The 141763-nt window shown below is 49.7% G+C and overlaps 4 protein-coding genes across 5 annotated transcripts in view; 3 read left to right on the top strand and 1 right to left on the bottom strand.

The window, feature by feature from the left end:
* The first annotated feature begins 22768 nt into the window (after nucleotides 1-22768).
* Nucleotides 22769-62360, top strand: ITGAL (integrin subunit alpha L). 2 transcript variants are annotated; one of them, XM_038763379.1, is made up of 31 exons: nucleotides 22769-22837; nucleotides 30417-30531; nucleotides 31322-31416; nucleotides 31813-31880; nucleotides 34729-34846; nucleotides 35043-35173; nucleotides 35276-35421; nucleotides 36023-36152; nucleotides 36417-36567; nucleotides 38544-38620; nucleotides 38762-38894; nucleotides 39044-39198; nucleotides 39357-39494; nucleotides 40756-40953; nucleotides 41894-42024; nucleotides 42178-42335; nucleotides 42472-42629; nucleotides 45786-45875; nucleotides 46091-46147; nucleotides 47827-47900; nucleotides 48131-48272; nucleotides 50290-50400; nucleotides 53670-53749; nucleotides 53880-53972; nucleotides 55828-55900; nucleotides 56272-56379; nucleotides 57185-57241; nucleotides 57395-57502; nucleotides 57658-57753; nucleotides 60922-61032; nucleotides 61742-62360. In XM_038763379.1, the coding sequence occupies exons 1-31, from the start codon at nucleotides 22783-22785 to the stop codon at nucleotides 61907-61909; spliced, it is 3525 nt and encodes a 1174-aa protein (XP_038619307.1). In that variant the 5' UTR covers nucleotides 22769-22782; the 3' UTR covers nucleotides 61910-62360. The 2 variants fall into 2 exon arrangements, with proteins under 2 accessions (XP_038619307.1, XP_038619309.1); XM_038763381.1 differs by having other exon boundaries at nucleotides 46094-46147.
* Nucleotides 62361-85660: 23300 nt separating this feature from the next.
* Nucleotides 85661-86932, bottom strand: ZNF768 (zinc finger protein 768). Its single transcript, XM_038762715.1, has one exon. It carries the CDS (start codon nucleotides 86930-86932, stop codon nucleotides 85760-85762), a length of 1173 nt encoding a protein of 390 aa, XP_038618643.1. The 3' UTR covers nucleotides 85661-85759.
* Nucleotides 86933-118009: 31077 nt separating this feature from the next.
* On the top strand, nucleotides 118010-126955 carry PRR14 (proline rich 14). Its single transcript, XM_038763387.1, has 11 exons — nucleotides 118010-118317; nucleotides 118807-119005; nucleotides 119835-119956; nucleotides 120063-120282; nucleotides 121265-121311; nucleotides 121481-121587; nucleotides 123816-124428; nucleotides 124726-124795; nucleotides 124904-124995; nucleotides 126020-126091; nucleotides 126238-126955. Exons 1-11 carry the CDS (start codon nucleotides 118295-118297, stop codon nucleotides 126503-126505), a joined length of 1833 nt encoding a protein of 610 aa, XP_038619315.1. The 5' UTR covers nucleotides 118010-118294; the 3' UTR covers nucleotides 126506-126955.
* An 11502-nt stretch (nucleotides 126956-138457) lies between these two features.
* FBRS (fibrosin) overlaps nucleotides 138458-141763 on the top strand; it is a 17164-nt gene continuing 13858 nt past the window's right edge. Inside the window, 2 exon segments of the mRNA XM_038762716.1 lie at nucleotides 138458-138469; nucleotides 138582-139109. Coding sequence (XP_038618644.1) covers nucleotides 138458-138469; nucleotides 138582-139109 — 540 coding nt within the window.

A 141763-nucleotide genomic window follows, 5' to 3' on the forward strand; every position in this document is an offset into this window, starting at 1 on the left:
TGAGCCACGCTGCTACTCTAATAATAATAATAATGGTATTTGTTAAGCACTTACTATGTGCAAAGCACTGTTCTAAGCACTGGGGGGGGATACAAGGTGATCAGGTTGTTCCATGGGGGGCTTACAGTCTTAATCCCCATTTTCCAGATGAGGGAACAGAGGCCCAGAGAAGTGAAGTGACTTGCCCAAAGTCACACAGCTGACAATTGGCAGAACCGGGGCTTGAACCCATGACCTCTGACTCCAAAGTCCAGGCTCTTTCCACTGAGCCACGCTGCTACTCTAATAGTAATAATGGTATTTGTTAAGCGCTATGTGCAAAGCACTGTTTTAAGAGCTGGGGAGGATACAAGGTGATCAGGTTGTCCCACGGGGCGCTCACGGTCTTCATCCCCATTTTCCAGATGAGGTCACTGAGGCCCAGAGAAGTTAAGTGCTTGCCCAGAGTCACACAGATGACAAGTGGCGGAGCCGGGATTTGAACCCATGACCTCTGACTCCAAAGCCTGTGCTCTTTCCACTGAGCCACACTGCATATTCATTCATTCATTCAATCGTATTTATTGAGCGCTTACTGTGTGCAGAGCACTGTACTAAGCGCTTGGGAAGTACAAGTTTGCAACATATAGAGATGGTCCCTACCCAACAGCGGGCTCACTGGGAAGGCCTCCTGGAGGAGGTGAGCTCTCAGTAGGGCCTTGAAGGGAGGAAGAGTGGAGTCAGAAGTCATGGGTTCAAATCCCCGCTCTGCCAATTGTCAGCTCTGTGACTTTGGGCAAGTCACTTCACTTCTCTGTGCCTCAGTTACCTCATCTGTAAAATGGGGATTAAGACTGTGAGCCCCCCATGGGACAACCTGATCACCTTGTAACCACCCCAACGTTTAGAACAGTGCTTTGCACGTAGTTAGTGCTTAATAAATGCCATTATTATTATTATTATTACCCCAAATTGGGAGTTCCTCAAGGTTCAGTTCTGGGTCCCCTTCTATCCTCCACCAACACCCACTCGTTGTTGGGTACGGACCGTCTCTCTATGTTGCTGATTTGTACTTTCCAAGCGCTTAGTACAGTGCTCTGCACACGGTAAGTGCTCAATAAATACGATTAAATGAAAGAATGAATGGAGATCTCAATTGCTCACATCTACATCTCCAGCCCTGGTCTCTCTCCCTCTCTGCAATCTCACATTTCCTCCCAACTTCATGAAGACATCTCTACTTGGCTGTGTCCTCCCGTCACCTCAAGCTTAACGTGTCTAAAACAGAACTCCTTATCTTCCCATCCAAACCCTGTCCTCCCCCTGACTTTCCCATCGCTGTAGATGGCACCACCCTCCTTCCCGTTTGACAAGCCCGTAATCTTGTCGTTATCCTTGACTCCTCTCTCTCATTCAACCCACGTATTCGATCCGTCTCTAAATGTCGGTCCCGCTCTCCCAACATCGCTAAAATCCGGCCTTTCTTCTCCATCCAAACTGCTAACCATGGTAGTACAATCACTCATTCTATCCCGCCTGGATTACCGCATCAGCCTCCTTGCTGACCTCCCACCCTTCTGTCTTTCCCCACTCCAGTCCATTCTTCACTCTGCTGCCCGGATCATTTTTCTATAAAGACATTCAGGATGTGTTTCCTCACTCCTCCAGAAACTCCAGTGGTTGCCCATCCACCTCCTTATCAAACAAAAACAAACAAAATCTCCTCACCATTAGTAAAGCACTCCATCACCTTGCCCCCTCCTACCTCACCTTGCTACTCTCCTACTACAATTCAGTCTGCACTCTTTGCTCCTCAACTTACTCACTGTACCTCGATTTCCTCTATCTTGCTGCAATCCCTCCTCATATCTGACAGACAATGACTCTCCCCCGCATTCAAAGCCTTACTGAAGGCCCATCTCCTCCAAGAAGCCTTCCCTGACTAAGCCCTCCTTTCCTCTTCTCCCACTCCCTTCTGCGTCACCCTGACTTGCTCCCTTTATTCATCCCCCCTCCTAACCGCACAGCACTCGTGTCCATATCTGTAATCTATTTATTTCTATTAATGTCTGTTGCATCACCCTGACTTGCTCCCTTTATTCATCCCCCCTCCTAACCACACAGCACTCATGTCCATATCTGTAATCTATTTATTTCTATTAATGTCTGTTGCGTCACCCTGACTTGCTCCCTTTATTCATCCCCCCTCCTAACCACACAGCACTCATGTCCATATCTGTAATTTATTTATTTCTATTAATATCTGTTGCATCACCCTGACTTGCTCCCTTTATTCATCCCCCCTCCTAACCACACAGCACTCATGTCCATATCTGTAATTTATTTATTTCTATTAATGTCTGTTGCGTCACCCCTGACTTGCTCCCTTTATTCATCCCCCCTCCTAACCACACAACACTCATGCCCATATCTGTCATTTATTTATTTCTATTAATGTCTGTTGCGTCACCCTGACTTGCTCCCTTTATTCATCCCCCCTCCTAACCACACGGCACTCATGTCCATATCTGTAATTTATTTATTTCTATTAATATCTGTTTCCCCCTCAAGACTGTAAGCTCGTTGTGGGCAGGGAATGTGTCTGTTTCTAACTCTATTGTACTCTCCCAAGCACTTAGTACAGTGCTGTGCACACAGTTAGTGCTCAATAAATGTGACTGAGTGAATGAATGAAAAGGTGACTCCCAAATCTACATCTCTGCCCCTGCTCTCTCTCCCTCCCTCCAGGCTTGTATCTCCTCCTGCCTTCCGGACATCTCCATCTGAATGTCTGCCCACCATCTAAAACTCAACATGTCCAAGACTGAACTCCTTATCTTCCCTCCCAAACCCTGCCCTCTCCCTGACTTTCCCATCACTGTAGACAGCACTACCACTCTTCCCGTCTCACAAGCTCGCAACCTTGGTGTCATCCTCGACTCCGCTCTCTCGTTCACCCCTCACATCCGATCCGTCACCAAAACCTGGTGGTCTCACCTCCACAACATCGCCAAGATCCGCCCTTTCCTCTCCATCCAAACTGCTACCCTGCTAGTTCAATCTCTCATCCTATCCCGACTGGATGACTGCATCAGCCTCCTCTCTGACCTCCCACCCTCCTGTCTCTCCCCGCTTCAGTCTATACTTCTCCCTGCTGCCCAGATTATCTTTGTACAGAAATGCTCTGGGCACGTCACTCCCCTCCTCAGAAATCTCCAGGGCCTGTCAATTTACGCATCAAGCAAAAACTCTTCCCTCTCGGCTTCAAGGCTGTCCATCCTCTTGCCCCCTCCTACCTCACCTCCCTTCTCCAGCCCAGCCCGCAACCTCCGCTCCTCTGCTGCCGCTCACCTCCTCACCGGGCCTCGCTGTCGCCCATCCCGCCATCGACCCCCGGCCCACGTCCTTCCCCTGGCCCGGAATGGCCTCCCTCCGCACATCCGCCGAGCTCGCTCTCTTCCTCCCTTCAAAGCCCTACTGAGAGCTCACCTCCTCCAGGAGGCCTTCCCACACTGAGCCCCCTCTTTCCTCTCCTCCTCCCCACCCCCCCGCCCTACCTCCTTCCCCTCCCCACGGCACTTGCATATATATTTGTCCAGATTTATTACTCTATTTTCCTTGTACATAGTTACTATTCTATTTATTTTGTTCATGATGTGCATCTAGCTTTCATTCTATTTGTTCTGACGATTTGGACACCCGTCTCCATGTTTTGTTCTGTTGTCTGCCTCCCCCTTCTAGACCGTGAGCCCGTCGTGGGGTAGGGGCCGTCTCTATAACGTTGCCGACTTGTCCTTCCCAAGCGCTTACTCCGGTGCTCTGCACACAGTCAGCGCTCAATAAATACGATTGAATGAATGAATGAATGAACGAAATGGTGGGTGACCACAAAACCAGCAAGGGCGTCAAAATTTCCTGAGGGGCGACACCCACATGGGTGGTTTTGGGAGGCGTCTGCTTGCTCTGGGCCTTGAGGAAGTGAGAAACTGCTTAGTGCAGAATTGCTCCTGCGGCCAGTTTGGGATGAGGTCGACTCAATGGTTGACCTCCTTCCCCGGCCCAACCCTTCGGTCTCGGCTTCCTTCCTCTCCCCCTCGTCCCCCTCTCCATCCCCTGCATCTTACCTCCTTCCCTTCCCCACAGCACCTGTATATATGTATATATGTTTGTACAGATTTATTACTCTATTTATTTATTTTACTTGTACCTATCTATTCTATTTATTTTATTTTGTTAGTATGCTTGGTTTTGTCCTCTGTCTCCCCCTTCTAGACTGTGAGCCCACTGTTGGGTAGGGACTGTCTCTATATGTTGCCAGCTTGTACTTCCCAAGCGCTTAGTCCAGTGCTCTGCACACAGTAAGCGCTCAATAAATACGATTGATTGATTGACGAGCTTGCCACAGGGCATGCCTAATCTCTGTGGCCTTGGCGGAAGTCCATTGAGAAGCCGAATGCCGTGCAAGGTCCCACGGGAACACACTCGTTGGCCCTTTTTTGCTTCAGGATGCCGGGATAATCAGTCAGTTAGGAGCTGGGTTCTAATCCCGGCTCCGCCACTTGTCAGCCGTGTGACCCTGGGCAAATCACTTCACTTCTCTGGGCCTCAGTTCCCTCGTCTGTGGAATGGAGCTAAGACTTGAGAGCCTCATGTTCATTCATTCAGTCGGATTTATTGAGTGCTTACTGTGTGCAGAGCACTGGACTAAGCGCTTGGGAAGTCCAATCAATCAATCAATCAGTTGTATTTATTGAGCGCTGACTGTGTGCAGAGCACTGGACTAAGCGCTTGGGAAGTCCAAGTTGGCAACATATAGAGACGGTCCCTACCCAACAGCGGGCTCACAGTCTAGAAGGTGGGACGTGGACTGTGTCCAACCTGGTTAGGTTATATCTACCCCAGCGCTTAGTAGAACAGTGCTTGGCACATAGTAAGCACTTAATAATAATAATAATGGCATTTGTTAAGCGTTTACTATGTGCAAAGCACTGTTCTAAGCGCTGGGGAGGATACAAGGTGATCAGGTTGTCGCACGTGGGGTTCATAGTCTTCATCCCCATTTTACAGATGAGGAAACTGAGGCCCAGAGAAGTGAAGTGACTCACCCAAAGTCACACAGCAGACAAGTGGCGGAGCCGGGATTAGAACCCATGACCTCTGACTCCCAAGCCCGGGATCTTTCCACTGAGCCAAGCTGAACAAATAGCATCATTATTATTCATTCATTCATTCAATCAATCGTATTTATTGAGCGCTGACTGTGTGCAGAGCACTGTACTAAGCGTTTGGGAAGTACAAGTCGGCAACATAGAGAGACGGCCCCTACCCAACAACGGGCTCCCAGTCTAGAAGGGGGAGACAGACAACAAAACAAAACATGTAGACAGGTGTCAAAATCATCAGAACAAATAGAATTAAAGCTCTATGCACATCATTAACAAAATAAATAGAATAGTAAATATGTACAAGTAAAATATTATTATTACAGTGCCTGTAATAATATTACAGGTATAACAAAAAAATTCGATCAAATTTATTGAGCGCTTACTTTGTGCAGAGCACTGTACTAAGCACTTGGGAAGTACAAGTCGGCAACATGTAGAGACAGTCCCTACCAACCATTCATTCATTCATTCAATCGTATTTATTGAGCCTTACTGTGTGCAGAGCACTGTACTAAGCGCTTGGGAAGTCCAAGTCGGCAACATATAGAGACGGTCCCTACCTAACAACGGGCTCACGGTCTAGAAGGGGAAGACAGACGACAAGACAAAACATGGAGACAGGTGTCAAAATCGTCAGAAAAAATAGAATTAAAGCTCTATGCACATCATTAACAAAATAAATAGAATAGTAAAAACATACAAGTAAAATATTATTATTACAGTGCATATAATAATATTGCAGGTATAACAAAAAAATTGATCAAATTTATTGAGTGCTTACTGTGTGCAGAGCACTGTACTAAGCACTTGGGAGAGTATAATATAACAGAGCTGGTAGACACCTTCCCGTCCCCAACAAGACCGTTGTTGTTAGAGAAGCAGCATGGCTCAGTGGAAAGAGCCCGTGCTTTGGAGGCAGAGGGCATGGGTTCAAATCCCGGCTCTGCCAATTGTCAGCTGTGTGACTTTGGGCAAGTTACTTCACTTCTCTGGGCCTCAGTTCCCTCATCTGTAAAATGGGGATTAAGACTGTGAGCCCCACGTGGGACAACTTGATCACCTTCTATCCACCCCCAGCGCTTAAAACAGTGCTCTGCACATAGTAAGCGCTTAACAAAGGCCATTATTATTTTTATTATGAGTTCAAATCCCGGCTCCGCTAATTGTCAGCTGTGTGACTTTGGGCAAGTCACTTCACTTCTCTGTGCCTCAGTTCCCTCATCTGCAAAATGGGGAGTAAGACTGTGAATGCCCCGTGGGACAACCTGATCACCTTGTAACTTCCCCAGTGCTTAGAACAGTGCTTTGCACATAGTAAGCGCTTAATAAATGCCATTATTATTATATTATTATTCATTCATTCATTCATTCCATCACATTTATTGAGCGCTTACTGTGTGCAGAGCACTGGACTAAGCACTTGGGAAGCACACATTGGAAACAGAGATGGTCCCTCCCCAACATTCATTCATTCATTCAATCGTACCTATTGAGCGCTTACTGTGTGCAGAGCACTGTACTAAGCGCTTGGGAAGTACAAGTCGACAACATCTAGAGACGGTCCCTACCCACCAATGGGCTCACAGTCTAGAAGGGGGAGACAGACGACAAAACAAAACACGTGGACGGGTGTCAAAACCGTCAGAATAGATCACTAGAATGATCAATTATCAGAGAAGCAGCATGGCTCAGTGGAAAAAGCCCGGGCTTTGGAGTCAGAGGTCATGGGTTCAAATCCCGGCTCCTCCAACTGTCAGCCGTGTGACTTTGGTCAAGTCTTCTAGACTGTGAGCCCACTGTTGGGTAGGGACCGACTCTATATGTTGCCAATTTGTACTTCCCAAGAGCTTAGTACAGTGCTCTGCACACAGTAAGCGCTCAATAAATACAATTGAATGAATGAATGAGAGTCACTTCACTTCTCTGGGCCTCAGTTACCTCATCTGGAAAATGGGGATTAAGACTGTGAGCCCCCCGTGGGACAACCTGATCACCTTGTAACCTCCCCAGCGCTTAGAACAGTGCTTTGCACATAGTAAGCGATATGTTGCCAATTTGTACTTCCCAAGCGCTTAGTACAGTGCTCTGCACATAGTAAGTGCTCAATAAATACGATTGATGATGATGATGATGATAAATGCCATCATTATTATCCCATCCCCCCCGCCTTACCTCCTTCCCTTCCCCACAGCACCTGTGTATATGTATATATGTTTGTACAGATTTATTACTCTATTTATTGATTGATTTTACTTGTACATATCTATTCTATTTATTTTATTTTGTTAATATGTTTGGTTTTGTTCTCTGTCTCCCCCTTCTAGACTGTGAGCCCGCTGTTGGGTAGGGACCGTCTCTATGTGTTGCCAACTTGCGCTTCCCAAGCGCGTAGTACAGTGCTCTGCACACAGTAAGCGCTCAATAAATACGATTGATTGAGTGATTATTATTATCAACCCACATGATCTGAACCCCAGTTTAAGCCCCACTTCACTGAGCATCTCCCAAACCTCTCAATCAATCAATCAATCAATCAACCAGAAGGAGTCCAAGGATGTGCCCTTTATTTATTTCATTTATTTCTTTGTATCGACGTCTGTACGTCGATTATTTTATTTTAATCTTATTTTATTTTATTTTATTTTATTTTATTATTTATAAAATAATAAATTTGTACTGATGTCTGTCTACCCCCCTCTAGACTGAGAGCTCGCTGTGGGCAGGGATTTTCCACTCATTGTTGTATTGTCCTTTCCCAAGTGCTTAGTAATAATAATAATTGTGGCACTTGTTAAGCGCTTACTACGTGCCAAGCACTGGGATACAAGGTAACCAGGTTGTCCCACGGGGGACTCACAGTCTTCATCCCCATTTTACAGATGAGGTACCTGAGGCCCAGAGAAGTGAAGTGACTTGCCTAAAGTCACACAGCTGACAAGCGCGGTGCCGGGATTTGAACCCATGACCTCTGACTCCCAAGCCCGGGCTCTTTCCATTGAGCCACACTTAGTCCGGTGCTCTGCACACTGTAGGCGCTTAATCAATATGATTGAATGAATGAATATCCAACACCAAGAAACAATAATAATAATAATAATAATTTTGGTATTTGTTAAGCGCTTACTATGTGCAAAGCACTGTTCTAAGCGCTGGGTAGGATACAAGGTGATCAGGTTGTCCCATGTGGGGCTCACAATCTTAATCCCCATTTCACAGATGAGGTAACTGAAGCACAGAGAAGTGAAGTGACTTGCCCAAAGTCACACAGCTGACAAATGGCGGAGCCGGGATTTGAACCCATGACCTCTGACTCCCAAGCCCGGGCTCTTTCCATTGAGCCACGCTTAGTCCAGTGCTCTGCACACTGTGGGTGCTTAATAAATACGATTGAATGAATCATCAATCGTCAATCGTATTTATTGAGCGCTTACTGTGTGAAGAGTACTGTACTAAGCGCTTGGGAAGTACAAATTGGCAACATATAGAGACAGTCCCTACCCAACAGTGGGCTCACAGTCTAAAAATGAATATCCTCTAATGAATATCCAACACCAAAAAACAATAATAATAATAATAATAATAATTTTGGTATTTGTTAAGCACTTACTATGTGCAAAGCACTGTTCTAAGCGCTGGGTCGGATACAAGGTGATCAGGTTGTCCCTTGTGGGGCTCACAATCTTAATCCCCATTTTACAGATGAGGTAACTGAGGCATAGAGAAGCGAAGTGACTTTCCTAAAGTCACACATCTGACAAGCGGTGGTGCCGGAATTTGAACCCATGACCTCTGACTCCCAAGCCCAGGCTCTTTTCACTGAGCCACGCTTAGTACAGTGCACTGCACACTGTAGGCGCTTAATAAATATGACGGAATGAATGAATACCCAACCCCAAGAAGCGGTGTGGTCTAGTGGATTGAGCTCGGGCCTGGGAGTTGGAAGGCCCTGGGTTCTAATTCCGACTCCGCCACTTGTCTGCTGTGTGACTTTGGGGAAGTCACTTCCTCTCTCTGAGCCTCAGTTCCCTCATCTGTAAAATGGAAATGGGACTGTGTCCAATCTCGTAGCTAACCCAGAGCTTAGTACAATGCCTGGCACATAGTAAGCGTTCAACAAATACCGTGAAGAGAAAAAGGAGAAGAAAATAAAAGAAGGCAGCCTTCCTCTCTTGCCTCAGCGGCTGGTTTAAGCCCGGAAGCCTTGAAGAAACGGAAGGTCTGGTGGGAACGGAAAGTGGAGGATTTCTCGACCTCCTGGGTATTTTTATCTGTTTCATTCATTCATTCAATCGTATTTATTGAGCGCTTACTGTGTGCAGAGCACTGTACTAAGCGCTTGGGAAGTCCAAGTTGGCAACATATAGAGACGGTCCCTACCCAACAGTGGGCTCACATTTGTTTGGTTTGTTTTTTTTTTCTTTTTTTTAATGGTGTTTGTTCAATGCTTCCTATGTGCCATTCATTCATTCATTTAATCGTATTTATTGAGCGCTTACTGTGTGCAGAGCACTCTACTAAGCGCTTGGGAAGTACAAGTTGGCAACATATAGAGACGATCCCTACCCAACAACAGGCTCACAGTCTAGAAAGGGAAGACAGACAACAAAACAAAACAAAACACGTGGGCATAGAGGAAGTGCTTAACAAATACCATTATCATTATTATCATTATGGGCAGGGAATATGTCTGCTAATTCTGTTGTATTGTACTCTCCCGAGTGCTTAAAAGTTCTGGGGTACATACAAATTAATCAGGTTTTTACAGATGAGGTAACTGAGGCCCAGAGAAGTTAAGCGACTTGCCCAACGTCACCCAGCTAATTGGCAGAGCTGGGATTTGAACCCATGACCTCTGACTCTCAAGCCTGTGCTCTTTCCACTGAGTCACGCTGCTTCTCTTTGATAAGCACTTACTATGTGTCAAGCACTGTTCTAAAAGCTGGGATAGAGCCTAGTAATCAGGTTGGACACAGTCCATGTCCCACATGGGGCTCACTTTCTAATTCTTCTTTTCAATCAATCAATATTGCTTATCTAGCACTTACTGCGCGCAGAGCACTGTACTAAGCACTTAGGAGAGTTTGCTATAACAGTAAACAGCCCTGCCCACAATGAGCTTAATAATAATAATAATAATGGCATTTACTAAGCACTTACTATGTGCAAAGCACTGTTCTAAGTGCTGGGGAGGTTACAAGGTGATCAGGTTGTCCCGCATGGGGCTCACAGTCTTAATCCCCATTTTACAGATGAGGTAACTGAGGCACAGAGAAGTTAAGTGACTTGCCCGAAGTCACACAGCTGACAATTAGCAGAGCCGGGATTTGAACCCATGACCTCTGACTCCAAAGCCCGGGCTCTTTCCATTGAGCCACGCTGCAGACATTCATATGAATAAATACATTACAGATATGGACATAAGAGCCGTGGGGCTGGGAGGGACGATGAATAAAGGGGGCAAGTCGGGGCGATAATAATAATAATAATAATAATGATGATGGCATTTATTAAGTGCTTACTATGTGCAAAGCACTGTTCTAAGCACTGGAGGGGTTACAAGGTGATCAGGTTGTCCCACTGGGGGCTCACAGCCTTAATCCCCATTTTACAGATGAGGTAACTGAAGCACAGAGAAGTGAAGTGACTTGCCCAAAGTCACTCAGCTGACAAGTGGCGGAGCCGGGATTTGAACCCATGACCTCTGACTCCAAAGCCCGGGCTCTTTCCACTGAGCCACGCTGCTTCTCCTAAGCTTGCAGAAGGGAGTTGAAGAAAAGGAGAAGGGAGCTTAATCAGGGAAGGCCTCTTGGAGGAGATGAGCCTTTGATAATCAATCAATCAATCGTATTTATTGAGCGCTTACTGTGTGCAGAGCACTGCAACTCCCTGCAGAAGGGAGTTGAAGAAAAGGAGAAGGGAGCTTAATCAGGGAAGGCCTCTTGGAGGAGACGGGCCTTTGATAATCAATCAATCAATCGTATTTATTGAGCGCTTACTGTGTGCAGAGCACTGTACTAAGCGCTTGGGAAGTCCAAGTTGGCAACATATAGAGACGGTCCCTACCCAACAGTGGGCTCACAGTCTAAAAGCCTTTGATAAGGCTTTGAAGTGGCGGGGAGAATAATTGTCTGTCGGATTTGAGGAGGGAGGGCATTCTAGGCCAGAGGCAGGATGTGGGCGAGAGGTTGGCAGCGAAACAGGCGCCATCGAGGTAGAGTGAGAAGATTAGAATTAGAGGAGCCAACTGTGTGGGCTGGGTTGCGTAGGAAAGTAGAACACTATGCCACACTTAACTGCGCTACACAGCAGAACACTGTAATAATTATAATAATAATGATGATAGCATTTATTAAGCGCTTACTATGTGCAAAGCACTGCTCTAAACGCGTGCATCTAGCTTTATTTCTATTTATTCTGATCACACCCTGCCCACGTGTTTTGTTGTCTGTCTCCCCCTTCTAGTAATAATAGTGATGGCATTTGTTAAGCGCTTACTATGTGCAAAGCACTGTTCTAAGCGCTGGGGAGGATACAAGGTGATCAGATTGTCCCGTGTGGGGCTCACCGTCTTCATCCCCATTTTACAGATGAGGGAACTGAGGCCCAGAGAAGCGAAGTACTTGCCCAAGGTCACACAGCTGACAGTTGGCGGAGTCGGGATTTGAACCCATGACCTCTGACTCCAAAGCCCGGGCTCTTTCCTCAGAGCCACGCTGTTTCATTTAAGCAGCGTGATGCAGAAGGGAGTTGAAGAAAAGGAGAAGGGGGCTTAATCAGGGAAGGCCTCTTGGAGGAGATGGGCCTTTGATAATCAATCAATCGTATTTATTGAGCGCTTACTGTGTGCAGGGCGCTGTACTTAGCACTTGGGAAGTCCAAGTTGGCAACATATAGAGACGGTCCCTACCCAACAGTGGGCTCACAGTCTAAAAGCCTTTGATAAGGCTTTGAAGTGGCGGGGGAGAATAATTGTCTGTCGGATTTGAGGAGGGAGGACATTCTAGGCCAGAGGCAGGATGTGGGCGAGAGGTTGGCAGCGAAACAGGCGCCATTGAGGTAGAGTGAGAAGGTTAGAATTAGAGGAGCCAACTGTGTGGGCTGGGTTGCGTAGGAAAGTAGAACACTATGCCACACTTAACTGCGCTACACAGCAGAACACTGTAATAATTATAATAATAATGATGATAGCATTTATTAAGCGCTTACTATGTGCAAAGCACTGTTCTAAACGCGTGCATCCAGCTTTATTTCTATTTATTCTGATCACACCTGCCCACGTGTTTTGTTTTGTTGTCTGTCTCCCCCTTCTAATAATAATAATGATGGCATTTGTTAAGCGCTTACTATGTGCAAAGCACTATTCTAAGCGCTGGGGAGGATACAAGGTGATCAGATTGTCCCGTGGGGGGCTCACAGTCTTCATCCCCATTTTACAGATGAGGGAACTGAGGCACAGAGAAGCTAAGTGACTTGCCCAAAGTCACACAGCTGACAGTTGGCGGAGTCGGGATTTGAACCCATGACCTCTGACTCCAAAGCCCGGGCTCTTCTCATTGAGCCACGCTGCTCCTAGACTGTGAGCCCGTTGGTGGGTAGGGCCCGTCTCTATATTTCGCCAACTTGTACTTCCCAAGCGCTTAGTCCAGTGCTCTGCACACAGTAAGCACTCAATAAATACGACTGACTGAATGAATGAATTAATACATTATTAACTATTTATTTGTATGGTCCGTCTCCCCCTCTAGACTGTAGACTCATTCTGGGTGAATGAATGAATGAATACATTATTAATTATTTATTTGTATGGTCCGTCTCCCCCTCTAGACTGTAAGCTCATTCTGGGTGAATGAATGAATTAATGCATTATTAATTATTTATTTGTATGGTCCAGCTCCCCCTCTAGACTGTAAGCTCATTCTGTGTGAATGAATGAACTAACACATTATTAATTATTTATTTGTATGGTCCGTCTTCCCCTCTAGACTGCAAGCTCATTCTGGGTGAATGAATGAATTAATACATTATTAATTATTTATTTGTATGGTCCATCTCCACCTCACTGCAAGCTCATTCTGGGTGAATGAATGAATTAATACATTATTAATTATTTATTTGTATGGTCCATCTCCCCCTCTAGACTGTAAGCTCATTGTGGGTGAATGAATGAATGAATACATTATTAATTATTTATTTGAATGGTCCGTCTCCCCCTCTAGACTGTAAGCTCATTCTGGGTGAATGAATGAATTAATACATTATTAATTATTTATTTGTATGGTCCGTCTCCCCCTCTAGACTGTAGGCTCATTCTGGGTGAATGAATGAATGAATACATTATTAATTATTTATTTGTATGGTCCGTCTCCCCCTCTAGACTGTAAGCTCATTCTGGGTGAATGAATGAATTAATGCATTATTAATTATTTATTTGTATGGTCCAGCTCCCCCTCTGGACTGTAAGCTCATTCTGGGTGAATGAATGAATGAATACATTATTAATTATTTATTTGTATGGTCCGTCTCCCCCTCTAGACTGTAAGCTCATTCTGGGTGAATGAATGAATTAATGCATTATTAATTATTTATTTGTATGGTCCATCTCCCCCTCTAGACTGTAAGCTCATTCTGGGTGAATGAATGAATTAATGCATTATTAATTATTTATTTGTATGGTCCAGCTCCCCCTCTGGACTGTAAGCTCATTCTGGGTGAATGAATAAATGAATACATTATTAATTATTTATTTGTATGGTCCGTCTCCCCCTCTAGACTGTAAGCTCATTCTGGGTGAATGAATGAATTAATGCATTATTAATTATTTATTTGTATGGTCCATCTCCCCCTCTAGACTGTAAGCTCATTCTGGGTGAATGAATGAATGAATGAATACATTATTAATTATTTATTTGTATGGTCCGTCTCCCCCTCTAGACTGTAAGCTCATTCTGGGTGAATGAATGAATTAATGCATTATTAATGATTTATTTGTATGGTCCGTCTCCCCTTCTAGACTGTAAGCTCATTCTGGGTGAATGAATGAATTAATACATTATTAATTATTTATTTGTATGGTCCATCTCCCCCTCTAGACTGTAGGCTCATTGTGGGTGAATGAATGAACTAATACATTATTAATTATTTATTTGTGTGGTCTGTCTTCCCCTCTAGACTGTAAGCTCATTCTGGGTGAATGAATGAATTAATACATTATTAATTATTTATTTGTATGGTCCGTCTCCCCCTCACTGCAAGCTCATTCTGGGTGAATGAATGAATTAATACATTATTAATTATTTATTTGTATGGTCCATCTCCCCCTCTAGACTGTAAGCTCATTCTGGGTGAATGAATGAATGAATGAATACATTATTAATTATTTATTTGTATGGTCCGTCTCCCCCTCTAGACTGTAAGCTCATTCTGGGCGGGGAACATGTCTACCCCCTCTGTACTCTCTCGAGGTCTTAGTACAGTGCTCTGCTCACAGCAGATCAATCAGTAGTATTTATTGAGCGCTGACTGTGTGCAGAGCACTGTACTGAGCGCTTGGGAAGGACAAGTTGGCAACATATAGAGACAGCCCCTACCCCACAGTGGGCTCACAGTCTAGAAGATGTTCAGTAAGTAGCACTGATGTCGAGGGTGATGGAGACTGCTGGGTTGGTGACACACATACAGCTTTAGAGGCGCTTACTCACTCACACCCACTCATGCAAAGATGCAGATGGTGCTTAGCACTGAGCCCAAGCAGCGTGGGAAGTGAGCAGAAAGAGCAGCCCAAAAGTCACCTCCGCTTGGTCTCCAGACCTCCATTCATTCAATCGTATTTATTGAGCGCTTACTGTGTGCAGAGCACTGTACTAAGCGCTTGGGAAGTCCAAGTTGGCAACATCCAGAGACGGTCCCAACCCAACAGTGGGCTCACAGTCTAGAAGGGGGAGACAGAGAACAAAACCAAACGTATTAAAAAAATAAAATGAATAGAATAAACATGTACAAATAAAATAGAGTAATAAATATGTACAAACATGCATTCATTCACTCAATCGTATTTATTGAGCGCTTACTGTGTGCACAGCACTGTACTAAGCGCTTGGGAAGTCCAAGTTGGCAACCTATAGAGACGGTCCCTACCCAACAGCGGGCTCACAGTCTAGAAGGGGGAGACAGACGACAAAACATATTAACAAAATAAAATAAATAGAATAAACATGTACAAATAAAATAGAGTAATAAATCCTTACAAACATATATACACATATACAGGTGCTGTGGGGAGGGGAAGGAGGTAAGGCGGGGGGAATGGGGAGGGAGAGTGGAAGGGCCCAGGGAGCGACAGCTAAACCGTCTGAGGTTCAGCGGGGCGGGAAGGGGTGAGACCTCACCTCCTCCAAGAGGCCTTCCCAGACTGATCCCCCTTTTTCCTCTCCTCCTCCCCATAAATACGATTGAATGAATGAATGAATCCCCCCACCCTCCCTCCTTCCCCTCCCCACAGCACCTGTATATATGTTTGTACAGATTGATTACTCCGTTTATTGTACTTCATTCATTCATTCATTCAATGGTATTTATTGAGCGCTTACTGTGTGCAGAGCACTGGACTAAGCTCTTGGGAAGTCCAAGTCGGCAACATATAGAGACGGTCCCTACCCAACAACGGGTTCAGTGCTCTGCACACAGTAAGCGCTCAATAAATACAATTGATTGATTGATTGATTGATTGATCGATCATTAACAAGGAAGCAGCGTGGCTCAGTGGAAAGAGCCCGGGCTTTGGAGTCAGAGGTCAGGGGTTCGAATCCCGGCTCCGCCAATTGTCAGCTGTGTGACTTTGGGCAAGTCACTTAACTTCTCTGTGCTCAGTTCCCTCACCTGTAAAATGGGGATTAAGGCTGTGAGCCCCCCGGCCGTGGGACAACCTGATCACCTTGTAACCTCCCCAGCGCTTAGAACAGTGCTTGGCACATAGTAAGCGCTTAATAAATCAATCAATCATATTTCAATCAATCGTATTTATCGAGCACTTACTGTGTGCAGAGCACTGTACTAAGCGCTTGGGAAGTACAAGTTGGCAACATATAGAGACAGTCCCTACCCAACTGTGGGCTCACAGTCTAAAATAATGCCATCATTATTATTATTATTATTATTAAAATAAACAGAATAGTAAATATGAACAAGTAAAATAGAGGAATAAATCTGTACAATCATCTATACAGGGGCTGTGGGGAGGGGAAGGAGGTAGGGCGGGGGGGGATGGGAGGAGGAGAGGAAAGAGGGGGCTCAGTCTGGGTTGTGGTGTTTGAATTGGTGGGGGAGAGAGAAGGCCCCGTTTCCTCTAAGGGGTCAATCAATCAATCAATCGTATTTATTGAGCGCTTACTGTGTGCAGAGCACTGGACTAAGCGCTTGGGAAGTACAAGTTGGCAACATATAGAGACGGTCCCTACCCAACAGTGGGCTCTCTCCTCCACCCCACTTCCTGCTCCCCATCTGGCCCGGGAGCTTGGCAGAAGGCAGATGATGCCGTCCCAGAGGAGCGGAAGGGCCCACAGCAAACCAGTGACCAAACTGGGATCATCATCATCAATCATCATCATCAATCGTGTTTATTGAGCGCTTACTATGTGCAGAGCACTGTACTAAGCGCTTGGGAAAGAAGCAGCGTGGCTCAGTGGAAAGAGCGTGGGCTTTGGAGTCAGAGGTCATGGGTTCAAATCCCAGCTCCGCCAATTGTCAGCTGTGTGACTTTGGGCACGTTCACTTAACTTCTCTGGACCTCAGTTACCTCATCTGGAAAATGGGGATGAAGACTGTGAGCCCCGGGTGGGACATCTTGATCACCTTGTAACCTCCCCAGCGCTTAGAACAGTGCTTTGCACGTAGTAAGTGCTTAATAAATGCTATTATTATTATTATTATTATTATTATTATTATTATTAAAATCAGGAGCTCAGGACAGGACTGAGGGGAGGGGAGCAGAGGAGGAGGCGCAACCCCAACTTGGGGGGTGGATGAGGGGTTGGTTTAGGCCGAGTTCTGGGGGGATGGGGAAGTCTTGGAGGCTGAGCTCGGGGGTCAGGAGGGGAGGAGTTGGGGGCAGGGTGCTTATTTTAATGACCAATTTTCAGCTGTGTGAATTTGGGCAAGTCACTTCGCTTCTCTGGGCCTCAGTGACCTCATCTGTAAAATGGGGATGAAGACCGTGCGCCCCGCGTGGGACAACCTGATCACCTCATAAACCCCGCAGCACTTAGAACAGCATGAGAAGCAGCGTGGCTCAGTGGGAAGAGCCCGGGCTTTGGAGTCAGGGATCACGGGTTCAAATCCCGGCTCCGCCAACTGTCAGCTCTGTGACTTTGGGCAAGTCACTTCACTTCCCTGGGCCTCAGTTCCCTCATCTGTAAAATGGGGATTAAGACTTTGAGCCCCCCCGTGGGACAACCTGATCACCTTGTAACCTCCCCATTCATTCATTCATTCAATCGTATTTATTGAGCGCTTACTGTGTGCAGAGCACTGTACTAAGCGCTTGGGAAGTATAAGTTGGCAACATCTCGAGACGGTCCCTACTCAACAGCGGGCTCACAGTCTAGAAGGGGGAGACAGACAACAAAACAAAACAAGTAGACAGGTGTCAAAATTGTCAGAACAATTAGAACCCACGACCTCTTACTCCCAAGCCTGGGCTCTTTCCATTAAGTCACGCTGCTTCTCTCTGTCTCCCCCTTCTAATAATAATAATGATGGCATTTATTAAGTGCTTACTATGTGCCAAGCACTGTTCTAAGCGCTGGGGAGGTTACAAGGTGATCAGGTTGTACCACAGGGGGCTCACAGTCTTAATCCCCATTTTCCAGATGAGGCAACTGAGGCCCAGAGAAGTGACTTGCCCAAAGTCACACAGCTGACAATTGGCGGAGCGGGGATTTGAACCCATGACCTCTGACTCCAAAGCCCAGGCTCTTTTCCATGCTGCTTCTCTTCTCTCTTCTAGACTGTGAGCCCACTGCTGAGTAGGGACCGTCTCTAGATGTTGCCAACTTGGACTTCCCAAGCGCTTAGTCCAGTGCTCTGCACACAGTCAGCGCTCAATAAATACGACTGATTGATTGATTGATTGATAGTAAGCGCCCAACAAATACCATCATTATTATTATTATTATTATTAACAGTGCCTGGCTTAACAGTAGGCACTTAACAAATGCCATAATAATAACAATAATAACAATAACAACAACAGCAACAACAACAACAACAACAACAATAATAATAATAATAATAATAATAATATGCAGTGCCACCCAAATTGTAAACCCTGTGGCCTAGGCTGCCTCGGCAGATGACTTAGCCTCTATTTCCTCACCCCCACCTACTTCCTCCATCACCTCCTCACACCATCCCCTCACCCAATGCCACGCAAGGAGGCCTCAGTTTCCACAGGGCGGATGACGGGGTGTGGGCGAGTTGCTACTAAATCATCATTAAACCTCAGGGAGTGGAAGGGAATCGTGTGCAGGGGGAGGCCCAGAATAAGGCCCCGAAGAGTAGTTCCGTATTTGGGTATCATCTTTTTCTTGCAAAAGCCTCCGAGCAGATTGTTTCCCCTTTGACTCCGGTTTCTGTCTTGCACCTTCATAGTTAAAGGTTCTTCGGAGGGCGGGCGAAAGCAATTGCATAATGAAAGCTTGCAGCTGCTCTGTTCCCCTTTTCAGTCAGTGATATAATAATAATGATAGTATTTGTTAAGCGCTTACTATGCCCAAAGCACTGTTCTAAGGGCTGGGGGGATACAGGGTGATCAGGTTGTCCCACTTGGGGCTCACAGTCTTAATCCCCTTTTACAGATAATAATAATAATAATGATAGTATTTGTTAAGTGCTTACCATGCACAAAGCACTGTTCTAAGGGCTGGGGGGATACAAGGTGATCAGGTTGTCCCACTTGGGGCTCACAGTCTTAATCCCCTTTTACAGATAATAATAATAATAATGATAGTATTTGTTAAGCGCTTACTATGTGCAAAGCACTGTTCTAAGGGCTGGGGGGATACAAGGTGATCAGGTTGTCCCACTTGGGGCTCACAGTCTTAATCCCCTTTTACAGATAATAATAATAATAATAATAATAATAATGATAGTATTTGTTAAGCGCTTACTATGCGCAAAGCACTGTCCTAAGGGCTGGGGGGATACAAGGTGATCAGGTTGTCCCACTTGGGGCTCACAGTCTTAATCCCCTTTTACAGATAATAATAATAATAATAATAATGATAGTATTTGTTAAGCGCTTACTATGCGCAAAGCACTGTCCTAAGGGCTGGGGGGATACAAGGTGATCAGGTTGTCCCACTTGGGGCTCACAGTCTTAATCCCCTTTTACAGATAATAATAATAATAATAATGGTAGTATTTGTTAAGCGCTTACTATGCACAAAGCACTGTTCTAAGGGCTGGAGGGGATACAAGGTGATCAGGTTGTCCCACTTGGGGCTCACAGTCTTAATCCCCTTTTACAGGTAATAATAATAATAATAATGATAGTATTTGTTAAGCACTTGCTATGTGCAAAGCACTGTTCTAAGGGCTGGGGGGATACAAGGTGATCAGGTTGTCCCACTTGGGGCTCACAGTCTTAATCCCCTTTTACAGATAATAATAATAATAATAATGACAGTATTTGTTAAGCGCTTACTATGCACAAAGCACTGTTCTAAGGGCTGGGGGGATACAAGGTGATCAGGTTGTCCCACTTGGGGCTCACAGTCTTAATCCCCTTTTACAGATAATAATCAGTATTATCAATAATGATAATAATTATTATCATTAGTATTCTCAAAATGATTTTTGAGAATGATCTCTCTAGGCACATTAATAAAATAAGTGCATAATAAATTCATTCATTCAATCGTATTTATTGAACGCTTACTGTGTGCAGAGCACTGTACTAAGCGCTTGGGAAGTACAAGTCGGCAACATATAGGGACGGTCCCTACCCAACAACGGGTTCACAGTCTACAATGTAGACAGGTGTCAATACCATCAATATAAATAGAATTATCTCTCCAGACACATTAATAAAATAAGTGTGGTAATAAATTCATTCATTCATTCAATCATATTTATTGAGCACTTACTGTGTGCAGAGCACTGTACTAAGCGCTTGGGAAGTACAAGTCAGCAACATATAGGGACGGTCCCTACCCAACAACGGGCTCACGGTCTAGAATGTAGACAGGTGTCAATATCATCAATATAAATAGAATTATCTCTCCAGACACATTAATAAAATGAGAGTGGTAATAAATTCATTCATTCATTCAATCGTATTTATTGAGCGCTTACATATCAGACAGATAAGTCCTCTCCCCCAATTCAGAGCCTTATTGAAGTCCTATCTACTCCAAGAAGCCTTCCCCCAGCGCTTAGAACAGTGCTTTGCACACAGTAAGCGCTTAACAAATGCCATCATTATTATTATTATAGAAGAGGGAGGCAGACAACAAAACAAAGCATGGAGACAGGTGTCAAAGTCCTCAGAACAAATAGAATTAAAGCTAGAGGCACATCATTAACAAAATAAATAGAATAGTAACTATGTCCAAGTCAAATAAATAGAGTAATAAATCTGTACCAACATATATACAGGTGCAGTGGGGAGAGGAAGGAGGTAGGGTGTAGGGGATGGGGAGGAGGAGAGGAGAAAGGGGGCTCAGTTTGGGAAGGCTTCCTGGAGGAGGTGAGCTCTCAGTAGGGCTTTGAAGGGAGGAAGAGAGCTAGCTTGGCGGATGTGCGGAGGGAGGGCATTCCGGGCCTGGGGGAGGACGTGGGCCGGGGGTCGATGGTGGGACGGGCGACAACGAGGCCCGGTGAGGAGGTGAGCGGCGGCAGAGGAGCAGAGGGTGCGGGCTGGGCTGGAGAAGGACAGAAGGGGGGTGAGGGAGGAGTGGGCGAGGTGAGTTCTAATCCCAGCTCCTCATCTTGCCTGCTGTGTGACCTTGGACAAGTCACTTAACTTCTACAGGCCTCATTTTCCTCAACTGTAAAATGGGCATCCAATATTAATTCAGTTGTATTTCCTGACCGCTCACTGTGTGCAGAGCACTGTACTGAGCACTTGCAAATATCCGTACTCCCTCCTACTTAGTGGGAACGTGTCTGTTATATTGCTCTATTGTACTCCCCCAAGCGCTTAGTACAGTGTTCTGCACGCAGTAAGTGCTCAATAAATATGAGCACGTGACTGACTGAGACCGCGAGCCCCATATGGGACAGAGACTGTGTCCCACCAGATTACCTTGTCTGTATCCCGGCTCTTAAAACAATGCTTGTATTTATTGAGCGCTTACTGTGTGCAGAGCACTGGGAAGTGCAAATTGGCAACATCTAGAAACGGTCCCTACCCAACAATGGGCTCACAGTGTAGAAGGGGGTGACAGACAACAAAACATGTGGACAGGTGACAGGGCATCAGAACAAATAGAATTAAAGCGAGATGCACATCATTAACAAAATAAATAGAATAGTAAATATGGACAAGTAAAATAGAGTGATAAATGTGTACAAACATATATACAGGTGTTGTGGGGAGGGGAAGGGGGGATGGGGAGGAGGAGAGGAAAAAGGGGGCTCGGTCTGGGAAGGCCTCTTGGAGGAAGTGAGCTCTCAGTAGGGCTTTGAAGGGAGGAAGAGAGCTAGCTTGGCGGATGTGTGGAGGGAGGGCATTCCCCCTTCTAGACTGTGAGCCCGCTTTCGGGTAGGGACCGTCTCTATATGTTGCCAACTTGTACTTCCCAAGTGCTTAGTACAGTGCTCTGCACACAGTAAACACTCAATAAATACGATTGAATGAATGAATTCCGGGCCAGGGGGAGGATGTGGGCTGGAGATCGATGGCGGGATGGGTGAGAACGAGGCCCAGTGAGGAGGTGAGCGGCGGCAGAGGAGCGGAGGGTGTGGGCTGGGCTGGAGAAAGACAGAAGAGAGGTGAGGTAGGAGGGGGCGAGGTGATGGACAGCCTTGAAGCCGAGAATGAGGAGTTTTTGCTCTCCCGGGTGCTTAGTACAGTGCTTTATGCACAGTAAGCGCTCAATAAATATGATTGAATGAATGATCCTGAGCTAGGTACTTGACCCCTTTGCCTTTAGGAGCCCTGGGGAGTCCCAAGTCTAAAATGCACCACACCCAGCCTGATAAACACAGAGCCCTGAGAGGTTACTCAATCCAACTGAGATCCAACGCCCAAAGTAAGGTTTGGGCAACTTGCACGATGCAGTCTTCCCACCTTTCCGATTTCCCTGCTCTGGGTCCTCTGGGTGAAGATGGAGGCGAGCCCCCCAACCCCCAAAAGGGGAGGCCCAGCACCCAGATGCAACGACGAGATACGGTTGATTATGGGATGAGGATAGAAGTCACACAGCAGAAACAGGAAATCTCTAGCTCATCTACTTCCTCCGACTCTGTGGGTTTCACAACTTCTCCAGTGCCAGTTTCACCCCCGGCCTCCGTGAGAAAGCCCCAGTCTGGGCTAGAGGGTAGACTCATTTCCCCCTTCCCACTCAGCTGCTCTCCCCCAACTCTGTCGCTCTCCGGATTTTAGGATCTCCCCTGCCCCTCTCCCCTTCCCGCCCCGGCCATGGGGGCTTCGTGCATCTGGCTGGAGACCCTCGTGGTTTTGGCACTTCTCTGGGGTAAGTGAAGCCCACTGTAGCTGAAGGAGACAGGAGAGAGATGAGAAGGGAAAGCTGGAGGTTGCAAGACACTGGAAAGTGCAGGTGGCCCGGAGGTGGGGTTGAACTGAGTGATTAGGACGCAGTAAGCGCTCAATAAATACGACTGAATGAATGAATGAATTAGGAAAGAGATTCTGGGGACGGCGGGAATGGAGAGTGCCAAAATGAAGTCGGACGAGAAGCAGAAGTCATATTTATTAATTATTCACTCATTCATTCAATCCATCGTATTTACTGAGCGCTTACTGTGTGCAGAGCGCGCTTGGGAAGTACAAGTCGGCAACATGTAGAGACGATCCCTACCCAACAACGGGCTCGCGGTCTAGAAGGGGAACACTCACGGCCTCCCCGTCGGGGACTCGAACCCTGGTCTCCCATGTGACAGGCGGGGTTACTTACCACTATACTAACAAGGAATTACCATAACTCCTCGTTAGTATATAATCATATTAATAATTATAGGGCTTATTATTATAGGGCTTATATATTATTAATAATAATAGGGCTTAATATTTTATTAAGCCCTAACTGCGTGCAGAGCATGGCATTAAGCTCTTTGGACAGTACAAAAGAACAGTAAAAAGAGAAGCAGCGTGGCTCAGTGGAAAGAGCTCGGGCTTTGGAGTCAGACATCATGGGTTCAAATCCCGGCTCCGCCACTTGTCAGCTGTGTGACTTTGGGCAAGTCACTTCACTTCTCTGGGCCTCAGTTCCCTCATCTGGAAAATGGGGATTAAGTCTGTGAGCCCCACGTGGGACGACTTGATTACCCCAGCACTTAGAACACTGCTTTGCACATAGTAAGCGCTTAATAAATGCCATTATTATTATTATTATTATTAAAAAGACACGTTCTCTGCCCACAAAGAGCTGACAGTCTAGAGGGTCTCGTGGCTAGAACACAGGCCTAGGAATCAGAAGGAGCTGGGTTCAAATCCAGGCTCTGCCACTTTTCTATTACGTGACCTCAAGCCAGTCAGTTCACTTCTCTGGGCCTCAGTTTCCTCACCTGGAAGACTGTGAGCCCCATGGAGGACAGGGACTGTGTCCAACCTGATTAGCTTGCATCCACCCCAGTGCTTGGGACTGTGCCTGGTCATAATAATAATAATAATGATGGCATTTATTAAGGGCTTACTATGTGCAAAGCACTGTTCTAAGCGCTGGGGAGGTTACAAGGTGATCAGGCTGTCCCACGGGGGGCTCACAGTTTTAATCCCCATTTTTACAGATGAGGTAACTGAGGCACAGAGAAGTTAAGTGACTTGCCCAAAGCCACACAGCTGACAGTTGGTGGAGCCGGGATTTGAACCCCTGACCTCTGACTCCAAAGCCCACGCTCTTTCCACTGAGCCACGCTGCTTCTCAAAGTAAACGTCTAGCAAATACCATAAAAAAAGGCATATGGAGCTCAGGGCGGAAAGACAGTCGGGGGAAGACAAAGGAGGAAAGAAAGATGAACAGAAAGTCAGAATCGGGACTATATTGGGCGGGAAAGCAAGAAAGAGAGATTTAAAAAAATGTCTAGCGAGCAATAGTATTTGCTGAGCACCTACTGAGTGTGAGGCACTGTGCAAAGTGCTTGGGAGAATACAACAGAATGTGTTCCAAGCGCTTAGTACAGTGCTCTGCACAAAGTAAGCGCTCAATAAATACGATTGATTGATTGTTCCCTGACCTCAAGGAGCCCTGTAAACTGTAAGCTCTTTAATAATTATGGTATATTAAGCTCTTACTATGTGCCAAGCACTGTGCTAAATGTGGGGGTAGTTACTAGATAATCAGGTTGGATACGGCCTCTGTCCCACATGGGGCTCACAGTCTCAATCCCCACTTTCCAGAAGAGGGAACTGAGGCACAGAGAATAATAATAATGGTATTTATTGAAGCGCTTACTATGTGCAAAGCACTGTTCTAAGCGCTGGGGAGGTTACAAGGTGATCAGTTTGGCCCAAGGGGGGCTCACAGTCTTAGTCCCCATTTTCCAGATGAGGGAACTGAGGCCCAGAGAAGTGGAGTGACTTGCCCAAGGTCACCAAGTAGACATGCGGTGGAGCCGGGATTAGAACCCATGACACCTAGGCCCATGCTCTATCCACTACGCCAAGGGCAGGGAACGTGTCTATCAACCCTGTTGTATTCTAATTGCCCAAGCGCTTAGTACAGTGCCCTGTGAACACGGTAAGCGCACAATAAGTGTGTTGGATTGATCATAATCCAACACATAATCCAACACAGAAACGCTCTGGACATATTACTCCCCTCCTCAAAAACCTCCAATGGCTACCGATCAATCTGCGCATCAGGCAGAAACTCCTCACCCTGGGCTTCAAGGCTCTCCATCCATCCCCTCGCCCCCTCCTACCTCACCTCCCTTCTGTCCTTCTCCAGCCCAGCCCGCACCCTCCGCTCCTCCACCACTAATCTCCTCACTGTACCTCGCTCTCGCCTGTCCCGCCATCGACCCCCAGCCCACGTCATCCCCCGGGCCTGGAATGCCCCCAATCCCTCTGCCCCTCCGCCAAGCTAGCTCTCTTCCTCCCTTCAAGGCCCTGCTGAGAGCTCACCTCCTCCAGGAGGCCTTCCCAGACTGAGCCCCTTCTTTCCTCTCCCCCTCGTCCCCCTCTCCATCCCCCCGTCTTACCTCCTTCCCTTCCCCACAGCACCTGTATATATGTATATATGGTTGTACATATTTATTACTCTATTTATCTATTTATTTATTTATTTTACTTGTACATTTCTATCCTACTTATTTTATTTTGTTGGTATGTTTGGTTCTGTTCTCTGTCTCCCCCTTTTAGACTGTGAGCCCACTGTTGGGTAGGGACTGTCTCTATGTGATGCCAATTTGTACTTCCCAAGCGCTTAGTACAGTGCTCTGCACATAGTAAGCGCTCAATAAATACGATTGATTGATTGATTGATTGATCATAATGATTCACAGAGAATGAAGCAGACGTATAGAGAGACCGGGATTCAAGAAAGGGGAATAAGGGATCGAACCACTAAAAAGTTGTCGAGAAAGCAGATAATAATAATAATGGCATTTATAAAGCGCTTACTAAGTGCAAAGCACTGTTCTAAGCACTGGGGTAGATACAAGGTAATCAGGTTGTCCCCCATAGGGCTTACAGTTTTAATCCCCATTTTACAGATGAGGGAACTAAGGCACAGAGAAGCGAAGTGACTTGCCCAAAGTCCCACAGCTGACAGTCAGTGGAGTCGGGATTTGAACCCATGCCCTCTGACTCCAAAGCCCGGGCTCTTTCCACTGAGCCACACTGCTTCTCAGTAAAAGAGGCGGGGGATCTAGGATATCTGGTGCCGGGAGCTGGAGCGGAGCCTCCAGGGGTGCGTTCTGAAGGCTGGAAAATGGGCCTCGACATCGACCGTGCCGCATTCAGACCCTGTTAGGAGCCACAAGGCCTGAACTCCCATGGGACTCCTGAGCGAGGCAGAGCTTCCATGGCTTTCCTTTCTCCCCCTTCTCCTTCCCGCCGCATTTCCTACTGAGAGCTCACCTCCTCCAGGAGGCCTTCCCAGACTGAGCCCCTTCCTTCCTCTCCCCCTCGTCCCGCTCTCCATCCCCCCCATCTTACCTCCTTCCCTTCCCCACAGCACCTGTATATATGTATATATGTCTGTACATATTTATTACTCTATTTATTTGTTTTACTTGTACATATATATTCTACTGATTTTATTTTGTTAGTATGTTTGGTTTTGTTCTCTGTCTCCCCCTTTTAGACTGTGAGCCCACTGTTGGGTAGGGACCGTCTTTCTCTGTTGCCAACTTGTACTTCCCAAGTGCTTAGTCCAGTGCTCTGCACACAGTAAGTGCTCAATAAATGCGATTGATTGATTGATTGATTGATCCCCCCCCGCTCTACCTCCTTCCCCTCCCCACAGCACTTTGTATATATACTGTACAGGTCCAAGAGGCCTTCCCAGACTGAGCCCCTTCCTTCCTCTCCCCCTCCTCCCCCTCCCCATCCCCCCATCTTATCTCCTCCCCACAGCACCTGTATATATGTATATATGTTTGTATGTATTTATTACTCTATTTATTTATTTATTTTACTTGTACATATTTATTCTATTTATTTTATTTTGTTAATACATTTTGTTTTGTTGTCTGTCTCCCCCTTCTTAACTGTGAGCCCACTGTTGGGTAGGGACCGTCTCAATCTGTTGCCCAGTTGGACTTCCCAAGCGCTTAGTACAGTGCTCTGCACACAGTAAGCGCTCAATAAATACGATTGATTGATTGATTGAGGACGAGGAGTCTAACCAGCCCCATCTCTCTGGACCATCAACTGTGGGCCAAAGGATGAATCCCCAGATCAGGAATCAGCCTCCTCCTTCCTCTCCCCCTCGTCCCCCTCTCCATCCCCCCTGCCTTATCTCCTTCCCCTCCCCAAAGCACCTGTATATATATATATATATATATATATATATTTATATTTATATATATATAAATGTTGTACATATTTATTACTCTATTTATTTTACTTGTACATATTTATTCTATTTATTTTATTTTGTTAATATGTTTGGTTTTGTTGTCTGTCTCCCCCTTCTAGACTGTGAGCCCCCTGTTGGGTAGGGACCGTCTCTATATGTTGCCAACTTGTACTTCCCAAGCACTTAGTCCAGTGCTCTGCACACAGTAAGCGCTCAATAAATACGATTGAATGAATGAATGAAGGACCTGAGGCCCAGAGAAGTGACTTGCCTAAGGTCACAGAGCAAACAAGTGGCAGAGCCGAGATTAGAACCCACGTCCTCTGATTCCCAGACATGGGGTGCCATGGAACAGGCCGCTGATGATCTCTGGCTAGTGATTAGCTCTGTCCTGGCTGCTACGGGCTCCTAAAAGTCTGCCCTCCTCCCTATTACTCTATTTATTTATTGATTTATTTTACTTGTACCTATCTATTCTATTTATCTTATTTTGTTAGTATGTTTGGTTTTGTTCTCTGTCTCCCCGTTTTAGACTGTGAGCCCGCTGTTGGGTAGGGACTGTCTCTATATGTTGCCAACTTGGACTTCCCAAGCGCTTAGTACAGTGCTCTGCACACAGTAAGCGCTCAATAAATACAATTGATGCTGATGCTGATGCTGATTTCCAAATTGCTCAGTCCCCTGCTCGCTCCCGCAACCCACCCGAGCATAAAAGCGGCACCTTCTCCTCCCCAAAGTCCGACATCGGAGCCCGCCTGGGCCCGGCCCCCTCCCCAGAAGGACGGGACTCCTGGACATTTCCTACTGAGAGCTCACCTCCTCCAGGAGGCCTTCCCAGACTGAGCCCCTTCCTTCCTCTCCCCCTCAGCCCCTCTCCATCCCCCCCATCTTACCTCCTTCCCTTCCCCACAGCACCTGTATATATGTATATATGGTTGTACATATTTATTACTCTATTTATTTATTTATTTATTTTACTTGTACATATCTATCCTATTTATTTTATTTTGTTAGTATGTTTGGTTTTGTTCTCTGTCTCCCCCTTTTAGACTGTGAGCCCACTGTTGGGTAGGGACTGTCTCTGTGTGTTGCCAATTTGTACTTCCCAAGCGCTTAGTACAGTGCTCTGCACATAGTAAGCGCTCAATAAATACGATTGATGATGATGATGATGATGATGATGACTTACCCCCAAACTCCTCCCCCAGAACCCAGCCTTCCTTCCTCCCCCAGTTCTGTCTCATTTCTTGACCTACAAACGCCTCTCCGACTCTCCCCGTCCGGTCCCCCAGTTGCTAAGCAGCGTGGCTCAGTGGAAAGAGGCCGGGCTTTGGGGTCAGAGGTCGTGGGTTCAAATCCCAGCTCCGCCACTTGCCAGCTGGGCGACTTCAGGCAAGTCCCTTCACTTCTCTGGGCCTCAGTTCCCTCATCTGTCAAATGGGGATGAAGACTGTGAGCCCCGCGTGGGACAACCTGATCACCTTATAACCTCCCCAGCGCTTAGATCAGTGCTGAGTGAGTGATTAGGAAAGAGATTTGGGCGCGGGGAATGGAGAGCTCTAAACTGAAGTCAGATGAGAAGCTGAAGTCATATTTATTTATGAAGCTCTAACTGCACATAATCAGCGCTTAATAAATGCCCTTATTAATAATGATAATAATAATGATGGCATTTATTAAGCGCTTACTATGTGCAAAGCACTGTTCTAAGCGCTGCTGAGGTTACAAGGTGATCAGGTTGTCCCTCAGGGGGCTCACAGTCTTAATCCCCATTTTACAGATGAGGTAAATGAGGCACAGAGAAGTTAGGTGGCTTGCCCAAAGTCACACAGGTGACAGTTGGCAGAGCTGGGATTTGAACCCATGACCTCTGACTCCAAAGCCCAGGCCCTTTTATTATCACTGCATGGTGCTGGGAGGTCTTTAATTCTATTTATTCTATTTATTCTGACGACTTGACACCCGTCCACATGTTTTGTTTTGTTGTCTGTCTCCCCCTTCTAGATTGTGAGCCCGTTGTTGGGTAGGGACTATCGCTATATGTCGCCAACTTGTACTTCCCAAGCGCTTAGTACAGTGCTCTGCACACAGTAAACGTTCAGTAAATACGACTGAATGAATAAACGAGTGAATGAAGTTCAGGGAAGGGGCTTGGCTGTAATGGAGGGCCCTGAGTCCAGGAGTGGACTCGCTGGCCTAGCTTAGAGTCATTCATTCATTCATTCAATCGTATTTATTGAGCGCTTACTGTTTGCAGAACACTGTACTAAGCGCTTGGGAAGTACAAGTCGGCAACATATAGGGACGGTCCCTACCCATCAGCGGGCTCACAGTCATGGCAGTGTGGCATAATGGATAGAGTCCAGGTCTAGGAATCAGAGGACCTGAGTTCAATTCCCAGCCCTGCCACTTGCCTGCTGTGTGACTCTGGGCAAGGCCCTTGACTACTCCGTGCCTCTGTTACCTCATCTGTAAAATGGAAATTGAATCCCTGTCCACCCTCCCGCTCAGCCTGTGAGCCCCAGTCAGGACAGGGACTGTGTCCGACCTGATTATTTTATATCTACTCCAGCTGTGTGACTTTGGGCAAGTCACTTAACTTCTCTCCGCCTCAGTTACCTCATCTGTAAAATGGGGGTTAAGACTGTGAGCCCCCCGTGGGACAACTTGATCACCTCGTAACCCCCGCAGAGCTTAGAACAGTGTTTTGCACATAGTAAGCGCTTAATAAATGCCATTATTATTATTATTACTTGACGCAGTGCTTGGCACTTCCTAAGTTCTTTAACGAGTACCATAATTATTATTAACAAAAGCCACAGTTATCCCTCCCCGCCCCCGCATCCAAGCCTTCCAACTCTTCCTAACCCCCGGAGAGATTTTGCCTTGGACAATGGCTCCCTCCTTCCCTCTTCCCTCCTTCCCTCTTCCCTCCTTCCCTCTTCCCTCCTTCCCTCTTCCCTCCTTCCCTCTCTAAGCATCCCCCCTGGATAGGAGGGAGGAGGCAGGGACCTCAGGATTCTGGCGGGACATTGAGAGTCTAGATGTGACTTTCCTATTTCCCCCTCAGCCGGAGTCATGAACTTCAACCTGGACACCAGGGCCGCCTGGAATTTCTCTTTCCAAAATGCCGGGATCCAATTCGGATACCGGGTGCTACAGATTGGGGACACGTCAAATCCCAGGTAAGAAGGGGGGCGGCTAGGGACCGATCGGAGAACTGGTACTTACTGAGCACCTATCAAGGGCAGATGCACTGTGCTGAGTCCCACAGAAAAAGGCACATTCCCACGGGCAGCTGACATTTTAACGAGGGAGGCAGAAGTATAAAATATTTACAAATAGCAGGAGCGGGAGGAAGAACCAGAAGCTGAGGGGGGAGAAGGATCAGCGTGGCTCAGTGGAAAGAGCCCGGGCTTTGGAGTCAGCGGTCATGGGTTCAAATCCCAGCTCTGCCAACTGTCAGCTGTGTGGTTTTGGTCAAGTCGCTTCACTTCTCTGTGCCTCAGCGACCTCATCTGTAAAATGGGGATCAAGACTGTGAGCCCCCCGTGGGACAACCTGATCACCTTGTAACCTCCCCGGCACTTAGAACAGTGCTTTGCACATAGTAAGCGCTTAATAAATGCCATTATTATTATTATAATTATTACGTGCCAGAATAAACAGTCACCTAGTGGAAATAGCACAGTCCTGGGAGTCAGAGGACCTGGATTCCAATCCCAGCTCCGCCGGGTACCTGCGGCATGATCTTGGGCCGAGTCATCCAACTCGCCTCGGTTCCGTCATCTGCAAAATAGGGATTCGAAACCTGTCCTCCCTCCTACTTAGGCTGTGAGTTCCATGAGGGACCTGATTATGTGGGTATCCACCCCAGCGCTTAGTACGGTGTTTGGCACAGAGTAAGCACTGAACGAATACCCCAAATGCCATTAAGGGGGATTGTGGGGACCACGTGTCTCTGTCTCGTCACAGTGTGGTCGTGGGAGCACCCGGGGATGGAAACCACACTGGGAACATTTATCAGTGCCTGCCGGAGTCAAGAAGCTGCCATCCTATTCAACTGAATGGTGAGTGACCCTTCTGGACTCCAGGGAGTGCGGATCTTGGGGGCGGGATGGAAAAGCAGCACGGCCCTAGCAGACAGAGCCCGGGATTGGGAATCAGAAGGAGCCAGGTTCTAATCCCGGCCCTGCCACTTGTCCGTCGGGTGACCTCGGGCCGGTCACTTCACTTGTCCGGGCCTCAGTTCCCTCATCTGTAAAATGGGGATTAAAACCGTGAGCCCCATGGGGAACAGGAACTGTATCCAACCCGATTAGCTTGCCTCTACTCCAGCGCTTACTGCAGTGCCTGGCGGATAGCAAGCATGTAACAAATACCATCATTATTATGAAGAGGGAGAAGAAGAAGAGGGAGATACTGATGATGGATGCAGGTGGATTAATTTACCCTTGTGCCCCCAGATACCAACACCCACTCCAAGTACTTGGGAATGACCTTGGCGATGGATAAGAAAGGTGGACGCATCATGGTGAGAGAAACATTTGATAAATGTGGGGAAAAACATGGGGGAAGCAGCGTGGCCTAGTGAAAATCTCTCCCAGCAGTATCTCCAGAAGAGATCTGCCTTCTCTCAAAATCCACCCCCTCCCCCAGCGCATCCGACCCCATCTTTTCACACTTTATCAGAACACTAGCCACCTCCCTTCTTCCCTCCCTAACCGCCATCTTTAACTGTTTGCTCTCCAGTGGCTTCTTCCCCAGTGCTTGCAAACATGCCCGTGTCTCCTTTATCCTAAAAACCCACCCCCTTGACCCCATGACTCCCTCCAGTTGTCGTCCCATCCCCTTCCTACCATTCCTCTCCAAACTCTCGAGTGAGTCGTCTACTCCCGCTGTCTCAAGTTCCTCTCCTCTGATTCTCTCCCTGATCCCCTCCAAGCTGGCTTCTGTCCCCTTCCCTCCAGAGAAACCCCCCTCTCAAAGGTCACCAATGACCTCCTTCTCACCAAATCCAACGGCCTCTACTCCCCCTTAATCCTCTCCACCTCTCAGCTGACGTCTACACTATCGACCACCCCTTCTCTTGGAAACGTTACCCAACCTCAGCTTCACTGACACTGTCCTCTCCTCGTTCTCCTCCTATCTCTCTGGTAACTCATTCTCAAGTCTCTTTTGTCGGCTCCTCCTCTGCCTCCCATCCCTAACTAATAATAATAATAATAATGATGATGGTATTTGTTAAGCGCTTACTATGTGCAAAGCACTGTTCTAAGCACGGGGGGGATACAAGGTGATCAGGTTGTCCCACGTGGGACTCACAGTCTTAATCCCCATTTTACAGATGAGGGAACTGAGGCACAGAGAAGTGAAGTGACTTGCCCAAAGTCACACATCTGACAATTGGCAGAGCCGGGATTTGAACCCACGACCTCTGACTCCAAAGCCCGGGCTCTTTCCGCTGAGCCACGCTGCTTCTCTTAACTATCAGGGTCCCTCAGGGTTCAGTTCTGGGTCCCCTTCTATTCTCCATCTACACTCAACCCCTTGAACTCATTCACTCCCATAGTTTTAGCGGATGATTCCCAAATCTACATCTCCAGCCTGCATCGACATCTCTCTCCCTGTCTGCAGTTTAGCATTTTCTCCTGCTTTCAAGACATCTCTATTTGGAGGTCCTGCTGTCACCACAAACTTATTATATCCAGAACAGAACTCCTTATCTTCCCAAACCCAAACCTTGTCCTTTCCCTGACTTCCCCATCAATGTAGATGGCATCACCGTCCTTCCTGTCTCACAAACCCTTTTAACCTTGGCGTTATCCTTTACTCCTCTCTCTCATTCAACCCACAAAGTCAATCTATCGCTAAATCCTGTCGGTTCAACCCTCACCACATCGCTAAAATCCGCCCTTTCCTCTCCATCCGAATTGCTACCACGTCAATCCAAGCATTTGCCCTCTATTCCGCCCTGGTGACTGAATCGGCCTCCTTGCTGACCTCCCTGCCTCCTGTCTCTCCCCACTCCAGTGCATACTTCACTCCGCTGCCTGGATCATTTTTCTAGAAAAATGTTCAGGCCACATTTCCCCACCCCTCAAGAACCTCCACCTCCGCAACAAGCAGAAACTCCGTACCATCCGCTTTAAAGCACTTAGTCGCCTTGCCCCTTTCTACCTCACCTCACTACTCTCCTATTGCAATCCAGTTGACACACTTTACTCCTCTATTACCAACATACTCACCATACCTAGATCTTGCCTATCTCGCTGCCGATCTCTTACCCACATCCTGGCTCTGGCCTGGCATGCTCTCCCTTTTCATATCGGACAGAAAAATGACTCTCCCCACCTTCAAAGCCTTATCGAAGGCACATCTCCCCCAAAAGGCCTTTCCTGACTAAGCCCTCTTTTCCCTTTTTTCCACTCCCTTCTGTGTCGCCCTGATTTGCTCCTTCTATTCGCCTCCCCCCTACCAGCCCCATAGCACTTACGTACATACTGGTAATTTATTCATTTATTTTAATATCTGTCTCCTCCTCTAGACTGTAAGCTCACTGCGGGTAGGGGACGTGTCTGTTATATTGTTCTATGTACTCTCCTAAGCACTTAGGACAGTGCTCTGCACACCGCAAGTGCTCAATAAATACCATCGATTGATTGATTGATTGATTGGAACTCCAGTGGCAGAGAGAGAGAGAGAGAGAGAGAGAGAGAGAGAGCACAATTTCCCAACACCTGGAAACAGGATGGAAGATGGAGAATCAATCAATCAACCGATGGTATTTATTGAGCATTTACTGTGTGCAGAGCACTGTTCTAAGGGCATGGGAGAGTACGATATAGCAGAGTTGGTAGATCAATCAACCAATCAATCAATCAATCAATCGTATTTATTGAGCACTTACTATGTGCAGAGCACCGTACTAAGCACTTGGGAAGTACAAACTGGCAACACATAGAGACAGTCCCTACCCAACAGTGGGCTCACAGTCTAAAAAGGGGAGTCAGAGAACAGAACCAAACATACCAACAAAATAAAATAAATAGGATAGAAATGTACAAGTAAAATAAATAAATAAATAGAGTAATAAATATGTACAACCATATATACATACAGATAAGTTCCCTGCCCAAAAGGAGCCCCCAAGCAATCAAAGATCGAAACAGAGATTCATTCATTCGATCGTATTTTATTGAGCGCTTACTGTGTGCACAGCACTGTACCAAGCGCTGGGGATGTCCAAGTTGGCAACCTATAGAGACGGTCCCTACCCGACAACGGGCTCACAGTCTAGAAGGGGGAGGCAGATGGAGAGAAAAAGGGAGAAAGAAGAGGGACTCTGGGTGAGACCAGAGCCAACTTTGACTTTCCCCCAGGCCTGCGACCCTGGGCTGACCCGGAAGTGTGATCAGAATCTCTACATCAGTGGACTGTGCTATGTCTTTCCTCCGAGCCTGGGGGACCCCATTCTCAGCCTGCGCCCCGGATATCAGGGTGAGAGGAGATACCAGAGCTGGAAACACTGCTGACTCTCAGGAGGGCCGAGCTGAGAACTGAATATAAATGTGAAACCATCGCTGACTCCCTCGCCGGGGGAGGCAGCCGTCCCGTGCCCTACTGAACCAGGCTGGGGTGGGGGCGGACTCCGCCGATCTCCTTCACGGGCCTTCTCCGCCTCTTTCTCTGGCAGAGTGCCTGAAAGGGAAAGTGGACTTGGTGTTTCTCTTTGATGGGTCGGAGAGCATGTCCACTGAGAATTTTCAGAAAATTGTGGAGTTCATGAAAGACGTGATGAGGAAGCTCAGCAACACGTCCTTCCAGGTACGAAGTTTGAGGCGGGATGCCTGGGTTCTGGGCCTGGAGGCGGAAGGAGAAGGGGAGGACAGGTCCTCGGACTCCTCACGCCTTCACTGTTCTCCCTAGTTCGCCGCCGTGCAGTTTTCAAGCAGCGTCAAAACTGAGTTCACCTTCTCCGATTATGTCCGCGAGAGAAATCCGGATGTTCTGCTCTCCAAAGTGAAACACATGAAGTCACTGACCAACACCTTCAAGGCTATTCATTACGTTGTGTGAGTCCTTCGGAGGGTCGGGAGAAAACGGAACGAGGAGAGAGAGAGGGGTGGAGGGACAACCCGTCCATCGGTAAATCAGTCCAGCAAGCAATAAAGCAAGCAGAGCACTGTGCGGAGTGCAGGGGAGAGACACGTTTCCCACCACGTTGAGTTTAGAGTTTAGGGGGATGGTGGAATAGGGCCAGGGAGCTACAGAGAGAGCTCGCTTACAAATCCTCAAGAAAGACAAGGGGGAAAAGGAGTTGGGGGGAGCTGTGAAGGAGAAAGGGGGCTTTCACAAAGGTCTCCTGCCCTGGGAAGCAGTGTGGCTTAGAGGATAGAGCAGAGATCTGGGAGGGAGGGACCTGGGTTCTAATCCCGGTTCCACCACTTGCCTGTCGGGTGACCCTGGGTAAGTCATTTCGCTTCCCTTGACCTGCGTTTCCTCATCTGTCAAATGGGGATTCAAAACCCGTTCTCCCTCCCACTGAAGACCCAGAGCCCCATGCGGGATGGGGACTGTGTCTGGCCTGATTATCTTGGGTTTACCCTAGGGCTCTTGGCATATAGTAAGCACTTAACAAATACCTCAATTATAATTATATTATTATTGTTACAGGTCTGATGTATTTAAGGCTGAGGCGGGGGCGAGGGTGGAAGCCACAAAGGTGATGATCATTATCACAGACGGAGAAGCCACGGACAAGGGAGTCGTCTCTGAGGAAAAAATTATTCGCTATATCATCGGGGTAAGGGGGACACAGCTATCTTCTAGACTGTGAGCCCACTGTTGGGTAGGGACCATCTCTGTATGTTGCCAACTGGTACTTCCCAAGCTCTTAGTACAGTGCTCTGCACACAGTAAGCGCTCAGTAAATACGATTGAATGAATGAATGAATCCTACCCCCTGCTTCCCTAAACCCCTTTCCTCCCTGGCCATCCCTCCCAAACCCCAGGCCTGCTCCCACTTTAACCGGGGTGGAGCCCCTGGTGACTCTCGGCTTCGCCACAGATCGGGAATAATTTTGAAAGTGGTGACACGGAACAGTACCTCAGCCAGTTCGCCTCAAAGCCCGTGAACCAGTTCGTGAAGGTGCTCGACACATTTGAGAAGCTCAAGGGACTGTTTGACGAGCTGCAGAAGAAAATCTACAGTATCGAAGGTAATGCGACTGGTCTCGGAAGAGAGAAAGAGAGAGAGACGGAAACAGAGAGAGAGAGAAAACGTTGTGAAGTGTAACCCTGTTATACACTCAGTTCTGAAGTGAGACTTAAAGGTGTAAAATCCTACATCTAGAAGAAGTCTTGAGAAATTATCACTTCACTCCCCAGGCTTGTTGGTACCTTCAGGACCCTCAGGACCTTCCTAGAAACCCCCTCTAGACTGTAAATGCCTGTAAATGGTACTTGTTCATTCAATCGTATTTATTGAGCGCTTACTGTGTGCAGAGCACTGTACAAAGCACTTGTTAAGTGCTTCCTATGTTTCAAGCACTGTTCTAAGTGCTGGGATAGATTAAGGTGCATCAGATTGGACACAGTCCCTGTCCCACACAGGGCTCACAGTCAAAGTAGGAGGGATTAGGATTGAATCGCCATTTTTCAGCCGAGGAAACTGAGGCCCAGGGAAGTTAAATGACTTGCCCAAGGTCACACAGTAAGCAACTGGCAGAGCTGGGATGACTCCAGGACTGGGCTCTTTCCACTAAGTCTCCTCGTGGGCAAGGTTCTCGTCTACCGACTCTGTTGTACCCTATAATAATAATAATAATAATTATGGCATTTATTAAGCGCTTACTATGTGCAAAGCACTGTTCTAAGCGCTGGGGAGGTTACAAGGTAATCAGGCTCACAGTCTTAATCCCCATTTTCCAGATGAGGTACCTGAAGCCCAGAGAAGTTAAGTGACTTGCCCAAAGTCACACAGCTGACAATTGGCAGAGCCGGGATTTGAACCCATGACCTCTGACTCCAGAGCCCGGGCTCTTTCCACTGAGCCACGCTGCTTCTCTACTGTCCCAAGCACTTCTCACTTCTCACTTCTCACAGTCTTTTAGACTGTGAGCCCACTGTTGGGTAGGGACTGTCTCTATGTGTTGCCAATTTGTACTTCCCAAGCGCTTAGTACAGTGCTCTGCACATAGTAAGCGCTCAATAAATACGATTGATTGATTGATTGATTCTCACAGCGCTCTGCACACAGTAAACGCTCAACAAATACCACTGAGTGGTCAACTGATTGCTATCCAATATATTCCCTGTTCTCCCCGCTACTTAGACTGTGAGCCCCATGTTGAACAAGGACTGTGTTAACCTGACTAGTTTATCTCTATCCCAGCGCTTAGTACAGTGCTTGACATATAGTAAATGCTTAAAAATCCCATAATAATAACAACCTAGATCCTTCATAATGCCCCGACTTGCTCCCTTTATTCATCGCCCCACCCAGCCTTAGCAGCGTGGCTCAGTGGAAAGAGCCCGGGCTTTGGAGTCAGAGGTCATGGGTTCAAATCCCGGCTCCACCACTTGTCAGGTGTGTGACTTTGGGCAGGTCACTTAACTTCTCCGTGCCTCAGTTACCTCATCTGTAAAATGAGGATTAAAATTGTGAGCCCCCCGTGGGACAACCTGATCACCTTGTAACCTCCCTAGCACTTAGAACAGTGCTTTGCACATAGTAAGTGCTTAATAAATGCTGTCATTATTATTACGGCACTTATGTTCATATCCGTCATTTATTTATTTATATTAATATTTGTCTCCCCCCCTGGACTGTAAGCTCATAGTGGGCAGGGACCGTGTCTGTTTATTGTCCTATTGTTCTCATCCAAGTGCTTAGGACAGTGCTCTGTACATAGTAAGTGTTCAATAAATATGAATGAATGAAAGAGCAGTTTAAGGCTATTACCTCTTCCTATGTCCTCGATAGAGATGGGGAGTAGCTGAAAGAAAAGACAGCCTTCCATAGGCTTAAAATCTGTCATCGCCTCTCAGTCTTCTCTTCTCTAAGCTTAATTCCCCACCCCGATAGGCTTTCCTAGTCACCGTGCCCTTAATCGTCTCGGCGAGGGTTTTCGCGGCGGCCGGCCCCGTGTCCTTCTGGTTCTCAGCCTGGGCCCCCCTTTCTCTTACTTCTCAGGCACCAGTAAAGAGCACAACTCGAGTTCCTTCCAGATGGAGATGTCTTCTAGCGGAATCAGCGCCGATCTCTTTGGGGTGAGCCGGGGACCCCGGAGCGGGCGGCGGAGGGGAATACAAGTTAGGGAGCACGCGGGACAAACACTGAGTCGCAGCTGGCTCTGGAGGGGGAAAAAGGGCTAGCGGCTTCTCTCTTTCTGTCTCTTTCCCCCGTTACAGAGCCACGGCATCGTCGGGGCCGTGGGGGCGAACAACTGGGCTGGGGGCTTCATAGACCTGTGGAGAAACCCGAAGGGGGACACGTTTGTAGGCCCCAAGCCTCTGAAACCTTTCATGGAGGATGGCTACTTAGGTGAGACGAGCTTGCTCTCTGTTTCTCTGTCTCTGACCCGCCGTCCCCTCCTTTGGACCCTGCCTCCCGAAAGTCCCGGCTCTCCCCTCTGGACCCTCCCTTCCCTGAATCCCGAGGTCCCATTCCCCAGGCCCGGGCTCTTTCCTCAGGTTATACGGTGGTCTGGCTACCCCAAGGCGGGAGCAGGGTGCTGCTGGCAGCGGGAGCCCCCCGATATCAGCACGTGGGACAAGTGCGGCTATTTCTGGCACCGGATGATCGGGAGGGAGAATGGACCCAAATCCAGAACCTGGATGGCAGCCAGGTGAGTGAGCTGGTCGTATGAAGGTGTGTGGGACGGGGGGCGGGAGGGGCCCGAGGAACCGGAGAGGTGGGATAGAAAGGGACGCGGATCAAGTTATCCCCAGAGAGGCCTCCGTCCTTCCTCATACGCCTTCCCCTCCGTCTCGCATCCCGCTCTAGATTGGCTCCTATTTTGGCGGAGAACTGTGTGGGGTCGACGTGAATGGAGATGGGGAGACAGAGCTTCTGCTGGTCGGAGTCCCCCTGTTCTACGGGGGAAGGAGAGGGGGCCGTGTTCTCGTCTATCACTGGAAGGAGGTAGGGAGCAGGAGGCCTGAAGGAGAGGGGAAGCTGAGGAGGAGATGGCGTCTCTTCTTAGGAGGTGGGGGAATGGGGAGAGAGCGTCGCAGGGGAGAGCAGGGAGTGGAGAGAGCGGTAACACGATCGGAATCAACTCACAGAATTTATAAGGCACGTATTTTGGGTGGAGCATGCGGGGTGATCTTCGGAACTAGTCTCCGTCCCACTTTCTAATATCAGTCGATCAATCAATCCATCCTTCTAGGCTGTAAGCTCCTCTAGACTGTAAGCTTGTGATGGGCAGGGAATGTGTCCTTTTATTGCTGTATGGTACTCTCCCAAGTAATAATAATAATGGTATTTGTTAAGCACTTACTATGTGCAAAGCACGGTTCTAAGCTCTGGGGAGGTTACAAGGTGATCAGGTTGTCCCACAGGGGGCTCACAGTTTTTAATCCCCGTTTTTCACATGAGGGAACTGAGGCCCAGAGAAGTGAAGTGACTTGCCCAAAGTCACCCAGCTGACAGGTGGCGGAGCCGGGATTTGAACCCACGACCTCTGACTCCAAAGCCCGGGCTCTTTCCACTGAGCCGACTTAGTACAGTAAGCGCTCAATAAAAACGATTGAAAGACTAAGTGAATGAATGGCATTTATTGAGCATTTACTGTGTGCAGAGCACTGTATCAAGTCCTAGGGAGAGTACAATATAACAGACACATTCCCTGCCCACAACGAGATTACAGTCTAGAGGGGGAGACAGACATTAAGACATTAAGACAGACATGCTGTGAGAAGCAGCGTGGCTCAGTGGAAAAGAGCCCGGGCTTTGGAGTCAGAGGTCGTGGGTTCATATCCCAGCTCTGCCAATTGTCAGCTGTGTGACTTCGGGCAAGTCACTTAACTTCTCTGTGCCTCAGTTACCTCATCTGTAAAATGGGGATGAAGACTGTGAGCCCCACGTGGGACAAGCTGATCACCTTGTAACCCCCCCAGTGCTTAGAACAGTGCTTTGCACATAGTAAGCGCTTAATAAATGCTATTATTATTATTATTATTATAAAATAATTAATTCCTGATATGGACATAAGTTCTGTAGGACCGGAGGGGGGTGAGGGGGTGAGAGTGAGCATCCGACCGTCATTTTGCCGATGAGGAAACCAAGGCTCAGAGAGGTGAAGTGGCTCGGCCGAGGCCCCACACCAGGATGACCATCTCCAAACTCCCAGCACCGCACCTTATCCAAGAGGCCGTCCTGCCTCTTTTCTTCCTCCCACCAGGAGAAATTCCAGAAGGGGCCGGAGCTACAAGGGGAGCCCGGCTACTCCCTGGGCCGTTTCGGAGCGGCCATCGCGGCCCTGGAGGACATCAACGGGGACGGGCTGGCCGACGTAGCTGTAGGAGCGCCCATGGAAGAGAAGGGAGCCGTATATATCTACAACGGGCTTCCGGGGGGGCTCCAATCCCAGCCCAGCCAGGTGAGGCGTCTCAGGACTGCTTCCTAGCTCCCGGATCTAATAATAATGATAATAATAATAATAATTGCGGTATTTGTTAAAAGTGCTTACCATGGGTCAGGCACTGTTTTAAGCGCTGGGGTGGATACAAGCAAATCCGGTTGGACACAGCCCCTGTCCCACGTGGGGCTCATAGTCTCAATCCCCATTTTACCAATTATGTTGCCAACTTGTACTTCCCAAGCGCTTAGTACAGTGCACACACAGTGCACAGTGCACAGAGCACACACTTACACACAGTAAGCGCTCAATAAATACGATTGAATGAATGCATTCATTCATTGAGAAGCAGCGTGGCTCAGTGGAAAGAGCCCGGGCTTTGGAGTCAGAGTTCATGGGTTCAAATCCCGGCTCCGCCAATTGTCAGCTGTGTGACTTTGGGCCAGTCACTTCACTTCTCTGGGCCTCAGTTACCTCAACTGTAAAATGGGGATTAAGACTGTGAGCCCCCCGTGGGACAACCTGATCACCTTGTAACCTCCCCGGCGCTTAGAACAGTGCTTTGCACATAGTAAGCGCTTAATAAATGCCATTATTATTATTATTATTATTATTATGAATGAATTTTACTGATGAGGTAACTGAGACCCCAGGGAAGTGAAGTGACTTGTCCAAGGTCACGCAGCCGGCAAGTGACGGAGCCGGGATCAGAACCCGTGACCTTCGGACTCCCAGGCCTGGGCTCCAGCCACTAGGCCACGATGCTTCTCTAGAGGCTTTCCCTGTCCCCCCTGACCGGAGACCCCCACCCAGGCCTCCCACCTTGGGATCAGTGTCCCCAGCTCACTGTCAATCAGTGAGTGGTCTCTATCGGGCGCTTACTGCGTACAGAGCACTGGACTAAGCGTTTGGGAGAGGGCAATAGAGCGGAGTTGGGAGACACGTTCTCTTTCACCCCCAGAGGATCGAGGGGATCCAGGTGTCCCCCGGCCTCCAGTTTTTCGGCTGCTCCATCCACGGGGTAATGGATCTTGGAAAGGACGGGCTGACGGACGTGATCGTGGGGACTCGGGGCCAAGTGGTGGTGCTCAGGTGAGGACGGCGGGGACGGGACACTCGCTCTTGGGCCCCGGCCGAGAGGGGAGGCTTGCGGGGAGAAGGGGGTCGCTAGGAGGCCTGGGGTCTTATCCTGAGGTCAGAGTTAATTCGATTCATCCTCAACCATCCCTCCCGTCCCTTCTGCAGGTCCCGTCCCGTGGTGGACATCACCTCGACTCTGACGTTCTCCCCGCTGGAGATCCCGGTGCGGGAAGTAGAGTGCTCTGTGCGAGGAGGCTCGAAGAGACTGGAGGTGACCCTCACTATCTGCTTCTCGGGCAAGAATCTCACCCCCAAATTCCACGGTGAGCACTGTTCCTCTCCCCACTTCTTTTTCCAGAAAGCCCCGTGGCCTATGCCTCTCCACCACCGATTCTTTTCCTCGACCCCAACCCCGCCTGGCCTTCCCCCAGTCTGCTGACCCCCCAGATTCTCCCCCAGGGCCTGTGAACACTGACCTCAAATACACTCTGGAGACGGATGGACATCGCACCAGAAGCCGGGGCGAGTTGTCTCCGGGGATGCGGGCCGTCAGAGGGAACATGTCCATCATCCCAGGGACGAAAAATTCCTGCCTCCAGCATAAGCTTCGGTTTCCGGTGAGTGGGCCACGGGGAGCTAGCTCTGAGAAAGGAAGACACAGCCCCTCAGCATGGTGGTCTCTTGGCCTATTCTTTTTTATTTTACAGTATTTGTTAAACGCTTTCTATGTGCCAGGCACTGTACTAAGCGCTGGGGTAGCTACAAGCTAATCGGGTTGGACTCAGTCCCTGTCCCACATGGGGCTCCCAGTTTTAATCTCCATTTTACAGATGTAAAACAGAGGAGAAGTCAGTCGGTCAGTCAGTCGTATTTACTGAGTGCTTACCATGTGCAGAGCTCTGTACTAAGCACTTGGGAGAGTAATAATAATAATAATGATGGCATTTATTAAGCGCTTACTATGTGCAAAGCACTGTTCTAAGCACTGGGGAGGTTACACGATCATCAGGTTGTCCCACGGGGGGCTCACAGTCTTCATCCCCATTTGACAGATGAGGGAACTGAGGCCCAGAGAAGGAGAAGCAGCGTGTCTCAGTGGAAAAAGCCCGGGCTTTGGAGTCAGAGGTCATGGGTTCAAATCCCGGATCCGCCACAGGTCTGCTGTGTGACCTTGGGAAGTCACTTCACTTCTCTATGCCTCAGTTACCTCATCTGGAAAATGGGGATTAAAACTGTGAGCCCCCCCGGGAGACAACCTGATCACCTTGTAACCTCCCCAGCACTTAGAACAGTGCTTTGCACATAGTAAGCGCTTAACAAATACCATCATTATCATTAAGTACCTTGCCCAAAGTCACACAGCTGGCAATTGGTAGAGCCAGGATTTGAACCTATAACACTACAACGGACACGTTCCCTGCCCACAGTGAGCTTGCCCAAGGTCATAGGGCAGCCCAGTGGTGGAGCAGGATTAGAACCCAGGTCCTCCTGACTTCAAAGGCACACGAAAAGGCGACGTGGCTTTTCTATTAGCGACTGGCTGAGCTCACACGTGGCCCGGTCCCCAATCCCCGCTGTCTGCTGGCATCCGCGGCCTCGCCTCCTGAGAGGTTGGGTGCCCATCCCAGCTGTTTGGGCGCCCTGAATTCTTGGCACACTTTTCTAGAGCTTTCGGAGCTGCTGACATTGGACACAGAGAAGCAGGGTGGCTTAGTGAGAAGCAGCGCGGTTTAATACATAGAACACAAGGCTGGGAGTCAGAAGGACCAAGGTTCAAAGCCCAGCTCCGCCGCTTGTCTGCTGTGTGGCCTTGGACAAGTCACTTTTCATTCATTCATTCATTCAATCGTATTTATTGAGCGCTGACTGTGTGCAGAGCACTGGACTAAGCACTTGGGAAGTAAAAGTCGGTAACAGATAGAGATGGTCCCTAAAAAAAAAAATGATGGCATTTGTTAAGTGCTTACTACGTGCAGAGCACTGTTCTAAGCGCTGGGGGGGATTCAAGGTGATCAAGTTGTCCTACGTAGGGCTCACAGTCTTAATCCCCATTTTACAGATGAGGGAACTGAGGCTCAGAGAAGTTAAGTAACTTGCCCAAGGTCACACAGCAGACATGTGGCGGATCTGGGATTCGAACCCACGACCTCTGACTCCAAAGCCCGGGCTCTTTCCACTGAGCCACGCTGCTTCTACCCAACAATGGCCTCACAGTCTAGAAGGGGGAGACAGACAACAAAACATGAAGACAGGTGTCAAAATCGTCAGAACAAATAGAATTAAAGCTAGAAGCAGGTGGAGGGGTGACCACTGGAGGTTCTTGAGTGGGGAGACACATCCTGAACATTTATTTGAAGAAAAATGATCCGGGCGGCACGGTGAAGGATGGACTGGAGTGGGGAGAGACGGGAGGCCGGGAGGTCAGCAAGGAGGCTGATGTGGTAATCCAGGCGGGATAGGCTGAGTGATTGTATTAATTAATTCATTCATTCATTCAATAGTATTTATTGAGCGCTTACTGTGTGCAGAGCACTGTGCTAAGCGCTTGGGAAGTACAAGTTGGCAACATCTAGAGACGGTCCCTACCCAATAGCGGGCTCACAGGTTGGAAGGGGGAGACAGACGACAAAACAAAACATATTAACAAAATAAATAGAATAAATATGTACAAGTAAAATAAATAAATAGAGTAATAAATCTGTACAAACATATATACATATATACAGGTGCTGTGGGGAGGGGAAGGAGGTAAGGTGGGGGGGATAGGGATTGGGAGGAGGGGGAGAATTTCACTTCTCTGGGCCTCATTTCCCTCTTCTGGAAAATAGGGATTAAGACTGTGAGTCCCGTGTCGAACCCGATTAATTTGTGTCTACCCCAGTGCTTAGAACAGTGCACGCACTCCACAAGTACCATATTTACTATTATTAATGATGATAGCATTTATTAAGTGCTTACTATGTGCCAAGCACTGTTCTAAGTGCTGGGGGGGATACAACGTAGTCAGGTTGTCCCCCTGGGGGGCTCACAGTCTTAATCCCCATTCTACAGATGAGGGAACTGAGGCAGAGAGAAGTGAAGTGACTTGCCCAAAGTCACCCAGCTGACAATTGGCGGAGCCGGGATTTGAACCCATGACCTCTGACTCCAAAGCCCGGGCTCTTTCCACTGAGCCACGCTGCTTCTCAGATGCTTCATTATTATTATTACTATTATTAGAGGTTCCACCTCCTTTGCTTCTCAAATGCTTCTCTATTATTATTATTAGAGGTTCCACCGCCTTCGCGGTGGTTTCTCTAACCAATTCCTCGTGACTCCTGAGGCCCTCTAGACTGTAAACTCACTGCGGGCAGTGAGGCTGTGTCAGTTCTACTGTACTCTCCCAAGCGCTCAGTACAGCGCTCTGCACGCAGTAAGCGCTCAACAAGTACGACTGACTGACTATAGGGTAACCCCGCAATGCAGCTGGCTCTGGGGAAGGGCAGAACTACTGCCAGGGGTAATGCCAAGGTGCTCACTGTCTCCAGCGTAGCTCAGTGGAAAGAGCCCGGGCTTTGGAGTCAGAGGTCACGGGTTCGAATCCCGGCTCTGCCAATTGTCAGCTGTGTGACTTTGGGCAAGTCACTTAACTTCTCTGGGCCTCACCTGTAAAATGGGGATTAAAGACTGTGAGCCCCACGTGGGACAACCTGATCACCTTGTAACCCCCCCAGCGCTTAGAACAGTGCTTGGCACATAGTAAGCGCTTAATAAATATCATCATCATCATCCAGGTCTGCGTGGAGGACATCATTTCCCCCATCAACATCTCCCTAAGCTTTGCCCTTCAAGAGGAGGCTGTGGGGAGCCTTATGATGGACGAGGTAGGATCACGGGTCTGAGGGAATGGGAGAGGGATTCCCGAGCGGTCTGGAAAGGGGTGGGCGGGCTCCCCCAGGGTCGTCGACCCATTTCTTGGACACCCCCCCAGAGCTGGCTGGCTGGGGTTTGGGACGGGATGACCCCGCCGGGCCTAAGATTGGGAAGTAGAGGCTCCCTTTGGCTGTTCACCCCTCTCTTTTCCGCTCCAAACTGACAGCAGGAGAAGGGAGTGAAGCCCATCCTGAGTCTCTCCACCCACACGGAGACCTGGGAGGTAAGAGCGGAAGGGATCGCTGGGGAAAAGGAGGTGGGAAGTTCCTCGTATTGCACTCTCCCAAGCTGTAAGCGTCTCTCTAGGTTGCCAACTTGTCCTTCCCAAGCGCTTAGTCCAGTGCTCTGCACACAGTAAGCGCTCAATAAATACGATTGATTGATTGATTGATTGTAAGCTCATTGTGGGTAGGAAATGGGGAGGTAGGAATGTGGGTTGGAATTTTTTTAATAATAATAATAATAATGATGATGAGGGGAGGTAGGAATGTGGGTAGGAATTTATTTAATAGTAATAATAATGATGATGATGGCATTTATTAAGCGCTTACTATGTACAAGGCACTGTTCTAAGCGCTGGGGAGGTGACAAGGTGGTCAGGTTGTCCCACGGGGGGCTCACAGTCTTAATCCCCATTTTCGGATAAGGGAACTGAGGCACAGAGAAGTTAATGACTGGTCTCCCCCCCACCCGCAGACTGTAAGCTCGTTGTGGGCAGGAAACGTGTCTGTCGTTTTAATAATAATAATAATAATAATAATAATGGCATTTATTAAGCGCAAAGCACTGTTGTAAGCGATGGAGAGGTTTCAAGGAGATCAGGTTGTCCCACGGGGGGCTCACAGTCTTAATCCTCATTTTACAGATGAGGGAACTGAGGCACAGAGAAGTTAAGTGACTTGCCCAAAGTCACACAGCTGACAATTGGCAGAGCTAGAATTCGAACCCATGACCCCTGACTCCAAAGCCCAGGCTCTTCCTACTGAGCCACGAGCTTGGTACAGTGCTCTGCACACAGTAAGCACTCAATAAATACGACTGAATGAATGAATGAAATGGGTTTGATAATTGCTATATTGTACTCTCCCAAGTGCTTAGTACAGTGCTCTGCATACAGTAAGTGCTCAAAAAATATGATTGACTGATGATTGACTGAATGGTGATAAATTCGATTGATTAATTCTCCTGGGCTATCAGCCCCACACCTCGGGGGCACTGGCTATTTATATTGGAGTCTGACCGCCCCCCCACCCCCGAGACTGTAAGCGTGCTGTGGGCAGGGAATGTATCTGTTTATTGTTGCATTATACTCTCCCAAGCGCTTAATACAGTGCTCTGCACACACAATAAGTGCTGGCTCAGTAGAAAGAGCACGGGCTTTGGAGTCAGAGGTCAGGGGTTCAAATCCTAGTCTGCCAATTGTCAGCTGTGTGACTTTGGGCAAGTCACTTAACTTCTCTGTGCTCAGTTCCCTCACCTGTAAAATGGGGATTAAGACTGTGAGCCCCCCCGTGGGACAACCTGATCACCTTGTCACCTCCCCAGCCCTTAGAACAGTGCTTGGCACACAGTAAGTGCTTAATAAATACCATCATTATTATTATTGTTGTTACAATCGCCTGACTGGCTACAGCGTGGCTCAGTGGAAAGAGCCCGGGCTTTGGAGTCAGAGGTCATGGGTTCAAATTCCGGCTCCACCATCAGCTGTGTGACTTTGGGCAAGTCACTTCACTTCTCTGCGCCTCAGTTCCCTCCTCTGTAAAATGGGAATGAAAACTGTGAGCCCCCCCGTGGGACCACCTGATCACCTTGTAACCTCCCCAGCACTTAGACCAGTGCTTTACCCATAGTAAGCGCTTAGCAAATACCATCATCATTATTATTATGACTTCCCGTTCCCAGATTCCTTTTGAGAAGAACTGTGGAGAAGACAAGAAGTGCGAGGCCGACCTGAGCCTGAAATTCAACTCCAAAAGGTCCGTGGATAAACACGCCAGCACCCCAAGTCTTCGGGTCCACCCCGATGGGAGCCCCCAACCTCGACCACCCCCTTCCTCCTCGACTCTTTGTTCTCTGGCCCAGATATTCCTGACCTCTCATCTCTCACCCCCAAACCTCCCTGACTCCTGACCCACTCTGATCACTCTCTCTGCCCTCCTGAATCCCTCCCACCCCCATTTTTCCCTCGTCTCTGTTCCTCTCCTAGACCCCCAGCGCTGCATCTTTCCCCATCGTCCAACCTGTCCGTCCTCCTGGAGCTGACCAACAGCGGGGAAGACGCTTACAGGGTGCAACTGCATCTGGCCCTCCCCGTGGGCCTCTCGTTCCGCAAAGTCTCAACGGTCGAGGTAAAAGAAAATGGGGGATGATAATAATCATCATCGTCATCATCATCGATCGTATTTATTGAGCGCTTACTGTGTGCAGAGCACTGTACTAAGCCCTTGGGAAGTACAAGTCGGCAACATATAGAGACAGTCCCTACCCAACAGTGGGCTCACAGTCTAAAAGATAATAATGGCATTTATTAAGTGCCTAGTATGTACAAAGCCCCCCGTGGGACAACCTGACCACCTTGTAACATCCCCAGCGCTTAGAACAGTGCTTTGTACATAGCAAGCGCTTAATAAATGCCATCATCATTATTATTATTACTATTAAATAAATTCCTACCCACATTCCTACCTCCCGATTTCTTACCCACAATGAGCTTACAATCAATCAATCAATCGTATTGCTTTGCACCTCTTCCACCCAAACCTTGACTTTCTCTAGCCAACCCCCCCTTTCCCAGAAACAGGGTGCCCTGCTCCCCTAAAATCTACTGCATTTATTTATTTATTTATTTATTTATTTATTTATTTATTTATTTATTTATTTATTTTACTTGTACACATCTATTCTATTTATTTTATTTTGTTAATATGTTTGGTTTTGTTCTCTGTCTCCCCCTTCTAGACTGTGAGCCCGCTGTTGGGTAGGGACCGCCTCTATAGGTTGCCAACTTGGACTTCCCAAGAGCTTAGTCCAGTGCTCTGCACACAGTAAGCGCTCAATTAATACGATTGATTGATTGATTGATTGTCCTTCCAGAAACCAGCTATCTTCACTCTCAGCCCTCTTCCTCTTCCCTTGAGCTTGGATATGATCCCTTTATTCACCCCTCCCTCAGCCCCACAGCACTTAGGCCCGCGCGGGTCTCAGTGGAAAGAGCATGATCTTTTTTTTTTATGGCATTTATTAAGCGCTTACTATACACAAAGCACTGTTCTGAGCGCTGGGGAGGTTACAAGGTGATCAGGTTGTCCCACGTGGGGCTCACAGTCTCAATCCCCATTTTGCAGATGAGGTAACTGAGGCACAGAGAAGTTAAGTTACTTGCCCAAAGTCACCCAGCTGACAATTGGCAGAGCCGGGGTTTGAACCCGTGACCTCTGACTCCAAAGCCCGGGCTCTTCTCCACTGAGCCACGCTGCTTCTCCAAAGTGACTCTTTGGAGTCACTCGTCAGTGGTGTGACTTTGGGCAAGTCACAACTTCTCTGTGCCTGTGACCTCATCTGTGAAATGGGGATGAAGACTGTGAGCCCCCCGTGGGACAACCTGATCACCTTGTAACCTCCCCATTCATTCATTCATTCAATCGTATTTATTGAGTGCTTACTGTGTGCACAGCACTGTACTAAGCACTTGGGAAGTACAAGTTGGCTTAGAACGGTGCTTTGCACATAGTAAGCGCTTAATAAATCATCATCAATCGTATTTATTGAGTGCTTACTATGTGCAGAGCACTGTACTAAGCGCTTGGGAAGTACAAATTGGCAACATATAGAGACAGTCCCTACCCAACAGTGGGCTCACAGTCTAAAAGGATTGCAAGGTGATCAAGTTGTCCCACGTGGGGCTCACATTCTTAGTCCCCAGTTTTACAGATGTGAGGTAACTGAGGCCCAGAGAAGTGAAGTGACTTGCCCAAAGTCACACAACTGACAAGTGGCGGAGCCGGGATTTGAACCCATGACCTCTGACTCCAAAGCCCATGCTCTTTCCACTGAGCCACGCTTCTTCTCTATTTATTTAATAAATGCCATTATTATTATTATTATTATTATTTATTTATAGTAATGTCTGTCTCCCCGGCTAGACTACAGGCTCTCTGTGGGCAGGGAACGTGTCTGAGCTCTGTTATATCGCACTTTCCCGTTCATTTAATACAGTGCTCTGCACACAGTAAGCGCTCAATAAATATAAGTGATTGATTGATTGATTGATTGATTGATGGATGGATTGTTAAGCCCGTTTCCTTTCCTAAAGGCCAGGTCTCTTACCCGCCATTGACTCGGGTTTCCTTTTTCTCTCCTCTTCAGCCTCACATCCATATTCCTGTAACTTGTGAGGAGGGAACCAAGGTGTCTGGTTCCCCAGTCTGGACCCTAGCCTGCAATGTGAGCTCCCCTATCTTCAAAGGAGGCTCTGAGGTAAGAACATTCATTCATTTATCCATTCATTCAATTGTATTTATTGAGCGTTTACTGTGTGCAGAGCACTGTACTAAGCGCTTGGGAAGTACCAGTCGGCAACATGTAGAGACGGTCCCTACCCAACAGTGGGATCCCAGTCTAGGAGGGGAAGACAGACAACAAAACAAAACGAGTAGACAGGTGTCGAAACAGGCAGAATAAATAGAATTATAGCTATATCATCTTCATCAATCGTATTTATTGAGCGCTTACTATGTGCAGAGCACTGTACTAAGCCCTTGGGAAGTACAAATTGGCAACATATAGAGACAGTCCCTACCCAACAGTGGGCTCACAGTCTAAAAGGGGGAGACAGAGAACAAAACCAAACATACTAACAAAATAAAATAAATAGAATAGATATGTACAAGTAAAATAAATAAATAAATAAATAGAGTAATAAATATGTACAAACATATATACATATATACAGGTGCTGTGGGGAAGGGAATATAGCTATATGCTATATAAGCTATATGCACATCATTTAACGAGAAACAGCATGGCCTAGTGGGTAGAGCCTGGGCCTGGAGGTCAAAAGGACCACTTGTCTGTTGTGTGACCTTGGGAAAGTCACTTAACCTCTCTATGCCTCAGTTATCTCATCTGTAAAATAGGGATTAAGGTTGTGAGCCCCGTGTGGGACATGGACTTTGTCCAACCTGATTAACTCGTATCTACACCAGGGCTTAGTACAGTGTCTGGCACATAGTAAACGCTTAAGAAATACCACACAAAAAAGAAAAATAAGAATAATTCATTCATTCATTCATTCAATCGTACTTATTGAGCGCTTACTGTGTGCAGAGCACTGTACTAAGCGCTTGGGAAGTACAAGTTGGCAACACATAGAGACGGTCCCTACCCAACAGTGGGCTCACAGTCTAGAAGAATGAAGTCTTCTTTCTTCAGTCTATAATAATACTCCCCTTCTAGACCGTAAGCTCGTTGTGAGCGGGGATCGTGTCTGCTGACTCTGTCGCATTGTACTCTCCCAAGCGTTTAGTACAGTGCTCTTCACATAGTAGGCGCTTAACAAATACCAGTGATTGGTTGACCGATTAATAATAATAATGGCATTTATGGAGTATCCATTCTGGGTCAAGCACTGGATTTAGGTTCAAGATAATCAGCTAGAACACAATCAATCAATCAATCGTATTTATTGAGCACTTACTGTGTGCAGAGCGCTGTACTAAGCACTTGGGAAGTACAAGTTGGCAACATATAGAGACAGTCCCTACCCAACAGTGGGCTCACAGTCTAGAAGGGGGAGACGGAGAACAAAACCAAACATACATTGCCGACTTGTACTTCCCAAGCGCTTAGCACAGTGCTCTGCACACAGTAAGTGCTCAATAAATATGATTGATTGATTGATACTAACAAAATAAAATAAATAGAATAGATATGTACAAGTAAAATAAATAATTAGAGTAATAAATATCATCATCATCATCATCAATCATATTTATTGAGCGCTTACTATGTGCAGAGCACTGTACTAAGCGCTTGGGAAGTACAGACTGGCAACATATAGAGACAGTCCCTAACCAACAGTGGGCTCACAGTCTAAAAGGGGGAGACAGAGAACAAAACCAAACATACTAACAAAATAAAATCAATAGAATAGATAGGTACAAGTAAAATAAATAAACAAATAAATAGAGTAATAAATATGTACAAACATATATACATATATACAGGTGCTGTGGGGAAGGGAAGGAGGTAAGATGGGGGGGATGGAGAGGGGGACGAGGGGGAGAGGAAGGAAGGGGCTCAGTCTGGGAAGGCCTCCTGGACCCTCACAGGGTTCACAGGAAGAGGGAGGGAGAACAGCTATTTTATCCCCATTTTAGAGAGGAGGAAACTGAGGCTCTGAAAGGTTAAGTGACCTGCTCAAGGTCACCCAGGAGGTGAGTGATGCCGCAGGTCTGTGACCCCGGGCTCCTACTCTATCAGATTCACTGCCTCTTGGGGCTGACAGGCCTCTGTCCCCCTGGGCCTCAGATTGGGTGGGAGGGCTGAGGGGGGGAACTCCTGGATTTTGGGAGGGAAGCCAGGACCAGAGAATGAGATGTGAGGTCCAGGGGAGCAAAACCGTGGGCTTTGGGGAGGGCTAGAAGAAGAGCAGGGGGCCAGGGGAGAATGCCAACATACTAGGAGGGGCCAAAATGGAAGTGCTAGGGCGAGGAGTCCTCATTTCTGGGGGAGATCAGATCGTAGGGAAGGCCCCTAACCTCAAGAACCCAATCCTACCTCAGGGAAACAGGATGACCGACTGGAAAGAGCACAGACCTGGGTTCTAATCCTGGCTCTGCCCCTTACCGGCTGGGTGACCTCGGGCAACTCACTTAACTTCTCTCAGCCTCAGTTCCCTCATCTGCAAAATGGTCATTCAATATCCGTTCTCCCTCTTACTTGGACTGTGAGCCCCTTGTGGGACCTGAATATGCTGCTGCTGATGATGATGGTGTTTGTCAAGTGCTTACTATAGGTCGCCGACTTGTACTTCCCAAGCGCTTAGTACAGTGCTCTGCACACAGTAAGCGCTCAATAGATACAATTGAATGAATGAATGAATGTGCCAAGCACTGTTCTAAGTGCTGGGGACGATACATGATGATGATGATGGTATTTGTTAGGCGCTTACTATGTGCCAAGCACTGTTCTAAGTACTGGGGACAATACATGATAATGATGATGGTATTTGTTAGGCACTTACTATGTGCCAAGCACTGTTCTAAGCGCTGGGGAGGATACATGATGATGATGTCTGCACCTGTCTACATGTTTTGTTTTGTTGTCTGTCTCCCCTTTCTAGACTGTGAGCCCATTGTTGGGTAGGGACCGTCTCTATATGTTGCCAACTTGGACTTCCCAAGCGCTTAGTCCAGTGCTCTGCACACAGTAAGCGCTCAATAAATACGATTGATGATGATGATGAATGAATGGTGGTGATAGCATTTGTTAAGCGCTTACTATGTGCCAAGCACTGTTCTGAGCACTGGGGTGGATACAAGGTGATCGGGTTGGCCCCTGTGGGGCTCACAGTCTTCATCCCCATTTGACAGATCTGGTATCTACCGCAGCACTCAGGTCAGTGCTTGGCGCTTAGTAAGCGCTGAACTATTATTATTATTTATTAATAATATAATTAATCATTATAATTATTAATTATTAATAATTATCAATAATCTGATTAATTATTATATTGTTATTATCAGGTCCTCATCCAGATGGTGTTTGATACGCTGTTGAACAGCACCTGGGGAAACTCCCTACAGATAAGCGCCAACATCAGCTGGTGAGCAAGCCCTGGCATTCCCATTCCAAAGCCATTCACGCCTTTGAGGTAATCTCAGTTCCTGCCTTTCCCCACACCTATCGGCGCTTCTAAAAGGATGCCTTTCCCTCCCATCCTGTCTCCTACACAGTGACAACGAGGACGCCAGCCTGTGGAATAACAACAGCGCCGTGACAGAGATTCCCATCCTCTACCCCGTCGTCGTTGACATCGGGATCGAGGAGTGGGTAGTCCCCCAGTCCCCAAACCTTTGTTTTTTCGTGGTGTTTGTTAAGCGCTTACGCTGTGCCAAGCGCTGTACTCAGCCCTGGGGTAGATTGGACGCAGTCCCTGTCATTCGTTCATTCATTCGATCGTATTTACTGGAGCGTTTACTGTGTGCTTGCGAGAGTACAACAATAAACGGATGCATTTCCTGCCCACCACAAACTTACAGTCTAGAGGCGGGGAGAAAGACAGTGATAGAAATAAATCCATTGCAGATATGTACCTAAATGCGGCGGAGCTGGGAGGAGGGAAGAACAGAGGGAGCATGTCAGGAAGATGCAAAAGAGAGTGGGAGAAGGGAAAAGGTGGAGCTTAGACAGGGAAGACCTCCTGCAGGTCTTAAATAAGGCTCTGAAGGGAGGGAGAGTATTTGTTTGTCAGATTTGAGGAGGGAGGGCGTTCCGGGCCAGGGGCAGGATGTGGGCGAGGGGTTGGCAGTGAGATAGGCGAGATCGAAGCACGGTGAGAAAGTTAGCATTAGCGGAGCAACATGTACGGGCTGGGTTGTAGTAAGAGAGTAGTAAAGTGAGGTAGGAGGGAGTAAGGTGAGGGAGTGCTTCAGAGCCAGTGATGAGTAGTTTTTGTGATGTGGAGGAGGATGGGTAACCACTGCAATTTTTTGAGCAGAGTGACCTGTTCTGAACGTTTTCAGAGAAAAATGATCCAGGCAGCCAAGTGTGGACTGGAGTGGGAATAGGATGAACGATTGCATTAATGTGGCAGCAGTTTGAAATGGAGGGGAAAGAGCAGATTTGGGCGATATTGTGAGGGTGGGACCGACAGGATTTAGTGATGGATTGAATATGTGGGTTGAATGAGAGAGAGGAGTCAAGGATAACCCCAAGGCTACGGGCTTGTGAGACAGGAAGGAGGGTGGTATCGTCTACAGTCGCGAGAAAGTCACGAGGAGGATAGGATCTGGGTGGGAAGATAAGGAGTTGTGTTTTGGACACGTTAAGCTTGAGGTGACGGGAGGACATCCAAGAAGAGATGTCTTGATGGCAAGAGGAAATTCAAGCCTGCAGAGAGGGAGAGAGAGCAGGGCTGGAGATGTCGATTTGGGGATCACCTGCATAGAGGTGGTAGTTGAAGCCGTGGGAGTGAATGAATAGAGAAGTAGCATGGCTCAGTGGAAAGAGCCCGGGCTTTGGAGTCAGAGGTCATGGGTTCAAATCCCGGCTCTGCCAGTTGTCAGCTGTGTGACTTTGGGCAAATCACTTAACTTCTCTGTGCCTCAGTGACTTCATCTGTCAAATGGGGATTAAGACTGGGAGCCCCCCGTGGGACAACCTGATCACCTTGTAACCTCCCCAGCACTTAGAACAGTGCTTTGCACATAGTAAGCGCTTAATAAATGTCATCATCATTATTATTATTGTTATTAATTCTCCAAAAGAGAACTGTGGGGCTCACAGTCTTAATCCCCATTTTCCAGATGAGGTCACTGCGGCCCAGAGAAGGGAAGTGACTTGCCCGAGGTCACACAGCAGACAAGTAGTGGAGCCGGGATTAGAACCCAGGTCCTTCTGAGTCCCAGACCCGGGCTAGGCCATGATGGTTCTTGTGCTGCTTCTCTTTCTCCCTAAGAATCCAGGCATCCTTCTCCTTCTCCCCAACCCCCTCCGCCACCAGCCTACCTCTCCATCCCCAAAGCAGCCTCCACGCTTCAAAACAGAGAACCCGGGTATCCCGTGTCCAGCTCTGGCATCCCCCCCAAAACCCGACACCCCTTAATTTGGAGAGTCCGGGCGCCCTTCCTTCCTTCCGTGCGTCAGCCGTTCCTGGTTTTGCTTTCCCATCTCTCCCCGCAGGCAGATCAGTACCTCCCACTTCAACTTCACTTCCAGAGGTCCCAAGACTCATACGTTCCAACATTCCTACAAGGTATGGGGAGGCTGAGGAAACCTGGATTTGGAGCGGGGGACGGAGGCCGAACACCTTAGTTCTGGGAAAGGAGGAGGAGCCTTGGGATTGGGAGGACCAGGGGGTCCCGAAACAGGAATCTCTGGGGTGGGATCAGAGGCCGAGAGAGAAGATCCAGGAGGAGAGCGGAGAGATGCCCTCCCCGCCTCCATCCCTCCAGAGTTGGGCGGGTCCCTGCAGTTGCTTGAGCCCACTGTTGGGTAGGGACTGTTCTCTATATGTCGCCAACTTGTACTTCCCAAGCGCTTAGTACAGTGCTCTGCACACAGTAAGTGCTCAATAAATACGATTGATTGATTGATTGATTGATTGATTGATTTTCCCGGCCCCAGGTGAATATCCAACCGCTCATCGACTCGCCGCCGACTCTGGAGGTCTTTGTCTTGATGCCGGCGACTCAGCCCAAAGCACTCATCCAAGGCAACTTGAGCATAGATGTGGTGAGTGCCACACAGGGGAGATGACTCAATCAATCAATGGTATTTATTGAGCGCTTGCTCTGTGCAGAGCACCGTACTAAGGGCTTGGGAGGGAACAATACAACACAGTTAGCAGCCACATTCCCTGCCTTTAATGAGCTTATAGTCTGGAGAGGGGCGTTAATATAAACAAGTCATTTAAGCACTTAGTACATTCATTCGATCGTATTTATTGAGCGCTTACTGTGTGCAGAGCACTGTACTAAGCGCTTGGGAAGTCCAAGTTGGCAACATATAGAGACGGTCCCCACCCAATCAATCAATCAATCAATCAATCGTATTTATTGAGCGCTTACTGTGTGCAGAGCACCGTACTAAGAGCTTGGGAAGTCCAAGTTGGCAACATCTAGAGACGGTCCCTACCCAACAGTTGGCTCACAGTCTAGAAGGGGGAGACAGAGAACAAAACCAAACATATTAACAAAATAAAATAAATAGAATAGATATGTACAAGTAAAATAAATAAATAGAGTAATAAATATGTACAAACATATATACATATGTAAAGGTGCTGTGGGGAAGGGAAGGAGGTAAGGTGGGGGGGGATGGAGAGGGGGAGGAGGGGGAAAACCCAACAACAGGCTCAAAGTCTAGAGGGTGCTGTGCACACAGTAAGCGCTCAATAAATACGATTGAATGAATGAATGAATAATACAGAATTTAAAGATATGTACAGAAGTGCTGTGGGGTTGGGGATGGGGTGAATATCATGTGCCCAAAGGTGTCAGATGGAAGCGCAAAGGTGCCAACCTATTGCCTCCTCTAGGATTCACAGAGACCCTGCCAGTGGATGCCCGTGAACGAACTGCCCCCCACCATTGAGGTATGTGGCTGCAAGACAGGACGTCTGAGTCGTGACCGAGGTGACGAGGATTGTCCGGGAATGGAGACGGAGGGCCCTGGGATCTGGGGGGCACCGGGAGGGATGAGACCTCCCTAGGACCCTGGCATCCCGCCAACCAAATTCCTCCCTCAGTTCCCCAAGACCTGCTCCGTCGGAAAGGCCTTCTTCTGCGTCTTTGCTTTCCAAAATGCAGTCTCCGTCCATGTGAACGGAGAGGTGGAACTGACTGAAAAGATCGAGGTACTCCGTTCGAAGCGAGATGGGGAGTTGGGGTCAAACTGGGATCGCCTGGGCCAACTGGGTTTGGAGGGGAGGGAAGAGGGAAGCCCCCCCCAGCTCCTGGTTTCCTTCTGACCTCCTTCCTGCTCCCTTCCTGACTCTCTGCCCCCCTCAAGGACTCTTCCATCATCAAGTTCTGCAGCTCCATCTTGGTCTCTTTCAACACGGAGAAGTTCTTTCACCTCCATGGCCGTGACTTCTCCAAAAGCCAGGTAACCCTCTCCCTCCCAGGCTATAAGAACGTTTTTCTTTTGTCCCAGCCTCACCCTTTCCCTCGTGGCCTCTCCCTTAAATTCGAGAAACTCCTCCTCTGTCGCTCCCTTCGTCTCTTCTCCCTGGCAGCCCTTCCCTTCCTCCTGGCCTGGCGGGAAGAGCTTGGGCCCGGAAGCCAGAGGATCCGGGTTCTAATCCCGGCCCCGTCGTTTGCCTGCTGTGTGACCTGGGGCGAGTCATTTCACATCTTCTAGACTGTGAGCCCACTGTTGGGTAGGGACCGTCTCTATATGTTGCCAACTTGTACTTCCCAAGCGCTTAGTACAGTGCTCTGCACACAGTAAGTGCTCAATAAATACGATTGAATGAATCCCGGGGCCGGTCTCTGTTTCCACGTCCCACCACCATCCTCCCTACCTCTCTCATTCCACCTACATCTTCAATCTGTCACCAAATCCCAACCGTTCTGTCTTCATAACATTGCTAAAATCCACCCTTTCCTCTCCACCCAAACCACTACCACGCTGATCCAAGCACTTCTCCCATCCCACCTTGACTTCTGCATCCGCCTCCTGGCCGACCTGCCAGTCTCCTGTCTCTCCCAGCTCCAATCCATACTTCACTCTGCAGCACCAGTTATCAACAAAAATTTTCAGTTCATGCCTCCCCACTCCTCGAGACCCTCCAATGGCTGCCATCCACCTCCTCATCAGATGGAAACTCCTTACCATCGGCTTTAAAGCACTCAATCAGCTCGCCCCATCCTACCTCACCTCACTAATCTCCTACTACAGCCCAGCCCACACCCTCCACTCCTCTGGCGCCAGTTTACTCTCTGTGCCCCAATATCATCTATCTCACCACCGATCCCTTTCCCACCTCCTTCCCTGCTCCAAATACATCAAACCTCCACCCTCTCCACCTTCAAACCATTACTGAGGTCACATCTCCCCCAGGAGGCCTTCCTCAATTAAATTTTCTTTTACCCGCTCACTCTCCCTTCCAGGTCATCTGTGCACTTCAATCTGTGGCCTTTGGACATTGCATTCATTCGTTCATTCATTCAATCGTATTTATTGAGCGCTTGCTGTGTGTAGAGCATTGGACTAAGCGCTTGGGAAGGACAAGTCGGCAACATATAGAGACGGTCCCTACCCAACAACAGGCTCACAGTCTCGAAGGGGGAGACAGACCACAAAGCAAAACGCGTAGACAGGTGTCAAAACCATCGGAATAAATAGAATTACAGCGATATGCACATCATTAGCAAAATAAATAGAATAGTAAATATGTGCAAGTAAAACAGAGTAATAAATCTGTACAAATATATACAAGTGTTATGGGGAGGGGAAGGAGGTAGGGCAGGGTGGATGGAGAGGAGGAGAGGAAAAAGGGGGCTCAGTTTGGGGAGGCCTCCTGGAGGAGGTGAGCTCTCAGTAGGGTTTTGAAGGGAGGAAGAGAGCTAGCTTGGCGGATGTGTGGAGGGAAGGCATTTCAGGCCAGGGGGAGGATGTGGGCCGGGGGTTGATGGCGGGATGGGCGAGAACGAGGCCCATTGAGGAGGTTAGTGGCAGCAGAGGAGCGGAGGGTGAGGGCTGGGCTGGAGGAGAGAAGGGAGGTGAGGGAGGAGGGGGCGAGGGGATGGACAGCCTTGAAGCCAAGGGTGAGGAGTTTTTGCTTGATTAGTAATTTGACAGGCAACCACTGGAGATTTTTGAGGAGGGAAGTGATATGCCCAAAGCGTTTCTGCACAGAGATAATCCGGGCAGCATAGGCTGAAGAGGGGAGAGACAGGAAGATGGGAGATCAGAGAGGAGGCCGATGCAGTCATCCAGTCGGGATAGGATGGACAGACTGAACCAGCAAGGTAGCGGTATGGATGGAGAGGAAAGGGCGGATCTTGGCGATGTTGCGGAGGTGAGACCGGCAGGTTTTGGTGACGGATTGGATGTGTAGGGTGAATGAGAGAGTGGAGTCGAGGATGACACCGAAGTTGCGGGCTTGTGAGATGGGAAGGATGGTAGTGCTGCCTACAGTGATGGGAAAGTCAAGGAGAGGGCAGGGTTTGGGAGGGAAGATAAGGAGTTCAGTCTTGGACATATTGAGTTTTAGATGGCGGGCAGACATCCAGATGGAAATGTCCTGAAGGCAGGAGGAGATACAAGCCTGGAAGGAGGGAGAGAGAGCAGGGGCAGAGCACCCCACCCCCAAACCCATAGCACTTTTGTACCTATCTTTAAATTACCTATTATAAATTACTTATTCACAGCACATATGTTTATATGAGAAGCAGCGTGGCTTAGTGGAAAGAGCTTGGGCTTAGGAGTCAGAGGTCATGGGTTCTAATCTCAGCTCCGCCACTAGTCAACTGTGTGACTTTGGGCAAGTCATTTAACTTCTCTGTGCCTCAGTTCCCTCATCTGTAAAGTGGGGATTAAGACTGCAAGCCCCACATGAGATGACCTGATTACCCTATATCTACCCCAGCTCTTAGAACAGTGCTTGGCACATAGCAAGCGCTTAACAAATACCATCATTATTATTATTATTATTCATTCACTCATTCATTCAATCGTATTTATTGAGTGCTTACTGTGTGCAGAGCACTGTGCTAAGCGCTTGGGAAGTACAAGTTGGCAACATCTAGAGATGGTCCCTACCCAGCAGCGGGCTCACAGTCTAGAAGGGGGGAGACAGACAACAAAACAAAACATATTAACAAAATAAAATAAATAGAATAAATATGTACAAGTAAAATAAAAAAATAAATTGAGTAATAAATACGTACAAACATATATACATATACACACATATATACATATTTATATATACATTATTTCTTTATGAATGTGTATTAATGTCTGTCTCCCCCTCTAGACTGTGAGCTCACTGTGGGCAGGGAATGCATCTTTTTGTTTTTATATTGTGCTCTCCCAAGCTTTGCAGTGCTTTGCATACAGCAAGCGCTCAACAAATCCGATGGAATGAATGAATGAATCTTAACGTCGGTCTCACCCTCTAGACCGTAAGCTCGCTATGGACAGGGAACGTGCCTGCTAATCCCGTACTCTCCCAAGCACTTAGTACAGCGCTCTGCCCAGAGTAAGTGCTCAAATAAGCACGACTGATCGATCGGTTGACTTAACAAATGTCACCTTCGTTATTAGATCACCACAGAAGTAGACCTGGTGTACGAGAAGAACGCGCTGCTCCTGTATGTAATGAGTGGAATTGGGGGGCTAGTTTTGCTGCTGCTGATCTTCCTAGTTCTGTATAAGGTGAGAGGAGCTTCGCTCTGGCTGATGTGGGGAGGGCCTGACCCTGGGTGACAGACGCATTCATATCAAGAGACCGAAGGTCGTAGGGAGGAGAGAGGCAGCAGCTGAGTGAGACACACTGAGTGGCTGCTGGTTCTTAAGGATGTGCGGCGGCGTGGGGAGGGGGGGTCTCTCGGAAGCTCCATGAGGGTAGGGATTCATTCAATCGTATTTATTGAGCGCTTACTGTGTGCAGAGCACTCTACTAAGCTCTTGGGAGAGTACAGTAGAACAATAAATACATTTCCCTGCCCACAATGAGCTTACAATCTAGAGGGGGAGACCGACATTGATTGAAATAAATAAATTACAGGTACAGACATAAGCAGTGCGGGATTGTGGCGGGGGGAGATGAATAAAGGGAGAGAGATAGGGCAATGCAGAAGGGAGTGGGAGTGGGAGAAGAGGGAGGGAAGGCCTTCAATAACGCTTTGAAGAGGGGGAGAGCCATGGTCTGTCAGATTTGAGGATGGAGGGCATGTCAGGCCAGAGGCAGGATGTGGGCGAGGGGTCGGCGGCGAGACAGGAGACGGAGGTACAGTGAGAACGTCGGCTTTAGAGGAACGAAGTGGGCAGGTTGGGTGACTTCCTACTCCATTGCAGTGCTCGATCCCAAGAGCTAAGTACAGTGCTCTGCACGCTCACTCTCTTTTTCTCCCACTTTTTGCAGTGTGGCTTCTTCAAAAGGGATTTGAAGGCGCAGATGGATGCCGCTAGCGCTGGGAATGGGGCAGAGGAAGGAGAAGAGGGAGGAACTCCCGATCCCAAGGAGCCCGAGGAGTCTGTGGATCCCGGCTGCACGGAGCTCCTCAGAGAAGAAGCCTCCCCCAGTGCCTGAACCCCCGCAGAATGAACAGGGAAGACTTGTCTCCTTCTCCTCCTCCCTGAGGCCTGGGGACAGAGACGCCGCTTTGTCTCAAATTGCCAAGCAGCCCGTTCAGGGATCGGATTCCTCCAGGGCTCTCCCAGATTCCACTGGGCCCGTGCCGAAGCTTCAGTCTCTCCTACCGAGCATTCCGGAGGCAGGAATGAAGGGGGTGTTACCCTGAACCGGGGAGAGCAGCGGGTGCCAAAGTGAAATGCCAACCTCCCACTGGCACCGGAGACTAGAAGCCGAAGGAGGGCAGAATGGTTGGAACTAAGCCCTGGAGGCCCTTTGTTTCTTTTCCCTCTCCCGCAACCCTTAGGTGATGTGATTCTTGAAGCCGGTTATTGGTAATTTCCCAAGCGTTTGGTACAATTCTCTGTACCCAGTGGGTGCTTAATAAATAAACCACAGGTGGACTGAATCACTGGAAGGGGCTGACAAAGATGACAATTCTCACTTCCTAGGCCCCCTGCCCCTTCCATGCCCTCATCCCTGCCAATTACATCTCGCCTAGTCTCCTAGTCGCTCAAACCCTTTTCCTCGGGGAAACAAGTGACGAATTCTACTTGCTTGGTTATGGGGGTAGGTGGCAACCGTCATGGCCTGGTGGATAGGCCACGGGCTGGGAGTCGGAAGGACCTGGGCTCTAATCCCGGCTCTGTCAAGCGTCTGCTGTGTGACCTTATTCATTCATTCAATCGTATTTATTGAGCGCTTACTGTGTGCAGAGCACTGGACTAAGCGCTTGGGAAGTACAGTCTGGAGACGGTCCCTACCCAACAGCGGGCTCACAGTCTAGAAGACCTTAGGCAAGTCGTTGACCTTCTCCGGGCCTTGGTGACCTCATCTGTAAAACGGGAATGAAGACTGTGAGCCCCATGTGGGACAGGGACTGTGTCCAATCTGATTAGCTTGTATTCATTCTTTCATTCAATTGTATTTATTGAGCGCTTTGGTGTGCAGAGCACTGTACTAAGCACTTGGGAAGTACAAGTTGGCAACATAGAGAGACGGTCCCTACCCAACAGCGGGCTCACAGTCTAGAAGACCTTAGGCAAGTCGTTGACCTTCTCCGGGCCTCGGTGACCTCATCTGTAAAACGGGAATGAAGACTGTGAGCCCCATGTGGGACAGGGACTGTGTCCAACCTGATTAGCTTGCATTCATTCTTTCATTCAGTTGTATTTACTGAGCGCTTCGGTGTGCAGAGCGCTGTACTAAGCGCTTGAGAAGTACAAATCAGCAACATAGAGAGACGGTCCCTACCCAACAATGGGCTCGCAGTCTGGAAGGGGGAGACAGACAACAAAACAAAACAAGTAGACAGGTGGTTCTTGGCACCCAGATAATGACAAATATTGTTATTAGTTGTAGTAGTAGTAGTAATAATAATAATAATAATAATAATGGCATTTGTTAAGCGCTTACTATGTGCAAAGCACTGTTCTAAGCGCTAGGGGGGGATACAAGGTGATCAGGTTGTCCCACATGGGGCTCACAGTTTTAATCCCCATTTGACAGATGAGGGAACTGAGGCCCAGAGCAGTGAAGTGACTTGCCCAAAGTCACACAGCTGACAAGGGGAAGCAGCATGGCTCAGTGGAAAGAGCCCGGGCTTTGGAGTCAGAAGTCATGGGTTCAAATCCTGCTCCGCCAATTGTCCGCTGTGTGACTTTGGGCAAATCATTTCACTTCTCTGTGCCTCAGTTCCCTCATCTGTAAAATGGGGATTAAGACTGTGAGCCCCCCGTGGGACAACCTGATCACACTGTAAATAATAATAATAATAATAATGTTGGTATTTGTTAAGTGCTTACTATGTGCAAAGCACTGTTCTAAGCGCTGGGGTAGGTACAAGGTAATCAAGGTAAGTAAACTCCCCAGTGCTTAGAACAGTGCTTTGCACATAGTAAGTGCTTAATGTGTCATTAAAAAAAAAAGTGGCAGAGCCGGGATTCATAATAATAATAATAATAATAATGATGGCATTTGTTAAGCGCTTACTATGTGTAAAGCACTGTTCTAAGCACTGGGGAAGTTACAAGGTGATCAGGTTATCCCACGGGGGGCTCACAGTTTTCATCCCCATTTTACAGATGAGGTAACTGAGGCACAGAGAAGTGAAGTGACTTGCCCAAAGTCACACAGCTGACAGTTGGCAGAGCTGGGATTTGAACCCATGACCTCTGACTCCAAAGCCTGTGCTCTTTCCCCTGAGCCACACTGCTTCTCTACTTGGGGGCAATACTTAATAATAATAATAATAATGGCATTTGTTAAGTGCTTACTATGTGCAAAGCACTGTTCTAAGCGCTGGGTGGATACAAGGTGATCAAGTTGCCCCACGGGGGGCTCACAGTCTTCATCCCCATTTTACAGATGAGGTAACTGAGGCTCAGAGACGTTAAGTGATTTGCCCAAGGTCACACAGTAGACATGTGGCAGAGCCGGGATTTGAACCCATGACCTCTGACTCCAAAGCCCGGGCTTTCTCCACAGAGCCTCGCTAGTAGCATTCAAGAAGCTTCCAGGGCCCTCATGCAGCTCTGAGTCTCCCCCACGTCCTCTTTGCAGCGTGGCTCAGTGGAAAGAGCCCGGGCTTTGAAGCCAGAGGTCATGGGTTCAAATCCCGGCTCCGCCAATTGTCCGCTGCGTGACTTTGGGCAAATCACTTCACTTCTCTGTCCCTCAGTTCCCTCATCTGTCAAATGGGGATGAAGACTGTGAGCCCCCCGTGGGACCACCTGATCACCTTGTAACCTCCCCAGCGTTAGAACAGTGCTTGGCACAGAGTAAGCGCTTAATAAATGCCATTATTATTATTATTCTCCCCCAAATCAGGGTTCAGGGGACCCCCTGCTCAACTTTCCCCAACCGCAAGGATGCTCAAATCGCGCGTGCGCCCGCCTGAAGAGAGACGCACAACAGCCACATCCTGTTGTGCTTGTCCACCATTCGTGTTTAAGAAATCCCCCTTGTGAGGGAGAAGGAGGGAAATGTGCTTGCTTAACGGTTTGCATTAGATAACTGCCGAGGGGCTGCTTGCAAAGAAAGACCGAAACTCCCTCATCATCATCATCATCAATCGTATTTATTGAGCGCTTACTGTGTGCAGAGCACTGGACTAAGCGCTTGGGAAGTCCAAGTTGGCAACATCTAGAGACAGTCCCTACCCAACAGTGGGCTCACGGTCTAAAAGGGGGAGACAGAGAACCAAACCAAACATACTAACAAAATAAAATAAATAGAATAGATATGTACGAGTTATAAATAAATAAGTAAATAGAACTCCCTGAAAGCCGTGGAGAAAGGGTGGTTTCAGGAAGTCCTGAGATAATAATAATGGCATTTATTAAGCACTTACTATGTGCAAAGCACTGTTCTAAGTGCTGGGGAGATTACAAGGAGATCAGGTTGTCCCACGGGGGGCGCTCACAGTTTTAATCCCCATTTTTCAGATGAGATAACTGAGGCCCAGCGAAGTGACTTGCCCAAAGTCACCCAGCTGACAACTGGCAGAGCCGGGATTTGAACCCATGACCTCTGACTCCAGAGCCCGGGCTCTTTCCACGGAGCCATGCTGCTTCTCTATGATCACATCTTCTCTAGATATGATCTGTCTTTTCTGAGATCACCCTGGCTCTGCCACATGTCTGCTGTGTGACCTTGGGTAAGTCACTTAACTTCTCTGAGCCTCAGTTACCTCATCTGTAAAATGGGGATTAAGACTGTGAGCCCCACGTGGGACAACCTGATCACTTTGTACCCTCCCAGCACTTATAACAGTGCTTTGCACATAGTAGCACTTAACAAATGCCAACATTATTATTATTATTATTATCAGAGAAGCAGCATGGCCTAGTGGATAGAGCCCAGAGTCAGAAGGTCCTGGGTTCTAATCCCTGCTCTGCCACTGGTCTGCAGTGTGACCCTGGGCGAGTCACTTCACTTCTCTGGGCCTCAGTTACCTTATCTGGAAAATGGGAATGGAGACTGTGAGCCCCACGTGGGATAGGGGCTGTGTCCAATCAATCAATCAATTGTATTTACTGAGCGCTTACTGTGTGCAGAGCACTGTACTAAGCGCTTGGTAAGTACAAGCTGGCAACATATAGAGACAGTCCCTACCCAACAGTGGGCTCACAATCAATCAATCAATCGTATTTATTGAGTGCTTACTGTGTGCAGAGCACTGGACTAAGTGCTTGGGAAGTACAAGTTGGCAACATATAGAGACAGTCCCTACCCAACAGTGGGCTCACAGTCTAAAAGGGGGAGACAGAGAACAAAACCAAACATACTAACAAAATAAAATAAATAGAATAGATATGTACAATATCTAAATATGTACAATATTTTACAATATGTAAAATAAATAATGTCCAGCTTGTTTCTACCCCTGCACTGAGTAGAGAGCCTGGCACGTAATAAAACACTGAACAAATACCATTTTTTTTAAAATCACAGCCTCCTGTAAAGAGCCCCAGCCTGGGAATCAGAGGACCTAGGCACTAAACCCAGATCTTCCACTTTCCTGCTGGGGAACATTCAGCAAAGGCACTTCATTTCTCTGGGCATCAGTTACCTCATCTGTAAAACGTAAATTCAATACCTGTTCCCTCTGCTACTTCAACTGCGAGCCCTTTAAAGGACAGGGACCATGTCTGACCTGATGATAATAATAATAATGATGGCATTTGTTAAATGCTTACTATGTGCACAGCACTGTTCTAAGCTCTGAGGTGGATACAAGGTGATCAGGTTGTCCCACGAGGGGCTCACAGTCTTCATCCCCATTTTCCAGATGAGGTAACTGAGGCACAGAGAAGTGAAGTGACTTGCTCAAAGTCACACAGATGACAAGTGGTGGAGCCGGGATTAGAACCCATGATCTCTGACTCCCAAACCCGGGCTCTTTCCACTGAGCCACACTGCTTCTGTGATGATCCTGTATCTTCTAGACTGTGAGCCCACTGTTGGGTAGGGACTGTCTCTATATGTTGCCAACTTGTACTTCCCAAGCGCTTAGTACAGTGCTCTGCACACAGTAAGTGCTCAGTAAATACGATTGAATGAATGAATGAATGAACTTAGAACAGCGCTTAGAACAGTGCCTGGCACATAGTAAGTGCTGAACAACTACCCCGATTCATGACAATTATTTCCGCCATACCCACTCTGGCTTGCAGCCTCCCAACCACTCATTCATTCATTCATTCATTCATTCAGTCGTATTTATTGAGCGCTTACTGTGTGCAGAGCACTGTACTAAGCGCTTGGGAAGTCTAAGTTGGCAACATATAGAGACGGTCCCTACCCAACAGCGGGCTCGCAGTCTAGAAGGGGGAGACAGGCAACAAAACAGAACATATTAACAAAATAAAATAAATAGAATAAATATGTACAAGTAAAATAAATAGAGTAATAAATATGTACAAACATATATACATTTATACAGGTGCTGTGGGGAGGGGAAGGAGGTAAGGTGGGGAGGATGGAGAGGGGGACGAGGGGGAGAGGAAGGAGGGGGCTGATTCCTGATCTGGGGATTCATCCCCTGGCCCACAGTAGATGGTCCAGAGAGATGAGGCTGGTTAGACTCCTCCTCCTCAAACAATCAATCAATCAATTGTATTTATTGAGCGCTTACTGTGTGCAGAGCACTGTACTAAGCGCTTGGGAAGTCCAAGTTGGCAACATATAGAGACGGTCCCTACCCAACAGTGGGCACCCCTGCTGGTCCCTCTGCCCAGCCTAGACTGCTGCAATCAGGTGACCAGTGTTGTCCACTAGCGGACTTGACATGACTGACTCCATTTTGTGCATACCGACAGTAACCCTCCATTTTGTGCAGGCCGAGAGAACAACCCCTTTTTTGTATTTTACGCAAGGCTCGACAACAGAGTGTCTTCAGGCCAGTAACAAGTAACACCTGTCTCTGCGAGGTCGCGGGGTAGATAACAAGTAACTCCCGTCTGTACAAGGCTGTGAGAACAGAGACTAATGAGAATTTACAACCATCCTGTTGGTCCTAATTGGTTCCCTAAAGTTCCCATTGCTCGCTCCCGTATTGCTGTGACTCAATAAAAGAAACAGCCGGGAATGGGATCAGGGATGCTTGTCATTCGTACCTCGCTCGGAAGGTGAACGGGCAGGTAGCCACCTTCCTCCTTTATTGCTCTATCTGAACTCATATCTCTGCGTCATTTTTCCTATCTGTGTCACCTCCTTGGGCTCTCGAACCCTGCGGCCGATTTGCACCGGTTGCCTAGATTTTGCACCCTACTTGTCGATAACACCAGATTCCTGGTCTCCTCACGTGGGATCCCACTACTAATTATGGTTATTTAAGCGCTTACTATGTGCTGAGCACTGTTCTAAGCAGTGGGGTAGCTACGAGTTGATCACACTGGTCCCGGTCCCTGTCCCACGTTGGGGTCACCCTCTTAATCCCCGTTATTTCCAGATGAGGTAACTGAGGCGCGGAGAAGTGAAGCGGCTTGCCCAAGGTCACAGAGCAGACAAGTGGTGGAGCTGGGATTCGAACCCATGGCCTTCTGCTTCCCGGGCTCTATCTACTAGGCTGTACTGCTTGGGATGGAGCCAGACAAAGGGAGAAGGGGAGTGGAAGAGAAAGAAAAGGGAGAAGGGAGTGGAGGAGAGAGAAGATGGAGAGGGCGGACACTCTCCCCACTGCTCCGGCCCCCTGTGGATCAGAAACTCAGGTCATTCATTCATTCAATCGTATTTATTGAGCGCTTACTGTGAGCAGAGCACTGTACTAAGCGCTTGGGAAGTACAAGTCGGCAACATATAGAGAGGGCCCCTACCCGACAACAGGCTCACAGGCTACAAGGGGGAGATAGACGACAAAACAAAACATGTGGACAGGTGTCAAAATCATCGGAATAAACAGAAATAAAGCTAGATGCACCTTATTAACAAAATAAATAGAATAGTAAATATGTCCAAGTAAAATAAATAGAGTAATACATCTGCACAAACATAGATACAGGTGCTGTGGGGAGGGGAAGGAGGTAGGGCGGGGGGGATGGGGGGGAAGAGGAAAAAGGGGGCTCAGTCTGGGAAGGCCTCCTGGAGGAGGTGAGCTCTCAGTAGGGCTTTGCTCCACAACCCAGACTTGGAAGGGCTAGTGAGGCAGAGCGGCTGCTGGGATGGCCACCTGTTCTAATAATAATAATAATAATAACGATAATTAGAACAGTACTTTGCACATAGTAAGCGCTTAATAAATGCCATTATTATTATTATTATTGTTATTATAAGTATTTGTTAAGTTGGAGAATAAATCAATTGTATTTATTGAGCGCTTACTGTGTGCTGAGCACTGTACTAAGCGCTTGGGAATACAAGTTGGCAACATATAGAGACGGTCCCTATCCAACAGTGGGCTCACAATCTAGAAGAAGTGGAGAAGCAGTATGGCTCAGTGGAAAGAGCACGGGCTTGGGAGTCAGAGGTCATGGGTTTGAATCCCAGCCCTGCCACTCGTCAGCTGTGTGACCTTGGGCAAGCCACTTAACTTCTCTGTACCTCAGATACCTCATCTGTAAGATAGGGATGAAGACTGTGAGCCCCCCGTGGGACAACCTGATCACCTTGTAACCTCCCCAGTGCTTAGAATGGTGCTTTGCACATAGTAAGTGCTTAATAAATGCCATCATCATTATTATTATTATTCTCTGTGCCTCAGTTCCCTCATCTGTAAAATGGGGGTTAAGACTGTGAGCCCCCCGTGGGACAACCTGATCACCTTGTAACCCCCCCGGCGCTTAGAACGGTGCTTTGCACATAGTAAGCGCTTCATAAATGTCGTTATTATTATTATTATTATTATTATTATTATTATTATTATTATCATTATTATCCCCAGGTGAAGACTTGGAAGAATTGTTGTCTTCGAGGTCGCTCACAACTTTATTCCTCCACCTGGTGGTGAAAAGGAATATGACACCTTGGGTTGAAAGCGGCCTGGGCAGCTTGTTATTGGTTTTACTTAATCAATCAATCAGTCAGTCAATCGTGTTTATTAATAATAGCAATAATAGTAATAATAATAATGACATTTGTTAAACGCTTATCATGTGCCAAGCACTGTTCTAAGTGCTAAGAAGCAGCGTGGCTCAGTGGAAAGAGCCCGGGCTTTGGAGTCAGAGGTCATGGGTTCAAATCCCGGCTCCGCCACATGTCTGCTGTGTGACCTTGGGCAAGTCACTTCACTTCTCTGAGCCTCAGTTACCTCATCTGTAAAATGGGGATGCAGATTGTGAGCCCCACGTGGGACAACCTGATCACCTTGTAACCCCCCAGCGCTTAGAACAGTGCTTGGCACATAGTAAGCACTTAACAAATGCCATCATTATTGTTATTATTATTGTGGGGGGGTTAAAAGGGAATCAGGTTGTCCCACATAATAATAATAATAACAACAATAATAATGATAGTATTTGTTCGTTCATTCATTCAATCGTATTTATTGAGCGCCTACTGTGTGCAGGGCACTGTACTAAGCACTTGGGAAGTGCAAGTCGGCAACATCTAGAGACGGTCCCTACCCAACGGGCTCACAGTCTAAGGGCTTACTATGTGTGAAGCACTGTTCTAAGCACTGGGGTAGATACAAGGTAATCAGGTGGTCCCACGGGGGGCTCACAGTCTTCATCCCCATTTTCCAGATGAGGGAACTGAGGCCCAGAGAAGTGGAGTGACTTGCCCAAAGTCACACAACTGACAAGCGGCAGAGCCGGGATTAGATCCCTTGAACCCTGACTCCCAACCCCGGGGTCTTTCCACTGAGCCATGCTGCTTCTCTATTGAGCATAACGTGGCTTAATGGAAAGAGGCCGGGCTTGGGAGTCAGAGGTCATGGATTCCGATCCTGGCTTTGCCATTTGTCAGCTGTGTGACTTTGGGCAAGTCACTTCACTTCTCTGGGCCTCAGTGACCTCATCTGTAAAATGGGGATGAAGACTGTGAGTCCCCCGGGGGACAACCTGATCACCCTGTAACCTCCCCAGCGCTTAGAACAGTGCTTTGCACATAGTAAGCGCTTAATAAATGCCATCATTATTATAACCCCTAAAATATACTGCTCCTCGTAGTTTAGCTCCTGATCTCTTGGTCAGTTTTCTCCGAGGAATCATAGATTCCCCTGTGAGTCCTCTTTGCCTGACTCCTCCCCAGAGCCTGCCACCTCTCAGTGCGGTTCTTTGCTATTTTTAAACACCGGGGTATGAGCGTTGTACTTCTCCCTCCCAGCCCCACAGGACTTGTGAACATATCTGTAATATATTTATTTCTATTAATGCCTGTCTCCCCCCTCTAGACCATCAGCTCGCTGTGGGCCGGGAATGCGTCCGTTTATTGTTGTATTGTAGTTCCCAAGTAAGAGTGTAGTACTTCTCCCTCCCAGCCCCATAGGACTTGTGAACATATCTGTAATATATTTATTTCTATTAATGCCCGTCTCCCCCCTCTAGACTGTCAGCTCGTTGTGGGCCCGGAATGCGTCTGTTTATTGTTGTATTGTAGTTCCCAAGTAAGAGCGTAGTACTTCTCCCTCCCAGCCCCACAGGACTTGTGAACATATCTGTAATATATTTATTTCTATTAATGCCCGTCTCCCCCCTCTAGACTGTCAGCTCGTTGTGGGCCCGGAATGCGTCTGTTTATTGTTGTATTGTAGTTCCCAAGTAAGAGCGTAGTACTTCTCCCTCCCAGCCCCACAGGACTTGTGAACATATCTGTAATATATTTATTTCTCTTAATGCCCGTCTCCCTCCTCTAGACTGTCAGCTCGTTGTGGGCCCGGAATGCATCTGTTTATTGTTGTATTGTAGTTCCCAATTAAGAGCGTAGTACTTCTCCCTCCCAGCCCCTCAGGACTTGTGAACATATCTGTAATATATTTATTTCTATTAATGCCCGTCTCCCCAATCTAGACTGTCAGCTCATTGTGGGCCCGGAATGCGTCCGTTTATCGTTGTATTGTAGTTCCCAAGTAAGAGCATAGTACTTCTCCCTCCCAGCCCCACAGGACTTGGGAACATATCTGTAATATATTTATTTCTATTAATGCCCGTCTCCCCCCTCTAGACTGTCAGCTCGTTGTGGGCCCGGAATGCATCCGTTTATTGTTGTTCCCAAGTAAGAGCGAAGTACTTCTCCCTCCCAGCCCCACAGGACTTGTGAACACATCTGTAATATATTTATTTCTATTAATGCCCGTCTCCCCCCTCTAGACTGTCAGCTTGTTGTGGGCCCGGAATGCATCCGTTTATTGTTGTTCCCAAGTAAGAGCGTAGTACTTCTCCCTCCCAGCCCCATAGGACTTGTGAACATATCTGTAATATATTTATTTCTATTAATGCCCGTCTCCCCCCTCTAGACTGTCAGCTCGTTGTGGGCCCGGAATGCGTCCGTTTATTGTTGTATTGTAGTTCCCAAGTAAGAGCGTAGTACTTCTCCCTCCCAGCCCCACAGGACTTGTGAACATATCTGTAATATATTTATTTCTCTTAATGCCCGTCTCCCCCCTCTAGACTGTCAGCTCACTGTGGGCCGTTTATTGTTGTATTGTAGTTCCCAAGTAAGAGCGTAGTACTTCTCCCTCCCAGCCCCACAGGACTTGTGAACATATCTGTAATATACTTATTTCTATTAACACCCGTCTCCCCGCTCTAGACTGTCAGCTAGTTATTTATTATTACTCTGCTTATTTATTTATTTATTACTCTAGTTATTTATTTATTTATTTTACTTGTACATATCTATTCTATTTTATTTTGTTAGTATGTTTGGTTTTGTTCTCTGTCTCCCCCTTTTAGACTGTGAGCCCACTGTTGGGTAGGGACTGTCTCTATATGTCGCCAACTTGGACTTCCCAAGTGCTTAGTACAGTGCTCTTCACACAGTAAGCGCTCAATAAATATGATTGATTGATTGATTGGGCCGGGAATGCGTCTGCTTATTGTTGTATTGTAGTTCCCAAGTAAGAGCGTATTACTTCTCCCTCCCAGCCCCACAGGACTTGTGAACATATCTGTAATATATTTATTTCTATTAATGCCCGTCTCCCCGCTCTAGACTGTCAGCTTATTGTGGGCCCGGAATGCGTCTGTTTATTGTTGTATTGTAGTTCCCAAGTAAGAGCGTAGTACTTCTCCCTCCCAGTCCCACGGGACTTGTGAACATATCTGTAATATATTTATTTCTATTAATGCCCGTCTCTCCCCTCTAGACTGTCAGCTAGTTATTTATTATTACTCTAGTTATTTATTTATTTATTACTCTAGTTATTTATTTATTTATTTTACTTGTACTTATCTATTCTATTTATTTTAGAAGTGAAGTGACTTTTCCAAGGTCACACAATAGAGAAGTGGCAGGGTTGGAATTAGAACCCAGGTCTTCTGACTTTCAAGCCTGTGCTCTTTCCAGTAGGCTGCAGCCGTATAGGCTGTAGTAAGCACTTAATGCGTGTAGAGCACTGTACTAAGTGCTGGGAAAGAATACCCAAGTGAGAATGGAGACATGATTCCTGCCCCTCAGGGGGCTTACCATCCATGAGGTTCATTCATTCAATCGTATTTATTGAGCGCTTACTCTGTGCAGAGCACTGGACTAAACGCTTGGGAAGTACAAGAGAAGTACAGAGAAGTAGCATGGCTCAGTGGAAAGAGCCCGGGCTTTGGAGTCAGAGGTCATGGGTTCAAATTCCGGCTCCGCCACATGTCTGCTGTGTGACCTTGGGCAAGTCACTTAACTTCTCTGTGCCTCAGTTCCCTCATCTGTAAAATGGGAATTAAGACTGTGAGCCCCCTGTGGGACAACCTGATCACCTTGTAACCTCCCCAGCGCTTAGAACAGTGCTTGGCAGACAGTAAGCGCTTAACAAATGCTATTATTATTATTATTATTATTATTATTATTATTATTACAAGTCGGCAACATAGAGAGCCCCAACAACGGGCTCACAGTCTAGAAGGGGGAAACAGACAACAAAACGAAACGTGGAGATAGGTGTCAAAATCATCGGAGTGCTTAGTACAGTGCTCTGCACCCAGTAAGCACTCAATAAATACGATTGAATGAATGAACAAATAGAATTATAGCTATAGATGACCGGGGCTTCTGATTTTAGTGGAACAATTGCAATTTTTTTTGGGGGGGGAGCATCCCAATTTTGGAATTTTGAAGATAGATCTGTCCCTCAAAAAATCTGGGACCCTGAAAGAGGTCAGCTAAGAAGGGAAAACGGGGGAGGGCATCTGTGGCTCCTATAGGCTCTGGCCCCTCAGGCTAAGACTACCAATAATAATAATAATCATAATTGTGGTATTTGTTAAGTGTTTACGTTGTCCCAGCCACTGTACTAAGCACTGAGGTGAATACAAGCAAATTGGGTTGCACACAGTCCCTGTCCCATGTGGGCCTCAGCGTCTCAATCCCCATTTTACAGATGAGGGAACTGAGGCACAGAGAAGTGAAGTGACTTGCCCAAGGCCACTCAGCAGACACATGGCCGAGCCGGAATTCGAACCCATGACCTTCCGACTCCCAGCCCTGTGCTGTATCCGCTACGCCATGCTGGCCCTGGGCTCCTGAGGCTGTAGGCTCAATCAATAGATCAATCATTGGTATTTATTGAGCGCTTACTACGTGCAGAGCACTGTACTGAGTGCTTGGGAGAGTCCAATAGAACAGAGTTGGTAGACCCGATCCCTGCCCACAATGAGAAGCAGCGTGGCTCAGTGGAAAGAGCCCGGGCTTTGGAGTCAGAGGTCATGGGTTCTAATCCCGGCTCTGCCACTTATCAGCTGGGCGACTTTGGGCAAGTCACTTCACTCCTCTGTGCCTCCGTGCTTATATAGAGAGATATAGATATAGATAGATCACTTAACAACTATAAAATGGGGATGAAGACTGTGAGCCCCTCGTGGGACCACCTGATTACCTCGTATCGACCCCAGTGCTTCGAACAGTGCTTCACATATAGTAAGCGCTTAACAAATATCATCATTATTATTATCATCATCATCATCATCATCATCAGTCATATTTATTGAGTGCTTACTGTGTGCAGAGCACTGTACTAAGCTCTTGGGAAGTACAAGTTGACAACATATAGAGACAGTCCCTACCCAACAGTGGGCTCACAGTCTAAAAGGGGGAGACAGAGATAATAATAATAATAATTATTATTATTATTATTAATGAGCTTAAAGTCTAGAGGGCTCCCGATGAGGTGGAGGGCCAGGGCTTGCAATCAATCAATCAATCGTATTTATTGAGCGCTTACTGTGTGCAGAGCACTGGACTAAGCGCTTGGGAAGTACAAGTTGGCAACATATGCAGGAACTGGCCGGGCATCCCGGATGGAGTCGAGGCTCAGGTTGGACCACCCCTGCTAAAGTGATGAATTTTCTGCTGCTCGCCTTCCCGCTCCGTCACCACCCTGGCTCCATCCCTCCTCTTCTCCGGCTGGTCGCCTTCGACCGCGGCCCTCTCCACGGTGATTTTGCTCCATTCCATCTCTCCCGGTCCCTCCCTTCCCTCTCCGCCTCACTCTCTCAATCTCTCCGCCTCCACCTCTCTCTAATAATAATAATGGTATTTGTTAAGCGCTTCCTATATGCCAAGCACCATTCTAAGCGCTGGGGGGATACAAGGCGATCAGGTTGTCCCACATGGGGCTCACGGTCTTAATCCCCATTTTCCAGATGAGGTCACTGAGGCCCAGAGAAGTGAAGTGACTGGCCCAAAGTCACACAGCTGACAATTGGCGGAGCCGGGATTTGAACCCATGACCTCCGACTTCAAAGCCCGGGCTCTTTCCACTGAGCCACGCCGCTTCTCTAACCCTCTTCGAGATCCGCAGCGATGGGTCCTAGGGGGAGAAACGGAGAAGTCGGCCAACTTCCCACCTTCCAGGCTGATCTGTCCCTAAACCATCCCAGGCAGGGGCCAGGAATATTGACGGATAGTTCACTATCGGCATGCCATCTGCGTAGGGACTATCTTTGGGTAGGGACCATCTCTTTATGTTGCCAACTTGTACTTCCCAAGCGCTTAGTCCAGTGCTCTGCACACAGTAAGCGCTCAATAAATACGATTGATTGATTGATCGCATTAGCAGTACCCAGCAGCTAGATAAGCCTGTCCCTATTAATAATAATAATGTTGGTATTTGTTAAGCGCTTCCTATGTGCCAAGCACCGTTCTAAGCACTGGGGTAGATACAAGATAATCAGGTTGTCCCACGGGGGGCTCACAGTCTTCATCCCCATTTTCCAGATGAGGGAACTGAGGCCTAGAGAAGGTAAGTGACTTGCCCAAGGTCACACAGCTGACAAGGGGCAGAGCCGGGATTTGAACCCACGACCTCTGACTCCAAAGCCCGGGCTCTTCCCGCTGAGCCACGCTGCTTCCCTATTCTATTTAAGGTATTTGTTACGCTCTTACTATGTGCCGGGCACCGTACTAACCGCTGGATAAGATACGAGCTAATCAGATTGGAAACAGTCCATGTCTCACGTGGGGCTCAAAGTCTTCATCCCCCGTTTTATAGATGAGGGAACTGAGGCCCAGAGAAGTGAAGTGACTTGCCCAAAGTCACCCAGCTGATAAGTGGTGGAGCCGGGATTTGAACCCATGACCTCTGACTCCAAAGCCCGAGCTTTGAGATATAGAGGGAACTGAGGCACAGAGAAGTGAAGCGACTTAACCCGGATCGCACAGCAGACCAGTGGCACCGACGGGATTAGAACCCAGGCCCGGGCTCTAGCCACTAGACCACACTGCTTCCACACTGCGCTTAGTACAGTGCTCTGCACATAGTAAGCGCTCAATAAATACGATTGATGATGATGCTTCCCTAGAGCCTAGATAAGCCAGACGCAGCCCTGATTCAGAAGTCAGAAGGACCTGGGTTCCGATCCCAGCTCCATCACATGTCTGCTGTGTGACCTTGGGTAAGTCATTTGGGGGAAGCAGCGTGGCTCAGTGGAAAGAGCTCGGGCTTTGGAGTCAGAGGTCATGGGTTCAAATCCCGGCTCCATCACTTATCAGCTGTGTGACTTGGGGCAAGTCACTTCACTTCTCTGGGCCTCAGTTCCCTCATCTGTAAAATGGGGATGAAGACTGTGAGCCCCCGGTGGGACAACCTGATCACCTTGTTAACCTCCCCAGCGCTTAGAACAGTGCTTTGCACATAGTAAGTGCTTTGCACATAGTAAGCGCTTAATAAATGCTATCATTATTATTATTGTTATTATTTAACTTCTCTGAGCTCCCCTCCTCCAGAAGGCCTTCCCAGACTGAGCCCCCCCATTCCTCTCCTCCTCCCCTCCCCATTCACTCATTTATTTTTTTGTACATATTTATTACTCTATTTGACGTGTACATATCTATTCTATTTATTTTATTTTGTTAGTATGTTTGGTTTTGTTCTCTGTCTCCCCCTTTTAGACTGTGAGCCCACTGTTGGGTAGGGACTGTCTCTATATGTTGCCAATTTGTACTTCCCAAGCGCTTAGTCCAGTGCTCTGCACACAGTAAGCGCTCAATAAATACGATTGATGATGATGATGATTCAATTGTATTTATTGAGCACTTACTGTGTGCAGAGCACTGTACTAAGCGCTTGGGAAGTCCAAGTTGGCAACATATAGAGATGGTCCCTACCCAAAGGTCGGCTCACAGTCTAGTTCCCATCACCCCCCTACCCTACCCCCTTCCCCTCCCCATAGCAGTTGTATATATTTGTACATATTTATTACTTTATTTTATTAATGATGTGCATATAGCTGTAATTCTATTTATTCTGATGGTATTGACACCTGTCTACTTGTTTCGTTTTGTTCTCTGTCTCCCCCTTCTAGACTGTGAGCCCACTGTGGGGTAGGGACCGCCTCTATATGTTGCCGATTTGTACTTCCCAAGCGCTTAGTCCAGTGCTCTGCACACAGTAAGCGCTCAATAAATACGATTGAATGAATGAATGACTCTGTAAAATGGAGATTAAGATTGTAAGCCCCCCTTGGAGAAGCAGCGTGTCTCAGTGGAAGAGCCCGGGCTTGGGAGTCAGAGGTCATGGGTTCTAATCCTGGCTCCGCCAGTTGTCAGCTGTGTGACTTTGGGCAAGTCATTTAACTTCCCTGTGCCTCAGTTACCTCATCTGTAAAATGGGGATTAAGAATGTGAGCCCATGTGGGACAACCTGACTACCTTGTATCCCCCCACAGCGTTTAGAACAGTGCTTGGCACATAACAATAATAATAATGATGGTATTTGTAAAGCGCTATGTGCCGAGCACTGGGGTTGATACAAGGTAATGAGGTTGTCCCACGTGGGGCTCACAGTCTTAATCCCCATTTTACAGATGAGATAACTGAGGCCCAGAGAAGTTAAGTGACTGGCCCAAAGTCACACAGCTGACAAATTGCAGAGCCGGGATTAGAACTCACAACCTCTGTCTTCCAAGCCCAGGCTCTTTCCAGTCAAGCCACGATGCTTCTCTAACACAGTATGCACTTAACAAATGCTATTATTATTTTTATTATTATTATTATTATTTTATGGGCGTGGCTCCGTGGAAGAGCCCGGGCTTTGGAGTCAGAGGTCGTGGATTCAAATCCCGGCTCTGCCAATTGTCAGCTGTGTGACTTTGGGCAAGTCACTTAACTTCTCTGTGCCTCAGTTACCACATCTGTAAAATGGGGATTAAGACTGTGAGCCCCCTGTGGGGCAACCTGATCACCTTGTAACCTCCCCAGTGCTTAGAACAGTGCTTTGCACATAGTAAGCGCTTAATAAATGCTATCATTATTATTATACGGAACAGGGACTGTGTCCAAGCTGATTAACTTGTATCTACTCCAGCTCTTGAAACAGTGCTGGGCACATATTAAGCACTTAGCAAATATTACTATTATTATTATTATTATTATTATGTATTCGGGGGGTTGCTAATTGAAACTCGGGGGAGGTGGAGCTTATTTTGCCTTTTAAATTGATTCTATCTTTCTTGGAGTAAAGGGGCAAGTCAGGGAGAAAGGTGTAGGGAGTAGGAGAATGGCAGCGGGTGGAGCTGGAGGGGCGAGGAGAGGGAGAGAAGAAAGGGAGAAGAGGGGCTGGGGCAGATAATAATAATAATAATAATAATAATATTTATTAAGTGCTTACTATGTGCCAAGCACTGTTCTAAGCGCTGGGGAGGTTACAAGGTGATCAGGAGGTCCCACGGGGGGCTCACAGTCTTCATCCCCATTTTCCAGATGAGGGAACTGAGGCCCAGAGAAGCGAAGTGACTTGCCCAGAGTCACCCAGCTGACAAGTGGCGGAGCTAGGATTTGAACCCACAACCTCTGACTCCAAAGGCCGGGCTCTTTCCACTGAGCCACGCTGCTTCTGCAGCTGAGATGATTCTCGGCTGTCGATGGCTGGAAAGAACGAGGAACCGGTGACCCCGGGGAAAGGGAGGATAGCTAGCCGTCAGCGAAGGCAAAAGAAGATCGGGGTCTCCACCAGTCACTGTGCCTCAGTTTCCTCATCTGTAATGTGGGAGTTCGATATCTATTCTCCCTCCTACCTAGATGGTGAGCCCCCGGGAAGGCAGGCAGTGTATCTGACTCTTTTCCTCCCTTCAAAGCCCTACTGAGAGCTCACCTCCTCCAGGAGGCCTTCCCAGACTGAGCCCCCTCCTTCCTCTCCCCCTCCCCATCCCCCATCTTACCTCCTTCCCCCCCCCACAGCACCTGTATATATGTATATATATTTGTACATATTTATTACTCTATTTTTTGTTTATTTTTTACTTGTACATATTATTCTATTTATTTTATTTGGTTTATATGTTTGGTTTTGTTGTCCGTCTCCCCCTTCTAGACTGTGAGCCCGCTGTTGGGTAGGGACCGTCTCTAGATGTTGCCAACTTGGACTTCCCAAGCCCTTAGTACAGTGCTCTGCACACAGTAAGCACTCAATAAATACGATTGAATGAATGACTTGACTATCTTGTATCTACCCTCGCTCTCAGCTCAGTGTTTGGCACAGTGTAAGTGGTGAACAAATACTACAGTGACTATTATGGCTAGAAGCAGCAGGGCTTAGTAGATAGAGCTTAGTCCAGTGCCCTGCACACAGTAAGTGCTCAATAAATACGATTGAATGAATGAATGATAGAGCCCCGGCTTGAGAGTCAGAGGTCGTGGGTTCTAATCCCAGCTCCACCACTTTTCATTCATTCATTCAGTCGTATTTATTGAGAGCTTACTGTGTGCAGAGCACTGGACTAAGCGCTTGGGAAGTACAAGTTGGCAACATATAGAGATGGTCCCCACCCAACAGTGGGCTCCCTTGTCAGCTGTGTGACTCTGAGCGAGTCACTTAACTTCCCTGTGCCTCAGTTACCTCTTCTGGAAAATGGGGATTAAGACTGTGAGCCCCACGTGGTACAACTTGATTACCTCCTATCTACCCCTGTGCTTAGAACAGTGCTTGGCACATAGTAAGCGCTTAACAAATACCATCATTGTTATCATTATGATCCCCAAAGACCCTGGTGTTCAGGTGTGCCCGGATGAGATATTCATTCCTTCAATCATTTTTATTGAGCACTTATTGTGTGCAGAGCACTGTACTAAGCGCTTGGGAAGTACAAGTTGGCAACATATAGAGACAGTCCCTCCCCAACAGCGGGCTCACAGTCTAGAGGCAGGCCAAAGTTACCATGGCCCCTCTTGCCCAGCTAGAAAAGAGGAATCTACCTCTACCCAAGTTGATTCCAGTGTCTAAGGGCTCTTGTTGCCGTCAAATGCCATCATTTCCGACCCACGGTGATTCCACGGACACATTTTCTCCAGAATGTTCCATCTTCATTCAATCGTATTTATTGAGCACTTACTATAATAATAATAATAATAATCATGGTATTTGTTAAGCGCTTACTATGTGCAAAGCACTGTTCAAAGCGCTGGGGGGATACAAGGTGATCAGGCTGTCCCACGTGGGGCTCATCTTAATCCCCATTTTACAGATGAGGTAACTGAGGCAGAGAGAAGGCAGGCCAAAGTTACCATGGCCCCTCTTGCCCACCTAGAAAAGGGGAATCTACCTCTACCCAAATTGATTCCGGTGTCTAAGGGCTCTTGTTGCCGTCAAATGCCGTTGTTTCCCACCCACGGTGATTCCACGGACACATTTTCTCCAGAATGTTCCATCTTCATTCATTCAATCGTATTTATTGAGCGCTTACTATAATAATAACAACAACAATAATAATAATAATAATAATAATGACATTTGTTAAGCGCTTACTATGTGCAAAGCACTGTTCTAAGCGCTGGGGGGAATACAAGGTGATCAGGTTGTCCCACGTGGGGCTCATCTTAATCCCCATTTTACAGATGAGGTAACTGAGGCAGAGAGAAGGCGGGCCAAAGTTACCATGGCCCCTCTTGCCCAGCTAGAAAAGGGGAATCTACCTCTACCCAAATTGATTCCAGTGTCTAAGGGCTCTTGTTGCCGTCAAAGGCCGTCGTTTCCGACCCACGGCGATTCCACGGACACATTTTCTCCAGAATGTCCCATCTTCATCCGTGGTGGTTCTGGTATGAACGTCCATAGAGTTTCCTTGGCAAAAAAATACGGAAGTGGTTTACCATTGCTTTCTTCCACACACTAAAAACTTGAGTTTCTGCCCTTGTCTCCTCAATAAATACGACTGAATGAACGAATGAATAGAGAAACAGCATGGCACGGTGGAAAGAGCCCGGGCTTGGGAGTCGGAGGTCGTGGGTTCTAATCCCGGCTCCGCCACTTATCAGCTGTGTGACTTTGGGCGAGTCACTTCACTTCTCTGAGCCTCACCTCACTTCCCTTAGAGAAGCAGCGTGGCTCAGTGGAAAGAGCCCGGGCTTTGGGGTCAGAGGTCGTGGGTTCGAATCCCGGCTCCGCCACATGTCTGCTGTGTGACCTTGGGCAAGTCACTTCACTTCTCGGCACCTCAGTTACCTCATCTGTAAAATGGGGATGAAGACTGCGAGCCCCCCGTGGGACAACTTAATAATAAAAATAATAATAATGGCAAGCCCACTCCTCTAGACTGTGAGCCCACTGTTGGGTAGGGACCGTCTCTATATGTTGCCAACTTGTACTTCCCAAGCGCTTAGTACAGTGCTCTGCACACACTAAGTGCTCAATAAATACGATTGATTGATTGATTTGTTAAGTGCTTACTACGTACAAAGCACTGTTCTAAGCGCTGGGGGGATACAATGTGATCAAGTTGTCCCACGGAGGGCTCACGGTCTTAATCCCCATTTTTACAGATGAGGTAACTGAGGCTCAGAGAAGTGAAGTGACATGCCCAAGGTCACACAACAGACTTGTGGTGGAGCCGGGATTCAAACCCATGACCTCTGACTCCAAAGCCCGGGCTCTTTCCACTGAGCCACGCTGCTTCTCGTGATCACCTTGTATCCCCCCCAGTGCTTAGAACAGTGCTTTGCACATAGTAAGCGCTTAACAAATGCCATCATTATCATTCTTCTCTGGGCCTCAGTTACCTCATCTGTAAAATGGGGATTGAGACTATGGGCCCCATATGAGACAGGGATTGTGTCCAACCTGACTTGCTTGTATCCACACCGGCGCTTAGTACAGTGCTTGACACATAGTAAGCACCTAGCAAATGCCACAATTATTATTATTATTATTATTATTATTTTGATCACTTGATCATCCGCCTCTGACTCTCCCAATGCCCCTGCTGCTCAGCCCAGGTGAACTGACATTGTCTGACACTTCGGCTTAGGTCTTTCCATTCTGGATAACCCCGATGAGAGAGTATCTGCTTCTCTCCAGAGAAGCAGCGTGGTTCGGTGGAAAGAGCCCGGGCTTTGGAGTCAGAGGACATGGGTTCAAATCCCAGTTCCGCCAACTGTCAGCTGTGTGACTTTGGGCAAGTCACTTCGCTTCCCCGGGCCTCAGTTCCCTCATCTGTAAAATGGGGATGAAGACTGTAAAATCTGTAAATCTGTAAAATGGGGATGAGACACTCGATTACCATGTACCCCCCCCAGCGCTTAGAACAGTGCTTTGCACATAGTAAGTGCTTAATAAATGCCTTCATTATTATTTTTTATTATTGTTCTACGGACTCTCCCAGGCACTTACTACAGTACTCTGCACATAGTAAGCCCTTAATAAATGCCATCATTATTATTATTTATTATTGTTCTATGGCACTCTCCCAGGCACTTAGTACAGTACTCTTCACATAGTAAGTGCTTAATAAATGCCATCATTATTATTATGTATTATTGTTCTATGGCGCTCTCCCAGGCACTTAGTACAGTACTCTGCACGCGGTAAGCGCTCAATAGATACTACTGACTGCCTGAGGGACAGCGAAAGGACTCCTCAGGGGCTGGAAACCGAGCCGATCTCAGGCGAGGCCGATTGCCATCAACAGGGCAAGCGAGGGGGATAACGCCAAACCCTCTTCTGCTCGTGGACAAAATGCAAATCTCCCTCAGTTTCTCTGGGGCCAGATGATGGGTTCCAGTTCTGGCATTTTTTTTTTTTATGGCATTCGCTAAGCACTTAAGATACGCCAACCACTATACTGAGCGTCAGGGTAGATACAAAGGTCAGGCACAGTCCCTGTCCCACGCAGGGCTCACAGTCTAAGTAGGAGGGAGAACAGGTGTTGAAACCCCATTTTACGGTTGAGGAAACTCAGGCGCGGGGGAGTTGTGACTTGCCCAAGTTCACCCAGCTGCCAAGTGGCGGAACGGGGATTGGGATCCAAGTTCTCCGGCTCTTTCTGCTAAGCCACGCCGCTTTCCGCCTGGGGCTTGTCGGACGGGGAGCGGCGGGGAACGCGTCTACCGACCGTCGTCGATTATTCTCTCCCAGGCACTTACTACAGCGCTCTGCACACGGTAAGGGATCAATAGATACGATTGATCGATGATTGATTGAGGGGGCGCCCGGCGGCTGGGGCCCGCGGGCCGATCAGGCTGCGCTCGGATGCCCCCTTCGAAGCCAGCAGGGACGATGGAGGCGGGACCTGACCCGGATCACGTTTGCTCTGCCTAACGAACGACTGTAGGAGTCTGGCTGTGCCCCATTTTACAGATGAGGTCACTGAGGCACAGAGAAGCGACTTGCCCGAGGTCACACGGCTGACAAGCGGCAGAGCCGGGATTAGAACCCAGGACCTCTGACTCGCAAACCGGGGCTCTTTCCGCTAAGCCACGTGCCCCACACGAGACAGGGACTGTGTCCAATCTTCCACAGTGCTTAGTACAGTGCCTGGCGCATAGGAAGTGCTTAACAAATCCCACAATTACTAAGAAGAAGAAGAAGAACAATCATGATAGGGATTAAGACTGTGAGCCCTGCGGGGGACAGGGACTGCGTCCAATCTAAATAGCTTGTATCTACCCCAATGCTTAGCACAGTGCCTTGGCGCATAGTAAGCACTTAATGCCGTTTACTAAATTTAAAAAAAAATGAGAATGAGAATCCCCGGAAACCTCTACCTCCAACCCTAGGCCTCTCCGCTGAGTTCCCCAGGACCCCAGGAAGGGCTGAGTGGGCTGTGGATCTGGCGTAACGGGTTCCGGACTTGTCTGTGTCCAAGACGCCCGTCTCCAGCCGGAGGGTGATTCGGCCGGAGGCGTGAGGACCTCGGAAAGGTGGAGCGTTTGGCCGAGAACCGAAGCCGAGCAGGATCGGGGCAGGGCTGGAGATTCAGGAAGCCAGAAAAGGGCTGCCCGGGCGAGCCCCCACCCCAGCACGGAGCGAGGTCAGGACAGGGCGACTTCGGCTTGGGGGAGCAACCGGCGGCGGATACCCGCGCCAAGGAGTCTTCCCCCAGACTCTCCATGACGGGTTCCTTGGCTTCTCCCCAGCCTGAAGCTTCCCTCACCCTCCCGTTCTCCGATTCCCACTCACCCAGCCGCTGGAACACCCCCAATTTAAGAGAACATTCAAAAGGTAGCGGGGCTGGGGGGTGGAAAAACGTGGCAACTCATCTGCGGGTGTGGGTATGTATCGGCAAAGATCCTGACGCAGACATCGCCATCGGGTTTGATACGACTCCAGAGGGACGTCTGTGTCGGGATCTCCGCGTGCCTTCCCTCGCCTCGCTGCCCCTCACGGGTGCGGGTAGGCTGCCTCGTTCGAGCCGGACCCCCGGGTGTGCCGAGGTTCGGGATGGTGACGGAGACGCTCCCCGACCTCCTCTGACCGGGGCTGGCCTCGGGCGCCCGGCCGTCTCCATCTCCCGTCGACGGATGCACGAGGCTGAGCGGCTCTTTCCGTTTCCACGTGGAGGCTTTTATTGAACCCGCACGGGCGCTCCCCCCGGCCGCCTGGATCCGGGATCTACCCCTTCGGGGCCCCGCTTCCCCTCTCCCCCTTCCCCGTGCTTGGGTCTCCCGGTCCGTCCGGCGGGGAAGGATCCTTCTCGTCCCTTCCCGGCGGCCTCCTTCCCTACGCTACCTAGTCAACTACCTAAGGCCCCGGAGCGGGCTCCGGCCAGCCGGCCGGCCGGCAGACGACCCCCTCCGCTCACTCGACCCCCTCCGGACCCTTCTCGCGGTCTCCTCAGGCCCACGCTCCCGCCCGCCTCCCCTCTAAGTTCCCGGTGAGGTGAGGGGAGACCGTCGCCCCCCGCCTCCCCGGCGAACGCCGTCTACTTGGGTTCTCGGGGCTTCCGAACGGCCCCCGCCCGGCCGGTCCCGGTCTCCCCGAAGCCCCTGCGCCGCCCGAGGCCCGGCTCCCGGTCAGCGCCTCCCGGCCGCGTGGGTCCTCTGGTGTCGGATGAGGTCGGAGCTCTGGGAGAAGCCCTTGCCGCAGTCCGCGCACTTGTAGGGCCTCTCGCCGGTGTGGACGCGGTGATGCTGCAGCAGGGTGGAGGAGCGGCAGAAGCCCTTCCCGCAGACGGCGCACTTGTAGGGCCTCTCGCCGGTGTGGGAGCGCTGGTGCTGGATGAGGGTGGACGAGCGGCCGAAGGTCTTCCCGCAGTCCGGGCAGCTGTAGGAGCGGCCGGGGAGGTGGGTGCGGGCGTGGATGTTGAGGACGGAGCCCTGGCTGAAGCTCTTGCCGCAGTCGGGGCACTTGAAGGGCTTCTCGCGGGTGTGGCTGCGCTGGTGGGGGGTGAGGGCGGAGCGCTGCGAGAAGGCCTTGCCGCAGATGCCGCAGCTGTAGGGCTTCTGGCCCGTGTGGACGCGGCGGTGGCTGCGCAGGGAGGAGTTCTGGCTGTAGCACTTGCCGCAGTCCGGGCAGCAGTAGGGCCGCTCGCGGCTGTGGGTGCGCTGGTGGCGGAGGAGGTAGGAGCTGTCGCCGAAGGCCTTGCCGCAGTGCGGGCACTCGTAGGGCTTCTGGCCCGTGTGGGTGCGCTGATGGCGGAGCAGGTAGGAGCTGTCGGCGAAGCTCTTCCCGCAGCGGGGGCACTTGTAGGGCCGCTCGCCCGTGTGGGTGCGCTGGTGCTTGATGAGGTCGGAGCTCTGGGAGAAGGCCTTGTCGCACACCCCGCACTTGTACGGCTTCTCCCCGGTGTGGATGCGCTGATGCTGGATCAGGGTGGAGCCCCGGCCGAAGCTCTTGCCGCAGATGCCGCAGATGTTGGCGCGCGGGGCCGCCCGCCCGCCGCCACCCCGGGCCCCGCCGCCCCGCCGGGCCCGGACCGGGGGGCCCCCCGCCTCTGCCGTCGCTGCCGCCGCCGGACCCGGAGGCCGCTGCGGGCCCGGCTCGAACCCGGGCCCGGGCGGCAGCTGCCCCGAGGGGATCTCGAACCCGGCCAGCTCCTCCAGGGCTCGCTCGCAGAGGCCCGCCTGGCCGGGGTCCAGGAAGCCGGGCCCCAGGGAGAGGTGGAGGGGGACCGCGGCCTCGGGGTGCAGGAACAGCTCTTGGGCTTCCTTCAACTCCAGACCTCGGGGCTGGATCCCAAAAGGCATCCCTTCAATAACTTCATCCCCAAACCCCTGCTGAGGAATCTCCCCTTCCTCCTCCTCCTCCTCCACGTCTTCCTCCTCCTCCTCTACTTCGTCCACATCTTCCTCCTCCTCGTCCACTATCTCCTCGGCCTCCTCCTCCTCGTCCACTATCTCCGCAGCCTCTTCCTCCTCGTCCGCTATCTCCTCGGCCTCTTCCTCCTCGTCCGCTATCTCCTCGGCCTCTTCCTCCTCGTCCACTATTTCCTCGGCCTCTTCCTCCTCCTCGTCCGCTATCTCCTCGACCTCTTCGTCCTCGTCCACTATCTCCTCGACCTCTTCCTCCTCGTCCACTATCTCCTCGACCTCTTCCTCCTCGTCCGCTATTTCCTCGGCCTCTTCGTCCTCGTCCGCTATCTCCTCGGCCTCCTCTTCCTCGTCCACTACTTCGTCGGCCTCCTCTTCCTCCTTGTCCACTCTTTCTTCGGCCTCTTCCTCCTCCTCGACTCCGTCCGCCTCTCGCCCTTCCTCCTCCTCCTCTTCTTCTTCCTCATTTTCGCTCAGGATTCCTGGAGGAAGAAAAGAAGGCTCGGTATGGGGGGGTGGGGTGGGGTGGGGGGCCTTAGCTCCACCGGCCTTGGGTGGTGGGAGGTGGGAGAGGGTCGGGGGGTGGGATTGGGGGGGGTGGGGGGTGGGGTGCTCACCTGGGCCCCTCTCCGTCGGGTCGGGGTGGGCCGGGCCCCATGCTTCGGCCGGGTCGTGCTCCATCCCCGTCGGGGGGGGACTGGGGGGGTCCTGGGGGGGCCCTGGGGGGTACCCGGGGGGACCCTGGGGCCTGGCAGGGAGGGCTCCTTGGGTCCTCCGGGGAGGAAGGGGCCCCCTCGACCCCCACCCCCCGCCCCCGGGGCCCCGGGCCGGCTCCGGGCCCACCGAGTGAGGGCCCCTGGCCCCTGGCCCCTGGCCCCTGGCCCGTGGCTAGCCGGCTGGCTAGTTGGCTGGCTGGTTGGCTGGCGACGGCGATGGCTGGCGACGGCGGCGGCGGCGGCGGCGGCCGCTCTAGGCCCGGCGGGAGGGCCGGGACACCCGCGCAACTCGGTGCCTTTAACCCTGTGCGGGACCCAGCCGGAGGACCGACCGAGGGACCGAGGGAGGGGACGGACCGACCGACCGACCGACCGACCGACGGGGCGGGGCGGGGCGGGGCGGGGGACAGAAAGGGGGCGGGGCGGGCGGCGCCGCGGAGGGACTCGGGGCTGTGTGTGTGTGTGTGTGTGTGTGTGTGTGTGTGTGTGTGTCTGTGTGTGTGTGTGTGTGTGAGAGAGAGACAGAGAGAGTGGCCCGCTAGGGGACAGCGCTGCGTGTGTGTGTGTGTGTGTGTGACAATATGACCCGTTAGGGGAAAGCACTCGTGTGTGAGTGTGGTGTATGTGTGTGTCTGTGTGTGACAATATGGCCCGCTAGGGAAAAGCACGTGTGTGTGTGCTCCCCCTCGTCCCCCTCTCCATCCCCCCGTCTTACCTCCTTCCCTTCCCCACAGCACCTGTAGATATGGATATATGTTTGTACATATTTATTACTCTGTTTATTTATTTATTTATTTATCTTACTTGTACATTTCTATCCTATTTATTTTATTTTGTTGGTATGTTTGGTTCTGTTCTCTGCCTCCCCCTTTTAGACCGTGAGCCCACTGTTGGGTAGGGACTGTCTCTATGTGATGCCAATTTGTACTTCCCAAGCGCTTAGTACAGTGCTCTGCACATAGTAAGCGCTCTATAAATACGATTGATTGATTGATTGATTGTGTGTGTGTGTGAATGAGAGAGAGAGAGAGAGAGAGACAATGTGACCCGCTAGGGGATAGCAGTTTCGTGTGTGTGTGTGTGAGAGACAATGTGACCCGCTAGGGGAAAGCACTCGTGTGTGTGTGTGTGTGTGTGTGTGTGTGTGTGTGTCTGTGTGTGACAATATGACCCGCTTAGGGGAAAGCACGTGCGTGTGTGTGTGTGAGAGAGAGAGGGGGAGGGAGAGAGAGTAACCCGCTAGGGGACAGGGCTGCGTGTGTGTCTGTGTGTGTGTGTGTCTGTGTGTGACGATATGACCCGCTAGGGGAAAGCACTCTGTGTGTGTGTGTGTGTGTGTGTGTGTGTGTGTGTGTGAGACAATGTGACCCGCTAGGGGAAAGCACTCGTGTGTGTGTGTGTGTGTGTGTGTGTGTGAGAGAGAGAGAGAGAGAAAGAGACAGTGTGACCCGCTAGGGGACAGCGGTTTCTGCGTGTGTGTGTGTGTGTGTGTGTGTGTGAGACAATGTGACCCGCTAGGGGAAAGCACTCGTGTGTGTGTGTGTGTGTGTGTGTGACAACATGTGACCCGCTAGGGGACAGCAGTTTCTGTGTGTGTGTGTGTGTGTGTGTGAGAGAGAGAGAGAGAGAGAGAGGTAATGTGACCCGCTAGGGGAAAGCACTCGTGTGTGTGTGTGTGTGTGTGTGTGACAATATGTGACCCGCTAGGGGACAGCAGTTTCTCTGTGTGTGTGAGTGTGTGTGTGTGTGTGTGTCTGTGTGTGACAATATGGCCCGCTAGGGGAAAGCACGTGTGTGTGTGTGCGCGTGTGTGTGTGTGTGTGTGTGTGAGAGAGAGAGAGAGAGAGAGAGCGACAATGTGACCCGCTAGGGGACAGCGGTTTCTGCGTGTGTGTGTGTGTGTGTGTGTGTGTGTGTGTGTGTGTGTGTGTGAGAGACAATGTGACCCGCTAGGGGAAAGCACTCGTGTGTGTGTGCGTGTGTGTGTGTGTGTGCGTCTGTGTGTGACAACATGTGACCCGCTAGGGGACAGCAGTTTCTGTGTGTGTGTGTGTGTGTGTGTGAGAGAGAGAGAGAGAGAGAGAGAGAGAGAGAATGGGACCCGCTAGGGAACAGCACTTATGTGTATGTGTATGTCACGGGTTCAAATCCCGCCTCCACCAAGTGTCGGCTGGGTGACTTTGGGCGAGTCACTTCACTTCTCTGGGCCTCAGTTCCCTCATCTGTCAAATGGGGATGAAGACTGTGAGCCCCCCGGGGGACCACCTGATCACCTTGGAACCTCCCCAGCGCTTAGAACAGTGCTTAGCACATAGTAAGCGCTTAATAAAATGGCATCGTTATTATTATTAGTGTGTGTGTGTGTGTGTATGTGTGAGAGAGAGAGAAACGTGGCCCACTAGGGGACAGCACGTGTGTGTGTGTGTGAGTGTGTGTGTGTGTGAGAGAGAGAGAGAGAAAGAATGTGACCCGGTAGGGGGCAGCAGTGTGTGTGTGTGTGTGTGTGTGTGTGTGTGTCTGTGTGTGTCTGTGTGTGAGAGAATAATAATAATAACGGCATTTATTAAGCGCTTACTACGTGCAAAGCATTGTTCTAAGCGCTGGGCGCTGTTCTAAGCGCTGGATGTGACCCGATAGGGGGCAGCAGTGTGTGTGTGTGTGTCTGTGTGTGTGCTTGTGTGTGTGAGAGAATAATAATAATAATAATAATAATAATAACGGCATTTATTAAGCGCTTACTCTGTGCAAAGCACTGTTCTAAGCGCTGGGCGCTGTTCTAAGCGTTGGATGTGACCCGGTAGGGAGCGTCAGTGTGTGTGTGTCTGTGTGTGTGTTTGTGTAAGTGTGTGAGAGAATAATAATAATAAGAACGGCAAAGAAGCAGCATGGCTCAGTGGAAAGAGCCCGGGATCGGGAGTCAGAGGTCATGGGTTCGAATCCCGCCTCCCCCACACGTCTGCTGTGTGACCTTGGGCAAGTCACTTCACTTCTCTGGGCCTCAGTTCCCTCGTCTGTAAAATGGGGATGAAGACTGGGAGCCCTCCGGGGGCCAACCTGATCTCCTTGTATTCCCCCCCAGTCCTGAGAACAGTGCTTGGCACCTAGTAAGTGCTTAACAAATACCAACATTATTATTATTATTATTACTATTTATTAAGCGCTTACTAGGTGCCAAGCATTGTTCTAAGCGCTGGGCGCTGTTCTTAAGCGCTGGATGTGATCCGGTAGGGAGCGTCAGTGTGTGTGTGTGTGTCTGTGTGTGTGTTTGTGTGTGCGTGAGATAATTAATAATAATAATAATAATGGCATTTATTAAACGCTTACTATGTGCAAAGCATTGTTCTAAGCTCCGGTAGGGAGCGTCAGTGTGTGTATGTGTGTCTGTGTCTGTGTGTGTGTTTGTGTAAGTGTGTGAGAGAATAATAATAATAATAATAATAATGATAATGGCATTTATTAAACGCTATGTGCAAAGCACTGTTCTAAGCGCTGGATGTGACCCGGTAGGGAGCGTCAGTGTGTGTGTGTCTGTGTGTGTGTGTGAGATAATGATAATAATAATGACATTTATTAAGCGCTTACTCTGTGCAAAGCACTGTTCTAAGCGCTGGGCGCTGTTCTAAGCGCTGGATGTGACCCGGTAGGGAGCGTCAGTGCGTGTCTGTGTGTGTGGTTGTGTAAGTGTGTGAGAGAATAATAATAATAATGGCATTTATGAAGCGCTTACTATGTGCAAAGCACTGTTCTAAGCGCTGGGCGCTGTTCTAAGCGCTGGATGTGACCCGATAGGGAGCGTCAGAGTGTGTGTGTGTGTGTGTGTGTGTGTGTGTGTGTGTGTGTGTGTGTTTGTGTGAATGTGTGCCCCCTTGCTTAGGGCGGGGGGCCGGGACGGGGAGGAATCCCCTCCTCGTGTGCGCGGAGGGAGACCCGAGCCCGGGACCGCTCCGAAATCCAACCGACTGAAGAAGGCCAATGGAGCAGATCCACTCATTCCATCCATCGTATTTATTGAGCGCTTACTGTGTGCAGAGCACTGTGCTAAGCGCCTGGGAAGTCCATGTCGGCAACATAGAGAGACGGTCCCTCCCCAACAGCGGACTCACAGTCTAGGAGTGGGGAGACAGAGAACAAAACCAAACATATTAACCAAATAAAATAAATAGACTAAATATGTCCAAATAAAACAGAGTTATAAATACGTACAAACATATACGTACAAACATAGAGAAGCAGCGTGGCTCAGTGGAAAGAGCCCGGGCTTTGGAGTCAGAAGTCATGGGTTCAAATCCCGGCTCCGCCAACTGTCAGCTGGGTGACTTTGGGCAAGTCACTTCACTTCTCTGGGCCTCAGTTCCCTCATCTGGAAAATGGGGATGAAGACTGTGACCCCCCCGTGGGACAACCTGATCACCTTGTATCCTCCCCAGCACTTAGAACAGTGCTTTGCACATAGTGATCAATCAATCAATCGTATTTATTGAGCACTTACTGTGTGCAGAGCACTGGACTAGTGCTTGGGAAGTACAAGTTGGCAACAGATAGAGACGGTCCCTACCCAATAGTGGGCTCACAGTCTAGAAGGGGGAGACAGAGAACAAAACCAAACATATTAACAAAATAAAATAAATAGAATAGATATGTACAAGTAAAATAAATAAATAAATAAATGGAGTAATGAATATGTACAAACGTATACATATATACAGGTGCTGTGGGGAAGGGAAGGAGGTAAGGTGGAGGGGATGGAGAGAGGAAGGAGGGGGCTCAGTGTGGGAAGGCCTCATGGAGGAGGTGAGCTCTCAGTAGGGCCTTGAAGGGAGGAAGAGAGCGAGCTTGGCGGAGGGGCAGAGGGAGGGCATTCCCGGCCAAGGGAAAGATGTGGGCCGGGGGTCGACGGCGGGACGGGCGACAACGAGGCCCAGTGAGGAGGTGAGCGGTGGCCGAGGAGCGGAGGGTGCGGGCCGGGCTGGAGAAGGACAGAAGGGAGGTGAGGGAGGAGGGGGCCAGGGGATGGATGGACAGCCTTGAAGCCAAGTGAGGAGTTTTTGCCTGATGCATAGGTTGACTGGTAGCCACTGGAGATTTTTGAGGACGGGAGTAACATGCCCAGAGCGTTGCTGCACAAAGATGATACAGGCAGCAGCATGAAGTATAGACTGAAGTAGGGAGAGACAGGAGGATGGGAGATCAGAGAGGAGGCCGATGTTAGTCTTTTAGCATTCCTGTCAGTTCCATGTGTGCTTCATTGAGGTTTTTGTCTCAGACTGGGCTTGTCAAGAGACATATGAACAATCATTTTTTGAGTAATGACAGTATTTATTGAGAGCCCGTTAGGTGTAAGGTAACAGCATGAGGCAGCAGAAAAGCATACAAAGACTATAAGCTCCTTGTTGGCGGGGAACATGTCGACCAGCGATATTACTGTACTGTATTCTCCCGAGCTGTAATACAGCACTCTGCACACAGTAAGAGCTCAGTAAATACCATCGATTGATTAAAAGATGTGACCCCTTAGGTCAAAGAGCTTACAACCTAACGGGGGAGGCTGGAGACCTTAATTATAATGGCATTTATTAAGCGCTTACTATGTGCAAAGCACTGTTCTAAGCGCTGGAATTGATGACTATAACAGTACTTGGCACAGAGTAACCTCTTAGCAAAGGCTATTACAGTACCTGTGGCATTGTTAAGCGCTTACTAGGAGCCAAGCACTGTACTAAGCGCAGGGGTAATAATAATAATAATGGTGGTATTTGTTAAGCGCTTACTATGTGCAAAAACACTGTTCTAAGCACTGGGGGAAATACAAGGTGATCAGGTTGTCCCACATGGGGCTCACAGTCTTAATCCCCATTTTACAGATGAGGGAACTGAGGCACAGAGAAGTTAAGTGGCTTGCCCAAGGTCACACAGCTGACAAGTGGCTGAGCTGGGATTCGAACCCATGACCTCTGACTCCCAAGCCTGCGCTCTTTCCACTGAGCCGGGTAGATACGAGTTCATCAAGGTCCCACATGGGGCTCACAGTCAAAGTAGGAGGGAAAAAAGGTATTGAATCCCCATTTTGTAGAGGAGGGAAGTGAGGCACAGAGAAGCGAAGCGACTTGCCCAAGGTCACATAGTAATAATGATGGCATTTATTAAGCATTTACTATGTGCAAAGCACTGTTCTAAGCGCTGGGGAGGTTACAAGGTGATGAGGTGGTCCCCTGGGGGCTCTCAGTCTTAATCCCCATTTTCCAGATGAGGGAACTGAGGCACAGAGAAGTGAAGTGACTTGCCCAAAGTCACCCAGCGGACAATTGGCGGAGCCGGGATTTGAACCCATGACCTCTGACTCCAAATCCCGTGTTCTTTCCACTGAGCCACGCTGCTTCTTACAGGGCAGGTAAGCTGTGGAGTGAGAATGAGAACCTAGGTTCTGTAACGCTTTCCACTAGACCACACTGCTTCCCAGAGGAGCGGGCTTGGGAGTCAGAGGTCATGGGTTCTAATCCCGGCTCCCCCACGTGTCTAGACTGTGAGCCCGTGGTGGGGTAGGGACCGTCTCTATCTGTTGCCAGCTTGTACTTCCGAAGTGCTTAGTACAGTGCTCTGCACACAGTAAGCGCTCAATAAAAACGATTGAATGAATGTCTGCTGCGTGACCTTGGGCAAGTCACCTAACTTCTCTGAGCCTCAGTTACCTCATCTGTAAAATGGGGATGAAGGCTGTGAGCCCCGCGTGGGACAACGTGATCACCTTGTATCCCCCCAGCGCTTAGAACAGTGTTTTGCACATAATAAGCGCTTAACACATGCCATCAGTATTATTATTATTATTAGAGTGAAAAAATAGATAATAATAATAATAATAATGGCATTTATTAAGCGTTAGCTGTAAATAAGATGTAAATTATTTCAATCAATCAATCAATCATATTTATTGAGCGCTTACTGTGTGCAGAGCACTGTACTAAGCGCTTGGGAAGTCCAAGTTGGCAACATATAGAGACGGTCCCTACCCAACAGTGGGCTCACAATCTAAAAGGGGGAGACAGAGAACAAAACCAAACGTACTAACAAAATAAAATAAATAGAATAGATATGTACAAGTAAAATAAATAAATAGAGTAATAAATATGTACAAACATATATACATATATACAGGTGCTGTGGGGGAAGCGATGTAAATAAGCAGCAAAAAGACAAATACGTGAATTCCGAGGGGGCCAAAAGAATGGCCCAACCTTTTTAAGAGGTCTCTGAGGGAAGGGAGGGACACGGTTTGATGAGTCTGAGGAGACTGTGAGCCCGTTGTTGGGTAGGGATCGTCTCTATATGTTGCCAACTTGGACTTCCCAAGCGCTTAGTACAGTGCTCTGCACACAGTAAGCGCTCAATAAATACGATTGAGTGAATGAATGAAAGAAGGAGAGTGGTCTAAGCAAGGGGAAAGCCTCGCAGCCTGGGTTGGGGAGGAGAGAATCGAGGGAGGGAGGCCAAGTTTCTTAGTTTGCCAAGGCCGCGAGCTGGCGTGGAGCAGAAGAGAACAAGGTAGGTAAGAGGGAGCAAGCTGAGAGAGAGCCCTGTTTGCCGATGGGCAGGTTTTTGTTTTAAATGAAAATCAACGGGAAGTGATCGAAGCTTTTAGAAGTGGAATAAGGGAGGGCGAGGAGAGTAGCTTTAATTCTATTTGTCCTGACAACTTGACACCCTCAGTTATCTCATCTGTAAAATGAGCCCCATGTGGGACAACCTGACAGCGCTTAGAACAGTGATTCGCACGGAGTAAGTGCTTAGCAATCAATCAATCAATCAATTATATTTATTGAACGCTTACTGTGTGCAGAGCACTGTACTAAGCACTTGGGAAGTACAAGTTGGCAACATATAGAGACGGTCCCTACCCAACTGTGGGCTCACAGTCTAACAAATGCCATCATTATTATTATTATTACCTCAACGCTTAATGCAGTGGCTGGCGCTTATTAAGCACTTAACAAATACCAGTTTAAAAAACCATAGTGGTGAGGGTTTGTGCTGAATCATCCTCACTCTCTCTCTCACCCACTGCCCACGTCCCCTGCGGCGTGCGGGGGACTGGTAAGGAGAATGGGCGCAGTCTGTGATGCCAGAACAGGAAATCCCCGAGACCGCAATAGCATAACGGCCCACTGATGGCCGATGCCGCTTTTTTTCCCCTAAACAGAAATCCTGTAAAGGCAAGGCAACACAGAATGTCGGTTGTTCAGATGCTGAAGGAGCAGCAGCGGCTTCTGGGACACCCAGGGCGGGCCTCCTGAATAGCCCCATTTAGGAGCGTACTCCTCGCCCCAGATGGGAAAGGAACTAAAAAAAGTAACCGAAACATTCCCCGCGTCCCCAGACTTCAAAATTGACTTGTAGGCAGGGATCGTATCAACCAGTTCTGTTTTACTGTAATAATAATGATGGCATTTATCATCATCATCAATCGTATTTATTGAGCGCTTACTGTGTGCAGAGCACTCAATAAATACGATTGATGATGATGATAAATGCCATCATTATTATTATTATTTATTAAGCTCTTGCTATGTGCAAAGCCCTGTTCTAAGCGGTGGGGAGGTTACAAGGTGATCAGTTTGTCCCACAGGGGGCTCACAGTCTTCATCCCCATTTTCCAGATGAGGGAACTGAGGCACAGAGAAGTGAAGTGACTTGCCCAAAGTGACACAGCTGACAACTGGCTGAGCTCTTGGGAAGTACAAATCGGCAACATATTCATTCATTCATTCATTCATTCGTATTTATTGAGCGCTTACTGTGCGCAGAGCACTGGACTAAGCGCTTGGGAAGTCCAAGTCGGCAACATATAGAGGTGGTTCCTACCCAACAACGGGCTCATATAGTGGTGGTCCTAATAATGATGCTATTTGTTAAGCGCTTACAGTCTAGAAGGGGGAGGCAGACAACAAAACCAAACATGCGGACCGGTGTCAAGTCGTCAGAACAAATAGAAATAAAGCTAGATGCACATCATTAACACAATCAATAGAATAGTCAATATGTACAAGTAAAATAAATAGAGTAATTAATCTGTACTCTTCCAAGCGCTTAGTCCAGTGCTCTGCACCCAATAAGCATTGACAGATAGGCAGGCAGACTGACAGGCCGAAAAGGGGAGAGGCCATAGACAGGGAAACCAGAGAGGAGGCTACAAGATTATTATGTATATATGTTTGTACGTATTTATTACTCTATTTATTTATTTATTTTACTTGTACATATCTATTCTATTTAATTTTGTTAATATGTTTGGTTTTGTTCTCTGTCTCCCCTTTCTAGACTGTGAGCCCACTGTTGGGTAGGGACCATCTCTATATATTGCCAACTTGGACTTCCCAAGCGCTTAGTACAGTGCTCTGCATGATTGATTGATTGATTGATTGATTGATTAGTATGAGGGGGAAGTGAAGGGAGTGTTTACTAGGGTGGAGATTATAAGGATAGAGAAGCGGGGTGGATTTTTGAAACTCTATAGAAGGAAAATCGACAGAACATAGAGACTGGAGGGGCGAGGTAGGTGAGGGGATGTCCGAGATGACACCAAGATCCGTGAGCCTGTGGGATGGGGAAGAAGGAGGCGGTGACGACTTCCATGAGAAAGGTAGGAAGAAGAGGACATTTAGAGGGATAATAATAATAATAATAATGGCATTTATTAAGCACTTACTATGTGCTTAATAGTAACACTGACACCAAGGTCCGTGAGCCTGTGGGATGGGGAAGAAGGAGGTGGTGACGACTTCCGTGAGAAAGGTAGGAAGAAGAGGACATTTAGAGGGATAATAATAATAATAATAATGACATTTATTAAGCACTTACTACGTGCTTAATAGTAACAGTGACACCAAGATCCGTGAATCTGTGGGATGGGGAAGAAGGAGGTGGTGACGACTTCCGTGAGAAAGGTAGGAAGAAGAGGACATTTAAAGGGATAATAATAATAATAATAATAATGGCATTTATTAAGCGTTTACTATGTGCTTAATAGTAACAGTGACACCAAGATCCGTGAGTCTGTGGGATGGGGAAGAAGGAGGTGGTGATGACTTCCGTGAGAAAGGTAGGAAGAAGAGGACATTTAAAGGGATAATAATAATAATAATAATAATGGCATTTATTAAGCGTTTACTATGTGCTTAATAGTAACAGTGACACCAAGATCCGTGAGCCTGTGGGATGGGGAAGAAGGAGGTGGTGACGACTTCCGTGAGAAAGGTAGGAAGAAGAGGACATTTAGAGGGATAATAATAATAATAATAATAATGGCATTTATTAAGCACTTACTATGTGCTTAATAGTAACAGTGACACCAAGAACCGTGAACCTGTGGGATGGGGAAGAAGGAGGTGGTGACGACTTCCGTGAGAAAGGTAGGAAGAAGAGGACATTCAGAGGGATAATAATAATAATAATAATAATAATGGCATTTATTAAGCACTTACTATGTGCTTAATAGTAACAGTGACACCAAGATCCGTGAAACTGTGGGATGGGGAAGAAGGAGGTGGAAACGACTTCCGTGAGAAAGGTAGGTAGAAGAGGACATTTAGAGGGATAATAATAATAATAATAATGGCATTTATTAAGCACTTACTATGTGCTTAATAGTAACAGTGCAAAGCACCGTTCTAAGCACTGAGTAGAAGGGATAGAAGGGATAAAGAGGAGTTCCATCATTCATCAATCGTATTTATTGAGCGCTTACTGTGTGCAGAGCACTGTACTAAGCGCTTGGGAAGTCCAAGTTGGCAACATCTAGAGACGGTCCCTACCCGACAGCGGGCTCACAGTCTAGAAGGGGGAGGCAGACAACAAAACAAAACATATTGACAAAATAAAATCAATAGAATAGTAAATATGTACAAGTAAAATAGAGTAATAAATATGTACAAACATATATACGTATATATAAACATATATACAGAACAGAAAAAGAAATGTTTAAAAGACGAGTTGAAGGATAACTTCAAACGGGGTGCATATTTGCACTTGGTGGGCAGACCAATTTAGCAAGGAGATGGCTCGATTTGAGGAGATCCGGAAAAGCGAGATGAAGAAAAGAACAGCCAGCTTCCGCCAATAGATAGCATTCATTCATTCAGTCAGTCATATTTATTGAGTGCTTACTGTGTGCAGAGCACTGCACTAAGCGCTTGGGAAGTACAAGTTGGCAACGTATAGAGACGGTCCCTACCCAACAACGGGCTGCGGGTATCAATCAATCAATCGTCTTTATTGATTCATTCATTCAATCGTATTTATTGAGCGCTTACTGTGTGCAGAGCACTGTACTAGGCGCTTGGGGAGTGCAAGTTGGCAACATATAGAGACGGTCCCGACCCAACAGCGGGCTCACAGTCTAGAAGGGGGAGACAGAGAACAGAACAAAACATATTAACAACATAAAATAAATAGAATAAATATGTACAAATAAAATAAATAGAGTAATAATAAAATAAATGAATAGAGTAATAATAAAATAAATAAATAAATAGAGTAATAATATTTATTTATTGAGAGCTTGCTGTGTGCAGAGAGAGCACTGCATGGCTAGTGGACAGAGCACAGGTCAGGGAATCAGAAGGGCCTGGCTTCTAATTCATTCGTTCATTCATTCAATTGTATTTATTGAGCGCTTACTGTGTGCAGAGCACTGTACTAAGCGCTGGGGAAGTACAAGCTGGCAACATATAATCCTAATATAATATATAATCCTAAAATATATATATATATCCTAATATATAATATATAATCCTAATCCTGGCTCTGTCACTTGTCTACTCTGTGACCTTGGGCAAGTCACTTCACTTCTCTGGGCCTCAGTTCCCTCATCTGTAAAATGGGGATGAAGACTGGGAGCCCCACGTGGGACAACCTGATCACCTTGTATCTACCCCAGCACTTAGAACAGTGCTTGGCACATAGTAAGCGCTTAACGAATACCATGATTATTATTATTTTATCCAACCTGGGTTTTGGGGGTGGTTTTATTTTCAGTTTCTCTCATTTTCTATTTCTTTGTCTCTGTCTAGCTGTACAAGGAATAAACTGATTCTCTAACCTGCTTTCTCGGTTAATAATAATAATAATAATGGCATTTATTAAGCACTTACTATGTGCGAAGCACTGTTCTAAACCCTGGGGAGGTTACAAGGTGATCAGGTTGTCCCATGGGGGGCTCACAGCTTTAATCCCCATTTTCCAGATGAGGGGACTGAGGCCCACAGAAGTGAAGTGACTTGCCCAAAGTCACCCAGCTGACAAGTGCCGGAGCCGGGATTCAAACCCACGACCTCTGGCTCCAAAGCCCGGGCTCTTTCCACTGAGCCACGCTGGCCTTGATTATCCCTGGAGCAAAGCTAAGAAGTGAGCAGAACAAAATTCTGCAACTACCATAAATCTGCTTCAGAAATATTCGATAAAATAGATACACTCAATCATTTCAAAACATTTTTTTATGACACATGGCCTCGTATATCTAAGAATTTATCTGCAATTTTACTAAATAAAAAAAATGATTGCCTGAAGGCCCCCAGGCCTTGAGTAGGCCATACTCCCCTTTCACCTCAAACCTCCATTCAAGACTTTGTTCCGTGGCCTAGCGGAAACCTCCCAGGCCTGGGAATCAGAGGACCTGGATTCTAATTCCGACTCCGCCGCCCACCTGCTGTGTGACCTTGGGCGAGTCACCTAACTTCTCTGTACCTCCGTTTCCTCATCTGCAAAATGGGGATTCAGTATCTGTTCTCCTGTGAGCCCTATGTGGGAAAGGGACCGTATCTGACTTGATTCTTCCCTCCTCCTTCCCTCACCCCCAACGATCTGGCCTCCTACTTCATTAACAAAATTAAATCCATCAGGTCCGACCTCCCCAAAGTCTCTTCCCCCCTTTCTCCAACCCCCCGGCTCTCAACACTCTCTGCTACTCTCCCATCCTTCTCGGCGGTATCCTCAGAGGAACTCTCCTCCCTCCTCTCAAGTGCTACTCCGGCCACCTGTGCTTCTGACCCCATTCCCTCTCATCTTATGAAATCTCTCGCTCCATCCCTTCTCCCCTCCTTAACTTCCATCTTCAACCGCTCACTCTCCACTGGTTCCTTCCCCTCTGCCTTCAAACATGCCCATGTCTCTCCCATCCTAAAAAAACCCTCTCTTGACCCCACCTCACCTTCTAGTTATCGTCCCATATCCCTCCTACCATTCCTTTCCAAACTCCTTGAACGAGTTGTCTACACGTGCTGCCTAGAATTCCTCAACAACAACTCTCTCCTCGACCCCCTCCAGTCTGGCTTCTGTCCCCTCCACTCCACCGAAACTGCCCTCTCAAAGGTCACCAATGACCTCCTGCTTGCCAAATCCAACGGCTCATACTCTGTCCTAATCCTCCTCGACCTCTCAGCTGCCTTTGACACTGTGGACCACCCCCTTCTCCTCAACACGCTACCTGACCTTGGCTTCACAGACTCCGTCCTCTCCTGGTTCTCCTCTTATCTCTCCGGTCGTTCTTTCACAGTCTCTTTTGCAGGCTCCTCCTCCCCCTCCCGTCCTCTTACTGTGGGGGTTCCCCAAGGTTCAGTGCTTGGTCCCCTTCTGTTCTCAATCTACACTCACTCCCTTGGTGACCTCATTCGCTCCCACGGCTTCAACTCTCATCTCTACGCTGATGACACCCAGATCTCCATCTCTGCCCCTGCTCTCTCCCCCTCCCTCCAGGCTCGCATCTCCTCCTGCCTTCAGGACATCTCCATCTGGATGTCCGCCCGCCACCTAAAGCTCAACATGTCGAAGACTGAGCTCCTTGTCTTCCCTCCCAAACCTTGTCCTCTCCCTGACTTTCCCATCTCTGTTGACGGCACTACCATCCTTCCCGTCTCACAAGCCCGCAACCTTGGTGTCATCCTCGACTCCGCTCTCTCATTCACCCCTCACATCGAAGCCGTCACCAAAACCTGCCGGTCTCAGCTCCGCAACATTGCCAAGATCCGCCCTTTCCTCTCCATCCAAACCGCTACCCTGCTAATTCAAGCTCTCATCCTATCCCGTCTGGACTACTGCACTAGCCTTCTCTCTGATCTCCCATCCTCGTGTCTCTCTCCACTTCAATCCATACTTCATGCTGCTGCCCGGATTATCTTTGTCCAGAAACGCTCTGGACATATTACTCCCCTCCTCAAAAACCTCCAATGGCTACCGATCAATCTGCGCATCAGGCAGAAACTCCTCCCCCTGGGCTTCCAGGCTGTCCATCCCCTCGCCCCCTCCTACCTCACCTCCCTTCTCTCCTTCTCCAGCCCAGCCCGCAACCTCCGCTCCTCCGCCGCTAACCTCCTCACCGTACCTCGCTCTCGCCCGTCCCGCCATCGACCCCCGGCCCACGTCATCCCCCGGGCCTGGAATGGCCTCCCTCTGCCCCTCCGCCAAGCTAGCTCTCTTCCTCCCTTCAAGGCCCTGCTGAGAGCTCACCTCCTCCAGGAGGCCTTCCCAGACTGAGCCCCTTCTTTCCTCTCCCCCTCGTCCCCCTCCCCATCCCCCCGTCTTACCTCCTTCCCTTCCCCACAGCACCTGTATATATGTATATATGGTTGTACATATTTATTACTCTATTTATTTATTTTACTTGTACATTTCTATCCTACTTATTTTATTTTGTTGGTATGTTTGGTTCTGTTCTCTGTCTCCCCCTTTTAGACTGTGAGCCCACTGTTGGGTAGGGACTGTCTCTACGTGATGCCAATTTGTACTTCCCAAGCGCTTAGTACAGTGCTCTGCACATAGTAAGCGCTCAATAAATACGATTGATTGATTGATTGATTGATTCTTCTAGACTGTGAGCCCACTGTTGGGTAGGGACCGTCTCTATATGTTGCCAACTTGGACTTCCCAAGCGTTTAGTACAGTGCTCTGCACACAGTAAGCGCTCAATAAATACGATTGATTGATTGATTGATTATCTACTGTAGCGCTTAGCTCAATCAATCAATGGTATTTACTGAGTACTGACTGTGTGCAGAGCACTGTACGAAGCACTTGGGAGAGTAGAGAAGCAGCGTGGCTCAGTGGAAAGAGCCCGGGCTTGGGAGTCAGAGTTCATGGGTTCTAATCCCGGCTCCGCCACTTGTCAGCTGGGTGACTTTGGGCAGGTCACCTCACTTCTCTGGAGTCAGAGGTCATGGGTTCGAATCTTGGTTCCGCCACTTGTCAGCTGGGTGACTTTGGGCAGGTCACCTCACTTCTCTGGAGTCAGAGGTGGTGGGTTCGAATCCCGGCTCCGCCACTTGTCAGCTGGGTGACTTTGGGCAAGTCATTTCACTTCTCTGGGCCTCAGTTCCCTCATCTGGAAAATGGGGGTGAAGACTGGGAGCCCCCCGTGGGACAACCTGATCACCTTGTTATCTCCGCAGCGCTTAGAACAGTGCTTTGCACATAGTAAGCACTTAATAAATACCATTATTATTATTATTATTATTATTCTCTGCACCTCAGTTACCTCATCTGTAAAATGGGAATTAAGACTGTGAGCCCCACGTGAGACAACCTGATCACCTTGTTTCCCCCCAGCGCTTAGAACAGTGCTTTGCACATAGTAAGCGCTTAACAAATACCATCATTATTATTATTATTATTATTACAACAGAGTTGGTAGGCGTGTTCCCTGCTCGCAATGAGTTTACCATCTAGCATGCTGCTTGGCATTTAGTAAGTGATTCACAGATACTGCTATTATTATTATCAGTGCCTTTAATCCACCCGGCTCCTGGCCTATTTTCTGGGCTCGCTATATAATTAAGGAGAAGGATCTTCCTCTCAGGGATCCAACTCCACCCTCTCTGGCCCCTAAGATCTCTACATGACTAAAAGTCCTTTGCATTTAGGGACGTGGAGAGGTTAAATGCTTCCCAGATCCTATAACCTGTAACCAGGCTTCTACTCAGAGAAGCAGCGTGCCTCAATGGAAAGAGCCCGGGTTTTGGAGTCAGAGGTCATGGGTTCAATCAATCAATCAATCAATCAATCAATCATATTTATTGAGCGCTTACTGTGTGCAGAGCACTGGACTAAGCGCTTGGGAAGTCCAAGTTGGCAACATATAGAGACGGTCCCTACCCAACAGTGGGCTCACAGTCTAAAAGGGGGAGACAGAGAACAAAACCAAACATACTAACAAAATAAAATAAATAGAATAGATATGTACTAGTAAAATAAATAAACAAATAAATAGAGTAATACATCATCATCATCATCATCATCAATCATATTTATTGAGCGCTTACTGTGTGCAGAGCACTGCACTAAGTGCTTGGGAAGTCCAAGTTGGCAACATATAGAGACAGTCCCTACCCAACAGTGGGCTCACAGTCTAAAAGGGGGAGACAGAGAACAAAACCAAACATACTAACAAAATAAAATAAATAGAATAGATATGTACAAGTAAAATAAATAAATAAATACATAGAGTAATACATATGTACAAACGTATATACATATATATAGGTGACCTCATTCGCTCCCACAGCTTCAACTATCATCTCTACGCTGATGACACCCAGATCTCCATCTCTGCCCCTGCTCTCTCCCCCTCCCTCCAGGCTCGCATCTCCTACTGCCTTCAGGACATCTCCATCTGGATGTCTGCCCGCCACCTCAAACTCAACATGTCCAAGACTGAACTCCTTGTCTTCCCTCCCAAACCCTGCCCTCTCCCTGACTTTCCCATCTCTGTTGACGGCACTACCATCCTTCCCGTCTCACAAGCCCGCAACCTCAGTGTCATCCTCGACTCCGCTCTCTCATTCACCCCTCACATCCAAGCCGTCACCAAAACCTGCTGGTCTCAGCTCCGCAACATTGCCAAGATCCGCCCTTTCCTCTCCATCCAAACTGCTACCCTGCTCATTCAAGCTCTCATCCTAGCCCGTCTGGACTACTGCACCAGCCTTCTCTCTGATCTCCCATCCTCTTCTCTCTCCCCACTTCAATCCATACTTCACGCCGCTGCCCGAATTGTCTTTGTCCAGAAACGCTCTGGGCATGTCACTCCCCTTCTTAAAAATCTCCAGCGGCTACCAATCAACCTACGCATCAGGCAGAAACTCCTCAGCCTGGGCTTCAAGGCTGTCCATCACCTCGCCCCCTCCTCCCTCACCTCCCTTCTCTCCTTCTACTGCCCAGCCTACAACCTCCGCTCCTCCGCCGCTAACCTCCTCACCGTACCTCGTTCTCGCCTGTCCCGCCGTCGACCCCCGGCCCACGTCCTCCCCCGGGCCTGGAATGGCCTCCCTCTGCCCCTCCGCCAAGCTCGCTCTCTTCCTCCCTTCAAGGCCCTGCTGAGAGCTCACCTCCTCCAGGAGGCCTTCCCAGACTGAGCCCCTTCCTTCCTCTCCCCCTCGTCCCCCTCTCCATCCCCCCGTCTTACCTCCTTCCCTTCCCCACAGCACCTGTATATATGTATATATGGTTGTACATATTTATTACTCTATTTATTTATTTATTTATTTAATTTACTTGTACATTTCTATCCTATTTATTTTATTTTGTTGGTATGTTTGGTTCTGTTCTCTGTCTCCCCCTTTTAGACTGTGAGCCCACTGTTGGGTAGGGACTGTCTCTATGTGTTGCCAATTTGTACTTCCCAAGCGCTTAGTACAGTGCTCTGCACATAGTAAGCGCTCAATAAATACGATTGATTGATTGATATACAGGTGCTGTGGGGAAGGGAAGGAGGTAAGATGGGGGGATGGAGAGGGGGGACGAGGGGGAAAGGAAGGAGAGGACTCTGTCTGGGAAGGCCTCCTGGAGGAGGTGAGCTCTCAGTAGGGCCTTGAAGGGAGGAAGAGAGCTCAAATCCTGGCTCCGCCACGGGTCAGCTTTGTGACTTTGGGAAAGTCACTTCACTTCTCTGGGCCTCAGTTCCCTCATCTGTAAAATGGGGATTAAGACTGTGATCCCCCTTGGGACAACCTGATCACCTTGTAACCTCTCCAGTGCTTAGAACAGTGCTTTGCACATAGTAAGTGCTTAATAAATGCCATTATTATTATTACTCTCCATCTATTCTGTCAGGTCGCCGGCCTCTCGCCCACATCGTGCCTCTTCCCTGCAATGCCCTCCCCCCTCAAATCTGACAGACCATCACTTTCCTCCCCTTCAAGGCCTTATTGAAGACACATCACCTCCAAGAGGCCTTCCCTGACTAAGCCCTCTTTTTCCTAGTGGCCTGTTGCCAACTTGTACTTCCCAAGCGCTTAGTACAGTGCTCTGCACACAGTAAGCGCTCAATCAATGTGATTGATTGATTGGTAATAAATAAATACTACTATTAATAAATAATAATAATAATAATCAAATGAGAAGCAGCGTGGCTCAGTGGAAAGAGCACCGGCTTAGGAGTCAGAGGTCACGGATTCAAATTCCGACTCCATCAACTGTCAGCTGTGTGACTTTGGGCAAGTCACTTCACTTCTCTGGGCCTTAGTTCCCTCATCTGGAAAATGGGGATTAAGACTGCGAGCCCCCCGTGGGACAACCTGATCACCTTGTTATCTCCCCAACGCTTAGAACAGGGCTTTGCACATAGTAAGTGCTTAATAAATGCCGTCATCATCATCAGTAATGAATAAAACTCTATGTTACTTGTACATATTTACCATTCTATTTATTTTGTTAATGATGTGCATATAGCTGCAATTCTATTTATTCTGACGATTTTGACACCCGTCCACATGTTTTGTTTTGTTGTCTGTCTCCCCCTTCTAGACTGTGAGCCCGCTGTTGGGTAGGGACCGTCTCTCTCTCTCTGTGTTGCCAACTTGGACTTCCCAAGCGCTTAGTACAGTGCTCTGCACACAGTAAGCACTCAATAAATACGATTGAATGAATGGGTGGATGGTGGATCGAACGTGGACCTGGGAGTCAAGGGACCCGGGTTCTAATCTGATCAAGGGTTCGAATCCCGGCTCCGCCACTTGTCTGCTGTGTGACCTTCAACAAGCCACTTAACTTCTCTGGGCCTCAGTTCCCTCATCTGTAAAATGGGGATGAAGACTGTGAGCCCCCCGTGGGACAACCTGATAACCTTGTAACCTCCCCAGTGCTTAGAACAGTGCTTTGTGCATAGTAAGCATTTAATAAATGCCACTATTATTATTATTATTATTATTATTATTATTATTATTAAGGGAGAGGGGTTCCAGGCCAGAGGGAGGATGTGGGAAAGGGGTTGGCGGTGAAGTAGATGAGCTCAAGGAACAGTGAGTAGGTTGATGATAGAGGTGTGAAATGTGAGAGCTAGGTGTAGTAATAATAATAATAATAATAATAATAATGGCATTTATTAAGCACTTACTATGTGCAAAGCACCGTTCTAAGCACTGGGGAGGTTACAAGGTGATCAGGTTGTCCCACGGGGGGCTCACAGTCTTCATCCCCATTTTCCAGATGAGGGAACTGAGGCCCAGAGAAGTAAAGTGACTTGCCCAAAGTCAGCAAGGTAAGGTGGGAAGGGGAAAGCTGATTGAGTGCTTTAAGGCCGATGAAAAGGCACTTGTGTTTGATGCGGAGGTGGATGCAGCCATCTCTCTGATCTCCCACCCTCCTGTCTCTCCCCGCTTCAGTCTATACTTCACCCTGCTGCCCGGATTATCTTTGTACAGAAGGGCTCTGGGCACGTCACTCCCCTCCTCAAAAATCTCCAGTGGCTGCCTGTCAACCTACGAATCAAGCAAAAACTCCTCACCCTGGGCTTCTAGGCTGTCCATCCATCCCCTGGCCCCCTCCTCCCTCACCTCCTTTCTGTCCTTCTCCAGCCCAGCCCGCACCCTCCACTCCTCTGCCGCCGCTCACCTCCTCACTGGGCCTCGTTCTCACCTGTCCCACCGTCGACCCTCGGCCCACGTCCTTCCCCTGGCCCGGAATGGCCTCCCTTCACACATCCGCCAAGCTCCCTCTCTTCCTCCCTTCAAAGCCCCCCTGAGAGCTCACCTCCTCCAGGAGGCCTTCCCACACTGAGCCCCCTTTATCCTCTCCTCCTCCCCATCGCCCCACCCTACCTCCTTCCCTTCCCCACAGCACCTGTATATATGTTGGTACAGATTTATTACTCTATTTTACTTGTACATATTTATTATTCTATTCATTAATGATGGGCATATCGCTGTAATTCTATTTATTCTGACGATTTTGACACCTGTCTCCATGTTTTGTTTTGTTGTCTGTCTCCCCCTTTTAGACTGTGAGCCCCTTGTTGGGTAGGGACCGTCTCTATATGTTGCCGACTTGTAACTCCCAAGCGCTTAGTACAGCGCTCTGCGCACAGTAAGTGCTCAATAAATACCATTGAATGAATAATCACTGGATGTATTTGAAGAGCGGGGAGACGGAGACCGAACATTTTTTTAGAAAAATAATCTGGGCAGCAGAGTGAAGTCCGGAGTGGAGAGTGGGGAGAGACAGGAGGCAGGGAGGTCAGTGAGAAGGCTGAGGCAGTAGTGAAGGGGGGGATATAAAGGCTCGGATCAATGTGGGAAGCGGTTTGGATGGAGAGGAGAGGGTGGACTTTCTCAGGGTTGTAAAGGTAGAACCGCCCGGTGTGGGGGTGTGGGTCGAATGAGAGAGATGAGTCAAGGATAATGCCAAGGTAATGGGCTTGTGAGACAGGGAGGAGCGCTTTCAGTGTGTTTAGCACTAGTACTAAGCACTGGGAGAGGTACACTACAAGCAGGTTGGACACAGGGACTGCCCTTGAGGGCAATTCCACTGTGGACTTGGGGAAAAAGGATTTGGCCACAAGGTGCCAACCTTAACCCCCCCCCCAAATAATAATAATATTAATATTTGTTAAGCATTTACTATGTGCCAAGCACTGCTCTAAGCACTGGGGAAGACACAGGTTGTCCCACGTAGGGCTCACACTTTTAATCCCCATTTTACAGCTGAGAGAACTGAGGCACAGAGAAGTTAAGTGACTTGCCCAAGGTCACCCAGTAGACAAGTGGCAGAGGTGGGATTAGAACCCCTGCCCTCTGAATCCCAAGCCCGTGCTCTTTCCACTAGGCCACTCTGCTCCTCCAGTGATTATCAATGATTATCGATAACCTGGCTTCCATCTCCCCCATACCCAGAGGCAGCTGCGGGGGGCCGGGGGGAGTGTAACAGGTTTTCGGAGCGATACCCGAGAGTCAGGACAACCACACCGAGCCATTACCAGGTTCGGAAATTTATTCAAAAGTAGGAAGAGTGGATGGACAAGTGAATGGACGCTAAGAGAAGCAGCGTGGCTCAGTGGAAAGAGCCCGGGCTTTGGAGTCAGAAGTCGTGGGTTCAAATCCCGGCTCCGCCACTTGTCAGCTGTGTGACTTTGGGCAAGTCACTTAACTTCTCTGGGCCTCAGTTCCCTCATCTGAAAAATGGGGATGAAGACTGTGAGCCCCACATGGGACAACCTGATTACCTTGTATCTACCCAAGCGCTTAGAACAGTGCTTTGCACATAGTAAGCGCTTGACAAATACCAACATTATTATTATTATTATTATGGACAGACGCCAATCAACAGAGGGAGACCCAATAGCTCTGAGAAGCAATCGTGGGGGGCGACCAGACACCTAAAGGACCATGGCGAGTCTCGATAGCAAGGGGCAAGCGGAGCGTTTTTATAAACCGGCCCGATTTACCCTAAAGGGGGGCTCGGCCATGAGCTTTGCAAGCACAGCGATGGAGGGAGGGGGCTACGGATACGTTATCGCCTCATAAAGTACCCTCCGGACCAAGTCCAGTATTTTCCAACAGTCCAGATGTCTAGGTTTGTCCTTGCTTTATGATGCCTAACCCCCATCTTGGTGAGATAAGAACTCCGTCCCCGACGTTGAGCCGCTCCGCACCTGGTGCAGGGATGCGGTTATTCTTTACCAGGGGCCTTCCTCCTCCCAGGAATATGGTGCTTCTGTTTGGTCGTGCGTGATTCCATTGTACGGAATCTGGGGGTCATAGCTAGGACAACTAGGAAAGGCCTCCGTCAGGCCCTCTTTTCCCATCCTTTGCCTTAATAATAATAATAATAATGGCATTTATTAAGCGCTTACTATGTGCAAAGCCCTGTTCTAAGCGCTGGGGAGGTTACAAGGTGATCAGGTTGTCCCACGGGGGGCTCACAGTCTTCATCCCCATTTTCCAGATGAGGTCACTGAGGCCCAAAGTCACACAGCTGACAATTGGCAGAGCCGGGATTTGAACCCATGACCTCTGACTCCAAAGCCCGGGCTCTTTCCACCTAGCTACACTGCTTCTCACAGGTCCGAAAAATAGCGTGAGCATTGAAGTAATCATATGGAAATACGCGAGATCAGATAAATCACTTTGATAACTAACATAGCGTAGAACTCATTAAACTCCATAATGCTCCCCAAATTATGCTTAATGATCAATAGCCATTCATTCTTTCATTCATTCATATTTATTGAGCGCTGACTGTGTAAAGAGTACTGTACTAAGCGATTGGGAAAGTGTGATACATCAATGAACAGGGAGAGTCCCTGCCCATAATGAGATTACAGCCGAGGGCTGGGGGAGACAAACATCAATACAAATAAATAAAATTACAGATATGTCCATAAATGCTGCGGGGCTGAGAGGGGGCGAGAGAAAAGGGAGCATGTCGGGGCGATGCAGAAGGGAGTGGGAGATTAGGAAAAATGGGGCTTAATCTGGGAAGGCCTCTTGGAGGAGATTCACCTTCATCAAGCCTTCAGATGGGAACACACTTCTTCCACAAACCCAGCTACAGGGTTTGGAGGAAGGGGAAGGAAGAGCAAGGGGTGAGAACCTGGGGAGAAGGAAAAGGAAATTTCAACGGCAGGACCCCTTGGAGGCAAAAATATGGAAGGAGAAGCGGGATAAGGCTTGCAGCTGAAAGACTTACCTCCTTCCCTTCCCCACAGCACCTGCATATATGTATATATGTTTATACATATTTATTACCCTATTTATTTATTTATTTTACTTGTACCTATCTATTCTATTTATTTTATTTTGTTAGTATGTTTGGTTTTGTTCTCTGTCTCCCCCTTCTAGACTGTGAGCCCACTGTTGGGTAGGGAGTGTCCCTATATGTTGCCAGCTTGTACTTCCCAAGCGCTTAGTACAGTGCTCTGCAGACAGTAAGCGCTCAATAAATACGATTGATTGATCGATTGATTGATTGCTGGGGGAAATGTTGGTGGCAGGCGTTGGATGGGGAGAGGGGGAGAAGAGAGAGAAGAAAAGGGAGAGGGACAAGGGCATCGGCCCGGTGTGGGCAGGGAATGTCTCTTTTTATTGCTGAATGGTACTTTCCAAGCGCTTAGTACAGTGCTCTGCACACATTAAGAGCTCAATAAATACGACTGAACGAATGAATGAGCAGGGGTAGGCTGAGGACTTGCACTGTCTCCCTCATCTCGCCCCACATGAGCTCGAACCCAAAGATTCAGAGTCCAGCTTCCCAAGTGCTTAGTACAGTGCTCTGCACACAGTAAGTGCTCAATAAATACGATTGAATGAATGAATGAATGAATGAATGAATGGGGGTTTTTATCGGTATTTGTTAAGCACTCACTATGGGTCAGGCATAGCATTTTTAAAAAAAAAAATGGTATTGATTAAGTGCTGTGTAAGTGCCAAGCACTGAGCTAAGGTACAAGATAATCAATCAATCAACCAGTCATCTTTATTGAGCACTTATTTTCTGCAAAGCACCATACTAGGCACTTGGAAGGGTGAAATAGAGCAATATAACAGACAAATTCTGTGAGCTTAAAGTCTACAGGGGGAGACAGACATTAATAGAAGCAGCAGAGAAGCAGCGTGGCTCAGTGGAAAGAGCCCGGGCTTTGGAGTCAGAGGTCAGGGGTTCGGATCCCGACTCCGCCACATGTCTGCTGTGTGACTTTGGGCAAGTCACTTAACTTCTCTGAGCCTCAGTTACCTCATCTGTAAAATGGGGATGGAGACTGTGAGCCCCACGTGGGACAACTTGATCACCTTGTATCCCCCCAGCGCTTAGAACAGTGCTCTGCACATAGTAAGCGCTTAATAAATGCCATCATCATTATTATTATTATTATTCTAAGCGCTGGGGTAGATACAAGCTCATGAGATCCCTGTCCCACGTGGGACTCACAGTCTAAAACCCCATTTTACAGATGAGGTAACTGAGACCCGCAGAAGTGAAGTGACTCACCCAAGGTCACACAACGGACAAGTGGTGGAGCCGGGATTAGAAACTCAGGTCATCATCATCATCATCAATCGTATTTATTGAGCGCTTACTATGTGCAGATCACTGTACTAAGCGCTTGGGAAGTACAAATTGGCAACATATAGAGACAGTCCCTACCCAACAGTGGGCTCACAGTCTAAAAGGGGGAGACAGAGAACAAAACCTGGGCCCGTGCTCTATCCACCAATTTGTACTTCCCAAGCGCTTAGTCCAGTGCTCTGCACACAGTAAGCGCTCAATAAATACGATTGAATGAATGAGTGAATGAATGAATGAATGAGGCCATGCTGCTTCTCTGGTTCTGCCCCTTTTTCTATACTGGCTGCCAGAAACGGAATGGGTATTGGAAAAACTATGGAGGGAAAAGTGGCGGGGTCACTCTCTTGGAATCCAGTGGATTCTTAAGAGCTAGTTCAGGATCCTAATAATAATCAATCAATCATATTTATTGAGCGCTTACTGTGTGCAGAGCACTGTACTAAGTGCTTGGGAAGTACAAGTTGGCAACATCTAGAGACAGTCCCTACCCAACAGTGGGCTCACAGTCTAGAAGAGTGGGCTCACAGTCTAATAATAATAATAATAATGATGGCATTTGTTAAGCGCTTACTATGTGCAAAGCACTGTTCTAAGCGCTGGGGAGGCTACAACGTGATCAGGTTGTCCCACGGGGGGCTCACAGTCTTCATCCCCATTATACAGATGAGGTAACTGAGGCACAGAGAAGTGAAGTGACTTGCCCACAGTCACCCAGCTGAAAAGCGGCAGAGCTGGAATTTGAACCCATGACCTCTGACTCCCAAGCCCGGGCTCTTTCCACTGAGCCACGCTGCTTCTAGTTCCCCCCAACACTGGTAAAAGTGGGAGGCTCCATTCATTCATTCAGTCATATTTACTGAGCGCTTACTGTGTGCAGAGCACTGTACTAAGCGCTTGGGAAGTACAAGTTGGCAACGTATAGAGACGGTCCCTACCCAACAGTGGGCTCACAGTCTAGAAGGGGGAGACAGACAATAAAACAAAATATATTAACAGAATAATACATTTCTATTCTATTCTATCTATTCTATTTATTTTATTTTGTTAGTATGTTTGGTTTTGTTCTCTGTCTCCCCCTTTTAGACTGTGAGCCCACTGTTGGGTAGGGACTGTCTCTATATGTTGCCAGCTTGTACTTCCCAAGCGCTTAGTACAGTACTCTGCACACAGTAAGCGCTCAATAAATACGATTGATTGATTGATAAAATAAATAGAATAAATATGTACAAGTAAAATAAATAGAGTAATAAATACGTACAAACATATGTACATATATACAGGTGCTGTGGGGAAGGGAAGGAGGTAAGGCGGGGGGGATGGAGAGGGAATGAATCCAGGAATGACAACATATTAACAGAATAAAATAAATAGAAAAAATATGTACAAGTAAAATAAATAGCGTAATAAATACGTACAAACATATATACATATATACAGGTGCTGTGGGGAAGGGAAGGAGGTAAGGCGGGGGGGATGGAGGGGGAATGAATCCATGAATCCAGGAAGCATCTCCTCCTCCTCCTCATCGTCAATGGTATTTAATGAGTACTTACTGTGTGCAGAACACTGTACTAAGCACTTGGGAGAGTACAATACAACAGAGTTGGTAGACACATTTCCTGCCCACAAAGAGCTCACAGCCTAGAGCTCCTAGAAGGCCTGGCAACCCTGGCCCTTCCTCCACAGGGATTACTCTTCTCCCAGAGCCAGGCTTTTGGAGAACGGAAATCCACGAAGAGAGGTCAGTCGTATTTATTGAGCGCTCACTGTGTGCAGAGCACCAGACTAAGCGCTTGGGAAGTCCAAGTCGGCGACATCTAGAGACGGTCGCTACCCAACAGCGGGCTCCAGGCTAGAAGGGGGAGACGGACAGCAAAACCACACATGGAGACAGGTGTCCAAATCGTCAGAACAAATAGAATTAAAGCTATAGGCGCATCATTAACAAAATAAATAGAATAGTAAATACGTACAAGTGAAATAGAGTAATAAATCTGTACAGATATATATACAGGTGCTGTGGGGAGGGGAAGGAGGTAGGGTATAGGGGATGGGGAGGAGGAGAGGAGAAAGGGGGCTCAGGGTGGGAAGGCCTCCTGGAGGAGGTGAGCTCCCAGTAGGGCTTTGAAGGGAGGATGTGCGGAGGGAAGGCATTCCGGGCCAAGGGGAGGACATGGGCCGGGGGTCGACGGTGGGACGGGCGACAATGAGGCACAGTGAGGAGGTGAGCGGCCAAAGAGGAGCGGAGGGTGCGGGCTGGGCTGGAGAAGGACACAAGGGAGGTGAGGGAGGAGGGGGTGAGGTGATGGACAGCCTGGAAGCCCAGAGTGAGGAGTTTTTGCTTGAATCCTAGGTTGACAGGCAGCCACTGGAGATTTTTGAGGAGGGGAGTGACATGCCCAGAGCGCTTCTGTATAAAGATAATCCGGGCAGCAGAGTGAAGTATAGACTGTATCCACCCTAGAGCTCAGTACAGTGCCTGGCACTCATTACGCACTTAATAAAGAGGATCATTATTATCATTATCTCCTCGCTGATCCTGGGTGGCAGAGAAAGAGCCCCTTATTCAGTCAGTCAGTCATTCATTCAATCGTATTTATTGAGCGCTTACTGTGTGCAGAGCACTGGACTAAGCACTTGGGAAGTACAAGTTGGCAACATCTAGAGACGGCTTATCAGCCCCCTTCTCTCCTCCCTTCCCCCCCACCCACCCCAGTTTGGAGATGGTGCGATGGCTAATCTCTAACTTTATTGATCCACCATTCATTCATTCAGTTGTATTTATTGAGCACTTACTGTGTGCCGAGCACTGGACTAAGCGCTTGGGAGAGTACAACTCGGCAACAGATAGAAACGGTCCCCAGATTTTAATCCCTGGCTCTCTGGCCCGTTGTTGGGTAGGGACCGTCTCTCTATGCTGCCGACTTGTACTTCCCAAGCGCTTAGTCCAGTGCTCTGCACACAGTTAGCGCTCAGTAAATATGATTGAATACGAATAAATGAATGGCTTTAGGTGACTTTGTGGGGTTTTTTAGGTCCCAGCTCTAAGGCAATTCAGGACCCAGGCGTCCGGGAGAGGGTAGGGAACCAGAACCGTAGGGGGACTGTATGGGACGGGCGTCTGGAGCACCTGCGCGGGAGCTCATTGGAAAGAGCCCGGGCTTGGGAGTCAGAGGTCATGGGTTCTAATCCCGGCTCTGCCACATGTCTGCTGTGTGACCTTGGTCAAGTCGCTTCACTTCTCCGGGCCTCAGTTACCTCATCTGTCAAAAGGGATTATTCATTCATTCAATCGTATTTACTGAGTGCTTACTGTGAGCAGAGCACTGTACTAAGCGCTTGGGAAGTCCAAGTTGGCAACACATAGAGACGGTCCCTACCCAACAACGGGCTCACAGTCTAGAAGTTGCCAACTTGTACTTCCCAAGCGCTTAGTACAGTGCTCTGCACACAGTAAGCACTCAATAAATACGATTGATTGATAGAAGGGGGAGACAGACAACAAAACAAAACACATGGACAGGTGTCAGAATCGTCAGAACAAATAGAATTAAAGCTAGATACACATCATTAGCAAAACAAATAGAATAATAAATATATACAATGTACAATATTGTACATTGTAAATATGTACAAGTAAAATAAATAGAGTAATAAATCTGTACAAACATAGAGAAGCAGCGTGGCTCAGAGGAAAGAGCCCGGGCTTTGGAATCAGAGGTCATGGGTTCAAATCCCAGCTCTGCCACTTGTCAGCTGTGTGACTTTGGGCAAGTCACTTCACTTCTCTGGGCCTCAGTTACCTCATCTGTAACATGGGGATGAAGACTGTGAGGTCCCCGTGGGACAACCTGATCACCTTGTAACTTCCCCAGCAGTTAAGAACAGTGCTTTGCACATAGTAAGTGCTTAGTAAATTCTATTATCATTATTATTATTATTATTATATATACAGGTGCTGTGGGGAGAGGAAGGAGGTAGGGCAGGGGGATGGGGAGAAGCAGCGTGGCTCAGTGGAAAGAGCCCGGGCTTTGGAGTCAGAGGTCACGGGTTCAAATCCCAGCTCCGCCAATTGTCAGCTGTGTGACTTTGGGCAAGTCACTTCACTTTTCTGTGCCTCAGTTACCTCATCTGTAAAATGGGGATTAAGACTGTGAGCCCCACGTGGGACAACCTGATCACCGTGTAATCTCCCCAGCGCTTAGAACAGTGCATTACACATAGTAAGCGCTTAACACATGCCATCATCATTATCATTATTATTATTATTGTTGTTATTATTATTATTAAGAGAGGAAAATCAGCCCCACATGGGACAGCCTGATCACCTTGTATTCCCCCAACGCTTAGTACAGTGCTCTGCACACAGTAAGTGCTCAATAAATACGATTGAATGAATGAACAGTGCTTTGCACATAGTAATGGCTCAACAGATGCTATCATTACTATTATTATTATGATTATTATTATTATTATTGAGAGGAAAATGAGCCCCACATGGGACAGCCTGATCACCTTGTATCCCCCCAGCGCTTAGTACAGTGCTCCGCACTCAGTAAGCGCTCAATAAATACGATTGAATGAATGAACAGTGCTTTGCACATAGTAACGGCTCAACAGATGCTATCATTATTATTATTATCATGACTATGATGATTTATTTATTTATTTATTTTACTTGTGCATATCTATTCTATTTATTTTATTTTGTTAGTATGTTTGGTTTTATTCTCTGTCGCCCCCTTTTAGACTGTGAGCCCACTGTTGGGTAGGGACCGTCTCTAGATGTTGCCGACTTGTACTTCCCAAGCGCTTAGTACAGTGCTCTGCACACAGTAAGCGCTCAATAAATACGATTGATTGATTGATTGACGAGTCCAAAACAACGGGACTGTCGCTACCCTCAGTAAAGATGGCGCCCTCTTGGCTTCGCCGCCCTTAGTAAAGATGGCGCCGCCTGGGCTTCTCTGCCCTCAGTAAAGATGGTGCTGTCTTGGCTTCGCCGCCCTCAGTAAAGATGGCGCCGCCTTGGCTTCTCTGCCCTCAGTAAAGATGGCGCCGCCTTGGCTTCTCTACCCTCACCCGGCCCCAGCGGGGCTCTTTTAAGGGCCCCCTAAGAGCCACCGCCTCCGAGAAGGCGCAGCCCCGGTCCCACCGGCCTCGTGCTTTCCCAGCCGGCCCCCGGGCCCCAGCCCGGCGCCGGGCGTTTTGGCATCCTGCCCACAGACAAGATGGCCGCCGCGGCGGCTTCAGCCCCCTCGCCGGCCACCCCGCAAGACGGCGCCCGCCGATTGGTCGACGCCGGGCCGCCGGGGGCAGAAGGAGCGCGGCGATTGGGCGGGGTGGGGCGGGCCGGGGTCGGAAGGACCCGGATGGGGGAGAGGCCGGGAGCGGGGGAGAGGCGGCGGTGAGCGCGCGTGCGCGGGGGGAGCGGGGTGGAAAGGGGGAGGAGGCGAAGGGAAAGGAAGGGAAGGGAAAGGAAGGGAAGATCGGATCCCGTTTCATCCCCCAAGGACTCGGGGAATTGGGGGGGGGAGAGGGAGGGCTTTGGGGGAGCCAATCAGCGGGGGCGGGGGGACCGGGACGGAGATTGTCCCTGCAACCTGGGGAAGAGCCATCTCGGAAAACCATCCCCAAGCTCCCCTCCAGGGGAGGGAGCCCCAATAGGAAGGGGGACGATCTGGATTTGGGAGGGAGGGAGGGGAAAAAAAACCCCTTGGGAGCTTTGGGAAGGGGGCAGGGGGAGGGAGGAGCTCTGAAGGAGCCACCCAGGGAAAAGGACTCCAGGGAAAAAGAAGGGGATTGAGGGAATGGACTCAAAAGGGGGGGGAATTTTGGAAGCGAAGCTAAAGGGGGGGGAATTTTGGAAGCGAAGCTGAAGGGGGGCAGCCCGGAGGAGTTGTGAGGGGGGACGGTTTTGACAGGATCTGAGGCGAGGGGGGGTGTAAAAGAGGGGTCTTGGAGCCAGGGGGTCCCTGAAGGAATCCCCAACGAACTGGCCCGGTGGGCATCTTAGGGTACCACTTGGGCAGGATGGGATCTGGAGGGATCCGGTGGGAAAGGCTCGGATAGGAGCCGGAGTCCGGTGGAGGGGACCTTCGCTGGGCCAGCGATGAAGGTGTCCCGCCTTGGAGTGTCCCAGGGAAGGGTCAGGCCTTCATCCCCTCCCCTCCCCTACTGCCAGGCTGAAGCCAGGGGCTGAGCCTGGGACCCCTAAACCCCCCCCCACAAAACCTCAGGGGACCCTGAAGTCGCCGCCACCCCCATGGACTTGCCCCAAGACTCCAGGTGAGAGTGTGGCCCCTGGTCTCTTGTGCCCATCCTTCCTCAGGGTGACCTCCAAGGTAAAGGGAGCCCAGGGGTGGAAGGATTCTGGGATCCCCCTCTCCATCCCCCCCATCTTACCTCCTTCCCTCCCCCACTGCACCTGTATATATGTTTGTACATATTTATTACTCTACTTATTTATTTTACTTGTACATATCTATTCTATTTATTTTATTTTGTTAGTATGTTTGGTTTTGTTCTCTGTCTCCCCCTTTTAGACTGTGAGCCCGCTGTTGGGTAGGGACCGTCTCTATATGTTGCCAACTTGGACTTCCCAAGCGCTTAGTCCAGTGCTCTGCACACAGTAAGCGCTCAATAAAAACGATTGATGACGATGATGATGATACCGCCTTCACAGGAGGCCCGGTCACCGGGATTGGCGGGAAAGGGGACCGTGGACCGAGCCCTGTTGACGTCTCGTGTTTTCCCTGCTTCTTTTCCCCCCTGCAGCCCTCCTCACGAGGCCCCTTCCCTGTGCCGGGAACCATTGGTCCGGACCCAGTGGGAAACCGGGACCCCGAAGCGGCGGCGGCTGCAGCCGGAGAATCCTGGACCAGCGCAGAGGGCCGGGGGGCAACCCTCGCCTATGGAGAAGGCCTCTCAGCGGGTCCTGGCCGTGGTGCTAGAGGATGTATCCGTCCCCCACTCGGTGAGTGCCCAAAGGAGGGAACGAGGGGGCCCTGGATTTGCCCTGGAGAACTGGACCCCCTCGATGAGTCCTAAAAGGCCGGGCTCGGAAGTCCGAAGTCATGGGTTCTAATCCCAGCTCCGCCACTTGTCAGCTGGGTGACTTTGGGCACTTCTCTGGGCCTCAGTTCCCTCATCTGGAAAATGGGGGAGCCCCACATGGGACAACCTGATGACCTTGTATCTACCCCAGCGCTTAGAAAAGTGGTTGGCGTATAGTAAGCGCTTAACAAATACCAACACCATTATTATTATTATAAATCTTAATAACGACAGCATTTGTCACGCGCTTACTATGTGCCAGGCACTATTCCGAGCACATGTAGGGTTGATAGAAGTTAGGCAGGTGGGGCACAGCCCCCGTCCCACACAGGGCTCACGGTCGTAAGTAGGAGGGAGAACAGGTATTTCATCCCCGTTTTACAGTTGAGGAAACAGGCAAAGAGAAGTTGAGTGACTTGTCCCAGGTCACACAGCAGGCAAGCGGGGGAGTCAGAACTTGAACCCAAGTCCTCTGACGCCCTGGCCTGGGCTCTTTCCCCTAGCGCATGCTGCTTCTGCAGCCCTGGAAGTTGGTCATCCTCTTTCTTTTTTCTCTTCCTTTCCCTCCTCCTCCTCCAGGCAGCCTTGACATGTCCGTCCGTCCCTCCCTAAGTTCAGGTGCCTGCGGTCTGTGCTCAGAACCGGTGCCCTTTGGGACATTTCACACTCTTGTCTCCCTGAGAGAAACCCCCAGACCCTATCCCCCCAGCTCCGCTCCCTCGCTTTTCTGACTTTCCGTCTCTCCCTAGTCCAAAGGGCCGTCCCTAGAGGTAGCCCTGACCCCTCGACGCCGGAGCGGCCGCCTGGAGTCCAGCCGCCCTCAGCTCCCAGATTCCCAGCCCGGCTTTTCCCCTTGGGATCCTTTAAGCAGGTGAGTGAGGGTCAGGAGAGCGGGTCCAGACTTGGCCCGTGGGAGGAGGCGGTCATCACCTCGGGGAGACGGAAGCCGGGCCTCTCACCGTCCCCCACCCCCCCAGCCTCTCCGATGGGCATTCCCTCTGCCGGGAGCCGCTGTCCCGAACCCCGAGGGGAAGTAGGACTCCGAGAAGGCGGCGAAGACAGCTGCAGCTGGGGAGCCCCGGCCCCGCGCCGGACAAGAGCCCTTCCCCCTTGGAGAAGGCCTCCCGCCAGGTCCTGGCCGTGGTCCTGGAGGACATTGCGACGCTCCATCCCACAGCCGAGACCCAGGAGCTGTTTGTGAGAAACCGGGAGGCCCGGACACCTGGGTTGGGACAGGGAGGAGAAGGGAGCATCATCGTCATCAATCGGATTTATTGAGCGCTTACTGTGTGCAGAGCACTGTGCTAAGCACTTGGGAAGTACAAGTTGGCAACACATAAAGACAGTCCCTACCCAACAGTGGACTCACAGTCTAAAAGGGGGAGACAGAACAAAACCAAACATATTAACAAAATAAAATAAATAGAATAGGTATGTACAAGTAAAATGAATAAATAAATAGAGTAATAAATATGTACAAACATGCATACAGGTGCTGTGGGGAAGGGAAGGAGGTAAGATTGGGGGATGGAGAGGGGGACGAGGGGGAGAGGAAGGAAGGGGCTCAGTCTGGGAAGGCCTCCTGGAGGAGGTGAGCTCTCAGTAGGGCCTTAAAGGGAGGAAGAGAGCGAGCTTGGCGGATGGGCAGAGGGAGAGCATTCCAGGCCCGGGGGATGATGTGGGCCGGGGGTCGATGGCGGGACAGGCGAGAACGAGGTACGGTGAGGAGATTAGCGGCGGAGGAGCGGAGGGTGTGGGCTGGGCTGGAGAAGGAGAGAAGGGAGGTGAGGTAGGAGGGGGCGAGGAGATGGATGGACAGCCTTGAACCCGAGGGTGAGGAGTTTCTGCCTGATGCGCAGATTGATTGGTAGCCACTGGAGATTTTTGAGGAGGGGAGTAACATGCCCAGAGCGTTTCTGGACAAAGACAATCTGGGCAGCAGCATGAAGTACGGATTGAAGTGGGGAGAGACATGAGGATGGGAGATCAGAGAGAAGGCTGATGCAGTAGTCCAGACGGGATAGGATGAGAGCTTGAATTAGCAGGGTAGCGGTATGGATGGAGAGGAAAGGGCAGATCTTGGCAATGTTGCGGAGATGTGGGGGCAGGAAGCCCGGGATGGGTAGGGGCCTTGAGTGATATCCCCTCCACACCTCAGGGGCTCCTGTTTCTTCCCCAGACCCTCCGGAAGGAGCCAGCAGACTTGGGCCGCCCAACTTGTAGCAGGTGAGGGGGCTGGGAAAAGATGGGGGGTGCCGGGAGGTGATGAATGGGGCTGGGGAGGCGAGGGAGGGGCGCGTGGGGAGGTCCTCATCCGGCGCGGGGGGCCCGGTCAGTCCTTCGAGGACCGGGATCAGCCGTGGCGTTCGCGACTTACTTCCTACTCCGTTCTCAGAGTTGATCCCCTCCCGACTCCCCACCCATCGGTACCTTCCTCTCGGGCCCCGGCTGGAGCGTTCCCGGCAGCCTCTTCTGGGGACTGTTCAGACTGTAGTCCGCAAGGTAGGTGGGCTCCAGAGCCTCACTCCAGTTGGCCTCCTTTCCGGGGAAGGTGGGGAGTTTGGGCGTCAGCGCCGCTGTCTCCCGGGAATCGCAAGGGGAAAAAAGAGCCCAGGAGAGAAATGAGGGCGCTTTGTATATCAGTGGAAGGGACCCGTCTGATACACCCAGGCTGCACGTAGTCCACAATAGGAAGTCCACAATCCGGAGTTGGTTTAGGGCCAGATGAGCAAAAAAAAAAAAAAAAAAAACCCAAAATGGGGTCCCAGCTAACCAAGAGAAAAGGGGGTGCTTGGTGACTTGGTGAGAAGCAGGCGAAAGTGAGAATTCGGGGCCGGCTGTGAGTTGACTCTGGCGAAACTTGCAAAGAGATGGGAAGGGGGCTCAGAGGTGCCGGGGCTAGAGGAACCCTCAATCAATCAATCAATCACATTTATTGAGCGCTTACTGTGTGCAGAGCACTGTACTAAGCGCTTGGGAAGTACAAGTCGGCAACATATAGAGACAGTCCCTACCCAACAGTGGGCTCACAGTCTAAAAGGGGGAGACAGAGAACAAAACCAAACATACTAACAAAATAAAATAAATAGAATAGATATGTACAAGTAAAATAAATAGCGTAATAAATGTGTACAAACATATATACAGGTGCAGTGGGGAAGGGAACCCTCGAAGGTAGACAGAGGCTGTAGAGCCTTCATGTTGCATTCGGTAAGGTTTGACTTGGGAAAGGCTCACTGGGGTATTTGGGCTTGGGGGTAAGGCAGTGTAGACTTGAATAACGTATTGCTGTTCAGTGCCATCCGGGCTCACGACAACCGCAATGGAAACCAGACGCAGCCGTACCTCGGACAGCTGGGGAGTTATCTCAGGTTGAGTTGGGCCGAGTTTAGCGGGAAGGGGTGAGCTTTGGGCAAGCAGGGAGCGTCCCCAGGAGATGGAGTTTCTCCTACCGAAGGCAGGCTGGCAGAGGCGGGCATGTCCGTGGACAGTCGGCTTTTCCCCGGCACGGGTTGGCACCCTGCCCCTTGGGATTTTGGAAGAAACGGGAGGGCGTGGCATCAGTCTCACGCAAGACCCCTTCACGTGGGGCTCCCCAGCGGATCAATCAATCAATCAATCAATCGTATTTATTGAGCGCTTACTATGTGCAGAGCACTGTACTAAGCGCTTGGGAAGTACAAATTGGCAACACGTAGAGACAGTCCCCACCCAACAGTGGGCTCACAGTCTAAAAGGGGGAGACAGAGAACAGAACCAAACATACCAACAAAATAAAATAAATAGGATAGAAATGTACAAGTAAAATAAATAAATAAATAAATAGAGTAATAAATCCGATCGGGGATGGGAGTCTAGTGGCGTGTGGGCCCGTGCCAGTCCCCTGGGAATCAGCAGTCTGGGGTTGGGGAGTTTGGGTGCGAGAAGGCAGGACGGTGAAGCCGAATCGGGCCGAGGCCCTCCCCTTCTTCCGCTCCCTGGCAGGGGAGGGGCGGGGATCGGTCTGCTTAATCCAGCCAAGTCAGTCGTATTTATTGAGCGCTTACCGTGCGCAGAGCGCTGTACTAAGCGGTTGGGAGAGTACGGTGTAATGCACCCAATCCCTGGATTGCCCATGGGCAGCCTGGCACAGCAGATGGAGCCACAGCCTGGGAGTCCAGGCCATGGGTTCTAATCCCAGCTCTGCCACTTGTCTGCCTTGTGGCCTTGGGCAAGTCGCTTCACTTTTCTGCACCTCAGTTACCTCATCGGTAAAATGGGGATTAAGACCGTGAGCCCCACACTGGACGGGGACCGTGTCCAGCCCGATCTGCTCGTATCCACCCCGGCGCGTAGTACAGTGCCTGGCACACAGTAAGCGCTTAACAGATAATAATAATGACGGCATTTGTTAAGCGCTTACTATGTGCAAAGCACTGTTCTAAGCGCTGGGGAGGTTGCAAGGTGATCAGGTTGTCCCACGTGGGGCTCACAGTCTTAATCCCCACTTTCCGGAGGAGGGAACTGAGGCACAGGGAAGTTAAGCGACTTGCCCAGAGTCACCCAACTGACAAGTGGCGGAGCCGGGATTTGAACCCATGACCTCTGACCCCAAAGCCCGGGCTCTTTCCACTGAGCCACGCTGCTTCTCTGCCACGATTATTATAGTTAGGATCGGCCAAGAAGAAAGAAAGGGAGGGATCTTTTGACCCCGCGGCTTCCTTCCTCCCTCCTTCCCGTCGCCCCCACAGGCCCTGGGTCGGAGTGTCCGTCCCCACCGGCCTCCGGCCTCCTCCGGCCCCGCCTGGGCCCCTGGGGTCTGGCCCCGCTCTTCCGTTCCGTCCGCTCCAAGCTGGAGAGTTTTGCCGACATCTTCCTCACCCCCGTGAAGACCCCCCCGGCCCCCAGCCCTCCCGCCGCCCCGGCGGCGTCCCCGCCTCCGGCCGCCCCGGTGAAGCTGGAGCTGAAGATCGCCATCTCGGAAGCCGGGAGGGGCGAGGAGCCCGGCGGCTCTTCGGTGAGTCCCCGGCCTTCCATCCGCCAGTGGCGGGCGCGGGACCCCGGGGTCCCCGCGGCTCCCCGGCCACCGTTGGGACGCAGCCGCTCCTGCCCGGACCTGGGGGCTCCGGGGGAGGAAGGGAGCGCCTGGCCGGCCTCCCCGCTCCGGCCTGTCCGGCCCCGGCCCCGACGGCACACGGTCGGGTGTGGGGAGCTCGCCCGGGCGCTCCCGGCCTCCCGGCCCTGTCTCCGCAAAGAAGTCTTTCCCCTCGGGGGACTGGGCTCCGCACCCACTATCACCGCTGCCGTCTGCGTTCCTTCCGCCGCTTCCACCACCTCCTCCTTCCCCGACCTGCCTCGACCCAGGTAACCCCCAGCTCCGCAGCCCCTTCCCCTCCCCGCTGCCCTCCGACCCACCCTCCTCCGAGCCTCCCGACCTGGCCCCGGCCCCCGCCGGCTCTCGAGTTTCCCCCCTTCCGCCAGTTTCTGGAGGGGAAGGGAAGCGGGGCGGTCGGCGCCGGCGGCCTAGAGTCCGGGCCCGGGACGGCTGGCTTCGAGATCATGGAGAAAGGCGTCCGACGTGGAGGACCGTGGGGCGGGGACGATGAGGCGACTCCTCCACCTCCTCCTTCTTTCCTCCTTCTTCTTCTTCTCGTTGGCCAGGGCTGGCTCCCCCCAGGGGGAGGAACACCCGACCCCAGAGGCCATGGGGCTCTCCGACTCCGAGACCAAGGTAGAGGCGGAAAGGCCGAGGCCGGCGTTGACGCCACCAGGACGACGGCGTGACGGACGCCCGGTTGGAGAGGCTGGGGGTCTGACTCCGTAACTCCCTTCTCCCCAGGCCACCGGGAAGGTCTCCCGGTTCCGGATCCGGCGCACCCTCGCCCGGGCTCAGCCAAGCCTCACCCCGATGGGGTTACCCCGACCGGTCAGGTGAGCAGAGGAGAAGCGGAGGGGAAACAGGCCGTCGCTTTCCGGCCGCGGAAATCTCTCTCGGGTGACCCTGCCTCCTCCTGTCCCCGGGGTTCTTCGGAATGGGGCGCTAAACCAAGGGTCCCCCGTTCCTTTACGTCACATGTCGCTCCAGAGTTTATCTTGGAGCCGTCCTTCAGCCTCGGATCATCAGAGTATTCCAGCAGCCCTGATGGGGGGCGGCGGGAGCGGGCTGGGGGCTAATTCTCCTCTCCTTAAAAGCGCCGTTATTTTGCTAACGTGACGGGAGTCCGCCGTCGGGAACGACCGACGAGCCTCCGTCCTGAGACTTCAGGACCAAGAACCTGCGTGGAGGAATTGATTCTAGCGCTAGTGGTTTGTCGGGCGCCACTCGCACCTCTCTCTCTCTTCCCCGTCAGTCGCGTTCCCCGTTGGGGCCCGGAGCGCAACGCGCAAATAGGCAGGCGGGAGCGCGGCACCTCGCAAAGGGCAGGCGGAGGGGTCTCTCTTATTTTTGTCATCGGGTTGTTTTTCTTTTGTGGCTGTTGGTTGTTTTTTTCTTTTGTTGTTGGTTTTTTGTGTATTTTTTTTTTTAAACCTGCGGGACCCGTTTACCTTCGAAGCTTCCCGCGGCTCGGTTGCTCCCACAGTAGTGCTCTTTGCGCTAGACCGGCAGTGGGGCAACTCGTCCGATCCGATCGCCGCGGCATCTGCCCCGGTGCTTAGTATTCAGTCAGTCGAACGTATTTATTGAGCACGTACTGTGTGCGGAGCACCGTACTGAGCGCTTGGGAGAGTCCGGGTTAACAATTTCACAGCCCTGTGCCCTGCCCACGAAGAGCTTACGGTGTAGAGGGGGAGACGGACATTAGTGCGGAGAAATTACGGGACAGTGCTTAGCCCAGAGAAAGCGCTTAACGAAGACCACAATTATTACGATTTTCTGTCGTCAGAGACCGAGTCTGATGGAGAGGGAGCTGAGGGTGAGGAGAACGGATTCTGACCCTCGCCTCCTTTCTGGCAGGTTGAACAAGAAGGAGTTCAGCCTGGAGGAGATTTACACCAACAAGAATTACCGATCCCCCACAGCCAAACGGTGAGGGGTGCTGGGAGAGCCCGGGGGAAAGGGGACAGGGAGGAGAACGGGAACGGCGATCCGGGGAAGGGCCAGAGGAAGAGGCTTCCGAAAAGGCTTGACCTCTCCGCCTGTCCTTCCCCGCTCCCCGCCCACCGCCGGGTTAGGTCCTTTGAGACGATCTTCGAGGAGCCTCGAGAACGGAACGGATCCCTGGTGTTCACGAGCTCTCGGAAGCTGCGGCGGGCGGTGGAGTTCCGAGACAGCAGCCTCCCCCGACCCCGCCGGCCTTCCCGGGGGGTCCGCCCGGCCCCGGGCCGGGCCCCCACCTCCGCTCGGGCCCCCGGACTGGATCTGGAATCCTTGCTGCAGCAGCGGCTGAAAGAGCTGGACGACCTTCTACTGCGAGAGGAAGGGGATCCCGTCCAGGGCTGAATGCCACCGTCCATCCTCCCGGTCTTCGGGAGGACCCCCGCCACCGTCCGACCTCGCAGCGGTCCGGTCTCTGAAAGACGGACGCCACCGTCCACCCTCCAGATGGACAGGTGCCACCGTCCGCTCTCCCGGTCTCCGGAAGACGGACGCCACCGTCCGCCCTCCCGATCTCCGGGAGAATGGAAACCACCATCCGCCCTCCCGGTCTCCGGAAGAACGGAAACCACCGTCCACCGTCCCGCTCCCTGGGAAGCCCGGGAGGACGGGTGCCACCGTCCGCCCAGTCTCCGGGAGGACGATCGCTACCGTCCGCCTTCCCACCCGCCACCGTCCACCCTCAAGGTCTCCGGGAGGAAACACCCTCCCTCCCCTTCCGCCCCCCACGCGGCCCAAGGCCCGTGGGGCATTATTTTCTGATTCTCTATATTTCTAATAAACTTTTGGATTTGCTTCTCGTCTCCTCTGCGCTCACCTTCTCTCTCTCCCTCGTCCCCACTCACTTCTGGAGCCGGGATTAATCCCCAGAAGGCCTGGACGTTTGCCTGTCACTTGGGGGAAGCCAAAGTTGCCTCCTTTCGGTTGGGCCGGCAGGGCAGCCGTGCCAACGAGTGGGGAAAATTGATTTTTCTTGGGCCCACAGTCATTCGTTCAATCCATCGTATTGCTTGAGCGCTTCTTTCGGTCAGAGGGGATGGTGAGGAGGTCAGTCTCACCTTTGAGAAGCCGCGTGGCTCAGCAGAAAGAGCACGAGCTTGGGAGACGGAGGTGGTGGGTTCTATTTGTTCTGACGATTTTGACACCTGTCTCCGTGTTTTGTTTTGTTGTCCGTCTCCCCCTTCTAGACTGTGAGCCAGTTGTTGGGTAGGGACCGTGAAGCAGCCTGGCTCAGTGGAAAGAGCCCGGGCTTTGGAGTCAGAGGTCATGGGTTCAAATCCCAGCTCTGCCAACTGTCAGCTGTGTGACTTTGGACAAGTCACTTCTCTGAGCCAGTTACCCCATCTGTAAAATGGGGATTAAAATTGCAAGCCCCCCGTGGGACAACCTAATCACCTTGTAACCTCCCCAGCGCTTAGAACAGTGCTTTGCACATAGTAAGCGCTTAATAAATACCATCATTATTATTATTACATGTTGCCGACTTGTCCTTCCCAAGAGCTTAGTCCAGTGCTCCGCACACGGTAAGTGCTCAATAAATTCCATCGAATTAATGAATCCCAGCTCCCCTACATGTCTGCTGTGTGACCTTGGGCAAGTCACTCAACTTCTCTGAGCCTCAGTGACCTCATCTGTAAAATGGGGATGAAGACTGCGAGCCCCCCGTGGGACAACATGATCACCGTGTAATAATAATGATGGCATTTATTCATTCATTCATTTGATTGTATTTATTGAGCGCTTACCGTGTGCAGAGCACTGTACTAAGCGCTTGAGAAGTACAAGTCGGCAACATCTAGAGACGGTCCCTACCCAACAATGGGCTCACAGTCTAGAAGGGGGAGACAGACGACAAAACAAAACATGTGGACAGGCGTCAAGTCATCAGAATAAATAGAAATAAAGCTAGATGCACATCATTAACAAGATAAATAGAACAGTAAATATGTACAAGTAAAATGAGTAGAGTAATAAATCTGCGCAAACATATATACAGGGGCTGTGGGGAGGGGAAGGAGGTAGGGCGGGGGGGATGGGGAGGAGGGGAAGGAAAAAGGGGGCTCAATCTGGAAAGGCCTCCTGGAGGAGGTGAGCTCTCAGTAGGGCTTTGAAGGGAGGAAGAGAGCCAGCTTGGCAGATGTGTGGAGGGAGGCCATTCCGGGCCAGGGGAAGGACGTGGGCCGGGGGTCGACGGTGGGATGGGCGAGAACGAGGCCCAGTGAGGAGGTGAGCGGCGGCAAAGGAGCGGAGGGTGCGGGCTGGGCTGGAGAAGGACACAAGGGAGGTGAAGGAGGAGTGGGCAAGGGGACGGACAGCCTTGAAGCCGAGAGTGAGGAGTTTTTGCCTGATGCGTAGGTTGACTGGTAGCCACCGGAGATTTTTAGGAGGGGAGTAACATGCCCAGAACGTTTCTGCACAAAGATGACCTGGGAAGCAGCGTGAAGTATGGACTGAAATGGGGAGAGGCAGGAGGATGGGACATCAGAGAGGAGGCCGATGCAGTCATCTAGTGGGGAAAGCATGAGAGATTGAACCAGCGAGGTAATAATAATAATGATTGCATTTTTATTAAGCACTTACTATGTGCAAAGCACTGTTCTAAGCACTGGGGAATTTACAAGGTGATTAGGTTGTCCCACGGGGAGCTCACAGTCTTAATCCGCATTTTACAGATGAGGTCACTGAGGCACAGAGAAGTGAAGTGACTTGCCCAAAGTCACACAGTAGACAAGTGGCTGAGCCGGGATTTGAACCCATGACCTCTGACTCTAAAGCCCGGGCTCTTTCCACTGAGCCACGCTGCTTCGCTACGTAGCGGTTCGGATGGAGAGGAAAGGGCGGATCTTGGCGATGCTGCGGAGGTGAGACCCGTAGGTTTTCATTCATTCATTCATTCAATCGTATTTATTGAGCGCTTACTGTGTGCAGAGCACTGGACTAAGCGCTTGGGAAGTACAAGTTGGCAACATATAGAGACGGTCCCTACCCAACAGCGGGCTCACAGTCTAGAAGGGGGAGACAGACAACAAAACAATAAACCAAATAAAATAAATAGAATAAATATGTACAAGTAAAATGGAGTAAAAAATACGTAGAAACATATGTACATATATACAGGTGCTGTGGGGAGGGGAAGGAGGTAAGGTGGGGGGATAGGGAGGGGGAGGAGGGGGAGAGGAAGGAGGGGACTCAGTGTGGGAAGGCCTCCTGGAGGAGGTGAGCTCTCAGTAGGGCCTTGAAGGGAGGAGGTTTTGGTGGCGGATCGGATCTGAGGGGTGATCCAGAGGGCAGAGTCAAGGATTCATCCATTCATTCATTCAATCGTATTTACTGAGCGCTTACTGGGTGCAGAGCACCGTACTAAGCGCTTGGGAAGTACAAGTCGGCAACATATAGAGACAGTCCCTACCCTACAGCAGGCTCACAGCCTGGAAGGGGGGTGACAGACAATAAAACAAAACATATAAACCAAATAAAATAAATAGAATAAATATGTGCACATAAAATAGAGTAATAAATATGTACAAACATATATACAGGTGCCGTAGGGAGGGGAAAGAGGGGGAGAGGAAGGAGGCGGCTCAGTCTGGGAAGGCCTCCTGGAGGAGGTGAGCTCTCAGTAGGGCTTTGAAGGGAGGAAGAGAGCGAGCTTGGCAGATGGGCAGAGGGAGCAGGGCATTCCGGGCCAGGGGGAGGACGTGGGCTGGGGGTCGACGGTGGGACAGGCGAGAACGAGGCACACCGAGGTTGCGGGCCTGTGAGACGGGAAGGATGGTAGTGCCGTCTACAGTGACGGGAAAGTCAAGGAGAGGGCAGGGACTGGGAGGAAAGATGAGGAGTTCAGTCTTGGACATATTGAGTTTTAGATGGCGGGCAGACATCCAGACGGAGATGTCTTGAAGGCAGGAGGAGACACGAGCCTGAAGGGAGGGGGAGAGAGCAGGGGCAGAGATGGAGATTTGGGTGTCAGCAGCGTAGAGATGAGAGTTGAAGCCGTGGGAGCGAGTGAGGTCACCAAGGGAATGAGTGTAGATAGAGAACAGAAGGGGACCAAGAACTGACCCTTGAGGAACCCCTACAGTAAGGGGATGAGAGGGGGACGAGGAGCCCGCCAAAGAGACTGAGAATGAACTGCCAGAGAGGTAAGAGGAGAACCAGGAGAGGACGGAGACTGTGAAGCCAAGGTCGGATAGCGTGTTGAGGAGAAGGGGGTGGGCCACAGTGTCGAAGGCAGCTGAGAGGTCGAGGAGGATTAGGATAGAGTAGGAGCCGTTGGATTTATTAAGCGCTTTCTATGTGCCAAGCACTGCTCTAAGTGCTGGGGAGGTGACAAGGTGATCGGGTTGTCCCACGGAGGGCTCCCAGTCTTCATCCCCATTTTCCAGATGAGGTCACTGAGGCCCAGAGAAGTGAAGTGGCTTGCCCAAAGTCACACAGCTGACAATTGGCGGAACCTGGATAATAATAATAATATTAACAATGAGGGCATTTGTGCAAAGCACTGTTCTAAGCGCTGGGGAGGTTACAAGGTGATCAGGTTGTCCCACGGGAGGGCTCCCGGTCTTCATCCCTATTTTCCAGATGAGGTCATTGAGGCACAGAGAAGTGAAGTGACTTGCCCAAAGTCACACAGCTGACAATTGGCGGAACCTGGATAATAATAATAATGAGGGCATTTGTGCAAATCACTGTTCTAAGCGCTGGGGAGGTTACAAGGTGATCGGGTTGTCCCACAGAGGGCACTTGTGCAAAGCACTGTTCTAAGCGCTGGGGAGGTTACAAGGTGATCGGGTTGTCCCACGGTGGGGCGGGGGGGGCTCCCGGTCTTCATCCCCATTTTCCAGATGAGGTGAGGCACAGAGAAGTGAAGTGACTTGCCCAAAGTCACCCAGCTGACAATTGGCAGAACTGGGATTCGAACCCATGACCTCTGACTCCAAAGCCCGGGCTCTTTCCTCTGAGCCACGCTGCTTCTCACCTCCCCCCGGTGCTTAGAAAAGTGCTTTGCACATAGTAAGCGCTTAACAAATACCGTCATTATAATTATTAAACCCCCCAATTCTTCCCCAGATTTCCAGGTGGAAGTTAGCCACACCCCGCCTTACCTCCTTCCCCTCCCCACGGCACCTGTATATATGTATATATGTTTGTACATATTTATTACTCTATTTTATTTGTACATATTTATTCTATATATTTTATTTTGTTAATATGTTTTGTTTTGTTGTCTGTCTCCCCCTTCTAGACTGTGAGCCCACTGTTGGGTAGGGACCGTCTCTAGATGTTGCCAACTTGTACTTCCCAAGCGTTTAGTACAGTGCTCTGCACACAGTCAGCGCTCAACAAATACGACTGAATGAATGAATGAATGAATAAGTGAGGCTTTCCCAGACTGAGCCCCTTTTCCTCTCCCCCCTCCATCCCCCCAGCTTTACCTCCTTCCCCTCCCCACAGCACCTGTATATATGTATATATGTTTGTACAGATTTATTACTCTAATTATTTATTTATTCATTCAATCGTATTTATTGAGCACTTACTGTGTGCAGAGCACTGTACTAAGCGCTTGGGAAGTACAAGTTGGCAACATACAGAGACGGTCCCTACCCAACAGTGGGCTCACAGTCTATTTATTTATTTTACTTGAACATATTTATTCTATTTATTTTGTTAATATGTTTTGTTTCATTGTCTGTCTCCCCCTTCTAGACTGTGAGCCCGCTGTTGGGTCCCTATCTAACAGCGGGCACACGGTCTATTTATTTATTTTACTTGTCCATATTTATTCTATTTATTTTATTTTGTTAATATGTTTTGTTTTGTTGTCCGTTTCCCCCTTCTAGACTGTGAGCCCGCTGTTGAGTCCCTACCCAACAGTGGGCTCACAGTCTATTTATTTATTTTACTTGTCCATATTTATTTTATTTTGTTAATATGTTTTGTTTTGTTGTCCGTCTCCCCCTTCTAGATTGTGAGCCCGCTGTTGGGCCCCTACCCAACAGCGGGCTCACAGTCTATTTATTTATTTTACTTATCCATATTTATTTTATTTTGTTAATATGTTTAGTTTTGTTGTCCGTCTCCCCCTTCTAGACTGTCAGCCCGCTGTTGGGTAGGGACCGTCTCTAGATGTTGCCAGCTTGTACTTCCCAAGGGCTTAGTACAGTGCTTTGCACACAGTAAGCTCCCAATAAATACGATTGATTGATTGATTGACCGTCTCTAGATGTTGCCAACTTGGACTTCCCAAGCGCTCAGTACAGTGCTCTGCACACAGTCAGCGCTCAATAAATCATCATCATCATCATCATCATCAATCGTATTTATTGAGCGCTTACTGTGTGCAGAGCACTGTACTAAGCGCTTGGGAAGTCCAAGTTGGCAACATAGAGAGACAGTCCCTACCCAACAGTGGGCTCACAGTCTAAACTTCACTTAACTTCTCTGGGCCTCAGTTCCCTCTTCTGTAAAATGGGGGTGCAGACTGTAAGCCCCCCTTGGGACAACCTGATCACCTTGTAACCTCCCCTGCGCTTAGAACTTGGCTGTCTCCAGACGACACGGTCTCTTCCGCTGCTCTCTGCAGTGCAGGCCTCTTCTTCTCCCACTCCCCCAGACTCACCGGAAAAGGAGGAGGTGTCGGTTTCCTTCTCGCCCCCCAATGTCGCTTTCGCACTATCCCTCCTCCCCCTTCCCTTTCCTTCCCTTCCTTTGAAGCCCACATTATTCGCCTCTACCACCCCCTCCAGATTCTTGTAGCGGTCATCTACCGCCCTCCCGGCCCCACTTCCAACTTCTTTAACGACTTTGACCCCTTCCTCACCTCCCTTCTCTCCCTCTCCATGCCCACTCTGATCCTCGGAGACTTCAATATCCACATGGATATCCCTAACGACGCCTCTGCCGCCCGCCTTCTATCTCTCCTTGACGCTGCCAACCTCTTCCTCCACCCCACCTCACCCACTCACCAACTTGGTCATACCCTCGACCTCATCATCTCCTACCGCTGCACTGTGTCCACCCTCACCAACTCTGAGATCCCTCTCTCTGATCTTAATCTTCTCACCTGCCTCCTCACTCCCACTCCTTTCCCCTGTAAATCCGTATTACTCCCTCACAGAGCTCTCCGCTCTCTGGACCCCACCCATCTTTCGGAGCGCCTCACACCCCACCTCGCCGCCCTCTCCTCTCTACCCAGTCTTGATGATCAGATTACTGCTCTCAACTCTACCCCTTCTACTCAGCTAGACTCACTCGCTCCCCTTTCCCTTCGCCGCTCTCGCACCACTAACCCACAGCCCTGGATCACTGCCACTGTCCGCCTCCTTCGCTCTTATGCTCGAGCTGCCGAACGCTGCTGGCGAAAGTCTAAACACCATGCCAACCTCGTTCACTTCAGCTTTATCCTTTCCTGCCTTAACTCAGCCCTCTCTTCTGCCAGACAAAACTATTTCTCCTCCCTTATTGACACCCATGCCCATTACCCCCGCCAGCTCTTCCGTACACTCAACTCCCTTCTCAGGCCCCCGGTTCCTCCCCCTCCTCCTTCCCTCACCCCCAACGATCTGGCCTCCTACCTCACTAACAAAATTAAATTCATCAGGTCCGACCTCTCCAAAGTCTCTTTCCCCCTTTCTCCATCCCCCCGGCTCTCAACACTCTCTGCTACTCTCCCATCCTTCCCAGCGGTATCCTCAGAGGAGCTCTCCTCCCTCCTCTCAAGTGCTACTCCGGCCACCTGTGCTTCTGACCCCATTCCCTCTCATCTCATGAAATCTCTCGCTCCATCCCTTCTCCCCTTCTTAACTTCCATCTTCAACCGCTCACTCTCCACTGGTTCCTTCCCCTCTGCCTTCAAACATGCCCATGTCTCTCCCATCCTAAAAAAACCCTCTCTTGACCCCACCTCACCTTCTAGTTATCGTCCCATATCCCTCCTACCATTCCTTTCCAAACTCCTTGAACGAGTCGTCTACACTCGCTGCCTAGAATTCCTCAAAACCAACTCTCTCCTCGACCCCCTCCAGTCTGGCTTCCGTCCCCTACATTCCACGGAAACTGCCCTCTCAAAGGTCACCAATGACCTCCTGCTTGCTAAATCCCACGGCTCCTACTCTATCCTAATCCTCCTCGACCTCTCAGCTGCCTTCGACACTGTGGACCACCCCCTTCTTCTCAACACGCTATCTGACCTTGGCTTCACAGACTCTGTCCTCTCCTGGTTCTCCTCTTACCTCTCCGGTCGTTCTTTCTCAGTCTCTTTTGCAGGCTCCTCCTCCCCCTCCCATCCTCTCACTGTGGGGGTTCCCCAAGGTTCAGTGCTTGGTCCCCTTCTGTTCTCGATCTACACGCACTCCCTTGGTGACCTCATTCGCTCCCACGGCTTCAACTCTCATCTCTACGCTGATGACACCCGGATCTCCATCTCTGCCCCTGCTCTCTCCCCCTCCCTCCAGGCTCGTATCTCCTCCCGCCTTCAGGACATCTCCATCTGGATGTCTGCCCGCCACCTAAAGCTCAACATGTCAAAGACTGAACTCCTTGTCTTCCCTCCCAAACCTTGCCCTCTCCCTGACTTTCCCATCTCTGTTGACGGCACTACCATCCTTCCCGTCTCACGAGCCCGCAACCTTGGTGTCATCCTCGACTCCGCTCTCTCATTCACCCCTCACATCCAAGCCGTCACCAAAACCTGCCGGTCTCAGCTCCGCAACATTGCCAAGATCCGCCCTTTCCTCTCCATCCAAACCGCTACCCTGATCGTTCAAGCTCTCATCCTATCCCGTCTGGACTACTGCATCAGCCTCCTCTCCGATCTCCCATCCTCGTGTCTCTCCCCACTTCAATCCATACTTCACGCCGCTGCCCGGATTGTCTTTGTCCAGAAACGCTCTGGGCATGTTACTCCCCTCCTCAAAAATCTCCGGTGGCTACCAATCAATCTGCGCATCAGGCAGAAACTCCTCACCCTGGGCTTCAAGGCTGTCCATCCCCTCGCCCCCTCCTACCTCACCTCCCTTCTCTCCTTCTCCAGCCCAGCCCGCAACCTCCGCTCCTCCGCCGCTAACCTCCTCACCGTACCTCGCTCTCGCCCGTCCCGCCATCGACCCCCGGCCCACGTCATCCCCCGGGCCTGGAATGGCCTCCCTCTGCCCCTCCGCCAAGCTAGCTCTCTTCCTCCCTTCAAGGCCCTGCTGAGAGCTCACCTCCTCCAGGAGGCCTTCCCAGACTGAGCCCCTTCCTTCCTCTCCCCCTCGTCCCCCTCTCCATCCCCCCCATCTTACCTCCTTCCCTTCCCCACAGCACCTGTATATATGCACATATGTTTGTACATATTTATTACTCTATTTATTTATTTATTTTATTTGTACATATCTATTCTATTTATTTTATTTTGTTAGTATGTTTGGTTTTGTTCTCTGTCTCCCCCTTTTAGACTGTGAGGCCACTGTTGGGTAGGGACTGTCTCTGTATGTTGCCAATTTGTACTTCCCAAGCGCTTAGTACAGTGCTCTGCACATAGTAACTGCTCAATAAATACGATTGATGATGGTGATGAACAGTGCTTGGCACATAGGAAGCGCTTAATAAGTGCCATCATTATTATTATTATAAAAGATAGGATTGAATGAATGAATTAGCCACACAGTCGCCTTCCTTGTCAATCAATCAATCAATCGTATTTATTGAGCGCTTACTGTGTGCAGAGCACTGAACTAAGCGCTTGGGAAGTCCAAGTTGGCAACATATAGAGACGGGCCCTACCCAACAGTGGGCTCACAGTCTAGAAGGGGGAGACAGAGAACAAAACCAAACGTGTCAAGCCTTTTATTGAACATTTGGGGAGGAGGGCGTCGCCCCTCAATTTTAGGCCACGAATGTCGCTTTGGGGGACGGTTGGAGCAGCAGGGCCGAAAGGCCTCATTTTCCTGTCAGAGCAGGAGCGGCGGACGGAGTAAAACGACCGGTCTCATCGCCCGGCGGAGGGATTCGGGGGGGGGGGGGGGGAAAGGGCCGGGGCCGAGAGCGCGCATGCGCGAGGGCTGCGGGGAAAAAAACGACTCTACGCTGCCGCGGCGTGCGCGCTCTCGCGACCCGCCGCCTACGTCGCCGGAGCGGCCCAATCAGCGAGCAGCAGGAAAAAGGGCGGAAGGACGTGAGAGGGGGCGGCCGCCAATGGAGGTCACCGACGACCAATGGGAGCCCGGGATGAGGGGCCGGGGGCGGGAGGAGGGGCTCGAGCGAGCCAATCGGAGCGGCCGGAGGCGGAACGGGGGCCGCCGCTCCCGCCCTTCCCGTCGCGCAAGGCCGTCCGACGTATCAAACGTCCGCCCGGCCCCGAGGGGGCGGGGAGGGAGGGCGGCTGGGCGACGAGAGCGGAATCCGAACCCAGATACCGGGAGGGCGAGAGCGCGGGACGGGCCCCCCCCCCGCCCACCGTCGCCCCCCGGGGCTTTAAAGGCGCGAGGAGCAGGAGGAGGAAGAAGAAGCAGGACGAGGCCTTTTACGTCGGCGGAAACCCAACGTCTCCCCGGCCGGGGGTTTTCGGGGGCGGCCCCGCCTCGCGCCTCTCATGGCGCCCGGAGGCTGCGGAGGGAGCCGGGGCCCGGAGGCGGCCCCTTTAAGCGCCCTTAAAGGGGAGGCCGGCCGAGTCGGAGGGCGCCGCCGCTGCCCGCCTTAAAGGGGAGGCCGGCCGGCCGGCCTGCCTGCCTGCCTGACGGGGGGCGCCGAGGAAGCCCCGTCGACGGCGGAGGAGAGGCCGTGAGGGCGGGCGAACGGACGGACGGAAGATGGCTTCTCGGGCGGCCCCACACGCGCACCCGCCCTCACGGAACCCTTGAGAAGGGCAGGCGACGGCGAACGCGGAGATTTTTTTTAATCTTTGTTCCTTGGAGGACTTTGAAACGCAGGCCGGGCCTTTAAAGGGGAGGCCGACGCGCAGGCCGGGCCTTTAAAGGGGAGGCCGGCCATGGCCGGGGGACTTTTAAGGGCCCTTAAAGGCGCGGGCCCGCTCGGCTGAAGGCTCCTAAACCCCCCACCCCGAGGCGGGGGGGGTTTGTTTTGTTTTTTAAAGGGTCGTTTTTCGGGAACGTCTGGAGCAGCCCCCTCCCCCCACTTAAGTGGGGCACTTGACATCTTTTTTCTTTGGTTTTTTTGCCCTCTCTCCCCCTTCTTATTTTATTTTTTGCCTTCTCCCCCCCGCCCTTCTTTTATCTTTTGCCCTCTCCCCCCATCTTATTTTATTTTTTGCCTTCTCCCCCCGCCCTTCTTTTATTTTTTGCCTTCTCCCCCCTTCTTATTTCATTGTTTTTTGCCCTCTCCCCCCCTTATTTTATTTTTTGCCCTCTCCCCCCCGCCTTTCTTTTATTTTTTGCCCTCTCCCCCTTCTTATTTCATTAATTATTTTTTGCCCTCTCCCCCTTTTTTTATTATTTTTTGCCCTCTCCCCCTTCTTATTTTACTATTTTTTGCCCTCTCCCCCTTCTTATTTTACTATTTTTCGCCCTCTCCCCCTTCTTATTTTACTATTTTTTGCCCTCTCCCCTTTCTTATTTTTCTATTTTTTGCCTTCTCCCCCTTCTTATCTTACTATTTTTTTGTCTTCTCCCCCTTCTTATTTTACTATTTTTTGCCTTCCTCCCCTTATTTTATTTTTTGCCCTCTCCCCCCCTTTGATTTTTTTGCCCTCTCCCCCCTTCTTATTTGATTTTTTGCCGTCCCCCCTTATTTTATTTCTGCCCCCTCCCCCCTTATTTGATTTTTTGCCTACCCACCTTCTTGACTACTTTTGCCTTCCCCCTCTTCTTATTTGATTTTTGCCTTCCCCCACCTTCCTATTTGACCATTTTTTTGCATCCCCCCTTCTTCTTTGATTTTTTGGCCTTCCCCCTTCTTCTTTTACCATCTTTTGCGTCCTCCCCCCCTTCTTATTGGATTTTTTGCCTTCTTCCCCCCTATTTAATTTTTTGCCTTCTCCCCCGTTCTTATTTAACCCTTTGCCTATCTCCCCCCCCCCTCCCGCCCCTTTCTTATTTTATCTTTGGCCTCCGCGCCCCGGTGGTTATTGGATTTTTCGCCTCGTCCAGGCCGCACACCTTGCAGGCCCCCCCCCCCCCCTTCCTCCTCCTCCTCGCCCTCCCCGTCCCCGGTTTCCTCCGGGGGGGGGTCGGACGGACAGACACACACACACACACACACACACACACACACACACACACACACGGTCCCCCGGTCCCCGGGGCGGGTCGGTCCGTGGCGGTCCTCGGCGGTCCGGATGGTGGGCTGACGGGGGTCGCCATGGAGACGCCGGCGACGCCCCCCCCGGCCCCGTGCTGGGGCCCGGACGGCGGCGGCGGCCCCCCCCGCCGAGCCCTTGGCCCCCCCTCCGGGAGCCCCCCCGGGGGGCCCCCCGCGCCGACAGCGCCGCTGCTCCAGGCGGGACCGGGAGCGGAGGAGGCGGCGGAGGCGGCGGCGGCGGAGGCAGGGCGGAGGAGGAGGCGGAGGAGGAGGGGGGCGGAGGAAGCGGAGGACCGACCGGGGGGACCCCCCGAACAACGCCCTGCCCGGCCCCCCGGCCTCCCCGACATCCTCCTCCTCCTCCTCTTCTTCCTCCTCCTCCTCCTCGTCGTCGTCGTCGTCGTCCTCGTCGTCCCCCGCGCGGCCCCGCTGGTCGTCCGCCTCCTCCGGGGAGCCCGCCGGGCCCCGGCCCAAGCGGCGGCGCAGGCGGCGGCGGCGCCGGCGGACTCCGCCCCCCCAGCGACCCCCGAGGCCCCAGCAAGGCGGGGGCGGCGGTGAGCAGGACGACGACCACCTGGACGACGACCTGGACGACGACGACGACGACCTGGACGACGACGAGGAGGAGGAGGAGGAAGAAGAGGAGGAGGAGGAGGAGGACCTCATCGACGGCTTCGCCATCGCCAGCTTCGCCAGCCTCGAGGCCCTGCAGGTGAATTGGGGCGGGGGGGGCCCCGTCGTTATGATGGTGGCATTCAGTAAGCGCCTACTAGTTACAATAATAATGATGATGGTGATGATGGCGTTTAGTATTTATTGAGCACTGACTGTGTGCAGAGCATAGGACTAAGCGCTTGGGAAGCCCAACCGGGCAACATCTAGAAACGGTCCCTCTTCGTTCAGTGGTATTTATTGAGCGCCAACTGTGTGCAGGGCACCGGACTAAGCGCTTGGGAAGTCCAACTGGGCAACATCTAGAGACGGTCCCTATTGGTTCAATGGTATTTATTGAGCGCTGACAGTGTGCAGAGCGCCGGACTAAGCGCTTGGGAAGTCCAACTGGGCAACATCTAGAGACGGTCCCTATTTGTTCAATGGTATTTATTGAGCGCCGACTGTGTACAGAGCACCGGACTGAGCGCTTGGGAAGTCCAACTGGGCGACATCTACAGACGGTCCTTACTCATTCGGTCGTATTTATTGAGCGCCGACTGTGCAGAGCACCGGACTGAGGGCTTGGGAAGTCCAACTGGGCAACATCTAGAGACGGTCCCTATTCATTCAGTCGTATTTATTGAGCACCGACTGTGTGCAGAGCACCGGACTGAGCGCTTGGGAAGTCCAACTGGGCAACATCTAGATGATGATGATGATCTAGAGAGATGGTCCCTATTCGTTCAGTCGTATTTATTGAGCACTGACTGTGTGCAGATCACCGGACTAAGTTCTTGGGAAGTCCACCTGGGCAACATCTAGAGATGGTCCTTATTCGTTCAGTGGTATTTATTGAGCACTGACTGTGTGCAGAGCACCAGACTGAGCGCTTGGGAAGTCCAGCTGGGCAACATCTAGAGAGACGGTCCCTATTCATTCAGTCATATTTATTGAGCGCTGACTGTGTGCAGGGCATTGGACTAAGCGCTTGGGAAGTCCAACTGGGCAAGAGCTAGAGACGGTCCCTATTCATTCAGTCATATTTATTGAGCGCTGACTGTGTGCAGGGCATCGGACTAAGCGCTTGGGAAGTCCAACTGGGCAACATCTAGAGACGGTCCCTATTCGTTGAGTCGTATTTATTGAGCGCCGACTGAGTACAGAGCACCAGACTAAGCGCTTGGGAAGTCCAACTGGGCAACATCTAGAGACGGTCCCTATTCGTTCAGTCGTATTTATTGAGCGCCGACTGTGTGCAGAGCACTGGACTAAGCGCTTGGGAAGTCCAACTGGGCAACATCTAGAGAGACGGTCCCTATTCGTTGAGTCGTATTTATTGAGCTCCGACTGTGTGCGGAGCACCGGACTAAGCGATTGGGAAGTCCAAGTCGGCAACATCTAGAGATAGGCCCTTGGGAAGTCCAACTGGGCAAGAGTTAGAGACGGTCCATATTCGTTCAGTAGTATTTATTGAGCGCTGACTGTGCACAGAGCACTGGACTAAGCGCTTGGGAAGTCCAACTGGGCAACATCTAGAGAGACGGTCCCTATTCGTTCAATCGTGTTTATTGAGCGCTGACGACAGTGTGCAGAGCACTGGACTGAGTGCTTGGGAAGTCCTAGTTGGCAACATCTAGAGACAGTCCCTACCCAACAGTGGGCGCACAGGCTAGAAGAAGTACATCTTGTACTTCCCAAGCGCTCAGTACGGTGCTCTGCACACAGTCAGCGCTCAATAAATACGATGGAATGAATGAATGAATGCTGCTTCTGCGGGGGGGGTGAATAATAATAATAACAGCAACGATGGCATTTAGTATAGCGCGGACTAGGTGCCGAGCACTGTTAGAAAGAATGGGGTGGCACTTAGTAAGCGCCTACTAGGTGCCGAGCGCTGTCAGTAAGGGCTTACTAGGGGCCGAGCGCTGTCACTTAGTAAGGGCTTACTAGGGGCTGAGCGCCGTTATGATGATGGCACTTGGTAAGCGCTTACTAGGTGCTGAGCACTGCTATGATGATAATAATGATGATGATGGCATTCAGTAAGCGCTTACTAGGTGCCGAGTGCTGTTATGATGATGATAATAATGATGATGATGGCATTCAGTAAGCGCTTACTAGGTGCCGAGTGCTGTTATGATGATGATAATAATGATGATGATGGCATTCAGTAAGCGCTTACTAGGTGCCGAGCGCTGTCACTTAATAAGCGCTGACTAGGTGCCGAGCACTGTTAGAAAGAATGGGGTGGCACTTAGTAAGCGCCTACTAGGTGCCGAGCACTATCACTTAGTAAGGGCTTACTAGGGGAGCGCTGTCAGTAAGGGCTTACTAGGGGCCGAGCACTGTTATGATGATAATAATGATGATGATGGCATTCAGTAAGCGCTTACTAGGTGCCGAACGCTGTTATAATAATAATAATAATAATGATGATGATGGCATTTAGTAAGCACTTACTAGGTGCTGAGCGCTGTCACTTAATAAGCGCTGACTAGGTGCCGAGCACCCTTATGATGATGGCATTTAGTAAGCACTTACTAGGTGCCGAGCGCTGTTATAATAATAATAATAATAATAATAATGGTGATGATGGCGTTTAGTAAGCACTTAACTAGGTGCCGAGCGCGCTTATGATGATGGCACTTAGTAAGCGCTCACTAGGTGCCGAGCGCCCTTATGATGATGGAAGTTTGGAAGCGCTTACTAGGC

This window comes from Tachyglossus aculeatus, chromosome 21, assembly GCF_015852505.1.
Source record: "Tachyglossus aculeatus isolate mTacAcu1 chromosome 21, mTacAcu1.pri, whole genome shotgun sequence".
Lineage (NCBI taxonomy): Eukaryota > Metazoa > Chordata > Mammalia > Monotremata > Tachyglossidae > Tachyglossus > Tachyglossus aculeatus.

Bases quoted from the DNA above. Each gene is read 5' to 3' on its own strand.
- ZNF768 (XM_038762715.1), bottom strand. From the start codon at position 86,932: ATGCCTTTTGGGATCCAGCCCCGAGGTCTGGAGTTGAAGGAAGCCCAA.
- ITGAL (XM_038763379.1), top strand. From the start codon at position 22,783: ATGGGGGCTTCGTGCATCTGGCTGGAGACCCTCGTGGTTTTGGCACTT. The intron at 34,847-35,042 runs GTGAGAGGAGAT...TTTCTCTGGCAG, and splicing joins CCTGCGCCCCGGATATCAGG to AGTGCCTGAAAGGGAAAGTG. The intron at 57,503-57,657 runs GTACTCCGTTCG...GCCCCCCTCAAG, and splicing joins AACTGACTGAAAAGATCGAG to GACTCTTCCATCATCAAGTT.
- PRR14 (XM_038763387.1), top strand. From the start codon at position 118,295: ATGGACTTGCCCCAAGACTCCAG. The intron at 119,957-120,062 runs GTGAGTGAGGGT...CCACCCCCCCAG, and splicing joins CCTTGGGATCCTTTAAGCAG to CCTCTCCGATGGGCATTCCC. The intron at 124,796-124,903 runs GTAGAGGCGGAA...CCTTCTCCCCAG, and splicing joins TCTCCGACTCCGAGACCAAG to GCCACCGGGAAGGTCTCCCG.